Genomic DNA, 144179 nt, shown 5'->3' with positions numbered 1-144179 from the left:
GAAAATCCCACGGACAGAGGAGCCTGGTAGGCTACAGCAAAGAGTCGGACACGACTGAGCGATGTTCCTTCACCCTTCTTCACTCCAAAGGCTTCTTAAATGTACATACTTCTCAGGAAAAAACCCTGAGAACTTCTTAAAGGACTCAAATGATATCAGGATGCATAAATCTTATAGCACCAATAAATGCTGAAAAGTAAGTATCTAAAGTCTAAATTATGAGAAAGAAATCTTTACAATGTCATATTTACCCATAAAATATTATTAGGTTTCCTGGGATTGGTTATAGTTTAAAATTCACAGAGTCTCATAAAAACCATTCTCTAAAACAAGGGTCCCCAACCCTGGGGCCATGGACTGGAACCTGACCACACAGCAGGAGGTGAGCAGTGGGCTAGCAAGTGAAGTTTCATGGCCTAGGATAGAGGGAGTGCTCAATGGTTATTTGTTGTATTCTCTGAATGAATTCTCTCCTTTAACACATAAACAATCATCTATAGTTGCAAAGTATTTTAAATGCTTGCAGAATGCCCTGCATGCTTTATTTATGAGTTACTTAACAATATTTCCGCTCAAGAAAAACTATGATTATCTGTTGGCTCTCTGATAGGAAACTTATAGACTTATTGAAAGTGTTGTTGCTGTTTAGATGCTAAGTCATGTCTGACTCTTGCAACCCCATGGACTGTAGCCTGCCAGGCTCCTCTGTCCATGGGATTTTAAAGGCAAGAATACTGGAGTAGGTTGCCATTTCCTTCTCCAGGGGATCTTCCCCAGCCAGGGATCAAACTCCAGTCTCCTGCATTGCAGGCAAATTCTTTACCTCAGAGCCACCAGGGAAGCCCCCTGTTGAAAGTGGGAAGTTGCCAAATAGGGAGTTATGATAAAATGTTTTTCAAGTCAACAATTCAGTGTATTATCTTTTTATGAATGCCATTTCCCTTAAAGGCTTCCCAGATAGCTCAGCGGTAAAGAATCTGCCTGCCAGTGCAGGAGACGCAGGTTTGATCCCTGGGTTGGGAAGATCTACAGAAGGAAATGGCAATCGACTGCAATCTTCTTGCTTGGGAAATTCCATGGACAGAGGAGTCTGCTGCTGCTGCTGCTGCTAAGTCAATTCGGTCGTGTCTGACTCTGTGTGACCCCATAGACGACAGTCCACCAGGCTACCCCATTCCTGGGATTCTCCAGCCAAGAACAATGGATTGGGTTGCCATTTTCTTCTCCAATGCATGAAAGTGAAAAGTGAAAGGGAAGTCGCTCAGTCATGTCCGACTCTTCATGACCCCATGGACTGCAGCCTACCAGGCTCCTCTGTCCATGGGATTTTCCAGGCGAGAATACTGGAGTGGGGTGCCATCGCCTTCTCCGAGAGGAGCCTGGCAGGATGCAATCCATGAGGTCGTAAAGAGTCAGGCATCACTTAGAGACTGAGCACGCAGGCATTTCCCTCAAAATCTGCTCAAGTTATAGCCATACACTAATTTTTGCTGAAGGTAGTGCTAATGTATTACATTGATGTTTCAATAGGGTTACCAGATAAAACACAAAGAACTGCAAAATAATTGGTACAAAACTACCAAATATTGCAGAGTGTACATGTATGTGAAATCTGTGTGTCTCTAGTTCAAATTTAACTGGATATCCTGTATTTTTTTTTCTCCTAAATTCGACAACCCTAGCTTCAAAGTAAATACTGCTCTCATCTTAAAGTGTTGTCACAATCGAATAAAACTTGTTTAATAAATAAACCCTTAACTGACTGTATTCAAACACAATGTCTTTAATCTAAGCTATTTTATCATCATCTCTTCTCAGGAAAACAAACAAACTAAGGAAGAAGATGGCTTTCCTAGTGACGGCAGTGATGAGATTCTCCACGGGGCCTCTCCTTTGTAGTTCCCTGAAGTCAGCAGTGGCTCCCTGGGGCAGTGTTGCACCCGGGCCCAGAATCCTACCCTCTGTGAATGAATGAATCCTATTTCACATTACAGGCCCTTATCAGTATTCTTTTCCGGAAATTTCTTTCCTCTTCTGAAAGAGCAGCCCTGGACACATGGAAATGGTAGATTTCAGCAACAAAGAAATTCTCTTCCCCAAGACCTTTCTTCCCTGAGGTTGACCTCACACAGAGGTTAACCCTTCACAACTGCACATCTTTGACTCTTGACCTTTGACTTCACAAGTATAAAAATGTGTGCCTTCAAAGGTTTGCAAAAACCTTTAAACAAGAGACAAAGTCAGAGCTACCACGTATGCCTCCTCTTCTCAGCACATGTCTTTCGCTTGCCCTTGCCTCCTTCCTACAAACTTCCTACAAACTGCCACCGAATAAGCACTGCGCACTGAGTACACAGACTTCTGGGTGCTCGGGCCCTGGGAGATGATAAGTTCCTAAAGTGCTGCATTTAGAGCTTGACAGAGCAGCATCCTTCTCTGGTTTTGGCGTACTGTGGGATCTTAGTTCCTCCACCAGGGAGCGAACCCGGGCCCTCAGTAGTGAGAGTGTGGAGTCCCAAGCTCTGGATTGCCAGGGAATTCCTGACAGGGCAGCATTCTAAGCTAATTGTCCTTGAGTCTGCAGTTCAAGCTTCCTGGGGTTCAGTCTTCTCATCTATGAAATGGGGCTATGAATACCAGGTGGACCTTAGGGTTACATGAAATATTGGGCCAAAGAACATAGCAAATGCTCAGCAAATGTCACTATGATTCATATAAAGTGTATTTAAGAATATGCAAATAGGGTTGTCCCTGGTGGTCCAGTGGTTAGGTCGGCATGCTTCCACTGCACGGGTACAGGTTCCATCTGTAATCAGGGAACTAAGATCCCATATGCTACATGGTATGACAAAAAAATTAAAAAAAGAAAATTAAGACTATGCAAATATCCATAAAAATTTGCTTTTTAACAAGCAGTACTCTCTACTGTAATAAGAATTTTCAGCAGGTGTTAATGGCAACTGGAAATGGCTTAATAAAGTCTGTGCATGTGAGTGGTACTAGAATAACGTGCTATGTCGGTCAGTCCTGTCTGACTCTTTGTGACCCCCATGGAGTGTAGCCCGCCAGGCTCCTCTGTCCATGGGATTCTCCAGGCAAGAATACTGGAGCGGGTTGCTGTGCCCTCCTCCAGGGGATCTTTCTGACCCAGGGATCATTGAGCCTGAGTCTTCCGTGCCCTCTGCATCGGCAGGCGGATTCTTTACCACTGTACCACCTGGGAAGCCCACAAGAATAACATGGAATTTTCAGTTTCACTGTTTGGAAGAATGCTAAGCAGTTGGCTTCCCGACACTGACAGGGAGATGACCAAGCACTGTAGAGCGTCCTTGTCTCCAGGGCACTAGTGTGGAGGATGGAGCACAGCCTTCTGAAGACGTAGGCAATCTCACTGAGGGGCAGGCAGTACAGCAGTTGGCCCGACCGGCAGGTGAAGCAGCCCTGTCATCACGCAGCGCTCACCGGGGCGGGGTCCGAGGAAGAAAGGCATGCTGGGAACAACTCCATAGTCTTCCTCAGGCACCTGCGCTTCTTCAAATGAGGGGAGAGTGCCCCTCCATCCGCCTCCACCCTGGTGCTGACCATCGGCTTAATCTGAGTGAACCACAGGCCACTGAGGAAATGTCTCTCTGTCGTGTGGGGTGGCTGCCCTGTACATCAGTCCTTGAAAAGGTGAAAAGTTCTTTTTCGGAATACTGGCTCTTGCGGTTTTTCTCCATTTCTCTCTCTCCTCAAGGGAGAAGAAGCTGAGTTAAGAAGAGAAATGAGAATCTGGACCCTGCTCACCCAAAGAATAATGGATCTATTCTGCTCAAAAAATGCCTTGATTGTTGATGTGTTTACTTCAGCTCCTTCTCTGAAATTTGGGGACAAAGCAAAATTGGGAGTAAGGAGAGATTGTGTGTGTGTGTGTGTGTGTATATGCGTGTGTGCAAACAGAGAGCTCCGTTCTCTAAGGGTTCAAGATAGCTCCCTGTAATGAGCCTGCCCACCCCACGAAGGCATCAAAACTCATTATTTTCCCCAAAGCTACATTTAAACCACCTTTAAAGTGGGACACCTAGGACTCATTTAGTTCATATCCTGAACCTTTGTTTGCTTATCTGTAAAGTGAAGACACTGGATTAGACACAACCTCAGACCCTTCCAGGTCCAAAATGCTCTCTTGTTATGTTACTGAAACAGAAAGAGTAGATCTGGACTTACCCACAAGCAAAGCATAGTCCCAGACTAGTGGTAAAGAGCCTGCCTGACTGTGCTGGAGACATAAGATATGTGGGTTTCATCTCTGGGTGGGGAAGATTCCCTGGAGGAGAACATGGCAACCCACTCCAGTAATCTAGCTTGGAGAATCCCACAGACAGAGGAGCCTGGCGGGCTGCAGTCCATAGGGTTGCAAAGAGTTGACACAACTGAAGCGACTTGGCACAGCACAAAGAATACTCAGCACTCTGTATGTAAATGTCCTCTTAACCCAAAGGACTTACTAGGCATTTGTGACATTTTCCTTTGCCTATTTCAAAACAGGGAACCAGATTTTATGCATTTTAGTAAAGTAGCTATGGCAATGGGTTTTAACTCTCATTTTTTGGAAAAGGTAAATGTCAACATGCAGCACAGAGAGCTGAGGTTAGAAAACCCTACTGTGCTGTTGAACCACTTTAGAAAGAAATCTGGTGCTTTTCCAGGTGCCTTTCCACCCTAAAAGATAGAAGGGCAGCAGAAATTTTCAAGCCATTTTTTTGCTCCATGCTTTTATTCCATGATGAATGAAGGCTTGGGATTTGATCAGATAAGCTGAGGTTCACAGCTCTGCACTGCTATTTATGAAGTATTATTTAAAACATGGGACATTAGCAGTTTCACACTGCGTGCTGACCTTTCTGTGAAACAATAACAGTAAAAGTAATAGCAGCCACCACATATCAAGCAGTTATACTCTAAACTGGGTTCTAGGCAAACATCTTACCAAAAGTTCAGTTCAGTTCAGTCTCTCAGTCATGTCCGACTCTTTGCAACCCCATGGACTGCAGCACACCAGGCCTCCCTGTCCATCACCTACTCCAGGAGCTTACTCAAACTCATGTCCGTTGAGTCGGTGATGCCATCCAACCATCTCATCCTCTGTCGTCCCCTTCTCCTCTTGCCTTCAATCTTTCCCAGCATCAGGGTCTTTTCAAATAAGTCAATTCTTCGCATCAGGTAGAGTTGGGTAATTTGTCCGAGGTCTTATCTGATAACTGAAGGACCCAGGATTTGTACAGTTCTGACCTTTCAGTCCCCATCTCCACCATTCCTGGCTTCTGCCACTGGTCTCCATTTGATTGCCAGCCCTGTGACTGTTTCCTGGCTGTGTAGCCCCATTTACATTTTTGTCTGTCTTCTCTCATGGCCACAACACATCTGCAAAGGAATTCATGGCCATGGAACTAGATTTCTCTCTGCAAAATCTAAGCAAGCCACTCCAGAAACATGGGCATGCCCAGTGCCACGTAGGCATCCTTCTTTGATGGGGCCAGCCAGCTGTGGCAGACAACTGTGTTCAGAGAGTCCCCTTGGTCTTCTGAGAACCATGACAAGGGCCCAACTGCCGTTGACAAGATTTCCTGTGAAATATTCAGCCCCAAACTAGGCCAATGATTCCTCAGGTTTTTCTTGCCCGCTGATGAATCTTAATGCTCTTTGCATGTATAAGAAGAGCAAATACTTCCTAAGTTCTGACAATGGAATAGGACCTTTCCTTTTCTTCTTCCCAGGAAAACTGGTGTGGTTGAGTCAAAGGTAAGGGCCCTGTGAAAGCCCAGTTCTAAAGCATAGTGTTTTCTGACCCATGGGACTTCTCTAGCTGGTCTCCCCCAGGATTCTAATTCACTTTGCCTCTTGGACAAGCTACAGGGTGCATGCAGATTATAGAAAATTTGGAGCCTGGCAGTCCAGTGGCTAAGACTCTGAGCTCCCAATGCAGGGAGCCCGGATTTGATCCTTGGTCAGAGAACTAGATCCCACATGTTGCAACTAAGATAAAAGATTCTGTGTGCTGCAACCAAGACCCAGGGCACCAAATAAGTAAGTTAATTAATTTTTTAAAAAAGAGAAAATTTGGAGACTAGCACCAGTGGCATTGGCCTTCCCTGGTGCTCAGTGGTAAAGAATCTGCCTGCCAATGCAGGAGACATGGGTTTGATCCCTGCTTGGGAAGATCTCCTGGCAAAGGAAATGGCAACCTACTCCAGTATTCTTGCCTGGGAAATCCCATGGACAGAGGATCCATGGGGTCACAAAGAGTTGGACATGACTTAGTGACTAAACAACAACAACCACATCAGTGGCATAAATGAGGTTTCTCAAACTCCCTTCCCCCTCCAAGATTCGGTGGCTTGGGGGCTCCAGCATCACCACCTGGGAGAGAGCAGCTGTGGAGAAGGGCAGGGGTGCCAGGCAGGGAGAAAGGACGCACTCACAGAGCTGCCCAGTGTCCAGAGAGAGCTAGTGGTCCCCTGAAGCCTTTGCAAGACAATACCTACACTTTCATTCTGAAAGGAAAAGAAGCAAACAGTTCAAGGACATGTCCTCCAACATGGCATTTGTCTGAATAGGATTGTAATCCCCATCGGGGATGTTTCTGAGGCTGTTGAGTCCTTGCTGTGGGCAAGGAAGCATGCCTAGGAGACAAAGCGATTTCTCCTTTTCCCGCTAGTCCAGGAGCAATCTGGTTCTGAGCACATCTGAAGGGTCATTGCCAGCACTACTGACCACCTATAGGGTTTTAATCATCTCGTGTTTGTAAGATGCTCTGTGGCCACTCTGCGTGTACCCACATCCAGGTTCAGGGAGCCCTTCCAGACTGTCATAGATCGTGGTAGATGTGATCTCCCACTCTGGGGTCCTACTGATTTCAGTGGACCGTTTACAGCCTGGCATAGAGCCTATGATTGATGAAATTCACATATCATTTGCCTTTGTCGCTGTGCCCTGATGTGAAATTCTGGGAGAGAGAAGCAAGTTGCCCAAATTCATCTCTGGGTTTGAGAGTCACATCCTTAGTGACTGAGCTCCCGTGAGACTCAATGTTTGAGTGGAATGTCATTCACAGCTCTCTTCCAGGTATGGAGACTTCCACAAGCTATGGTTGAGTCACGCAGCCCACAGGCCAGTGTACTCAGATGTGATGGAAAGCTGAGTGTTGCTAATATCTGTAAGTATATCCATACACCAAAGAAAATCCAGTTTCTGTGGAAGGCTCTATTAGTCCATATCCCAGCATGATGCAGGGTTGGGATCTGGGGAAGACGGATGGCACCTTCTGCCCACGGTGGGTGAAAGGCAAGCTCAGGACTCAGAAAAGAGTGGTTCAAAACCTTTCAAAAAATGAATTAGATAACCATTCAAACTGGATGGCTTAGTTATATAGCTCCCAGAAGCAAGAAACAAGACTCTCTCTTCCAGCTGTATTCTACGAAAAGATCATCACAGAAGACAGTTCTGACTACCTTTTAATCTCAAGTAATACTTAAAGACACTTCATTAAGTACACGTCACAAAGATACTTCCTGTTCCCTATTCAGTGTTGTTGGGTTTTTTTTTTCCCCTTTTTTGCCTGATCTCCTTAGCAGTGTTAAAGATATACTAGGCGCTCTTTTTCAGGAAGAATTTAACTAAATTCTTTTAAACATTAGTGTCTATTTTTCTTGGTTCTAAACTTCTCTCCTTTGCCATGTCTGGATTTTTCAGTCTTTTACCTTATACTGAGTCTTCAAATGTTTCCAGGAGACCAGCAACAACAAAGATAACAATCACAATACGTATCTTATGCCCCAAGCTGTGACTTTCTTAATCTTAGCCCTTATTTTTGGCTTTTATTTGATTTCAAAGAGCATTTCAGTACCTAATAGATCAATCACATCTTGCCTCTCCCCTCAATCTCTCTTTGGTTTTCTCTTAGCTTTGCTTAGCTTTCGTGGAGAAAGCTCAGTCAGTCTCATCAGATGAGTGCATGATTCTCATGATTTGGAGGCACTGAGGATGGACAAAGAAGAACTAAAGAGCCTCTTGATGAACGTGAAAGAGAAGAGTGAAAAAGTTGGCTTAAAACTCAACATTCAGAAAAGTAAGATCAAGATATCCGGGTCCATCACTGCCTGGCAAATGGGTGGGGAAACAATGAAAACAGTGAGAGACATTATTTTTTGGACTCCTAAATCACTCCAGATGGTGACTGCAGCCATGAAATTAAAAGACACTTGCTCCTTGGAAGAAAAACTATGACCAACCTAGACAGCATATTAAAAAGCAGAGACATTACTTTGCCAGTAAAGGTCCATCTAGTCAAAGTTACGGTTTTTCCAGTAGTCATGTATAGATGTGAGAGTTGGACTGTGAAGAAAGCTGAGCACTGAAGAATTGATGCTTTTGAACTGTGGTGTTGGAGAAGACTCTTGAGAGTCCCTTGGACAGCAAGGAGATCCAACCAGTCCATCCTAAAGGAAATCAGTCCTGAATATTCATTGGAAGGACTGATGCTGAAGCTGAAACTCCAATACTTTGGCCATCTGATGCAAAGAGCTGACTCATTTGAAAAGCCCCTGATGCTGGGAAAGATTGAAGGCAGGAGGAGAAGGGGATGACAGAGGATGAGATGGTTGGATGGCATCACCAACTTGATGGACATGAGTTTGAGTAAGCTCTGGGGGTTGGTGATGGACAGGGAAGACTGGTGTGCTGCAGTCCATGGGGTTGCAAAGAGTCACACATGACTGAGTGACTGAATTGACTGACTGACTGAGGATGGACAGACGGGAGGAAGTAACCTTCATTATTCATATTAGATTGGATCACATGAATTTGCCAATACCAGACTATTTTTTGGCCTATAAAAATAACATCATGTGGTTTAAACTAATACAGGAGTTTTAGGCTCATATTTACACAGTGAATCACAATTTTCCTATAAAATCTACTCAGGCAGAGAATAAGATTATCTTCCTCACTGAAGGCTACCTTCATTCTGAACTCCACATTTTTCTAAAGATGATAATAGCTAGCATTTGCTGGATAATCCTGCATCTTCTCATGTAATCCTTGCATCAGTTCCATGAGGTAGGACTTTACGACTCCCATTTTACAGATCTGAACACTGAGGCTCCTCCTTTGCACTTTCCTTCTACCACCAGTTTCTTCTTTGCATTAACTCTTTTTTGGGGGAGGGGGGGCTGAGCCTCTGGACTTGCGGGATCTTAGTTCCCTGACCAGAGGCTGAACCCTGGCCACTGCAGGGAAAGTGACTGAGTACTACATGCTGGATCGCCAGGGAATTCTCCAACTTCTCATGTTTTAGAAAGGTCTTCCTAATATTCCTTTTTAAGTGATTTTGCCTAAATCAAATGTGGACAAGTTATCTACCACCTGATCTTCATTGGGCTGTAATCACCCAAGATACAATGGTGATTCCTCCACGGTGATAAGGGAACTAGGAACAGTACCACTTATTTACCAGTCCGGGATCCCTCATTTCCTCAAGTAGAAATGTTTTGGCATTACATTTTGTTTTAAAATTGTTGGCAGATGACTGATTTGTACGTGTTAACAAACAAACCGGGAATCCAGAGCATCAAATTATCCTGTTCATGCAGCTAAGTCACTTCAGTTGTGTTCGACTCTGTGCGACCCCATAGATGACAGCCCACCAGGCTCCCCCGTCCCTGGGATTCTCCAGGCAAGAACACTGGAGTGGGTTACCATTTCCTTCTCCAATGCATGAAAGGGAAAAGTGAAAGTGAAGTCACTGAGTTGTGTCCAACCCTCAGCAACCCCATGGACTGCAGCCTTCCAGGCTCCTCCGTCCATGGGATTTTCCAGGCAAGAGCACTGGAGTGGGGTGCCATTGCCTTCTCCATCCTGTTCATAGATGTCATCAAATAAAATGTAAGAAATTAAATTGTGACACATACTTAATGAAGTACATAATCATTATGATGTCTCATGGTAATTAGGCACAAACGGGATGTATTCCATGTAAATAACTGTAATTGGTTTGACTGTACATAGATTTTTAGGGTTGTTTTTTTTTCTGATCACATTCAGTTTTGTGAGGTCTGTAACTGTGTACCCAGATTCCATGTGTCATCACCTCTATAACCATCATCATACGTGCACTGACCAGCACAGGTGTGGTCTTGCACCCTTTCCCTGAACAGTTAGAATCTCCTTCTCCCCTCTTCCCCAAACCCCAGCCCAGGACCATTGCTTCCTGGGTTGCAGGAATGCCCCTAACACCTCCCCTCCTGCCGTGCTTCTCCTAGACTCAAGCCCTGAGGGGCTCCTTAGCTGCTGGAGCTGTACCTTTCTCTCCCTGGATGTCCTGGATGCTGAGGGCTTGAAGTGACTACTCTCTGAGCTCCAGTGCTGTGGATGAGAGTGATGCTGGGCTTAATGTGAAAGAGACAGAAACAGGAAGGGGAAGGAAGGGTTTAAGCCTGGGCTGCTGACCAAGTGGGCTCAGTGCTGCAAGTGACCCTATTCATATCAGTTGAAACCAAAGGGGGATTTATTGGATCCCACAGCTGAAATATCAGGGCTGAATTCTAGTACTCAGGAATATTTTGGGGGATCTGTGTTTCCCCTTCCCTAAGGAGTGCTTTTCTCTGTGCTAATTTAATCTCAGGCAATCATATCTGCACAGTACGAAGACAGCCACCAGCAGCTCCAGGCTTAAATCAACCATCTCAGAAACTGCAGAAAAAACACCTCTTTTGCAGTAGTTCCAACAAACTCCTGAGTTCAACTACAATTTCCATGGCCCTTGTTTACTTGCTAAGTAGTGTCCTACTCTTTGCAACCCCATGGACTGTAGCCCTCCAGACCACAATGTCCACGGAATTTTCTAGGCAAGAACGCTAGAGTGGGTTGCCATTTCCTTGTTCATCTTCCTTAACCAGGATTGAACTTACTTCTCCTGCATCGCAGGGGGATTTTAGTGACTGTAATTAGACAGTTAGGATTCCAAAGGAAACAAGGTTTTGTTGTTGTTGTTTAGTTGCTAAGTTGTGTCCTTCTCTTTGTGACCCCACAGACTGTAGCCCACCAGGCTCCTCTGTCCATGTAATTTTCCAGGGAAGAATTTTCCAGGCAAATGCCCTATGCCTGTTTCTTCCAAGTAGAGAGGCCAAGGGCATGTGATGCTCTTGTGAATGGCTAGGGCTCCATCACAGGACAACCTTTAGAGTTGGAGGTGGATTCAGTCCCACTAGACCAGGTAGGCAGATAGTGGGCAATAGTAGGCTGCAAAGAAAAATTGGATGCTGTTATCAGAAAAGGGATTATGGAAGTGGGCAGATTATAGAAATGACAGATGTCTACTCTGCTGGTGAAACAGAGGGCAAAGAGAGCACAAGTGAAATGGCCTTTGAGCCCCCATATCTCAGAGAGTTGTCTCAGAGAAGAGGAAGTATTAGGATTAAGGTAAATACAAGAAATGGGAGTAGATATAATCTCAGCAACCTATTGCACCTATTAAGTGGGTCTTTCAAGACCTCAAACTGAGCAAAAGTTTTACTTTTCTGTCCTTTAAAGCATCTCTCTCTCTACTGCATGCTGATATCTGCAATTTCTTTAATCACAGACAATCCTTTATTCTACAAACAGAGAAAATAGATTTAAGTGAAAATGCACTGGGGAAGGCAACGTAGAGATATGAACAAGCTGCAGTCCAAGTAGAAATGGAAATATCACATCATAAAGAACAGGGAAAGAAATGCCATTAAAACAGGAAGGAAGAGACTTTCCTGGTGATCTAGAGGTTAGGACTCCGTGCTTCTCATGCAGGGGGCACGGGTTCAATCCCTCGTTGGGGAACTAAGATCCCACATGCTACAAGGCATGGTTCCCCCCAAAATAGGCCTAGTAAAATATATGCATTTAAAAAATGAGGAAAAAAAGAATAAATATAGTTGATTAAAGATAGAGGACACTCTGTGGTGACCTAAATGTAAAGAAAATCCAAGGAAGAGGGGATATATGTATGCTGCTGCTCCTGCTGCTGCTAAGTCACCTCAGTCGTGTCCGACTCTGTGCAACCCCATAGATGGTAGCCCACCAGGCTCCCCCGTCCCTGGGATTCTCTAGGCAAGAACACTGGAGTGGGTTGTCATGTCCTTCTCCAGTGCATGAAAGGAAAAGTGAAAGTGAAGTCACTCAGTCGTGTCCGACTCTTCATGACCCCATGGACTACAGCCCACCAGGCTCCTCCGTCCCTGGGCTTCTCCAGGTGAGAGTACTAGAGTGGGGTGCCATTGCCTTCTCCAGATATATGTATATGTGTGGCTAATTCATCTTGTTGTACAGCAGAAACTAACACAACATTGTAAAGCAATTATACTCCAATTAAAACAAAAAAAGACAGAGGACAGTCAAAACTCACTTCTCAAATCTGTCAATGTCAACTCTGTTGATTGAATACAAATAGCGGCCACAAGATTGATCTTAGTTGAAACTCAATAATACTATGTTTTAACTGGTGATCACTTTGTTTTTAAACCTTCTTACTTTATTGAATGAGAACAAAACTTTCCAAACTTAGAATTTTCTCTTAGTTGAGAAATCTCTGTAGCTTGGACAATCTTGGCCCAGTTAGGTCATAATTTAAACTAGTGAGAAGAATGCAAGATAAAACATGCCACAGGAGAAATGGGTTGGCTCTCAGCCATATCCAGAGTCTTGGCATGTCTTAATAAAGTTAAACTTCCCCTCACTGCTTCTCTGATATAATCTGAATTTTGCTAAACAAGACTTAAACAAACTTGAACTTAATTCCAAAAAGGTAGAGAGAATAGTTTAAGCTTCGGAATCCCTTAAAGGCGCTTAAATTTCAGAAATTCAGGTTTATTCAATATTTAAAAGATACTTAAAAGGAATTTCCTGATGGTCCAGTGGTTAGAATCTCAGGCTTTCACTCCTGGGGCCTGGGTTCAATCCCTGGTCCAGGAACTAAGATTCCAAAAGCTGTGGCCAAAAAACAAACAACAGCAGTCTAAAAAAATTAAAAAGATCCAGTTAAAAATTTAAATAAAAAATGAAATAATTAAAAAAAAAAGAACATACTCTGTTCCCCTCAATGTGACACCATCTAATTGGACTTTCAGTGAATGAAAGAGTGTTTAGGAGGCTGATCCTCCCAGTGACTTGGCTTTCAGACCTGACCACGTGGGTCAGACATTCTGAAGATGTCCGAGTGGAGGTTAGTAATGGGAGGACCAAAAATGTGACATCATAGTCCAAGTGTTTTTTATGATACTCACTCTTCCACATGAGAAACATTTCAAAGAACTTGCATGGGCCAAATGATATTCTAAATACACCAATAAAGAGAACCAACACTACAAAAAAGCTGTCCTAATTATCCTGGGTGTTTATCAAAAACAGTAATATTTTGGTCAAGTAGAATGACAGGAAAATGTCAGAAATGGTAGGGGCAGAATAATGTAAAGAAAAAGAGTCTGGAAGATAAGATGCCTTTTCATCTCTTTGGTAAAACACACTGAAATCTATAGCCATAATTCTAATTCCCAGTTCTCAACTGGGAGAGAGAAGGGAAATTCTTACCATATATCTGAGCATCAAAGATGAAAACTAAAGATGCACCAAGACTTGGGTGAGCTTCCCTTATTGGCAATATTTCATATAGGTTGTCACATGTTATTGCCACAAGAATTATATGCACTGTCTCAACTCCACTTGGGAGAGGAATATTGGTGATGTTCGTACCTGGTTATTTCTGGACTCCATCCACCCTGTAAGCCTTTTCCCGTTGCTAATTTTACTCTATATACTTTTGCTACCGTAAATTATAACTGTGAATATAAAAAAAAAGATGAAAAGCTAAGGGTGTTGGTTGCAACCATAGATAAAACTGAACATTGCATTGAAACTTAGACTTTCCTCATTGAATTCATGACTCTCATTTATACTCAAAGTTGCTATATAACAAGGGGACACAGGCAGGATAGAAATCAAATCACCCTCTGGGTAAACATTAAAGGAATAGCATCTCCAACCCTATTTCCCAATGTATAATACTCATTATGCTCGTTTCTCTGTTCCTGTGTTCAGATGGTCTTCGAATCCAATAGCCTATTAGTCATAATTATCGATGTCTCTGATGGTAATCTGCTACAAACAAATCTTTGCCTGAAAGCCTTCTGTTTAAGTTTATTCTGGACAGTGGCAAAGGCTACCATGGGCTGCTATGAAGCCCTCCATGGCACCTCCATCGAGACAAATGCTCCAGACAGGCCTGGAGACTCCTGCGGGGAGGCCTCCCTCTAACCACTTCACTACCTTTTACCCTCAAGTAAACAGGAAAGGAAAACAGCAACAAAAATGAAGTTAAGGGCTCTAAGTTTGAGACTGTGAGGCATTTGAAATCAGGGAGGATTGGGTAGGATCACACCTTTACACATGGATGGACGGATGGCTGTGTTTGCGCAAGGTTAATCAGTGTTCCCTCTCCCTGGGTCAACACCAGTGGTAACCTCCTGCCTCCTTCCTCACCTGCTATTATGGACTATGTCAGGTGATCTGGGGTGGGAATTAACCCAAATAATCCACGGAACCTAGCTAGCTTTGTATCTGTTTGTTTTGCACAGTAAAATAGAAAAATAAAAAGATTGCACACCTTGAGAGATTTGGCTGTCTCCAGTTAACTGTCTCTGCTACACTAAAGGCTGGGGATGAAATCTCTGAGAAATCTCTCTGGTCTTTGTTAGGGAACCAGGCTTTGATGTAAATGACCTGAATGTTCGCATTTAGAAACACAGACTCTGGGGCCAGCTGCCGAGAACCAGGTGAGAAATCATAATTTGATTGCTACCAGGACATTTTTTCTGATGGTTCAAACTGGTGTGTGTGTGTGTGTGTGTGTGTGTGTGTGTGTGTGTGCAGGTCTGTGTTGGCTGTAGGGTTGGTGTGCAGTTTGCCGAGAGGCTGAATTTGATGAGAGGTAGGAAATTAAAGGGCTTCCCAGGTGGCGTAGTGGTAAAGAACCTGCTGGCCAATGCAGGATACCTGAGTCTGATCCCTGGGTGGGGAAGGTCCCTTGGAGAAGGAAACGGCAACCCACTCCAGTATTCTCGCCTGGGAAATCCCATGGACAGGGGAGCCCGGCGGGCTACAGTCCACGGGGTTGCAAAAGAGGACACAACTGAGTGACTAAACAACAATAACAAGGGCATTATAGAACAAAACTATTATTCCTGAGGTCAGGAAAAGGTGCATAAGGCACACATCCATGGTGGGTAAGAAGCAAAGCCATGGAAGGATTTTTCTGAGGGGTTATTCCTGTTTCAGGTAGAGATGAATATGCAGTTCAATCCCTTCCCTCGGTTTTTGTATTTTTAATTATATTGAGTTTTGAATTTAAATACACCTATGTGCTGTTTCTTTTTACGTCTCTAGCTTAGGAGACCAGCTGTGTTTCTGGGACTGGCACAGGCTTGTGCGTGACTCCCATGATCCTCTGCTGCAAGGAGGCTCATCTCACGGGCACATCCCAGGGCAGCCCCGCCACTCACTCCACTTTCTCTTAAGTGATTGAAAAGCACACTTGACACACACGCCCTCTTCAGAGATCAAGTTATAATTAAATCCAGGAAAACGCTCTGACAGCTGGAGCCCGCAGGTTATGAGCTTGGTATTTGTTCTTGCAGAAGCCCACAGCCGTAGCTGAAGTGTTGCTGCCACATGGCTGACATGGGTGACTGTGGAATGTTTGTTCTATTTTGCTTGGTGAAAATAAAAGCCCACTCGTAAAGTAAACTTGCTTTGAATACAGATTTAAGCATTTTCTCACAAAAATGAAGCTCTCTGTGTTCCAGACAGGACAAAAGGTTAGTTTGACATTGTGCCAACAAACAAGAACCCATAACTAAGTAGTTGAGAATAGGTAAACACAAATGGCTTGGGAGGGGGGGCGGTGTCTGGTGGGAGGCCAGTGTGGAGCCCAGATTTAACAGCTTCATCAAAGGGAATGTGTTAAATGCTCATTAACTGAATTTACAAATGATCCCCAACTGGGAGGTGTTGCAAACAACCGAGGAATAAACACACATACACACCCTCACTCCCTAATTACATGCATACATGCATACAAAGCAGGAAATGGAGCAACCTTCTGCTTAGAAAATAAATCCAAGATAAAACAGTTTTAAACACAGACTTTCAAAGAAAACATTAGCATAGATTTCATACAGAATTAAGGGGAGAGCTCACAAATGGTAAGCTGCTGTCTCTGGTGACGGGTATTGGGCCACTGCAGGGGATAGATGGCAGGGGGCATGGCTAACTGGAAATAATCCTGGAAAAGATCTGAAACACATCCAGAAGGAAAGCAGGGGCCACGGGACACCAACAGAGGCAGGCTAGGATGCTAGATGATAATAGGCCACCAGATTCCAAATATTTTTTCCCAAAATCTCTAATTTTCTAGGGCTTCAGGAGTCACTGACCCAGACCACACTGTTGGGTTTTGGTTGTAAAGGAAGGACCACACTGGATCACACTAGCTGCCCTCCCTCTCATCACCCCACGGAGGCTTAAGAAGCCCTTAGGAACAGACTTCTTACAGTATTGTTTTGGGAGTTGCACAGGCATTTTGGGGAAAAACAGTGCATTCTGGGTCTTCAGCCCCACCTGGATAGCATCAGAGACTGTGAGCAAAATAGCACCTCCACTCCTGTCCTATCCCTGAAATCTGACCCTGTGGGCCCCCTGCTGCTGGCTCCTGGGGCAACACACCCCTTGGGCAGCAATGCTGCCTCTGCTGAGATATGTTTGTGTGATTGGAGGCAAGTCCTTGGATATCTCGCTCTGGGTCTCAGTTTCCTAACAAGATCAGAATTTCTTACTGGAGAATCTGTGAATTGGCTTCAGGGAAATCTCAACTCCCTTCTTGTTTGTAAACGTTTAATGCGAATGTGCATTTTTTTAGAGAAAGAACACACTCTTTAGGAAAGCATCATATTTTAGAGAATTTCCCAGAGGTCCAGTGCTTAAGACATCACGGTTTTATTGTCAAGGGTGTGGGTTCGATCCCTAGTTGGGGAACTAAGATCCCACAAGCCACGCAGTGCAACAACAACAAAATAATCATATTTTAAAAGATGTTCCTGATTTAAGAAAGTTAACAACCATTGACTATCACTAGAGTACTGTTAAATTTAGCTAGAACTAAACATCAATCCCTATCCGATACAGTCTCTTCCATCTCTGATCCATATAAACAACCAGACGTTCAGGCGATGAAGAATCTGAGGCACCTGATTATCATAGGTCCTCAAACCTAAAACCCAGACATCCGACCTCCTTGATTAGGTATATATGGACTGAAAATCACTGGAATTTTTTGGCCTAATTGGTGAAAAAAAGGACAAGTTCAGGGTTGCAGGTGTGGACTGACGCTTAGACCATTCTTCCTTTGAAAAGTAAAGAAAGAGGGAAAACCTTCGACCAAAATTACCATATAAAATTGTACTCAGACATCTTGGGATCCAAGGAAAATACTGGAAAAGAGAGAAGTGTGTTGCCTCTCATGGCTTTCTGAAAAACAAGGATAATGTCAACACCATGCCCTCAGCTAAACCTTGTAAAGGGTCCTCTGACTAGCATCCTGGGAAATGGCTTTTCTTAGGTCCCCCAACACCCAGGGACCACAATGTAAAGTCACACATACACAGCAGGGTGCTAGGCACTTGTCCTGTTGAACCCATGTCACAGCTGTGGCAAGGGGATAGTGTATTAGCTTCATCCTCATTTCCAGGTAAAAAAAAGAGGGGATTGTGGGGCCACTTTTCTAAGGCTACAGATTGGCAACTCCTGGAGGCTGGATTCAAGTGCAGGCAGCCCCATTTTAGACCTTACCTACTGGTTTAACAAGTGTGTCTGGTTCCCATGGAGGGGTTGGGGGAGAGGTGAGAAGGGCTGGATCGGGAGAGGAGAGGTGGTACCACGTACGTTCAGTGTGTGTGTATGTCTTCCTCCTGTGGGCATTTCATAAGTCCAACAGGGACTGGGTACAAAGCTGCTTGAATTTATAATTACTCCAGCATAATACGGTCCAAGGCCAAACAAATCAGTCTCTCTCTTCAGTTCCGTCTCTCAATCTCCTGCTCCCTCTCTCTCCTCCTCCCTACCCTTCTCTCATGTCCTCTCTTATTCTTTAACGAAAATACCTTTTTTTAAAAAAGTATCTATCGTTTATTTTATGCTGTGTGCGAGCTTTCTCTCGTTGCGCCGAGTGGGGGCTCCTCTTCGCTGTGGCGCACAGGCTTCTCATTGTGGTGGCTTCTCTTGTTGTGAAGCATGGGCTCCAGGCACACAGACTTCGGTAGCTGTGGGATGTGGACTCAGCAGTTGCAGCTCCTGGGCTCTAGAGCACAGGCTCAGCAGTTGGGGTGCACGGGCTTAGCTGCTCTGTGGAATGGGGAATCTTCCTGGACCAGGGATCAAACCTGTGTCCCTTGCATTGGCAGGTGGACTCCTATCTACTGTGCCACCAGGGAAGTCCAACATCCGACATTATTGAAGTTCTGATTCTTAAAAAATCTGAGAGAGACTTCCCTGGTGACCCAGTGGCAGTGACTCTGAGTTCCCAATGCAAGGGATCCCAAGTTTGATACCTGGTCAGGGAACTAGATCCCATATGCCTTATATGCAACCAAACATCCCACAAGTCACTACTAAGATCTGGTGCAGTTAAATAACTAAATAAAAATAAATATTAAAAATCTGTGAGAACACACATTCAGAATAATAGTTATCTTTGAAGGTGAGAGAAGGGATGTTGTAGATGAGAGGTACAGAGTGGCTTTAGATGTATAAATAAAACGCCTTGTTAAGCTAGACCATCGGCATGCACTTAATGGCTTATATATTTCCAGCTGAAAAATATGAATATTATTAAATATTAAACAAACTTTTTCACAGTCTGACTAAAAAAAGATTTACTTGGCCTTAAAAATGTGCATACCACTTGACTGAGCAGCTCCATTTCTGGGAATCTATTCTGAGGAAATAATCTAAAATGAGGACAAAGATTTATACGCCAAAGGTTCATCACAACGTTGTTTCTAATTTAAAAACCTTGAAATAATTTAAAAAGTCTAACAAAGAAGAATGATTGGGCAAATTATGCTGCATCTGTGAGCTGGGATATTACAATACTTCTAAAAAAATGCTTACAAAGTGTTTTTAAGGGTATAAGGAAATGCATTTGATGAAATTTTAAGTAGAAAAACAGAAAATGAAATTATGCATGAAATGATATTTCCAAGTTTTAGAAGAGGCTGAAAAACAAAAGACTAAAAGAACAAGGCAAATAGTGGGCACCGTTGCCTCGGGTTGTGCAACTGTGGCCCTTTGGACTTGTTCTAAGTTCTAATTTTAAGCAACTGAGTATGTATTACTTTTGGGTGGGGGTCACACCATGGATCTTTTGGGATTTCCGTTCTCTGACAGGGGTTGAATCCAGGCAACATCAGTGAAAGGCTGGAATCCCAACCACTAGGCCACCAAGGAACTCCCAATATGTATTACTTTTATAAAACGGAGAAAAAGTTGTCTTCCTGTAGGTTCAATCCCTGGGTTGGGAAGATCCCCTGGAGAAGGGAATGGCTAGCCACTCCAGCATTCTTGCCTGGAGAACTCTATGGACAGGGGAGCCTGGCAGGCTATAGTCTGTGGGGTCGCAAAGAGTCGGACACCACTGAGTGATTAACACTTTCACTGTCTGTTTTTTTAGGTTCTTGTCATCAAAAATCTTCTACATGTATGTGTATGGCTGAGTTCCTTTGCTATTCACCCGAAACTATCACAACATTGTTAATCAGCTATGCTTGGTCACCTCAGTTGTGTCCAACTCTTTGCGACCCGCCAGGCTCCTTTGTTCATGGAATTTCCCGAGCAAGAATATTAGAGTGGGTTGCCATTTCCTTCTCCAGTTAATCAGCTATACCCAGTACAGAATAAAAAGCTTTAAGAAGAGTCTTCTGGTAGGTTCCTATATTGGCAATTGGGATGACTTTTGTCTCCTGGCCTAAATAATGTGCTGCTGCTGACAAGGCAAGTCACAGGGCTATGGGAGGGCATTCTGGAGTTCCTGGTCCCCAGACAATTTGGTGTCTCCTGGTTTCTGTCACCTACTCCAAGACTAGATGGAGATGAGGGAAGCCCAGTTGGAGACCCAGGTGGGTACACACCAATGTAGAGAAGAACTGTGGTCACGTGAGGTGATGGTGTGAGGTTTCCCTGGTGTGCATGCACACACACACACACACACACACACACACACACACACACACTCACTCACTCACTCACACACTTGCCTCCCCACGGTGTCGCTGCCCACATTCCACCCGGCCTAAGCACCATGGGAGGAAGGTATGTGGCAGCAGTCCAGGGGCCTCTGGGGCAGCTGTCTCAGGGCCCAGGTGGCTGCAAAGCAGGAGTCGCAGCTGTGTGTGTCATCGGGGAGGGTTGAGGGGAGCTGCTCTGCCCTCCTCTTTCTTCTTCATGCCCCCTCCTCCTTCTTTAGCCCCGTCAGTCACCCGGGGAGGAAAGGGTTTGGCGAATTTAACTAGCTGCCGATAGCTCAGAGCAAGGAAGGAGTCAACCTGGGCTGAGCTGTAAGCACATGATAAGCCTTGTGGAGTGGGGTCCCCAGAGAGAGCTGGGGAGCAGTTGGTTCGGATCTCTTCAGCTTTCCTTCTAGGGATCCGTGAGTGTCTTTCTTTGCTTCCTGGATGTTAGTTTGTTAGAATAGGAAAAATGAGTCCAGAATGCTGGTGGCCTTTTTCCTATTCTAACTACCTGACGCTGGGTAGACCTCTTGGTGTGTACTCAGAGAAATGAGCTACGCTTAGAAGCAGAGGCTACAGCTGAGGGGAGGTCTAGGCTTGCCATAGATTCAGGAGAGGGCAAACAAACAAAAAGCCCCGTGTCTCCTCACCACAATCTTGCTCAAATGTTAAAATATGTACGCTGATTGGCCAAAAGGTTCATTCGGGTTTTTGACGATGTCGCAAAAGTACCCGAACGAACATGTTGGCCAACTCAAAGTGTATTTATATACTTAAAATACATATTTACATATATTCAAACTATATATAGTTTGATATATATTTTAAAATATATTTAAAGATGTTTGATGTATGTATGTATCTATGCTTGATATACATGTATATGTGTATAGGACTTCCCTGGTGGCTCAGACGGTAAAGTGTCTGCCTACAGTGCTGGAGACCCAGGTTCAGTCCCTGGGTTGAGAAGATCTTCTGGAGAAGGAGATGGCAGCCCACTCCAGTATTCTTGCCTGGACAATCCCATGGACGGAGGAGCCTGGCAGGCTACAGTCCATGGGGTCACAAAGAGTTGGACACAACTGAGCGACTTCACTTTTCACTTTTCTTTATACAGGTACAGGATTTTTAATTTCATAATATTAGGCAGAGATTAATAAGCAAAACTTACCAAGTCAAGGCCTTACTCCTCTTCCCCCCCAACCACACAGTTCCCTTCACCCCTCCTTCCCTAACATAACCACTGTTAGCTGTTTTAGTTATTTTATTTACTTGTTTCTGGCATTGTTGTCATCGTTCCTAAGTTATGTGCTTATCCTGCCATTTCTTAGGTTTTTCCCCCACTACAGACATACAGATATTATCTATTGATTTCTTAATAGGAAGGATGATGATTTAACATTCCAATCTGCCTCCTTCCCTTACCCCCCTCATTTTCCCTTTTTTAAAACCCTCCTAATGTAATGACTGTGTTCGCTTGGGTTCTCTGAGAAGCAGAAAACAAGGAAGCGCTAAAAATGAACAAGATCGGACTTCCACGGTGGTCCAGCGGTTAAGAACCCACCTGCCAGTGCAAGGGACATGGGTTCAACGCCTGGTCTGGAAAGATTCCACATACCACAGGGCAGCGAAGTCCATGCACCACAGGAAGAGACGCCACTGCAGTGAGAAGCCTGGGCTCTGAAATTAAAGAGTGGTCCCAACTCACCGCAACTGGAGAAGGCCTGCTCTCAGCAATCAAGACTCAGCACGGCCAAAAACTAAACCAATGAATAAATACACAAAATTAAATTTTTAAAAAATGAAATGAACAAGATAAAGGTGGTGGCTCCAGGGCCCATCTGAAACCACAAAGAAGAGGGGCAAGGAAGGAAGACTGGGAAGGCAAAGCCCTAAACTGCAGGGTCGTTCTAGGAAATTCAAGGCCAGGCTGATGCTGAGACCCAGAATACAGACTGCTCAGCCTAGAAGTCTTGCATTGTGCAGCCATAGCCAGCTCTGGTCCCCCTGCTCAGTCACTGCTGGGAACCCAGGATCAAGCCTCCCCTGGAGACAACAGTGGGTCCCCAGGGAAGGATACATTCTCCAAAGCAAGCTGTCTTTCAAAGGGACGTCTGAGTGATCCACCTCCACGGCCACCACGTTTACATTCTAATTTGTGATTTTATTAGTGTTCAGTGCTTCCATTATCACGACTGAATGAATATGGTTCATAACTGTGTCATATTGTGTACTATAATTGTATTTTCTTTTTTCATTATTTTTCCTCTCTTGGAGTTTTTTTCTTTACTTACTTTTCTATGTATTTGCCCATTATTCTGCTCCAAATATTCTAACAGAGTTTAAAACACCCTGCATTGTGACAGAACCCTTTGGTATATCAGTCAGTGCTGTTTCTCTATTTTGTCTATCTGCTCCATCTGGAGCTCTGTTTGGAGTTGATCATGCCTTGTTTATTCTCTCATTTGGCGGAGCAAGTCTTCCAGGAGCTTGTTGAAAGGGCTGAAAGTGATGTCAACATCTGACCCCTTCTGTGCTCTCAGTCCACCCCGTATTTGACCATTTCTAAGTCAGCAATCATTGCACCTCAGAATCTGGACATTATTTTTCTTGGCTTCTCAGGTTACTGTTGAGCAGTCAATGCCATTCCGATTCCTGAGGTCTTAGGGTCTTTTATTTATCCCTAGTGTTCTATAATTTCACAATAATGTGATTTATTCTCTATGTTGGGTACTGGGTGTGTCTCTCTAATCAGGAAACCCTTGTCTTTCACTTCCAGGAAATTTTTGTTTATTATTTAACTGATTTCTTTCATTTTGTTTTTTCAGCTCTCTCTTTATAGAACTTATTATTTGGATATTTGATCTACTGGACTGATCATCTAATTTCCTTAGACTCTGTCCTATTTTTCTATCTAGTTCTGGCAGATTTCCCAAACTTTATCTTCTAAGCCTCTTATAAGTCGTTTTTGTTTTCAGAAAGTTATTTATTTATTTTTTTTTACTGAATGTGTTTTTCTTTCTCTTGCCTCACTGAGCATTCTTAGTGTGTGTATGTGTGATAAGTCGCTTCAGTCATGTCCAGCTCTTTGCCACCCTATGGACTCTAGCCCGCCAGGCTCCTCTGTCCATGGGATTCTCCAGGCAAGAATACTGGAGCGGGTTGCCATGCCCTCCTCCAGGGGATCTTCCCAACCCAGGGATCAAACCTGCATCTCTTATGTCTCCTGCATTGGCAGGTGGGTTCTTTACCACTAGAACCACTTGAAAAGCCCATATGAGTGTGTGCTTTTATATATATATATATATATACACACACATATAAACCACACACAAGAGAACAAATTCATACTTTTATTTATTTACTTCGTAGTAAGCTTAAATCTTTGAAGGGTATGTTTGCTCAGTCACTCAATTGCTGTCAGGTCCGACTCTGAGACCCCACGGACTGTAGTCTCCCAGGCTCCCGTGACAACAGATTCTGTGTCCAATGCCTTAGCTGGAAGGTTTGGAATTTGGCATGAATCATGCCACTGTTTCCATGAGCATGAGCTATCTTTCCCCAGACTACTCTGATTTTATTTTTCAATTAAGCAACTTATTTTTAAAAATTGAAGTAGAGAACTCTGACTTTGTTAGGTTTTCCGACCAGGAGTTACTATGTTCTTTGCTTTCTATACATAGCACATCTCTCAGTTACATAGAATTCAATTTTATCTTGAGAATATACACCTTCCATTTTCAGAAGAGCTGTGTGCTCCCTCTGGTTCCAGAGACCCCGCTGATAGCCAGCAAAAATGGCCTTAGACCACAGCCTTCCAGACACACTGTTATTTTAGAAGTCCTGTTCCCAGCAGGCTTCTGCAGGCTTCAAGATGGCAGAAAGAGCCTCAGTGTGTACTTTGGATGCCCTTCTGTTCCTCAGACTCTCTGCTACCTCTGAGTTCCTTTTCCCCACCTGTTCAGCTGTCTTTCATGTCTACAGCGTTCTTCTGTTATCTGATGATTCTCTGTTTAGACCTAAGACTGAGCCACCAGAACTGAAATTGGAAGCCCAGCAATGGGGGGCCTCCTTTCCCAGAACCTTCTTAGATCCCAATATGCTGGTTCCTGTGGGTGTTCTCCAGAGCCCACACCCCACATAATTTATTTTCAGTTTCCTACAGGAGTTGCTACTGTTCCCCTCAATCTATGCTCAATCTTCCCAACTTTTGTTGGCGTTTCTCACTTCTGTAATCCACCTTCCCCATCATTGCTGCTCTTATGGTTTTATTTTCCTCCTTATTTTCATTTTACTGGGGTTGTGGAGAAGGAGGACAAAGAGCATATGTCCAACGCAATGTACTATGTATAGTGAGACATCATGCTTCTTCTGTGCTTATTATTATACTTTTAACACTCTCCATGCCAACATTCTTTTTAAAAAATGGTTGAAAAGGTTTATCTTTTGTAGGATGTGCTCAGAGGAAACAACTGATTCTCAGCTTTTCAGATCCCAAGATGTCCTTCTTCTTCGACACTCTTTTGATCTAGTTCTTCATTAAAGTAATGAAAGGTTACCATTTACTGAGGACCTCGGTATGTCTCATTTCATCTTCACAGAATCGCTGCAAGGTAGGTATTATTATACCCACTTGACAGACAAGGACTGTGGCTCAGAAAGTTTCTCCAGGAAACTCAGCTGACAAGACGTGGAGCATGGATTTAACTGGGTGCTGATCTGCCTTCCAAGCTGACTGCTCTTTCCAGGGCAGCCTGCTGCCCACCCCATGGGGTGTTGAGCGCTGGGCGACAGCAGTGACACAGGACTAACATGCCGCGAGCTCGGTGGGAGAATGTAATTTTCATGCAGGCAGAGCCCTCATCTGCCTTGTTGACCTCTATTCCCCAAGCACAAGAGCAGTACTTGATGCACTGAAAACATGTGATCAATAATTTTTAAAAGAGCGAATGAATGAATGAATGGATGGATAAATGTGGTATCCTTTAATTCTCAGCTCAACCCGGTCATGTCTCTTGCATTACTTCTGTAAAAGGGTAAAAATTAAGTTTCAGAAATTTGGGACTTCTCCTTTCTGGGGACCTGCTCTTTCTAGGAAGTGGTGTTTTTATGTAATCTGAGGAATAACCTGTGTTAAGGTGTTAGCTAAGACCGAACAAGATAGCTGAGTGGCTTGACTACATGAGTTCAGAATTATTCAGCATTGGAGAGTGTGCAAACAAAAGGGAACCTTCCTAACTGTTGGTGGGAATATAAATTGGTGCAGACACTATGGCAAATAGAATGGAGGGTTCCTCAAAAAACTAAAAATAGAGTTGTCATATGATCTGGCAATCCCACTCCCAGGCATATATCTGAGACCAAAACTAGAATTCAAAAAAGACACATGCACCCTTATGTTCACAGCAGCACTATCCACAACAGCCAAGACATGGAAACAAGCTAAAACGTTCATCGACAGATGAATGTAAAGAAGATGTGATACATGTGTACAATGGAATATTACTCAGCCGTAAAAAAGAATGAAACAATGCCATTTGCGGCAACCTGATGGACCTAGAGATTAGCATACCAAGTGAAAAGAGTCAGAAAAACAAAGACAAATAACACATATCACTTACACACAGAATCTGAAATAGGACATAATGAACTTTATCTGGGCTTCGGCGGTGGCACTCGTGAGGAACTAGCCTGCCAGTGCAAGAGACTTAAGAGATGCAGGTTCAGTTTCCTGGGTCAGGAAGATTCCCCGGAGGAGGGCATGGCAACCTACCCGAGTGTCCTTTCCTGAAGAATCTCATGGAGAGGAGCCATGGGCTATGATCCATAGGGTTGCACAGAGTTGAACACGACTGAAGTGACTTATCAGGCATGCACAAATTTTATCTACGGAAGACACAGACTCACAGACAGAGAACAGACTTGTAGCCAAAGGGAGGGAAACAACTGCTCTTCATAGTTTCTTATCCCAAGATGTCCTTCTTCGACACTCTTTTGATCTAGTTCTTCACTGAGGTAATAAAAGGTGGGGGAGTTGGGGAGGGAGGAATCGAGAGCTTTGGTGTAGCAGGTGCTAATATATATCTGATAGATAAGCAACAAAGTCCTACTGAATAGCACAGGGAACTATATTCAGTATCCTCTGATAAACCATGAAGGAAAAGACTATGAAAATGAATATATATGCATATGCATAACTGAATCACTTTGGTTGCCATTTTCTTCTCCAGTACAGCATAAATTAACAGCATAAATCAACTAAGCTTAAATAAAAGAAATTAAAAAAAATTCTTCAGCATTCATTTAGCAAAATATTATCAACTGTTCACTGTGTGCTATTGAATTAGGAGACTGAAATTCATTAAATCTCATCCTAGTTTCACAAAAATCCTCCCCAGTTTCTGAAATATCTACTTGCTCACTGAAGAATTTGCTTAAAATTCAACCCCTGTTTGAGAATCTGGACCTCATTTTAGTGTCCTGTATTTTCTTGGCATTTTGGAGCCATTTGATGATTAAAAAAAAAAAAAATTAGTTCCTTGAAGGGCACATCTAACTTAATTTCGCATTTCTATTATGTATTGCTTCAGCTTGTAGGATTTTTAAAAAACGATGGGATTGTTTTGGACACTTGAAAGTGCCTTTTTCTATCTGACCTAGTTTTGAATAGTTAAGCTCTTTTTAGTCAGTTTATGTAAAGCCTTTTATTCTGAGTTTAAATTAAATTAAGTTTTAATTTAATTTACTGTTTACTTCCAGGACACCTGAACGGATGTAGAAATGCTCCAAAAGGGACTGATGTTACATAAGATATTCTCCAACCAGACTGTGATGAGGAAAAAATGAAGACAAAAGCCAAAGCAATCCACTTACTACCCCCTCCCTCTTCTCCTCCTTCCTCTCCCTCGACTACCATTCAAGGAAGGGACAAAGTTCCTCCTGGCTCCCTATTTTTGTGATTCTAGGTATCAAATGCTATTTTCTCTTGTTCTCTTGGGTCAAAGGAAAGAACGCAGGTGGGTAATTAAGTGGATGTATTTAGGGCAGGCAAAACTTCTGGCAACTTCTCCAATAAGCTGACCTACCTATTCATTCAAAAACTATTCCCTAAAACATCAGTGGGGCATGCGAATGGCTTAAAATAGAAATGACTAAAACAGCCAGAGAAATAGATAACTTTACAGCACTTGGATAGTTACTTGATTAATTGTAGAAATGCTTATAATAATTCAAACAGGTGGCAAAAGGGAGGATTACATTCTTTCTGCTTGCCTAACACATCCTTGGATCAGAATTTGTGAAATTAGTTAAAAGTGTTAATTAGTTGACTATGTCCTTATCTTTGATAGGAGAAAATGGAATCAAATTGCTCATAGCAATTTGAGTAACGGAATTATTTTAGAATGTGGACCTGTCAAATTCAATCTAGGAATGCTCACAAACTGTATATTTTATTACTTTTTTTTTTAAGGTCAAAAAATAGATGATTCTTGGGACTTCCCTGCTGGTCCAGTGGCTAAGACTCTATGTTCCCAATGCAGCTGGTCCTGTGTTCAATCCCTGGTCCAGGAACTAGATCCCACATGCTGCAACCAAGAGTTTACAGGCCACAACTAAAGACCCTACGTGTAGCAGCTAAAAGACCCAGTATGCTGCAATGAAGATCAAAGATCCCCCATGCCTCAGCTAAGATCTGGTGCAGTCAAATAAATACACAAATATCTTAGAAAATGATGATTCTTAAAAAAAAGACAGCACATCTGTATCTATTTTCATATTTGGAAAACTGATGGGGTGTCAACCTAGCTTAAGAAAATTTTCTTTCAAATTCCTTGGATATTATCTGGAACAAAGATGATATCCTTCTGACACTGCAGTCCTATGAGGGTAGCTAAGGTCATCTGACTGTCATCGCTTGTTAGTCCCCAGAGATTCTGATCAGTGTCCCTAAGGCTGACTTACTGGAAATTCTCAGCCCAAACAGCTGGCTGGTCTTGGTATAATGAACTAAATGTTCCTCCATGTTATAAAATTCTATCATTCGAACTCTTCAGGTATTAGAATTATATTTTGAAAAGTCTAGCCATAGGGATGGTGATCAAAGTGGTTTTTCACAGTGTTGCTGACATGGTGGCTGAACTGGCCATCTGCTTGTGTTGGGAGCCGCGTCAGCTGCAGGTACATTCATGTGTGAATTCTGTAGACTCTGGGACTGGACTGCCTCGGTTGAAGCACTGGCTCCCACACATGCCAGTTATGTGACTAGCTGTATATTGACTTTCCTTATCAGTAAAACAAGGATTTTATGTATCTACCTCACTGGGTTTTTGTGAGGATAAAATGAGCTAATATGTCTAAAGAGTTAAGAATAGTGCCTAGCACCTGGTAAGTGGTGTATTAAGTGTAAGTTAAGAATGTATTACTCTCATTATTATTTATGTGACGTATTTGAAATTACACAAGGTGCTTTTTGGTTCCAGAAGCATACGAGTGCATTTGTAGATATGTTAAACTGGCAATTGCTCCTTTTATAACCCTGGAAATGCAATTTCCCAACAATGCAAGTTCTCATCCTTTCACTTCGCAGCCAGCTCCATTAAACATCTTGCTCCTCATCCCCCCTTTTTTTATTTGCATGTACAATATACCCTCTTCCTCCATCAGAGATTACTTAACTCTGCTTTGGAAAATGTTTTTGTGATACTCATGACCCCCGTGAACCCTCTTCTTTTCTCTCACACTTTCAAATTTACTTTATCTTATTTTTAGTTACCCAAGTGACAAGGGAAGTGGTGGATAAAAAGTTGAATCATGTTGTTGACAAGCTACATCAAAATGAATGGGGGAGTTGCAAAATGAGAGAGTCCAAGGCTTGATAGGAGGGGCTTACATTCCTTCTGCATTCAAAGTTCTATGTCTGCCCATTCAGATCCATATTTTATTACCATTTTATCTTCTACCTCATATGGGTTAAGCACTAGACTAAAGCTTTTAGATTATCATTTAATGCTCACAGTAACTCCTTGAAGGTAGGTATTATCTCCCATCTTACAGATGAAGAAAAACAAAAATAGAGAGGTAAATAATATACAAAGACCACATAACTGGGGAGTAGAGAGCTAGAGTTAGAACCCATGCATTTTTATTCCAAACTCCATTCTCCTCCTACTATTCATAATCTCTTCTTTACATAACCATAGAAGCAAAATAATAATGGTCAAATTTCACTAATATCAGGCCCTTGAAACACAAAATTCCGTTCAGAACATAGAAGTTTCCATATAGCTCTTTATTGTCCTCTAAATAAACCAACCATTTATTTATACAGAACTCACTCTTCCATCCATCCTTTCATTCACTTATCTTTCTAATCATCTCTCTATTCTCTATCCATCCAATCACATATCCATCCTTTCATCCACCTATACTTTTATTAACTATTTAGTATATTCCAGGGTTGTAATAAGTCCTGAATCAGTTCCTATCTTTAAGAAATTCTCAATCTAGGGAAAGGAACAACATATAAATAAAATCTGTAATATACTGGGGTGAACATTAATATGTAGTGGTTCTTACAAAGTGTAAGAAAATTGCAGGAGAGGTGGGCAGGAGTGTTTCTAAGTCTTCCTAGAGGAAACTTTCCAAACTAAGATCTCTGGTATTTTAGAAGGTCAGAGAAGGAACCATTTGAAATTGGGCAAAATTTTCTCAGAAGGGTTTGTGCCAAAGGAGGAGAGAAAAGGAGTATGAGGCAATATAGAGGGGTTTAAACTCTGTTAATGTTTGAGTTGATCGAGAGCTTGCCAGAAACCAAACGTGGAGGAGGATATTTCAGACCCCCCAAAAAAAACCTTGTTGGTGGAAAAGTACATGAAAATTATTTGCTAGGATTCCAACTTAGAGTATCATTCAAAAGAGCAGACAAAGCACCAAGGACAGGTGGTTAGGGTTTAGATAAAGAAAGGACTGGTGTGCAAGGCCAAGAATTTAATTTTCAAGGATATTAAAAATGCTCTCAAAAGCATTATTACAGTCCATTGTAAAATTATATCATTAAAAATTACAGTTCATTGTAAAATTTATTCTTCAATGCCCTTAAAATAAATAGTAAATGTTCTTTCTGTCCATTTCCAGAAACTTGTAACAGATTCTCTATATTTGGGGGTAAATTTGCATTCAAAAGTTGAACTGGGATCCTAACCTTGTTTCTGGGGAATAATGCGTTCTGAATTCTAAACAACAGTTTACAAAACTCTTTGTGACTTGGCGTCGTGGAATAGCCTCAGAGACCTGCCTGATGTTCAAATATGGGGCAAAGAAAGATGTGGCCCCAAAGGAAGAGCTGCTTATTCTGTTACTCAAAATGTGGCAAGAGAGACTTCTGGAAGTGAATTTTACTTGAGGTAATGGTAATTAAATTTTTGATATCGGTTTTAACCTGGATGTCTCTGCAACCCACCCTACTTTTTATTTTCTTCCCAACCCTCTGGGATTGAAGTTAAATAGGTTAGTTAAATTAAGATATATAAATCTATCTCTATGTAAATATCTCTATAACTAGCATCATCTGCCAAAGAGGAGGCTGATCTGAACTGGAACTGTTTCTATAGATTTCAAGGCTCATTTGCCAGTCTCCTTAGCCGGGACAGAGCGATGTTTCTAAGCCTGAGAATTCCTCTTTCTGTCTGAGTTGATCAATACATCTTTTTGCATCCTCCAGCACAAAAACCCAAATGTGCTTCCTTTTCTAAAAAGGAGCCTCTGTCTTGCTGGGATTAAGAGGGCATAGTCCCATGACACAGTTTGCACTCAATTTTTGGCATCCAAAATACCTTCCCTCTTTCAAGAACTGTGGGCAGCCAGTCAAGAGGGGACAGTATTTTGGCATTTGGACTGAATATCCTACCTGCCAACTGGGCTGCTCTTAATACATTGTTTCTAAAACTGGGGGAAGCACATGTAACAGGAACAGGCTTTGTGCTGTCAGAACACTTTTGATGAGCACATCTGTACTGAGCTGAAGAGGAAGCCGGCCAGCTGTGTTTGTTCACTCAGACTCCTGAACACTCTCGGAGGGCAATTGTTACCTCTTAAGACTCATATTTCATTTCTTTACTTTATTAATACCATAACCATGGAATCACACATTTTATACACTGTTGCCCTGACTGACATTCTAGCACTTTTCTCTCAATTGCTCATCACCTTCTAGGCTTTAGTTCTGGTGTCAATCTTCTCAAGGAGGGGAGTGGAAATTAACCCAAACAGAGGTTCACGGGCTCCATATGTTCAAACTGATGCTTCTTCCAGGGTTCCCTTCCACAATTCTATTTTCATTCAACAAGTATCGATTGGATAGCACTTGGACTGGGTATTGTCCCCAGCTTCTCGGAGAAAATGATGAGTGGAATAGTCTTCTGGAAATAACCCGAGAGGCCTCCTCCACTCCCCAAAGCCCAGTCCAGACCTGGAAAAGGAGCCAGAAGGACCTCGGGAGCCAGGCAGGGGCTGGGGAGGGCTTGGCAAGGGGGGCAGAGCGTAGCTCAGAATCCATGCCTCAAGCCACGGGGCTCTCAGACCCCTGTTCACAACCCCTGTACTCTTCTTTTTCCTTTAATCAGTTTTAATGAGCAAATCTGATCTCCTTTTTAATTTAGAAGAAAAAGAACCACACATTCTATAATAGACTGTTTCCATAGAAAAGAAAGGGAAAAAGTTGTTCAGCCAGCTGAGAAGAAGACTTCAGTAGGATATTAAATGCTAAAAAGTTAATCAGACGGTCCTGGTCCCCTGAGGCTTGGAATATGAAGTTCAGAGTTCCATCCCTCATTCCTGGCATGTGAGGAAATATTTTCAGATAATTTCATAGATAAGCCGAGGGTGGAAAAGCTCTGGCTCTTAAACAGTAAAAACTTTTCTTGGCTTACAGAATTGTTTTAGAGTCTTGGGGGCAGAATTTTACATAAATATCTACATAATTTTTGAATATATTTTATATAAATGATAAATCACAAAAACACAAAACCTAGCAGAGGAATTTCTAGACAGCAGAGGCTTCCCAGTCTCTCGGAATTCTGATCGATTCATCAATGGCATTGAAAATCCCACCACCAAGTTATCTCATATCTGTTCGCTACCACAGTCCCCTCCCGAATATTCCTGCCCAAAGGTCAGAAGGATACTTCCTTACAGAAAGACAGTCTTAAATTTCAAAAACAGACAGCCTACATACCCTGCCATCTTGATCCTCCATGAAGGGAGCTGCCGTGTTGCTATCAGGCCATACGTTCGAATGTTCTCCAACTTCCTTTCTGACTCAGATCGAATGAATTCGCAGCGCTGATGTAAGGCTCTTAATAGGAATCTGTTTTCAATTCGGGGCAGATGTGGGACACTCTTGTAGCTCTAGGGATTATCAACTTTAAAACAAATCGCCTTCAGGATGATAAGTCAAGAGGCAGTAACTGCTTCCTGAGGCCTCCTTGGGGTTCCTTCCAAATGCTTAACATATAACACAAGAACTATGGCTCAAAAGAAGGTTTTGCTCCTGAAGTTCCCAGGCTTTAGAATGAAGCTTGCAAATACTCCCCAGAAACAAAGCTTGTAAATACATCTCAGAGCAATGAAACAGAAATTCAGATATTTTAGTAACATGCAAAAGTGATCAAAATGTTCTTGTCTCCCCCTCCCCCCTCCCCTTGCTGCCCCCCTCCCCCCATTTATCTTAGCACTGTGTTTGTTTCATGGATTAGAGTTTTTCCACAAATTGAAATTGAACTGTTCTGGTTCAGAGTTTTCTTGGCTCAAGGAAAGGAAGGGGAGGACTATTCCAAGACTTCCACAGAGAAACATCCAGAAATCAATTTAACACGATAAGTTTAATGTTCTCAATTAGCATTCCCACAGCACCAACTGCCTACAACTCAAAGCACGCTTGGTTCCGAGACACTCTGTACGGTTGGCTCATCCACCAGGATTTTAGACTCACACACACAAAAAAGATAGCTATTGCTTAATATAGTTTAACCCAAGTTAATAACCCTGAAAAGAGGTTAAAAGAAACTACTAACTTACGAAACAATCTGAGGGCAAAAATTTAAGACTATTAAATGAAATTTTTCAAAATTTTACATACAACTTTAAAATATTAAAAGTCAGTGTGTGTTTCCCCATAGAAGCAGACACAGATAAGTTTAGGTAAAAATTCGATCCCTGGATTGGGAAGATTTCCCTGGAGTAGAAGATGGCAATCCACTCCAGTATTCTTGCTTGGAGAATCCCAGGGACATAGGAGCTTGGCGGGCTACAGTCCACGGGGTCACAGAAAGTCAGTCATAACAGAGTAGACAGACAGACAGACAGAAACATTAGTGAAGAGTTAGAAAACAGTCACAGTAAATTACATATTTAGAAAACACAGTCTATTCTTTAACATGAATGAGTGTGGCGTAACGAAAAGTCACCCACCAGTGAACACTAGGACTACTGTTTTTCTTATCTTCAAAAGACAGATTAAATTTTCCACTAGCTTACACATGTGCTACATAACAATTAAGCAGCATTATATGGAGGCATTAAGAATTCTGGATGGAACATAAAGAGACCTATCCCCAGATCTCTTTCACTAGAGTGGCTTTGGGCAAGCCACTGCCCAGGCCACAGTTCCATCGGCTGAATTAGGCAGGCAGCTTCCAAAATCCAAACTTTATATGTCAGTTATAAGGTTAATGCATTAATGATGCATTAATCAAGACTTGGTAGAAAAGGGAAGGCAGAGGCCTCTTCCTTCTTTTGTTTTCAAGAGTAATCATTAATGGCCACTAGCTGGACGTCTCAGACAAAATTTTTTCTGCCTTGAAACATATAAGTATGGCCATAAGGGAAGTTTCCGCTGAAAAGCTGAATCTGAAGAGTAAAGAATGCTATTAATACAACTTATTCAAGTCAGACACACACACACACACACACACACACATACATATTGGCTTGATGGGTATGGGAAAATGGTAACCTAAGGCATTCCTCAGAATTCTCATCCTGCTTGTGGGCATTAATAATGTACTTGGCAAATTTTTTAGGATTCATTGACTGTTTTTAATTGAATGAAGTAAGGAAAGTCAGATGCTGTTAGTGAACAGTGAGTTGTTTTGAAAGATGGGGATAAGATGGGGAACACCTGGTGTGGAAGATGGAAAGTGTGAAGTGGTAAGAAAAAAAAGCAGGAATTACGAGCCTAGCTCTAGGGCTGCTACTGCTTAGCCTTACTGCTCCCTTAGAGGTGTCCATCTTCTCATCTATACAAGGAGGGCATTGGTCTTTCCACCCTCTTAGCTGCCCAATAATCAAAAGAGAAATTTTACTCAATAGCCTGTAGCTTTTATTTTAGAGTTTGATTCTCAGAAGCACTGAAACCAAGACTATAAATTCAGTTCAGTGTACACCTGAGAATAACTATAGATCAGGCAGAGATCCACAGTTAATCTGTGATACAATCTTCTCCCCAACTATGGGACATCCCCACTTCCTGCAGAAAAGAGCTCAGATATACCGGTAAAGTCCCTTTTTTGTTGCTATTGCTTAGTCGCTAAGTCTGTCTGACTCCTTGCAACCCCATGGACTGTAGCCTGCCATGGGATTTTCCAGGCAAGAATACTGCAGTGGGTTGTCATTTCCTTCTCCAGGGGATCTTCCTGACCCAGGGATAGAATCCGAGTCTCCTGCAGTGGCAGGCAGCTTCTTTACTACTAAGCTAGGGAAGCCCAAAGTCCTGTTACATAGCAACATAATAATTAAGATTTCCTTTCAATAAACTTATTTACATTTCTCAGTTATAATTTGAGATTATATATATATACATAGATAATATATATATATTTTGAGAAAATATATATATATTTGAGTTATAATTTGTATAATATACAAACATTTAAAAAATCACGTATAATATTGATGTTGTAGGTTGAACTGTGTCCACCACCCTCCAAATTCATAAGGTGAGGCCTAACCCCATACCTCGGAGAAGGCAATGGCATCCCACTCCAGTACTCTTGCCTGGATAATCCCATGGATGGAGGAGTCTGGTAGGCTGCAGTCCATGGGGTCGCTAAGAGTTGGACACGACTGAGCGACTTCACTTTCACTTGTCACTTTCATGCATTGGAGAAGGAAATGGCAACCCACTCCAGTGTTCTTGCCTGGAGAATCCCAGGGACGGGGGAGCCTGGTGGGCTGCCATCTATGGGGTTGCACAGAGTCAGACACGACTGAAGCAACTTAGCAGCAGCAGCAACAACCCCATACCTTAGCGGATAATCTTATTTGGAGACAGGGTAATTTAATCAAAATGACATCAGCAGTGCTGCTAAGCTGTTTCAGTTGTGTCTGACTCTTTGCAACCCTACGGACTGTAGCTGCTAGGTTTCTCTGGTCCCTGGATTCCCAGGCAAGAATACTGGAATGGGTTGCCGTTCCCTCCTCCAGGGGATCTTCCTAAATCAGGGATCGAACACACGTCTCTTACTTGTCCTGCACTGTCAGGCAGATTCTTTACCACTAGTACTACCCAGGAGTGGGTGTGAATTCAATGTGATTGGTGTCCTAATAAAATGAGGGGAATTTGGACACAGAAACATACTTATAGGCAGAAAGCCATGTGAACAGGAAGACAGCCATCTAAAAGGCAAGGAGAGAGACCTAGAACAGATCCTTCCTTCACAGTCCTCAGAAGGGACCAGCCCAGCCAAAATCTAAGATTTTGGACTTACAGATTTGAAAACTATGAGACAACACATTTCTGTTGTTTAAACCCCTCAGTCTGTGGAACTACTTTGTCACAGCAGACTGAGCAGAATGACACCTGGCATCCTCTGAGCAATGACTGTGCATTATCTTGCGTAGTGGTTCTTCAGCCACTGCCTGACTCTTTGAGACCCCACGGACTGCAGTGTGCCCGGCGCCTCTCTTCTCCACACTTTCCCGGAGATTGCTCAAATTCACGTCCATTGAGTCGGTGACGCTATCTATCCATCTCACCCCCCCTTCAATCCTTCTCCCTTTGCCTTCAATCTTTCCCAGCATCAGGGTCTTTTCTTTGCATCAGGTAGTCAAAGTGTTAGAGCTTAGTCTCATTCAGTATTAGTCCTTCCAGTGAATATTCAGGTACTGCCCACGATCCGTGGGGTTCTCCAGGCAGGAATACTGGAGTGGGTCACCATTTCCTCCTCCAGTGGACCACGTTTTGTCAGAACTCTTCACTACGACTGTGCATCTTGGGTGGCCCTGTATGGCATGACTCCCAGCTTCATTGAGTTATGCAAGCCCCTTTGCCACAACTAGGCTGTGATCCATGACTGTGTGCTGAGACTGGGCTGACAGTGGGGAAAGGCCATCAGCAGCAATATTTTTGAAAATTAAAAAATAAAATCAAAATTATTATTTTATTATTAAAATAAAATAGTAATTTAATTATTATTAACATAGTTTTTAAAATGCCCTCTGGTTTCCAACGCACAACATAACACAGCTAATTCAACAAAACACACAAAATACAAAAGTAAATAAATAAATAAAACCCTAGAGAAGTCCAGTGATGGGGAGGATACCCACGACTGCGTTCTTATTCAAGGTACCATGTGCTGACTCAGCTAAAGAGTTGGGGGTCACCTCTGTAATCCTACCGGCTCTTCTATGCTGTTGCTACAACTGCTAAGTCGCTTCAGTTGTGTCTGACTCTGTGTGACCCCATAGACGGCAGCCCACCAGGCTCCCCCGTCCCTGGGATTCTCCAGGCAAGAACACTGGAGTGGGTTGCCATTTCCTTCTCCAATGCATGAAAGTGACAAGTGAAAGTGAAGTCGCTCAGTCGTGTCCGACTCTTAGTGACCCCATGGACTGTGGCCCACCAGGCTCCTCCGTCCATGGGATTTTTCAGGCAAGAATGCTGGAGTGGGGTGCCATTGCCTTCTCCACCAGCTTTTCTATAGGGCATGCCAATCCAAGTATTTACAACACATCCTCTTATTAATCCTGAGAACTTTCCACCAAATCAGAACAAATGAAGCAGTACTGTGTCACTGTTTCATATCACAAAAAGTCAGGCTACATTGATTCTTTCTATTAAAGCACTTTATCAAAAAAAAGAAAGCACTTTATCAAAAATAAATGCAAATGCGAAGAAACGAGCATAGTGAATGCACATTAAAACAAGCATTATTATATAGAACAAGTTGATATCGTTTCCAAAGATTAGATTCAGACCAGATTGTGCACCATTATTCTCAAATGCCTCATCTGGTAAAGTTTGGAAGTGAGTAAGTTTTATAAAACCATTACGAAGGAAATGCAAATATTCTGAATGTATATGTTAATTAAAGTCAATTTCCATTATCTTTTGTCTTAACAAGCTCAGAATTAAACACAGTCTCTAAAAAGGGACAGCATTTATGGCTCAAACAAAGCTGAGACAAAGGCAGGACTCAGTGCAGGAAACAGGAAGGAGGAAAGCTTTTAGAGCTAACTACCTTAGTCAGGCAAGTGGATGTGGCCCCAGAGGAAATGAGATTCTCTAAGATATAGGTTTTCAAAGGCAATGGCCTAATGTTCAGTGGGAACTGACAGATCAGTGGTTCTGGCAGAGTCTGACGCTTTCAATCAGTGAGGAGGAGTGGAATTATCTATTGCAATGCACAATTAGAATTGAGCTGTGTTTTGCAACTTGGATATCAGCAGTTGGTGTTTTTTTTTTTTTTTCCCTTCAGGTTTGCCATAGTAACTTGCCTCCGTGTTATTTACATTAAAGCTGATCTGCCTCACTTTCCCATGAGAGCTAGAAGTAATAACTTAGGTTTTATAGAGCTGTTCAATATATCTTTTGTAGGGGAAAATTTTAGTTATCCCATTCCCATTGTGCACACCACAACTTGAGTTTATTATTTTATTCCACACTATTCAAACGTTTAGTCTTCTGTTCATAAAATTCATAACGTTTCCCATGGTTTAGAGATGAACCAAGTGTGAAGATTTTAGATGATATCCTTTCTAACTCTCAGACTATGATTCAGCACAGTATTTCTCATAATTGTCTGTTGAGAAAAGGCAGCTAGAGGTGCTTATTGAAAATGCAGACTCGCAGTGCCTTCATTGAAGGGTTGATTCTGCAGTTATGGTGTGTCTCTGGGGCTCCTGATCACCGGGCAAGCTTGAGAAATATTTTATTCCCTGACATAGGTGGACTGTGGAATCACTTGGGGAGAAAAAAAATAGAGATTCTGATTTTATTGGTCTGGGTTGTGGCCTGAGTATCTGGATTTTTAGAAGCTTCTGGTTGCTTCTAATTGTGCAGACAGGGTTGAGAATCACTGACTTCGAAGAAACGACACTCAGTTAAGTGAAACAGGTGTGAAAGCAACGTATACCATTCCCATTAAGAAATTCAACGTGCTTTATCTATTTGTTTTATTTTGGCTGCGCTGGATCTCGGTTGTGGCATGCAGGCTTCGCTACTTGTGTCACGCAAGCCAGGTTGCCTTGTGGCATGTGGGATCTTAGTTCCCTGACCAGGTGTCGAACTTGTGTCCCCTGCATTGGAAGGCAGATTCTTAAAACCCTCAATGTGCTTTTTTATACATGTGTATCATTTGAATCCTTGAAAATCTGCTGAGATGGGAAGAGTAGGCCTCTTTCTTTTACAGACAAGCAAACTGAAACTTAGAGAGGTGAAGAGGTTTGATGGAGGTATGATTAGAAGCAGAATTGTGGAATTGGTGAGATCTGCCTTACCTATTCTACTACTTGCTTATGCTTCTTTGCTTTTTAATAGCTCACCAGCAGTCCTAGACTCCCTTTAAAATTAAAACAAAACCAGACTTTTGGTTGCCTAGAGCTTCCCTTACATCAGAATTGTTATTAATAATACTATGCATAACAGCCACATCAGCAGCTAACATTGGGTCCTTTCTACACATTGCTAAGTGCTCTGCCTACATTATCTAACTGCCTCAAAGACTCCATAAGGTGGGTTATTATTCCCATTTTACAGATGAGGAAACTGAGGCTTAAAGACTAAGTGACTTGCCAAAGGTCACGTCCCTATGTAGCAGTCTTCTTATTTCATCTAAAGCTCTTCCTCTTTTCTTTGCAGCCCAACAGATTTTGGCAAATGGCAGAGAGGAAAAGACTCTGATAAAGTAATTCAGAGAAAGCCATTATGGACAATTACAGATTTCCTGAATCATATTCCCACTTCTAATGTAGAGATCAGATTTTTTTCAGAAACTTCTAGAGGCCACCATTCAAAAATGTGAGTATTCAGTTTAATAGAAGAATCATGGGTCACAAATTCCTAAGTTACCTGTTTTGTCTGCTGCCTGGGTTAACGCTGCCTTCCCAGAGACAGTCCATAATACACTGACAGCATCTGAAGGCTTGAGCCTGAGTCCCAAGTGCTTTTTGTTAGCTGTGGGGTCTTGAGCCAGTCACATCCAGGATGTGGCTTAATGCTCTGAGAGAACCAGATTCAGCTGGAAAATGAATCAATATTCTCATCTTTCTTTTTCTAAGGTTTCCAAAGTACTGAACTTATTTTCTTGTCCTGGATATGGCTGCTGTTGTCACTGTTGCCCATATAAACCATTATTATTGTTACTATATAAATAATATATATGATACTAGATGCTATACAATAAAATGAAATATATATTATACTTAGAAATAAAGTGCTTTGTATGGTGCTTGGTAGAGAAAGCAAATATCCTAGACATCATCACTGTTGTCATCATCATTAAATTTATTATTTCTCTGTTGTAGTTAATCACTAATAGTACAGAAAAACTTACAGATTTATTAATAGGTGGCAGTGACTGTACATTTATTCCTTTATATGTACAGAACATATTTTTCTTATTTAAGTGCCCAGAACTCAAAGTAAACCAAGTCAAGAATCAGGTTGCCTAAAATTTCACGAGGCAAGCACCTTCTGTTTAGCTACAAAAACTCTTTACAGAAATTAGGTACTATTTCCTGATGCTATGAAAAGAGAAAAAGCTGTAAAAGAACAGAATCTCTTTATCCCTCCAATTCTGAAGATTGTCATCCGGTGTGGGGATCCTAGCTAACTTCCTGCAAAGTTACAGAAAGATTGAGGAAAAATTATTCTTTTAAGTATACTATAAAGAGAATAAGGCTACTAGCTCAACCGACAGAAGCTTATCCAAAACGCATTATCCCAAATCACTGTGGATGGTGACTGAAGCCATGAAATTAAAAGATGCCTGCTCCTTTAAGGGAAAGCTATGATAAATCTAGACAGTGTATTACAAAGCAGAGACATTACTTTGCCAATAAAGATCCAGACAGTTAAAGCTATGGTTTTTCCAGTACTCATGTATGCATGTGAGAGATGGACCATAAAGAAGGCTGAGTGCCAAAGAAATGATGCTTTTAAATTGTGGCACTGGAGAAGACTCTTGAAAATCCCACGGACTGCAAGGAGATCAGTCAATCCTAAAGGAAATCAACACTAAATATACATTGGAAGGACTGATGCTGAAGATGAAGCTTCAATACTTTGGCCATCTGATGCAAACAGCTGACTCATTGGAAAAGATCTAGATGCTGGGAAAGATTGAGGACAGGAGGAGAAGAGGGTGACAGAGGATGAGATGGTTGGATGGCATCACTGACTCAATGGACATGAGTTTGAGCAAGCTCCTGGAGATAGTGAAGAACAAGGAAGCCTGGCATGCTGCAATCTATGCTTCAGGTCGAGCAGTCAGGAAGAGAAGACATTCAAACTGGAGGAATATGAAGTCAGCTATTACGTGTGGGAAGAAAAACATTGCAGGCAAAGAAGTTTGTGAGTGTGAAGTCTCTAAGGTGAGGAAAAAGGCTTAGTGCAGTTGAGAAATTGGAAAAGTCAAGTATAATTGGAGTGGGGAGAGCAAGGGAGAGGGGGTGTGACAGGAGGTCATCAGGGGATCGGGGCTGGACTACACTGCCCTCTGGACCATGGTAAGGAGTATGGATTTATTTTAAGTCCAGAGGAAACCACAGAAGAATTTTAAGCAGAGAAGCAACATGATCTGATTCATGTCTCCATGTAATTCCTATCATGTGTGGAGAAAAGACACTGAAGACAATGATGACCTTTATCTTCCCAGCCAATACTTATTAAAAAAGCAGAAATTATCAAGTAATCTCCCACTAATTTTAAAGCAATCTTCCTTCACATTTCTGGAGGAACAGTAGTTCATCTACATTCTAAATAGGATACTAACAGAAACAGCAAGCTCCAACCTGCCTAGCTGGGGACAGGAATGCATTTTGCAACACTTGGTCAAAATTAAAGATAATAGAGTTATCTTTCAAATTGCAGTCAGTGATGTGCATGTCATTAGGTCTCTTCTTCATCAGAGAGAAGCACTGAGTTGAAAGTGAGCAAGATCTAGCCATATTCAGTCAGTTCAGTAGCTCAGTCATGTCCGACTCTTTTTGACCCCATGGATTGCAGCAAGCCAGGCTTCCCTGTCCATCACCAACTCCCGGAGCTTGCTCAAACTCATGTCCATTGAGTCGCTGATACCATCTAACCATCTCATTCTCTGTCGTCCCCTTCTCCTCCCACCTTCAATCTTTCCCAGCATCAGGGTCTTTTCCAATGAGTCAACTCTTTGCATCAGGTGGCCAAAGTATTGGAGCTTCAGCTTCGGCCTCAGTCCTTCCAATGAATATCCAGGACTGATTTCTTTCAGGATTGACTGATTTGATCTCTTTGCAGTCCAAGGGATTCTCAAGAGTCTTCTCCAACACCACAGCTCAAAAGCATCAATTCTTTGGCACTCAGCTTTCTTTATGGTCCAACTCTCACATCCATACATGACCACTGGAAAAACCATAGCCTTGACTAGACAGACATTTGTCAGCAAAGTAATGTCTCTGCTTTTTAATATGCTGTCTAGGTTGGTCATAGCTCTTCTTTCAAGGAGCAAGTGTCTTTTAATTTCAAGGCTACAGTCACTATCTGCAGTGATTTTGGAGCCCAAGCATGTCACTGTTTCCATTGTTTCCCCAAATACTTCTATTTGCCATGAAGTAATGGGACTGGATGCCATGATCTTTGCTTTTTGAATGTTGAGTTTTAAGCCAGCTTTTTCACTCTCCTCTTTCACTTTCATCAAGAGGTTCTTTAAGAGCCATATGGGACCTCATTAAGTCCCAGCTGGAGGACGAGGAATCCTGTGCTTCTTCATTTTGGATAGGTAACAGTAAACAAAACAAACAGGTGCCCACCTAGGATCACTTCCATCATAATAGAACTCTTAGCATTCCTGATAAATATAAAAGTTAAGACACTCAAACTCTACCTGGGCCAACTCAAAAATATGTCCTCCATCATCATGTAAACTTCTTTTTCCATTGTCCAGACAGGAGCAGGAAAGCAATAAAAGTCAAACTCTCTTTACCCTAAACTCCCTTTTCAGGTTTCAGTTCAATGCAAAGCATATTTCTATGGCTGAGTTATGAACTCCAAAAATAGAGGCTTGTCATGGAAATGTAGACAGACGCCTCACTGCAGCCGCGCTCCTGGGCACTGCCATAGTCATCAGTTTTAATGAGAGCTGTTAATATCACCTCCATCAGAATGGTTGCCCTGGGCTGACTTTCTGGGCTGTGCACAGGTGCTCTCGGCCAAAACTGTAATGTAGGTTATTACATTATCAATGAGGCACAGATGTGCTTTCTGTCTGAACTCAAGGTGGTGTTCCTGCCAAATGCATAACTCTTTCAGTGGGCTGGGGTCTGTTTGTATCAAAATGTCGTTCTAGCTCAGTGAACCTGAGAGGCGCCTTCTGCTTCTCCAGGACAGGAGTTTAGAAAACACGCTTAAGAATGCAAGAAGGCTGGGTTCTCAAAAGGCAGGTACAGGATTTCTTAAGAACACAAAACTCAGCCTGACACCTTCTGCTTTTTCAGTGAAAGCTTCAGCCACTTCACGTTCACTCATTGACTCAGGAGTTTCTTGGGCTCCCACCCTGTGCAGGTATCCAGAAGAAGTCAGAGATGACTCTGCCAAGGGCTTTTGCCCCCAGTGTTAGTGAAAGTGTTAGTTGCTCAGTTGTGTCCAACTCTTTGCAACCCCAGGGACTGTAGCTTGCCAGGCTCCTCTGTCCATGGAATTCTCCAGGCAAGAATACTGGAGTGGGTAGCCATTTCCTTCTCCAGGGGATCCTCCTAACCGAGGGATCGAACCTGGAACTCCCACACTGCAGGCAGATTTTTTACCATCTGAACCATGATATACTGCAAATATTTCTGCCATTGCTGATTTTTTTCTTCCAACTTCTTCGGAATTGTCTCTTAAGATTTGGGTCTCCGTCGCTGTTCCCTGAGGCTCTAGTCCTAGCATATCAGTATTTTTCTACAGAGTTGAAGGTTTAACTTAATTGCACATCCCCAGTGGCGTCTCCTTTTTCCTAAGCTTGAAACCTCCATTCATTGAGCTTTTTGTTATTCAACTTGGTCCCTGGGATCTATCTGACTTGAAGCCAGATTTTTCTTAAAGCTGGCAGCTCCTGCAGTTAGCCTAGCATCCTACCCTGGCTCTGCCAAAAACAGTGTGGATGCCTGGGTGCTGAGAACTGGCTTTGAAAGGTACCCAGGGGCCACCACCAACGGGGCATCACACCTGCCTATGTTCTCAATGTGAAGTCAACCTGTCAGGAATGGAATGGTGGCGCAGGGAGAAAAAAGGTTTCTCCTCCACGCAGGAAGGAGTGGGGTTTGGATCAATCCTGACCTTGAAAATGACATTGCCTTCCTTGCTGTCCAGAAAAACTGTTCTCTTACACAGAAGCTAAATGGTGAGAAAGGAGATCAGTACACTGGCCACCATGTAGTCAGTGTCCTTGCTGTCATTTCAGTTTCTTAAGCATAGAGACGGATACAAGGAAGAACACTGGCAAGTGTGTGTGTGTGTGTGTGTGTCTGAGAAAGAAAGAGAGAAAGAGTTTGGAAAAGCATGCAGTGTTTTGTTTTCCTGGGCATCTGAGAGCACTCAGTTGAGGAAAGCCTGAGACCAGCAGGGTCAGGACCTAGCATTACCCAGTCCTCTGTCCTTCAGCTCGTTGCATTCCTCTGGACTGATAACCGAAGATGACAGAGCTCCTGAAGATAAACGGGTGCTCTTCTTCCCATTTCCTTTCCACCTCGCCCCCTGCCTCACTTCAGATCCCCCCCCCCGCCCCACCCCGCACCTCTACTAATGCCCAGTCCTCATCTGACTGATGCCAACTGGCAGGGGCAGCATGAAGGGATGCCTGGTGGCATGAGCCCTGCTGCCTGGCCCCTCGACCCTCAGGGATGTGGCTGCTGCTGGGGACTGCAGGACTGTCATTCCTGCCATCCGGCTCAGAGCCCCAAAGATCCGGGCCAGCTGCAGTGCCCTGGCAGTGCGGTGGCTGTTCTACATGGCTGGCCTCGTTAGGAAGTGAATCTCTTGACAGGCAATTTGCCGCCGCCACCTGTATCTAGAAATCTTTTGCTAAGTCTGTGAAATGCAGGCAACCCCCTCTCTTCTCCCAGGCTTCATTTTCATGACATGTTCTGCCTCTACTTAAAGTGCACTGCCCTGCTGGCATTTATTTCCATTTGGCAGTTGAAATATTCTGATTGCCTCCGCTTTCTCCTAGGCAGATTAGGCGCATGTTTTAGAAATGGGAGGAAGGCAAGGACATAAGGGACCCAACAGGTGACAATGGAAAATAATGGCAAACAGACACGCTTCTGACTCAGGAAGACTTGGGTGGTGCTGCAAGTCCCTCTGAGAGAATCTGAATTTGGATGAAATACACAGGTGGAAGGGCTGACTGTCTGTACAGGGATTTATCATCAGCGCTGCTCTCAAATGTCAGGTGGACGTCTTCCTGACGATTACCTCAATGGTAGCAATTTTGGATAATACATGAATATCTACAAAGCATTTTTAAGGACCTCTACCAACTACTAGGCAAATTCAAAAACAAGGTACATAAGAAGCTGATTAATGTTATTATACATATATATATATATATATATATATATATATAATGTATAAGCTGTATCCTAAGATCTTTTTTTTGGGGGGGGGAAGCAGGCAATTATAACATGATTAATGTAAGTTATGTGCATGCTAAGTCGCTTCAGTCATGTCTGACTCTTTGCAACCCTATGGACTATAGCCTGCCAGGCTCCTCTGTCCATAAGATTTTCCAGGCAAGAATACTGGAGTGGGTTGCTGTGCCCTCCTCCAGGGGATCTTCCTGACCTAGGATTGAGCTCACGTCTCTTACGTCTCCTTCATTAGCAGGTGGATTCTTTATCACTAGCGCCCCCTGGGAAGCCCTAATGTAAGGTAAGGGACATTTAAAAATAATTTAGATTCAAAATAGAACTCTTTTCCATATACTATTTCATAATTGAAAAGTTAAAGTTCTTCAAATTTCATGAAAATGGAAAAGAACATTATGAAAGTGGTATCCTCTGATCTCTAGTCTTTAAATATTTTCAAAAGACATATATTTCAAATAGATGCACATATTGTACTTAATTTTGGAGTTAAAAAGCCAGTTCTTAAGTATGCTATTTTGTTCAGAAATTAAAAACGAGGGAAATAAAAATTTTAATACCAAGCTCTATGGGAAAGGGTATTAGAATGATGAAAAGTGTCTTAGTCTTTAAAAGATCTTATCATTTCAACTGAAGTCTTCCCCCTGCTGATAAGGTTTGGGTCACTAGCAGTCTTTCCTGGCAGTCCAGTGGTTAAGACTGTGAGCTTCCAATGCAGGGGGCACGAGTTCAATCCCTGATTGAGGAACTAAGATCCTGCATGTGGCATGGTACGGCCAAAAAATTAAAAAATAAAAAGGTTTGGCTCACTCTTGGTGTAAGAGACACCATCAGTAAGATGCAAAGTCTTCTCCATGACGGGGAGTCAGTTCTCAGTCAAGTTTCTGCCAACCATTTCTTTTTCTCCATCAACCTTATGATTCATTAACGCAGTTAATAAAAATGCTTTAAGTCAAGTGTGTTCTGGATGTACAGTGATGCATAAGAATAGTTTTATTCCGTCTTACAGAGTGAAGAGGGACAGACAGTCAGATAAGCAACAGCAGCGGAACCAACGTCAGAGTGGGAGGAGAAGTGTTATTTATAGGGCCTTCAACAGGAGCCGCTCACCCACCCCTGGGTATTGGTGAGCAATGGTAGGGGAATGGGGACATTGGCCCTTACTCTGAAAGAAGAATCCAGGAGAGATCTGAATTTTCTCTCTGCTCACACAGTTCATTTGAAATTTGAGGACAGTTTACACAATTGGCCTTGGCAACCCCATCCATTCCTAGAATTCTGGCTTAACCCTAGACAACAAGGAACACCCTGAGGGCAGTGGATTAACTTTGGTTCTGTTTAATTTTCCTAATCATACCTATTGGTCTTGAATGATTTCAGCTCCCTTGGAACTCAAGTTGTCCCACTTTGAGTATAAACATCACCCCCCATCCTGCAGACAACAATCTTTGAGTGCCGTCCAGTTATAACACACAGACAACCAAGGTAACAGCAGCAAATAGAAATGGAAAAAATACCAAGCTGTTTGCATTGGGACATGGTTACCATGAAATGAGCAAACATTTAATTTTGTTTATTGAGGTCAACGTGAAAGCTGTTGAATCTCTTATAACAACTTTGTGACATTTGATGCATGCCTTTCTGAAACACCTCAAGCTGAGCTTGTTGTTCTGAAATGTCAGAATGTTCTATTCTGGTAAGCAGTCAACTCGTATTGAGTTCTCCCTTTGTGCAGAATGCCGTGAAGTGTGGCTGAGATGTATAAGGGGAACGAAAGAGGATACAATGAAAACTGGAAGCTGTGAGTCAGTAGACAGTGAAAACAATCTGAAAAGGGTTTCTGGTTTTGCTTGACTTCAGACCTGAATTCATGAACAAGGGGGAGAAGACCACCCATACTTTCTATGCGTGTGTTACTTTCATAATCCCCTTCTCAATGCAAGGGGAGGAATTTTTGCCTCCTGAGTGAGGTAATCTCAGAAATGGCAGCCTGAATCTGTGATGAAGCTGTGCACCATCTCAGACCAAGGCAGGGACCTGCTAAATTTAAGGCCAGGAAGCCTTCAAACAGGGCTTAGAAGAAAGGCAGGTCAACAATCTCAGGCCTCACCTCTTGCTTCTTTTTCCATTTACATTTGATGCACATATGTTGACAAAATAAAATATTGAGAAATCATGGGAATTCCCTGGCTGTCCCGTGGTCAGGACTCCATGCTTTCACTGCAGGAGGCACAGGTTTGATCCCTGGTTGGGGAACTGAGATCCTGGATGCTGCATAACACAGCCAAAAAAAAAAAAAACCCACCAAGAAGTCATAATTGTATAGAGGATAAATGAATAGTCATTGGAGTTCTGAGATTTAAACCAAGGCTCGACTGTGATCAACTCCACGACTTTGGGCAAGTCGACCTCTGTAAGCCTCAGTGTCCATATCTGTTAAATGGGGGTAATAATATCTACTCAGGGGTTTACTGTGAGGATTAAATGAGATAACTAATATATAAGTCACTTAGCATAGGGCCCAGTCTAGAAAAGTTGAATACATGTTAAACTATTACTATCCACAATTATGTCAACTCTATGGAAATGAAATCAATGCTTTAATTAGGATTCTTTAGTTTGTTAATTCCCCAAATTGCCTAGTCTAAGCAGAAAGTTATGTGCATTCTAACAAATTCAACACAGGAAAACCAAAGACTCATTTATTAATTCGGTTAACAAGCATCTATGGAGCATTTTCTATGTGCTCAGCCATGAATGAGCCACTGAGGGTGCCGGAATAAAAGTAACTGTTCCCATTTTCTTGGACCTTAAGTCTAGTAGAGCAGGTCAGTAAATAAACCGACAATGACCATGTGGCAAGTGTGCTTGATAAAGGCAGCTTGGCAGAACTATGCTTTGAAAACGCAGAGCTCATAAGAGAAGAGCACGTCATACCAGAAGGATTACATGGTGATTACGGTCTAACATGCTCATTCTAAAGGAATGGAAGAGGGAAGTCAGAAACACAGGAGAGATGACTGCAGGCCCTGCCTCACACCCTGCCGAGTTCCCCGCCTTAGAAACTCTTTTCTCCATGGGCTGGGAGGTCACTCTTTGACCTTTAAGATAAATGCTGGCCTCGGACAGAAGCTTAAGGGGGCCAGTCCTCTGTAACTCAGGTTTAAACCAAGTTTGCAGACAGGGCGGCCTTGACCATATACACCTGATCTTCTGGCCTGAATGTTTAGCATCAGAGCTAGGCTCTTCCCTGCACATCTTTCAAAACTCTAATCTTGGCTCTAATCTCCATGCTTATGGATGGGATTCAGCTACCTCTTAAAGACTTTATCAATGACCTTTTTTGCTCTGGGTGGATGTCAGTTTGTTTGCTTTTGATAATAGCTTTATTGAGATATAATTCATATATATACAATACACTCAATTAAAATGTACAATTCAGTGACTTTTAGCATATTCATAGCCCCACCATCACCACAATCACCTTCAGTAAATTTCATCACCTGAAAAAGAAACATTTGCACCCCCTAGCTGTCACCCCAATCCTCTTATCCCTCCAACCTCTGGCAACCACTAACCTACCTTCAGTCATTATAGATTTACCTGTTCTGGACATCTCACGTAAGTGCACATTATGGCCTGAATTATAACCCCCTGAATTCATAGGGTGAAGTTCTAACCCCTCAATGTGACTGTGTAGTTGGAGACAGGGCCTTGAGAGGTAATTGTGTGTGTGTGTTAGCTGCTCAGTTGTGTCCAGTTCTTTGCGACCCCATGGACTATAGCCCGCCAGGCTCCTCTGTCCATAGGATTCTCCAGGCAAAAATACTGGAGTGCGTTGCCATGCCTTCCTCCAGAGGATCTTCCCGACCCAGGGATTGAATGCAGGTCTCCTGCATTGTAGGCAGATTCTTTATCATCTGAGTCATTAGGTAACTAAAATTAAATGGAAACTCAATGGTGGGGACCTAATCCAACAGGACTGGTGTCCTTATAAGAAGAGGAAGGGACACCAGGGCTGTGTGTGCACAGAGGAAAGGCCATGCAAGGGCATAGCGAGAGGTCAGCAGTCTGCTGGCCAAGCAGAGAGGCCTCGTGAGAAACCAACTTGCCAAGATCTTGATCTTGGACTTCTAACCTCCAGAACCATGAGAAAATAAACCTCTGTTTAAGCCACCCGGTCTGTGATGTTTTATTACAGCAGCCCTGGTAGATTAATGTAGTAGATTCATACAACATGTGACCTCTTGTGTCTGACTTCCTTCACTTAGCATAATGTTTTCAAGGTTTAATCCATGTTTTAAGATATATCAGTAGCTCATTCCTTTTTTGATGACAAATAATACTCGTGTGTCATTTGACAAATAATACTCCTGTGTGACTAAACTACATTTTGTTTATCCATTTCGATGGACATTTGGGTTATCTCAACCTTTTGACTGTTAACGAGTATGCTGCTATGGACATTCATGTATAAACTTTTCTGCGAATATGTTTTCATTTATCTTGGGCATATGTATCTTGGAGTAAAATTTATGGATCATATGGGAACTCTATGTATAACATTTTAGGAACTGTCAAACTGTTTTCTGAAAGGTCTACACATTTCACCTTCTCACTAGCAGGGAATGAAGGTTCCGAATTCTTCATATCCTTGTCACTATTTGTAATTGTCTGTCTTTTTTATTATAGCTGTTGTTGTGGTTATAATCAGCTCTGAATATTCATTGGAAGGACTGATGCTGAAGCTGAAGCTCCAATACTTTGGCCACCTGATGTAAAGAGCCAGCTCATTGGAAAAGACCCTGATGCTGGGAGAGATTGAGGGCAGGAGGAGAAGGGGTTGCAAGGAGTCGGACACAACTTAGTGACTAAACAACAAGAACAACAGTGGGTATAAAGTAAGTTCATTGTGGTTTTGGTTTGCACTTCCTTAATAATGGATAATGTTAAGATTCTTTTCAGGTGTTTATTGCCGTTTGTGTATCTTTTTTGGAGAAATGTTTGTTCAGATCTTTTGCCTACTTTTAATCAGCAATTAAGTTTTTTAGACATTAATTTTTAATTTGACTTTTTATTGTTGAGTTACAATTATTCTTTATATGTTCTGGATACAAATTCCTTATTAGACATAAGATTTGCAAAACTTTATTCATTCTGTACATTATCTCTTCACTTTCTTGATGGTGTCCTTGGCAGCACAAGAGTTTTCATCCTGATGCATGTCCAATTTATCTAATTTTTCTTTTGTTGCTTATGCTTATGGTGTCTTATTTAAGAAACCACTGCCAAATCTAAGGACATGAAGATTTACTCATATGTGTTCTTCTAACAGTTTTACCATTTTAGGTCTTTTACCATTTAGGTCTTTGATCACTGTTGATTTAATTTTGTATATGGGGTGAGGTAAGGGTTCAAGTTCATTTTTGTGCATGTGGATATCCAGTTATCTCAGCATTATTTGTGGAAAGACTATTCATTTCTCCACTGAACTGTCTTAGGAATTTTATTAAAAATCAATCATAAATTAAAAATTTATTTCTGGACTGTCAGTTCTATTCCATTGATCTATATGTCTCTTTTCATGCCAGTACCATTGCTATTATTGTTGTTGTTCAGTCACTAAGTTGTGTCTGACTCTTTGTGATCCCATGGACTGTAGCACACCAGGCTTCCCTGTCCATCACCAACTCCCAAAGCTTGCTCAAACTCATCTCCATTAAGTCACTGATGCCATCCAACAATCTCATCCCCTTCTTATCCTGCCTTCAACCTTTCCCAGCATCAGGGTCTTTTCCAATGAGTCAGTTATTCACATCAGGTGGCCAAAGTACTGGAGCTTCAGCTTTAGCATCAGTCCTTCTAATGAATATTCAGGAATTATTCCCTTTATGATTGACTGGTTTGATCTTGCTGTCCAAGGGACTCTCAAGAGTCTTCTCCAACACCACAGCTCAAAAGCATCAATTCTTTGGTTCTCAGCTTTGTTTATGGTCCAACTCTCACTGATAATTGTAGCTTTGTAGTTAATTAAGTTTTGAACTTGAGAAGTGTGAATACTCCAACTTTGTTCTTATTTTTCAGGATTGTTTTGGATATTGTGGGTCCCTTAAAGTTCTCTATGTTTTTGAAGGGTCATCTTTCTCTGGTGCCTTGCCAGGATTTATCTGCTCACTGAGGCATCTGGGATTGATCTGCAAATATGCCGTGTGCTGGTACCTAATATGCCTCAGCATTACTTTGCCTGAATAGACTTTTTCCAGCCCCAAGAGCTGGATCTTGTTAATACAAGTTCTTCTTTTTTTTTTTTTAAACAGGACAAATCCACACTTTTATTTATTTTCAATAAGTTTAAATCCTCAAAGGGTACAGCATCACATGGATTTTGTGTCCAATGGCCTTAGTGGGAAGGTACATTTGCAATTTGGCATGAACCAGGCCACTATTTCCATGAGCTCAATTTATCCTTCCCCAGATTACTCTGGTTTTGGTAGGTTTTCCACCAGGAGTTACTGTGTTGTTCTTTGCTTTGTACACATAAGCACATCTCTTGCCTAGATAGAATTCAGTTTTATCTCGAGCATATACACCTTCAATTTTCAGGAGAGCAGTGTGTTCCCTCTGGTTCGGTAGACTCCATTTACAGCCAGCAAAAATGGCCTTGGACCACAGCCTTCTAGACATATCTGTCGTTTTAGAAGTCCTGTTCCCAGCAGGCCTCCACAGGGTCCAAAATGGTCGAAAGAGCTTAATCCAAGCTCTTGATGGGTACCTTGTCTGGGAGGAGATCTAATTCCAAGCTGAACTCTGGTTTCAAATAAGATTGATAGATTTGGTCTGATGGTTCACTATAGAATCCTAAGAATTAATTAGGTATGATGGGCAGCTGAAGTGTAGTCATGTTATGGCTGTTGTTTTCAAATTATAAAAATAGGGAATTCCCTGGCAGTCCACAGGTTAGGACTCTGGGCTAAGGGAGGAAGCAAGTTGGATCCCACAAGCTACATGGTGCTACCCCCCAAAATTATAAAAGTAATGTTGTCATATCCTAAAAAAGGTAAACAGTTAAAAAGCCATAATCCTTTTGTTAAAATTACAGCATAATTAAAGTAAAATTGTGACAACCTAGACATAAAGTAAAAGTTATGACCAATCTAGACAGCATATTAAAAAGCAGAGACATTACTTTGCTAACAAAGGTCCATCTAGTCAAAGCTATGGTTCTTCCAGTAGTCATGTATGGATGTGAGAGTTGGACTATCAAGAAAGCTGAGTGCTGAAGAATCGATGTTTTTGAATTGTGGTGTTGGAGAAGATTCTTGAGAGTCCCTTGGAACACAAGGAGATCCAACCAGTGCATCCGAAAGAAAATCAGTCTTGAATATTCATTGGAAGGACTGATGCTGAAGCTGAAGCTTCAATACTTTGGCCACCTGCCCATGGGAAAAGACCCTGATGCTGGGAAAGATTGAAGGCAGGAGGAGAAGGGGACAACAGAGGATGAGATGATTGGATGGCATCACCGACTCGATGGACATGAGTTTGAGTAAACTCCAGGAGTTGGAGATTGATAGGGAGGCCTGGCGTGCTGCAGTCCATGGGGTCGCAAAGAGTCGGATACCACTGAGCAACTGAACTGAACTGAAAGTAAAATTATAGTATCAATGATCTAATGTATTTCTGTAGATAGTAATACACTGGCTTCCCTGATGGCTCAGCAGTAAAGAACCCTCCTGCCAATGCAGGAGACATGGGTTTGATTCCTGAGTCAGGAAGATCCTCTGGGGAAAGAAATGGCAACCTACTCTGGTATTCTTGCCTGAAAAATCCCACGGACAGAGGAGCCTGACAGGCTACAGACTATGGGGCCACAAAACAGTTGGACGCGACTTAGTGTCTAAACAATTCCTCTGTAGATAGAAGTTTTTGTATCATTTTTGGAAATTAACTTGAGAATTCCACTAGGAATTTTTTGGGTATCTATTATTTCCTTTATGGTTTGAAAGGGCATTCACACTTTCTGTTTTTTATTAGGCAGCATGTGGGATCTTAGTTCTCCCATCAGGGTTCAAACCTGTGGCCCCCTGGGTTGGAAGTGTGAAGTTTTAACCATTGGACTGCCAGAAAAGTCACACCACTCACATTTTTGTAGACATCTGTGTTCTTAGTCGCTCAGTCATGTCTGACTCTTTGTGACCCCGTGGACCATAGCCCTTCTGTCCATGGGGATTCTCTAGGAAAGAATACTGGAGTGGGTTGCCATGCCCTCCTCCAGGGGGTCTTCCCAACCCAGGGACTCAACCCACGTCTCCCACATGCAAGGGTTTTTTTTTTTTTTTACCATCTGAACCACCAGGGAAGCCCTTTTGTAAGCGTAATCAAGCAAAAATCATACTTTGGGGTTAGGAAGAGTTTGTTACATCTTAAGTGTGCATTCACAGGAATATATTTACCTAGATTTATTTTGAGGTTAGGCTAAGATTTAACATGTGGTTTGTCTTTATATTGAACTCTTTCCTCTCTAAAAGCATATGTGTATTTCCAAACACATCATTTCATCCTTAGAACACTTGTTAAGGCTGACTACAAATGTTCAGGTTCAATCGATCTGGCTTCTGAGTCATTGAATAAAACATGCCACACCATTTATTAAAACCCGGGCTCTGGCAATCCTGATGCTCAGATTTTCTTCAGGTTGACCAGCAAGGGGCACTAAAGCCTAGCATCTCTTCCCTTCCAACAACATCTGAGGTTTCAGTAAGAAAGTAATTGGGAATGAATCTGGGAGCTGTGCACTTTTATAGTCAGATCAAAACAGTGGTGGCAGTCTCTTTGATTTTTTTTAAGGGTATTGATATTTCTTAAATGAGAAAAATTCTGATTGGGGAAAAAGACAACAGAACAATTCCAAATATACAACCACTCTTTGCTGACAAACCATAATTCTCCTGTCTAGTCAATACTATCAGGTAAACCAGCAGAATCCTGTCATTGCTTTTCTATGAATTATTGTGTGTTTTCCATCCAGAGAAGATAATGGCTTAGCCACATAACAGTTCCTAGAAGGATGAACTACTTGATGTTATGGTGACAAGCAATTATTACAGAAGCCTACTGGTTGGTTATTTTTTCCCCCCTTCCCTTTAAATTTTGCCTGCCTATTTATTTCCATCAGCTAGTAGGGATGACTCTTTTATTGTTTCAAATAAAGGATGTCATCTATATGCTAGGCACACATTATGAATAATTCCTTGTCATAACAAGACACAAATGTCTTTCAGAGACTGACACGAAGTTACTGGAGCTGTTTAGTATTTGGTAATGGGCTTTTCTTTTTAATTTTAGCTTTGATCCATGCTTAATCACCTCAAGGTATTGAAATACTGAGAATGAGAGCATTCAATAATTAGTTCACCAAGCTGGGAGCTAAGACTCACTATTCTTTCATTCCAAATCAAAGAAATAGTTTCTGGAAGCTCAGTCCCCTTATCAATATTACAGAAATGATGAATGTAAAGTTAATTAATTCACAATTAATGTTCAATTACAGGTCAACCAATGTATAATACTCTGATTTTTTTCTCAATCATTCCTTTTTCAAACTGGTTTTCTTTTAAGATTTAGATTTTTTTGGACCTTGTTATTTGCATCCTGTGAGAACTGTATTAAAATGGATCACATATTTATTCACCCAGCTCATTACAGCCCTCTTCCCCTCAAAGACAATCCTAAGCCTCAAATGGCTGATTACTTAAGAACCCTCAAGAAGTCTTAGCTAAATGATGGACAGTTCGGAGTATGATTTTTAATATTTTCCCCTCTGCTAGCCAGAATGGGAAACTGGGGATCACAGAGTAAAGACTGTTTAGAGGCTGAGGCAGATATCATCAGTTCAGTTCAGTTCAGTAGCTCAGTTGTGTCCGACGCTTTGCTACCCCATGAATTGCAACACGCTAGGCCTCCCTGTCCATCACCAACTCCCAGAAATCACCCAAACCCGTGTCCATCGAGTCAGTGATGCCATCCAGCCATCTCATCCTCTGTTGTCCCCTTCTCCTCCTGCCCCCAATCCCTCCCAGCATCAGAGTCTTTTCCAATGAGTCAACTCTTTGCATGAGGTGGCCAAAGTACTGGAGTTTCAGCTTTAGCATCAGTCCTTCCAATGAACACCCAGGACTGATCTCCTTTAGAATGGACTGGTTGGATCTCCTTGCAGTCATGGGTAGAATAAAAAAGACAGAGCAAGAGAAAGAAAAGACTGTGGATTCCACACGCTCTGAACAAATACAAAGTGTTCTGTCAGCTACGGTTATGACGGTCCTGAAGCGCCCAGGCGTGGTGTCCTTTCCACTCCCGGGGCCTTTCTTCTCAGTGACCCGGGAGGTGGAGACAGAAACCATGTGTGCCTGGCATGGTTAAGAGCACAGACCTGGGAGTTAGGTTTGTTGTAGTTGTTATTCAGATGCTAAGCCGTGTCTGAGTCTTTAAACTTCAGGTCGCCAGGCTTCCCTGTCTTTCACTATCTCCCAGAGTTTGCTTAGATTTATGTCCGTTGAGTTGGTGATGCTATCTAACCATCTCATCCGTTGCCTCCCGCTTTTCCTTTTGCCTTTAGTCTTTCCCGGCATCAGGGCCTTTTCCAATGAGTTGGCTCTTCGCATCAGGAGGCCAAAGTATTGGAGTTTCAGCTTCAGCATCAGTCCTTCCAATAAATATTCAGGACTGATTTCCTTTAGGATTGACTGGTTTGACCTCCTTGCAGTCCAAGTGACTCTCAAGAGTCTTTTCTACCCACAGTTGAAAAGCATCAACCTGGTGGGATATTCTGGCGTGTAATTTTGGGCAAATGACTTTCTTATCTAAGCCTCAGTGAATTCTTCTATACTGTAAAGATTCACTCATACATTTAACAAATATTTATCAAATGCCTGCTATATGCCAGGCATTGTTCTAAGGCCCAACCAAGAAAATGAATGTGAAGCACTTAGAACTGTGAAAATAAATAACGTCAACTACAATCCATTGAGAACCTACTGTGCGCAGTGTACCCTATGCCATACACTTTAGGCAATTACTTAACCTCTTTCTGCCTCAGTTTTCCTCATTTGTGAGGGGAGATCTTGGTCCCCTGTGGCTTTTGGAAGGTTTAAATGAGGAGACTATATTAAATACTTTGAACAGTGCCTGGCACATAATTCATGCCATGCAAATGTTCGCTATCATCACCTTAGTTTCTAAGTAACACCCTGGAGAGGTTAAGTGTTATTCTCACCGCTTGAAGGATCAGTGTACTGAGGTTTAGGGAGGTCAAGGTCAAATGACTGGTAAGTCACAGATTGGTGGTCTTATCTACCTGGTTCCAAACACTGTCTATGCTTTTCCCATGGAAACTTGGTGCCTCCAGGAAGCATTGAACTCCTTGCTTGTGATTGCGCAGACTGTTTGCACATGAACTGTTAGCACAGTAGCTCCAAAATGCGACCCCCGGTTCCTCTGAGTCTCTTCTATGAGTGCGCCCATGGCCATATACATGCACACACACACACACACACACACACACACACACACACACAGAGGCACAGGCTCACATCCATTGTCTTTGCACTTGGCATTCATTATGAGCAGTGACTCCTCTCCTTATAGAAATTATGCCACCAGTTATGCATTCAGCAAAGCTGCCCATCCATTCCTCTAGAATCTGAATGCAAATTTAGTTTTTCAGTTTGTGAGCTTTCTCAAAGCTGTCTTCCTGACCTGCTCATTCATTCATTCATTCCATCATTCATCAAACATTCACTGTGAGCCAAGCTGGATGCTAAAATTCTTAAATTTTGTATTAATCACACACTATGTTTCCTCAGTATGTAAAATATCGGATCCTAATTGTGGACTTTGTACAGATTAGCTTAAAAGGACAGAAGGTAGGAAAAGACAATGTTTGTTTGCTTTTCACGTGCCCAAGATGATAGTTCTATCAACACTTCACAGCTTAAATAAGAAGCATATTTTCGCACCGTGTCCTTTGAATATCTTCCCCTTAGGAAACACACAGCTACAAATTATATGGAGGTGCTTTAGAGACAAATGAATCTCCCTCTGAGAATTGTGGGGGAATGTGACTGCTTTAATAAACTATTCTTTTTAACTTGATGCAGTTGAAAATGTTGCAAGTGTTCAAAGGGGTACATTACACCAAGTTGGTGATGGATTTGTGGGAAACCAAGTTACAAAGTCAAAATAGCAATTGTTTCTTTTATTAAAAAAATATCGGCACATTCTCCCCACCCCTACACACAAAGTGCCTGAATGAGGAGGGAGTAGATTTTGAATTCTCCATGTTATACCCCAAAAGAGCTACAAGTTTTGAGAATGCATTTGCTGTGTGTTGTTCTCTGAATATTTATTCTTTCTTCTTTTAATAATAATTCAGTTCTTCCCTGGGGAAAGGTTTGTACTGGCTCTTGATTTAAAAATAAACCAAAATAAGATAAAAAGCAAACAAGAAAATTCCTTATTGTCTTCTTCCCCAATCTTTTGGGAATGTGTGCTGTGACCATTGCTCACTCCTTCCCTCACTGGGCTTTTTTCTTAGGGTTTCTTTTTGGAGATGCCCTAGAACGTGGTATTTCTTAGGCAATGAAAGCTTCCACTCAGCTCTGTTAGGAAATACAGAGAGAGAGCATTGTAAAAGGGATTTTAATTATTTCTGCTAATTGTCACTATTTAGAGGTTACCTTGAGGTTTCTGTCAAGAATTTCAAGTACGGGGCTAACATTGAGAGCCAAATGGCAAATTAATATACGACATGTAAGAAATATATACAAAGTGCCTTAAAGACAGAGACTTATTAAAAATATTTGCCAACCACTATGATTCTTTTGCAATGCAGCAGACTGCCTGCAATGCAGGAGACCCAAGCTCGATCCCTGGGTCAGGAAATCCACTGGAGAAGCAAATGGCAACCTACTCTAGTATTCTTGCCTGGAAAATTCCATGGACAGAGGAGTTTGGTGGGCTACAGTTGGTGGGGTCTCAAGAGTTGGATATGAGTGAGCGACAAACTACCACAATGATCAGAACAGATGTTACAGTTTCAGCTTTCATACTTTCGTTGCTGGAATGTGGCAAGGTCTGGGTTTTCCCAGGGAGATAGGAGCCAGGATGACCAGCGAGACAGGAGTCGGGACAGCACCCCGTTAGCAACTAGTATAGAAGCATTTCCATAATATAACAACTGGTTTGCAGAGGTGGATTTTCCAAGTGAATGAGAATCTTGGATGGGAATCTTCCAAATAATCCTTCACATTCTTACTTTTTAATTCCAAAGGGATGCTGTTTCTTTAAGAGGTCCCACAAACTTGTATAAGCTTTCAGTTCAGTTCAGTTCAGTCGCTCAGTCGTGTCCGACTCTTTGTGACCCCATGAATCGCAGCACGCCAGGCCTCCCTGTCCATCACCAACTCCCGGAGTTCACTCAGACTCACGTCCATCGAGTCCGTGATGCCAGCCAGCCATCTCATCCTCGGTCGTCCCCTTCTCCTTCTGCCCCCAATCCTTCCCAGCATCAGAGTCTTTTCCAATGAGTCAACTCTTCACATGAGGTGGCCAAAGTACTGGAGTTTCAGCTTTAGCATCATTCCTTCCAAAGAAATCCCAGGGTTGATCTCCTTCAGAATGGACTGGTTGGATCTCCTTGCAGTCCAAGGGACTCTCAAGAGTCTTCTCCAACACCATAGTTCAAAAGCATCAATTCTTCAGCATTCAGCCTTCTTCACACTCCAATTCTCACATTCATACATGACAACAGGAAAAACCATAGCCTTGACTAGACGGACCTTAGTTGGCAAAGTAATGTCTCTGCTTTTGAATATACTATCTAGGTTGGTCATAACTTTTCTTCCAAGGAGTAAGCGTCTTTTAATTTCATGGCTGCAGTCACCATCTGCAGTGATTTTGGAGCCCCCCAAAATAAAGTCTGACACTGTTTCCACTGTTTCCCCATCTATTTCCCATGAAGTGATGGGACCGGATGCCACGATCTTCGTTTTCTGAATGTTGAGCTTTAAGCCAACTTTGTCACTCTCCACTTGCACTTCCATCAAGAGGCTTTTTAGTTCCTCTTCACTTTCTGCCATAAGGGTGGTGTCATCTGCATATCTGAGGCGACTGATATTTCTCCCGGCAATCTTGATTCCAGCTTGTGTTTCTTCCAGTCCAGCGTTTCTCATGATGTACTCTGCATAGAAGTTAAATAAGTAGGGTGACAATATACAGCCTTGACGAACTCCTTTTCCTATTTGGAAACAGTCTGTTGTTCCATGTCCAGTTCTAACTGCTGCTTCCTGACCTGCATACAGATTCCTCAAGAGGCAGGTCAGGTGGTCTGGTTTTCCCATCTCTTTCAGAATTTTCCACAGTTTATTGTGATTGACACAGTCAAAGGCTTTGGCATAGTCAAAAAAGCAGAAATAGATGTTTTTCTGGAACTCTCTTGCTTTTTCCATGATCCAGCGGATGTTGGCAATTTGATCTCTGGTTCCTCTGCCTTTTCTAAAACCAGCTTGAACATCTGGAAGTTCATGGTTCACATATTGCTGAAGCCTGGTTTGGAGAATTTTGAGCATTACTTTACTAGCATGTGAGATGAGTGCAACTGTGCGGTAGTTTGAGCATTCTTTGGCATTGCCTTTCTTTGGAATTGGAATGAAAACTGACCTTTTCCAGTCCTGTGTCCACTGCTGAGTTTTCCAAATTTGCTGGCATATTGAGTGCAGCACTTTCAAAGCATCATCTTTCAGGATTTGAAACAGTGCTACCGGAATTCCATCACCTCCACTAGCTTTGTTCATTAGGCACCCCAAATCAGGTTTTAGACCCCCAGGTTGGCCATAACTGTGCACACCAGATGATTCCCAGCCCAGTCAACAACTGCAAGGCAACTAGGGATGAGGTCTAGAAGGGGCTAGCTCTGGCCATGCCTATGTGGGTGCCCACGGCTCACTGCAGTGGGTGCTCTTGTCCAAAGTTCTGACTGGTCCTCACAGAAGGTCGATCCACTTTAGGAAGTGAATTCACTGGGCTATCATAATTATAGCCTGCTGTCATTATAATTTCTTATAATCTTTCATCAGACACAAATTTCTTCAATTTTCTACTTACAAGAAACCTTGTGATTATAACTTAGCTCCTGCTGTGGCTGCCTTTGATAGGCTGGCCATCGGATTCAAGGGTGTAGTCCCTCAGGCAGCTCTATTTCTCAGAAAAAAATTTAATAAATTTATATTCTATTTTAGTAGCCATTATTCTAATTACCTGGTCAAAGTGAGTCCTCTTGTGAGAGATAATCTATGCTAAGATTTCTGAGCCCACGAAGCTGGACTTTGGACCATGACAAACTGACTAAAATCAACATCCTGTCTCCAGGGACAGAATTCTCCACTGCATTGCCCTTGGCCTTCTTCCTTTATGCTCAGCAGTACTTGTATTTCAGCAGAACTGTTTATTTGTCTCGCCCACTAGACTGTAAACTCCTCAAGAACAGGGACCATCTGCATTTCAAATAGTATAAATACATAACAGAGAGTAAGGACTCAAAAAATATTTGGTGAATGAGTGAATGGGTAAGAAAAAGTGTGTGATAATCTTTGGATATTAGTAAACTAGAAGCAACAGAAACTTTTAGCTAAATTTACAAAATCACTTTGCTTTTAACCAATTTATTTTTTCATTAGAAAAGTATTCGTAATGCTCTGTGGGTTAAGGATCTTTTACCTGTTTGTTGACAAGTCATATGAGATGTACTACAAACCCAACCACGGTTGATATAAAGTCATCTCTCCTTAAAATTTTTTTTCACTACAGTATAGTCCCTTTATTATTTTATGTCTACCAGATCTGCAAATATTTAGGGGAATTGAAAATCATTTTCTATTTGGCATTTAAAGCTAGTGATGAGAAGCTAGTTATAGTAAGAATAAACCAGTCCTGGGATGAATTCCTATGTTGAAAAATGTGCAAAATAACCCAGTTGGATGGTATTGATGTCATTACATATAATTTTCATCATTCAGAAAAATTCACTCTTGGTTTTAAAGCACTCATGCACACAGATACATATTATCCCACTACATGAAAATGTTGAGGCAGGAATTCAGGGAAAGAAAACAATTCTAATGAAAACAGCCTTTTACAAAAGAAGAACATTCAGAGGCAAATGAATGAACTGAATGATGGTGAGAAAAATCAAAATGAAAAGACTTCTAATCCATATCTATACACTCCTCTGAGATTTTGTTTCTGAGTCTACTGTCTTCTCAACCCTTAAGGATACGAGTAATCTAAGAAAGAACGAAAAGGAGAGAGGGAGGAAGAAGGGGAGAAGAAAGCCACACTAAAGTATGAGTGTGTGCGTGCACGTGTGTGTATGTGTATTAGGGACAAGAAGATGCTTCACAGCATAATTCTTCTATTTTCTCAAACTTGAAAACCAAATCAAACACTCTATCCCTCTATCACCAACATATCTTCTGAGAAAAAAATCCTTCAGGTATTCTGAACTATATTGCTGGCTCTGTAACTTGCCTTATTAAAGAACCCCAAATGGAGACAAACTACAATACTATTAATACTAGGTGGCAATTAACTACCCAAAGTGAACAATTAATATTTCCAAATCAGTTGTTGCTTGTTAGAGGGGAGACAGGAAACTTTCTAGTCTCAAGCAGATATCATCTGGTCTTCATCTCTGCATCATTTTTCAACTGTAGCATGATGACCAATGGTACCCATGCCAAAATATCAAGAACTGATTTTATTAGCAGCATGCACAACTCACAGGCAACCTGGTATCACCTTAGCTTTGTAAGAGCTCAGTTTGGGAGAAAAGCAACCATTTGGGAATTGTGTTTGTATTGAGAAAGAGAGGAGTTAATGGTGTTTGTTTTCATAAGCCGAGAGGAAGTGATCAACCCTGTGGATTCTAAAGTTCTAGCCCTCAAGTGCTTTTCACATTTCCTCTTTAAGGCATCAAGCAGCTGTTTCCCTTGGGAGGGCTCCTGGAAGCCAACTGAGTTGAACACGGGATAATGGAATGTGGGCTTGAAGAAGGAATGCTGAGATTCAGCTTATAATCACACACACACACACACACACACACACACACACACACACACACACACACAGAGTCCTCAGAACCTGTGAGCAGCTCAACTGAAATTCTTTTTTCCTTACAGCCAGGCAAAGCAAGAATCCTTTCTTCCCTGTGTCAAGCGGGGTGACCTTCCTTAGACCTCCTGCAGGGCCTGTGCTCTGAGGAACCCTGCAGACACACAGCTGTGATGGCTGCCTCTGAGACAGCAGCCACCAGGAACACAACCCCAGAAGCGACAGCCACAAAACAGCAGCGGCTTCTTCTCCAAATGGCTGTCTGAACGCAGCAGGAGTCCTCCTTGTTACAGAAACTGGAGGCCTCTTCTTGTCCTCCTTGTTCCCTACCACAGCCTGCCTCCTCCAAGCCGAGCTGCCGTGAGCTCCTTAGCTCCAGGAACACTGGCCCCCTCTCAATTCAGTCCAGTTCAGTTGCTCAGTCGTGTCCGACCCTGCGACCCCATGGACTGCAGCACGCCAGGCTTCCCTGTCCTTCACTATCTCCTGGAGCCTGCTCAAACTCACGTCCATTGAGTCGGTGATGCCATCCAACCATCTCATCCTCTGTCGTTCTCTTCTCCTCCTGCCTTCAATTTTTCCCAGCATCAGGGTCTTTTCCAGTGAGTCAGCTCTTCGTATGAGATGGCCAAAGTATTGGAGCTTCAGCTTCAGCATCAGTCCTTCCAATGAATATTCAGTGTTGATTGGCCCTCTCCTGGAGTGTGTTATCACTTCCTGCCACTGAGTGTGTTCTTTCAGTGATACGGGGCTGCGGTATTCTAACACGGTGGTCTTGTTGAGGCCGTGGGAAGGCTCTGCCCTGTGAAGGGAGCTGGTCTCTCCTTCAAGGAAGGGAGATATTTTCTAGTGTCAGATGTGCATGGAAAACATGGGCTCAAGGACAGGATTGTCATAGGGGATTAGGTCTGGGCTTCCAGGTGTCTGAGCACACTTCCCTGCAGGGTAGGAGGGGTCAGTGATCTTGCCACATGTATGCAAGCCTAGAGCTGGCAAGGGAGGCCCAAGAGCAAGCTTCAAACTCAGGGCATTTTATACAGCTGTGTATTATTATTTTATTTCTTTAAATGCTCCAGCCCAGTCTCTCTCAGAGTGTTTTGGAAAATTCAAAGAATGGTCTTGGCCCAGCAGGTGAGAGTAGAGTTATGGAGAGGCTGTGTCCCTGAGTTTAGACTTGGGGGGGTGGCCATAGGAGGGACTCCAAATCTCCACTAAGTTAGTCCCCTGGCCTCCCGCTTGACCGACAAATGGGCTTCCCTAGGTCACTTCTCATCATCCACTTCCACAGCCTTCCCCGTAACTGGCACATGGATAATTTCAACAATGGCTCTTATGACTGCTTTAAAGCAGGATTTCAAGTTTCCTGATCCCATCCAACTCTCTCATCTGGTGTGCCAACTGAAATGCCCTGTTTTCATAGGTATTCAGCATATGGGATTTATACCATCAATAGGGGTAAAAACAGCACATATTCAGGGCCGACAAGAGAGAGAACAGAGCTTTAGACAGCATATAGTCACCACTCATGGTCCCCAGTGAAGAAACTATTTCTCATTCTGGGGTTAGACTACTTTATACAGAAAATACACACATATATATATCTTTAAAAAGTTGTGTCTAGCTGTAGATGAACCAATAGCATCTGTGTTCCTAAGGCACCCACATTATAGTCCACTAAAGAAAAGAGAGCAGAATAAAGTATAACATGCTTTTTTTTTTGTAGTGGCAGCTGCCCTTTTTCAGAGAAATACTAACTGGATATTGAGGTCATTCCTGAATCTATAAATTGCCTTGTGAGTGATAAACCCTCTTTCTGTGAAATTTACAATAAACATTGGTGTGTGAGGGGCAAGTGAAAGAGGACTTGGGATAGATGAAAACACGCACTCTCCCTGGCCTTGAGAAATTAGATTGAATGCTAGGAATTGGAGTCTTTGTTGTTAGGAGAGAGATTCTGAAATCACTGGGGCATGAAAGTGTTCTCAGGCTCATTCCAAGTTACCAAAATGAAGGGTCCAAAGACACTCAGAATCTCATAAAGTGTCTTGCCAAGAAAAAATGGAACTTTGCCTTCTTGGCTTCCAAAAGGAGGGTTTCCATCCAGGTTCCCACTGGAATGGAGAAGTCATTCACATATTTTCCCATCCTTGCTGGTCTCTCTGAATCACAATGACTTTATTTTAGCTTGTTATTTACCGAAGGAAAATGGTCCCTTAAAATCAGGCCAAAGACCAGTCTTCAGGTTAAAAAAAAAGAAGTTAATTAAAAAAAGCAGGATATACTATTGCATGACTACCACTATGGAAGAAAAATTATGCACAGAAAAAATACTAAGAGAACACAAGTCTCATCTCCCGTTTCAGGACTCTTCCAACTGTTTCTTCATCTTAAGCCCAAGAACAGAGAAAAACAATCTTTAATGGAGCAACAGAACTCAGTGATTACCCAGAATCTGATGGCTTTAGTTCTAGCAGATAATTTTTTTTCCTTACGATGACTTTAAATATTTTACAGATTTTTTAGAGTTTGCCAAAAATAGGTCTGTGAACATCATGCAATGTTTTGTTTGTGAGAGAGGAAAAGAGATAAAAACATAACTTAAAAAAAAAAAGATGACTATGCAGGCAAAAATAATGCTATGGGATTTTAAATCCCATGCCTAGAGGTCTGAAGCTGATAACTTTTCCTGACCCCAAGGGGAAGATATTTTCCTTTCATGGGGAGCACAAAATCGCTGGCCATGCTTTCTCTCTTCCTTTGAAGACCATCTCGCCCCCCTGCTAGGGTAGGACAGAGCAGGTGACAGTAAATGCAATTTGGGGCTTAAATTAAAAAAATCTTTCTCTTGATCGCCTTGTAAAGGCTTCAGCTGCAAGTTGGAGAGCGCTGCGAGCCGGCTTGGCAGCAGAGGCCTGACACAGAGAGTAATGCCTGTGGTATGAGGGGGCCATTACCCACCAGCAACCTCGAGTGTGGGAAACTGTTCCTTCAACTCAGGGAAGGCAGCCCAATCTCTGAAAATCTGATCTCCTCCTTTTGCCAAAGAGCCAGCTACAAGATTCTGGTATCCATCACTATTATTATAACTGTAAGGGAAAAAAAATGACTTAATTGTAAAACAATGACCTCACCCTAATAACCATGGTCTAATCATTTCTAAAGAAAGCTGCCTTTTTTTCGTTCCTGCCAACTTGCAAATGAAGCAAATTATGTTGGAACATGATTATATTCATTAGTGATTATTCCATGAAAACAGTGAGGATTTGAATTTACCCTCCACTTAACCCACACAACTAACACTGCTGTGTAGATCTTGGGCTTAGTAATTGATGCTTTGTTAGGAGACTGTTTGTCCCCAGTTATGAGCAAACATGTATGCTTCTCTCAGTGAGATGCTGGTGCAGGTGAGAAAAATAAAGCAAGTCACCAAAATGCACCTCATCTCAGAAGCAGGAATTATTTAGTTTAGAATCTTTGGATAATATTTCTCTGATTTAACTCTGTATTTTTCTATGGGAAAGAATGACCCAAGGGATAAGCCTACTCTCTCATAGTCACATGTCAACATCCTAAGAGGCTAAACTGATGCAGGTTACGCTGAGCCAGCCTGAGGGCTGATTATGCCCTGACATCCGTCGCCTCCCATGTGGGCTGTGCCCAAGAGGTCATTTGAGGTCTCCTGGATGTCTAGGCACCCTCTTCTAGGGGAGGCAGAAGAAAGAATACAGGAGAAAAGAGAATAGAAAAGCACTATTACAGAGTGACAATATTTCCTAAAGTTGATTTTCTTAACCGTTTTTGAGCTGATCTCTACCTTATTGCTGAGAGATTGGTTAGCAAGGTCCCACTTCTACAGACGAAAGAAGTAAAACGGAGGACAAAGACGGCGGCAGAAGGACTTGCTCGAGATGGATTAGCAAGTCACAGCAGGACTTGGAGAAACGTTCAAGTTGTCTGATACATGCCCCTGAGTGCTGACAAAGGAAGGAAGTTCAGAATTTGGAACAGAAGAAGAGGCTAAACCACCTTCTTTTCCACAGTGGTCCAGCTGGTCAGACTTCTTTCAGATCCACGCCCTGGGTCATGGGAGACCATGTGGGCGGCTCAATGCTAAAGTAGCACTTCCTCTAGGGAATATCCCAAGGCCAGGTCATGGTGAGAATGGATCATATTATTATTTCCTTCAGGAAATGCCAACACCCTCAAATTATTTAGCCATCTGAGTCCCTACAGAAGAACAATTTTCACCTTAGACCAAGGATATATCTCTCTCAGTCAAATAAATATGCTTGGAATCAATGAGCAAAAAAGTCTTACCATATATAAATTGTGAAGCCCCTCAAAGTAGGAGGCAGTGATGGAAGTTAAATAATGCTAATATCCCTGGTTGAGACAACCATCTGGCTCGATAAACTCATAGGCCAGTAAAGTGCTTGGTATTTTGGAGGGCCACAGTTTGTGTCTCTGCTTCCATTCAACCTTGACCCTGCCCAGCTTCCTAGAGTCTGCCCTGCTGATTTGGTTAGTGAATGACAATTCCCACAGTAATTTTTTGGAGTTATTTTTGAGCTGATCCACATTGATTTTTTCCCAACTAACTTGATGCAGAAGTTGAGTCAGTAAGAGAGAAATGTATACAGTGGTGGTAAGTGTGCGTGTGTGCCTGCTAAGTTGCTTCAGTTGTGTCCAACTCTTTGCGACCTCAGGGACTGTAGCCCCTCCAGGCTCCTCTGTCCATGAGATTCTCCAGGCAAGAATACTAGAGTGGGTTGCTGTGCCCTCCTCCTGGGGATCTTCCCAAACCAGGAATTGAAGCCAAGTCTCTACTACTCTTGCACTGGCAGACAGGTTCTTTGCCACTGGCACCACCTGGGAAGCCCCAGCTATAAAAGTGACACATTTTGGATGGTGGCTTTTCAATTCTCTGCCTCCTGCTGAACCTGGGAATAAAAGTTGCCATCAACACGGACACCAGTTATAATGTGTTTGCTTTGTTATTTGGACTATTCAATTCTGCTCTTGAGGACAGGAAAACAAATGAAAGGATGAAATCCACAAGAAACCTTAGGCAAAGACAGTAAGTAAGGTAGTTCCTTATGCCATAGAGGCAAAATTCATAGCATGTATTATGTACACTGTAGAAGGGAATTTAGAATAAGCTAAGATATACTGAAGAGAAACAGAATAAAGGATTATGTGACACAACAAAGAAGGTCACCTATAGATAGAAAGGGATGGGAATATCAAGTCATAAGTCTTGATCATACTATCTCTGGGTTGACACCTATATCACCCCTCTATTATTGCCCATTCATCAGCAACCCTCAATATAGTCCTATTCTGGCCCCACAAGATCTGTGCTCAAAAGATGCAGATAACATCTATGGCTGTTCAACATGATAACTGGTAAGCTACAGAGTGTAGTCAGGGGTCCTTGTCCCTGGGTCTCTCCAGTTCTGTGTCACTGGTCCAGGGGGCCTTCCCTCTACAGCCTTCCTTGCTCAAATGTTGACTCTGATACCATAACCACCTCATCAGTGTGGAGAAAGAGACAGGACACATGGATCTTCATAATCCAGGATTCAGGTAGGGGTGTTGCCACTTGCTTGCACCTTCTCCTCATGAATTTACCCTGTCTCTTTCCCCTTGCTTTCCTCTCTGAGAAGTGAAGTGAAAGTTGCTCAGTCAAGTCTGATTGCTCACGACCCCATGGACTATAACCAGCTAGGCTCCTCTGTCTATGGAATTCTCCAGGTAAGAATACTGGAGTGGGTTGCCATCCCCTTCTCCAGGGGATCTTCCCAACCCAGGGATCGAACCCAGGTCTCCTGCATTGCAGGCAGATTCTTTACCATCTGAGCCACCAGGGAAGTCTTCAACAAATTGCATAAACTATGTGATTCTAGCATCTTAATTCAGTCTTGTACCTTCCTGTTTTGTGACCTTTGAGATATCCTGGGATAATTTCCCACACCCCACTCCACTGTCTTCTTCCCACACTCTTACTATGGAAGTGTGAAGGCCAAGGTGCTATGAAATTCGAACAGTCCCTGTATTAGCTTATTACTTTCTGAGTCCTGACATTCAGAATCTTTGTACAGAAGGAAGTAAATTTAAAATATAAGGAGAAAAAAAATAAGCCTACTGTGCCTCTGTAAAGTTTCATTTATGTTTTCATTGGTTGTAAAGACATTTCAAAGCTTGACTAACTTTCTCCACCTATAAGCTTGAAGGGTCTGAAAATACCATGTAACTAGCCAAGGGGGAAAATTCAAGGCCATTTTGGAATGAGGAAGAGCTCTTCTGAGAGTCAAGGCCTTAACTCATGAGATTTCTCCTACTATTTCCATCTACTATTATTTACTGACTGTAATTGCTAGAAACATGTTTGTACTGGTCCCTTTAATAAAGTGGGTCAAAATTAGGAGTTGTGGGTTTGACTCATCATAATATAAGAGTCAACCCTAAGGCCTCTGGACATGTTATTACAGCCTAGAAACTGCTGAATTAGTGTACAACTTAGATATCTAAAACCAAGCACGAACACCTCTTTTTAAAATTATACAGCTTCTAATCAGTTTAACATGTTCTGTGGCAAATAATCATTCCAAGGAAACAATAGTATTAGTTATCTCTCTGTAATTGAGTAGGTCAGAAAGGACAAAAGAGGTTATAGTAAGAAAAAAATGTCTTTTTGATTAGAGAGATTTTATTTTTCTGATTTTGTCTTTTCTTTCAATGACTTGATTGCATCTGACCAGATTAAGCATATGATTATATAAGGTCAGCAATCAGGGTCTGTTCATATCCTTACAACCCCTCCCCTTTCCCCTACCACCTACCAGTTGCCTTTAGAATTTTTGTTCTGTGCAGAACTGAGTTTAAGTTATGTGATTGAAATGGACACATCGTTATGACACAAGTGGCCCCGAGGTATGGACCATTGTTTTCATTAAAAATCCGAGTTTAAATTTTACAGTAGAGGTGCTGATTGAGGGAGACCAAGAGTCCATGCATTGCCAGGAGATGGTTACAGGATTCTCCAAAAAGAATTCTTTTCTACTATTGTTGCTGTTCAGTTGCTCAGTTGTGTCCAACTCTTTGTGACCCCATGGACTGCAGCATGCCAGGCTTCCCTGTCCATCACTATTTCATGGAGCTTGCGCAAACTCAGGTCCATTGTGTTGGTGATGCCATCCAAACATCTGGGCCTCTGTTATCTCCTCTTCTTGCCCTCAATCTTTACCAGCACCAGGGTCTTTTCTAATGAGTTGGCTCTTTGCATCAGGTGGTCAAAGGATTGGAGCTTCAGCTTCAGCATCAGTCCTTCCAATGAATATTCAGGATTGATTTCCTTTAGGATTGACTGGTTTGATTTCCTTGAAGTCCAAGGGACTCTCAAGAGTCTTCAGCACAGTTTAAAAGCACCAGTTCTTCAGGGCTCAGCCTTCCTTATGGTCTAACTCTCACATCCATACATGACTACTGGAAAAACCATAGCTTTGACTAGACAGACCTTCGTGGGCAAAGTAATGTCTCTGCTTTGTAATATATGCTTTTCTACTATATATTGGGCAAAAAATAACCCATGGACCCATCAAGAGTGAGTATAGTTCAGATATTTTTTAAATAGCTGAGAATCAGGATTTTCAGGCTGTGTAAATTTTTTTTTTTTTTTTGGTGGGGGCTGCTTCCCAGGTGGCACTAGAGGTAAAGAATCTGCCTGCCAATTCAGGAGACACAAGAGACGTGTGTTTGATTCTGGGTTGGGAAGATTCCTTGGAGTCGGAAATGATACCCCACTCCAGTATTCTTGCTGGAAAATTCCATGGGCAGAGGAGCCTGGCAGGCTACAGTCCATGGGGCCATAAAGAGTCGGACACTACTGAGCATACATACACACAAGGTTTTTTAACTTAGCTTTAGCTCTGGCTCCAGCTCCAGTTTCTTCTTGTCCTTACCTGCCTGCCCCAAGTCAGCTCAGTGAAGCACAGACAGTCCCAGGGAGAGGTCAAGGGTCATGACAGACACTTGATGCCTTGCAGAAACTTCACTGGCAGAAATCAAATACGGATATTCAATATCAATATGCACACAGACACACAACTAAATTCAAACTTACACACCATTTGAATCAACTAAAATTTCTGCTAAGTGTGCTAGATTTTTGTTAAAGATGTTTCAATGGGACTACAATGCAGAATGTATGTTTCAGTAGAAATAAGTAATTTTATTGAATCTGGTTTTACTTTAAAACTAAATTTAGGACCTTTACATTACCTTAAATTGTTCTAATTTTCCAGCAAACATGACTAAACAATTATTTTCTCTTTTTGTGTGATGCTGATAAATGAAGGGAAATTTAGATAACTTCAATCAATGTGTAATTAGTGGCTTAATGTCATTCTTTCTCTCTTGTCTGTAAGTACCATGAGGGTAAAAAGTGATTCTTTCTTGTTTCTCCTGGTATGAAAAAGTGGCTGATATACAGTATATACACATAATACATATTTTTAAAAGATGTAAGTTGGCTTCCTTGGTGTTTCAGATGGTAAAGAATCTGTCTACAATGCAAGAGACCCAGGTTCCATCCATGGGTCAGGAAGATCCCCTGGAGAAGGGAATGGTTGCCCACGCCAGTATTCTTGCTTGGAGAATCCATGGACAGAGCAGCCTGGCTGTACCCCACGGCTACAGTCCATAGGGTTGCAAAGAGCCGGATACGACTGAAGTGACTTAGCACACACAGGTGGATATTTGGATGGATAGAAGAATCAAAGGAAAGAATGAAAAGGATCAGAGGTGGGAAAGGGGTGGGTGGGGGCTCCCACCTGCACGAAAGCTCCTGGCAGATCAGAGGGAACAGCAGGTTGACTCTGCCATATGATGCTTCACAGAACCTAGAAGAGGCTGGACTTCAGGATCAGACAGACTGGGTTTCAATCATTGCTCTGTCCCTGCCTGTGGCTAATGATTTAACCTCTCCGTGTCTCAGTTTCCTCATCTATAAACTGGAGAGAATACCACCTGCATCGGATCTTTGTTATAAATACAAAATCATACATGCTCCGTAAAAGTTTAGCTTGATGCTATGCTCAGAGTCCTGAATAAGGAGAAACTAACTAATTACTTTGCCAACAAAGGTCTGTCTAGTCAAGGCTATGGATTTTCCAGTGGTCATGTATGGATGTGAGAGTTGGACTGTGAAGAAGGCTGAGCGCCGAAGAATTGATGCTTTTGAACTGTGGTGTTGGGGAAGACTCTTGAGAGTCCCTTGGACTGCAAGGAGATCCAACCAGTCCATTCTAAAGGAGATCAGCCCTGGGATTTCTTTGGAAGGAATGATGCTAAAGCTGAAACTCCAGTACTTTGGCCACCTCATGTGAAGAGTTGATTCATTGGAAAAGACTCTGATGTTGGGAGGGATTGGGGCAGGAGGAAAAGGGGACGACCGAGGATGAGATGGCTGGATGGCATCACTGACTCAATGGACGTGTTTGAGTGAACTCTGGGAGATGGTGATGGACAGGGAGGCCTGGTGTGCTGCGATTCATGGGGTTGCAAAGAGTCGGACATGACTGAGCGACTGAACTGAACTGAACTAAATGCTAGTTTTCCAAGGGGCACTTACTTCAGGGAATTTGAGGCATACATGACCACAAGCTCTGGGTGATGTACAGTATAGCTTCTGAAGGAGGAAAAGCTAAATGTCTACAGTCTTTGCCTCAGAGAAGTAATATTTTCTTGTCTTCAGCTATCTCTTGAAAGGCAATCCCGTCTACTAATCTAAGAGTCAATCCAACATTTTTAACTGTCTTCTGCACAGTTGGACGCTCTACTTTATAAAGTACAATTTTATGCTCACATGTAACATATCCAACAACACCAAGTGAAGAATCTCAAATTAGTATCTCCTCTCCGGTCCCCTCTCTGTTACTTGCACTTTCATTCTCTCGAACTCCAGGCTCAAAGCCTCAGAGTCAGTGATCCTTGCCTCATCTAGAAGAGTGGTCAAACCACCACCTCTTGGCTCAGTAGGCTTGAACCAAAATCTGAATGTGGAGACTTACATACCATTGAATGGATGAGCTTGCTGTTTACATCCACCAAAACCTGCTTTTCCTATTAGTTTCTCCTTTCCTGTTAATAATTAGGAATATAATTATTCCTAATTATAATAATCCTCCTACCATTATTAAAGCTTAAAAACTCAAACTCATCCTTGGCTACATACACATTTAATATCTTCTATTCATCTTCCTTCACATGATCTCTCATATTTAACTTTCTTTCTGTATCTGCTGTCACAACTTATATCCTGATCATACAGGTTAAGAGCATGGACTTCAGTGTCAAGCAAAACTCAATTTGAGTGAACTTTTGTCACTTTTTTAAAAATCCCTGATTCATTTTTAAAATTTTTATTTATTTTTTGGCTAGACCATGTGGTTTGCTTGATCTCAGTTTCCCAACCAGGGATTGAATCCCAAGCCACAGCAGTGAAAGCTCTGAATCCTAACCACTAGACCACCAGTTAGCTTCCTATACTTTGTCACTTTTTAATCTGTGCTGCTAGACAATTCATCAGACCTGCCTAAGCCTCTTTCTTCATCCAGCAAAAGAAATAATAGTAGTACCCATTTCATGTGATTGGGGGATTCATTGAGATAATGACTAATGACAAAGTCTGCTGTCTCACTGCTATTCATATCTACATATCTCGGAGTTATTTTATCTAACCAAGGCTGAAATTTCTTCTACAACATTACTGATGGATACAACATTACTGATCTGGCCTTGGCTTGAATTTTTTCAGGGATGGGTGGATCAACATGTGAAATCTATTTATGAATAAGGTTAGTTGTTATAAAGTTTATTCCTATATTGAACTGAGCTTCCCCTCACATCATTTTCATCAGAAAATGACAGAAAATTCGCTGGAATAATTTTCCATATTACAACAACCTTTTAAGTCTATGAAGTTATCTTTCATGCTCCACTTTCATATTTCATCTTGCAGATTTAAACATCACAAGTTGTTGGAGTTTTTCTTGACTGTACTCTGATCCACTCTACTTTATCAAAATCTTTCTTAAAATATTTTGTACTAAGCTGAACATGGAAATGCAACGGACTCAGGATAAGCAAAATGGTCTTTAAAAAGAAGAACAAAGTTGGAGGAATCACAATTTCCAATTCTGAAACTTGGAACAAAGTCTACAATAATCAAGACAATGTGAAACCCAAACTATAAAACCCCTAGAAGAAAACATTAGAAGTAAATCTTTATGATCTTGGGTTAGGAAACAGTTTCTTAGATAGGACACCAAAAGCAAGAGCAACAACTACAACAGCCAAAGAATAAGTTACATTTTATAAAATTAGAGGACTTTTGTATTGCAAACAATACCAATAAAAGAAAGTGAAAAGACAACCCACAGGATGGAAGAAAATATTTTCAAGTCATATATCTGATATGAGACTTGTGTTCAGAATATATTTTTAAAAATCTTAAAGCTTAACAATAATAGGATAAATAACCTGATTAAAAATGGACAAAAGACCCAAGCCGACATGTTTCTAAGGAATACATACAAGTCGACAATGAGCACATAAAACGCTGTCATTAGAGAAACGCCAATAAAGACTATAAAATATACCACTTCATATTCACTAGGATTGCTGTAATCGAACGACAGCAATAACGAGATGTGGAAAAACCAAAAGCCTCATACATTGCTGATGGGAATGCAAAATGGTGCAGCGAATTTAAAAAACTGTTTGACAGTTCCTTGAAATGTTGAACGTAGAGTTACCACATGGTCTAATATTTCCACTTCCTAGGTATATACCCAAGAGGAATGAAACATCTGGTGGCACAAAAATTTGAACATGGGCCATTACTCAGAATAACCAAAAGCTGAAAACAATCCAAATGTCCATCAACTGATGAATGGATAAATTAAGTGTGAATGGATAAATGTTGAGGACATTACTCATCAATAAAAAGAATTAAATATTGATATGTGGTATGAAAGGGATGAACTTCCAAACATCATTCTAAATGAAAGAATCTAGTCACAGAAGACCACATATTATATAATGCTATTTTTATAAAATGTCCAGAATAAGCAGATCTATAAAGATGGAAAAAGTAGACTAGTGTTTGTTGAGGGCTGTGGGTAAAGTGTTGGTGTCGTGGGGAATACAGAATGACTGCGAATGGTTACAGGGTCTCTTTTAGGGGTGATAAAGATGCTCTAAAAATGATTGTGGTGATGTTCTGTACAACTTTGTGAAAAGGAGATATATAAGCACTGAATTATATGCTTTAACACATTATTGACCGGAAATGTACTAACATTAGTTAAAGGCATAAGTTTCTGCAAAAATTCTCTGGTCAATGTGTTAAATGAGTGAGTTATAAATCTGTTTTAAAAAAATGTGTACAAATTTAGCACAATACTCTGCTGTGATCTGACCAATATCTGTTCCCTGGTATTCTTTGTTATTTTTGAGGTCTGTACTTTACTTATACATTTACAGCACTACAGTTTAATTGTGTTTGTTTGTCTCTATCATAAACTATATGTACCTAAGGACAGGAATAATTTATTGATTGTTATAGTTCCATATCCTTGTATAATATTTTGTGCAGAATATTTAATTAAAACATATTTATCAAATGAATACATTTTAGGCTAAATGAATGTAGTTTGCATTTGCTTTAGGGTAAATATTTCACAGGTTATCAATTAATCCTGCTCAACCTCTTTTCATGTGAATTGTTTTTAAGCCAGGGCAATTCTTTCTTATGCTTGGGGAGTATATTTCTTTTTTTTATATCAAAGTGAAGTGCTTTATATTTATTTGCTAAATTTTCTCTTCTCAGATAACATCAGTCATTCTAGCCAATTAAGACTTTCTTGGATCATTTCTGTTTCTAGTATAGTCTCTATTTCTACCTGCTCTGTATTACAAATAAATCTGGATAAGCACACTTATTATTTATATGTTTATTATTAAAGACTCATAAGGCGTTCTCCAAAATGTTGATAAAATCATTGAAGAGCACAGAGCTAAGGTCATAGACTGGTGGAACATCCAAAACTATCCGAAGACAGACGTAGTAAAAGGCTGGAGCTAACTGTTCTGTGATCTAGTCCAGTGGCTGAAACTCCCCTGGGAGCACCCTTCTGCCCACCTCCCCAAATCAGATGCGTTGCCATGTCTCTCATGGACCATTCTCTCATCATCACAGCCAGAATATCTCTCTCCTTCTGTTTAATTTATTATAATATTTTGTTTGTACTACTGTTGAGATGTTGATCTGATACTACTTTGAATTATATTTGTTCATGTAGGTGTCTTAGTATCTGTTCTAGACCATAAGAAACTTAAAAAGAGGAATGGTGATTTCTTTCAAACCTTTGCCTTTTAGAATTTGTGCGATTAGTATGTTGTATAAATAACATAGATAAATACAATATTCACTGTTATTAAAACTACCATTATATGTTAACACCTTCAGGGGGTAAATGGCTGATAAAATTATGTCAAATATTTAAAATGAATTCAAATAATCCATATCAAAACCCTGCTAGAGTAGACACCTCCCTCCAGTCTTCTTCAGTTATTCATGACATGATTTGCAAAAGCATCACACATTGTATGTTTAAAGAATGAATCATCTGACAGTTTCCAAACTGGTCCACACTAGCTTGAAAGTCAATGTATCTTGCCCTTGCCTTTTCCCAGTTTTGTTTCTGTCAGTCTCGGTCCAATGTTTGGATAACTGCTCTGCTTTTTTATGTTGCTGTGGTGCTTACAGGTATGTTTCTACAGCTGTGTTCCTCCATCCTCCTGGAGTGTAGTCCGATTAAACCTCTTCTCTCTGTACCATGTCACAGATGCATCTTAATGAAACGTACAATCACTACTGTAGTATCCTCCCATTTCAGGGGATGAACACACTGAACATGTGTATAAAGAGGTAGAAGGCTTTCCATACTTGGCTTGCAATATAAAAATAGGTAATTTCTAAATCACAACTTCCATACCGTGGCTGGAGAGTTTACAATCTCCTCCTTGCAATTTTCAACATTTACTCAACAAGTACTTCCTGAGTGCCTACCATGTGCTGGTTACACCAGTCCAGATGTTGAAGACACAGCTGTGAACAAGACAAACACAGTCTGCACTCTCAAGGAACTTACATTCCAATGGCGGAGACAGGCCCCAAAGAACTTAGTACATAAAATCTTTCCCGACAGTTTTAAGAAAATAAAACAAGAGGACGCCTAGATTCTAGGTTGTTCATTTCTAAAGGCTGGAGTCCCTAGGTCCACAATGACTATTTCTGAATTAACAATTCACACTTCATAGATCTAGACTTTTAGCAATGTATGTTCAGTATTGCTATTATTTCTCAACAGCTGTCACCTCAGATCACCTTCCACAGGAAACTTGACTTCTCAGTAATCGCAAACTCGCGGAGTTTACACTGTTCCCATGGAATTTAGAGGCTAATCAGAGTCCTTTACGCCAGTCAGCGTAATCCTCTTCTCCTTGATTGTGATTGTTTTAGGCAGAGGCGAATGACTCAGCTGTTGCTAATCGTACGTGAGGTCTAATGTGAAGCTTCTGAGAAAGACTCCTGGCTTGTAAGAGAAAGGAAGACACAGCAAGAGGAGTTGGTCTTCTCGATCTCTGGAAATCTAGTGATGTTCTGGATGAGCCTCTGGTACCAGAGATAATCATCTTGCAACTCCAAAGAAGCCAGCTTCAAAACCTACAAGCCTAAGAAGGCGCAGAAGGAAGCAGGAAAAAAATGATCTTCTTCTTTTTTTTTTTTATTGGAGTATAAATGTTGTGTGAGTTTCTGCTGTACAGCAAATTGAATCAGCTATGCACATACATATACCCCTCCCTCCTGAGCCCCCTTCCCATCTCCCCACTCCATCACACCCCTCTAGGTCATCCCAGAGCACTGAGCGGAGCTCCCTGTGCTAGGCAGCGGCTTCCCACTAGCTAGCTGTCTTACACATGGAAGTGTATTTATGTCACTCCTTCTCTCCCAATTCATCCCACCCTCCCCTTTCTCTGCTGTGTCCACACGACTGTTCCCTACATCCGTGTCTCTATTCCTGCCCTGCAAATAGGTTCAAGGAAATGACCTTCTTGATGACAAAGTTGAACCATGGAACTGTCCAGCCTCCGAGGCACCCCACGTTGAGTCCTGTAGTTATGTGAGATAATGCAGTTTCTATGACCAACAGTCTAAAACATTTTAACAGATGAAAGTAGATACAAATGCACATTAGCGGTCTGGCTGACAGATAAAATGGACACGTGTGTGCTAGTCTCTCAGTCGTGTCAAACTTTTCGCAGCCCTGTCCATGGGATTTCTCAGGCAAGAATACTGGAGTGGGTACCCATTCCCTTCTCCGGGGGTCTTCCAGACTCAGGGATCAAACCCAGGTCTCCTGCATTGCAGGCAGATTCTTTACCGTTTGAGCCACCAGGGAAACCTGATTAAATGTATGTGTAGGCATAAATTATCTCCCGTTTCCCTTTATGTTTGTGGCATTTATTTTTACATCAGGCAAAAGCAATGGTAAAATTAGAAAATTTCAGGGTTGAAAATAGACATCTGAATTTACTATTAAAACAATTTTAAAAATCAACTCAACGTGTAGTGGTATTATGGTAAAAGATGCTTACAAATTTGTTAACTGCTGAGGACATAATAAAACATCAAATAAACAAGTTTTTCTTTAAGTTCCTTAATAAAAAAAAAAAATCAGATGTTGAGTCCAGCCTTTCATTTTATCACTGGGATAAACAGAGAACAGTTGCTGCAATCAATAGCCTGTTTGTTTCCCCAGAGAGCTCTCCCACAAGCATATATTATGTATGGAGATGAGAGGGGAAAATGGGTTCCTTTTCATACTGTCTTTTCTTCTAAACTACAGTTTCTCCATTGGGTCTCCTTTTAAATAAAATGAAAGCAAAAAATGCTAAACTACTGCTGTCAGAAAACAGATCTCTCTAAAAATGAAATGCCAATTGTCTGGCAAATATTTTCTGTTGCTCATTTACAATGTTCTATTGGTCACTTTGATGTAGTCAAAGCTTCTGAATATTTATAAAGCTCTGTTATTTTTTGGGAGAAAGACAAGAAAGACAGGAACAACCTTATTGAGTAGTTATTTAGCAATTCAACCTTTATTTTAAAGGACAGATGGTGAGCAATTATATTTATATATAACCTCAATAGATAGTCTTTATAAAGTTACTTTTATAAGTGTAACTCTAGCTATAACCTTTGGTATATTGCAGTTGGGGACATAGTTATAACTAGCCTTTGAGGCCTGGCAGAGGGGTGGAGAGAGTAGATCAGTCAGTCAGTCAGTTCAATTGCTCAGTTGTGTCCCACTCTTTGTGACCCCATGGACTGCAGCATGCCAGGCTTCCTTGTCCATCACCAACTCCTGGAGTTTACTCAAACTCATGTCCATTGAGTCGGTGAGGCCATCCAACCATCTCATCTTCTGTCATCCCCTTCTCATCCTGCCTTCAATCTTCCCCAGCATCAGGGTCTTTTCCCATGGGCAGGTGGCCAAAGTATTGGAACTTCAGCTTACTATCAGTCCTTCCAATGAATATTCAGGACTGATATTCTTTAGGATGGGCTGGTTGGATCTCCTTGCAGTCCAAGGGACTCTCAAGAATCTTCTCCAACACCACAGTTTAAAAGCATCAATTCTTTGGCACTCAGCTTTCTTTATAGTCCAGCTCTCACATACATGACCACTGGAGAAACCATAGCCTTGACTAGATGGACCTTTGTTGGCAAAGTCATGTCTCTGCTTTTTAATATGCTGTCTAGATTGGTGATAACTTTTCTTCCAGGGAGCAAGCGTCTTTTAATTTCATGGCTGCAGTCACTTCTCATGTTTACAACAATCGCAGGTCTTCTTTCCACCCATAACTACTGGCCCCTCTTACTGAGATCATCTTCCAGTTTGTTCTTTCTATCTTACTAACTTGCAACAAGCAACCATAATATGTATTTTTTCTTGCTTGATCCTCTTAATCACCAGTCAGCTTCTCTTGGGAAGATAAAATGCATTTCCTTTCCTTTCATCTGTCTGGCAGAAAGATGAAGGCTGTGGATAAACTATGGGTCATCAACACACATGTCCAGCTTTTTAAAAGGAATAAGTTTCATTATCCTCAACCTCCATATATATTTTTTTCCCCCAAAATTATTTACTTGAGAGAGAGAGTTTGGTTCATTATTATTTGGAAAAGATTTTAATACGATCTGTATCAGTTTAGAAAGGCATACCCGTCACCGGTCCCAAGTCTTACTATAGAGCACTGCTCAGGGATGCAAATATTTTGGACAACTAAACAAAAATATAAATAGAAATAATGCTTTGAGGAAGCCTCTTTTAATGATTTATCAAGGCAACTTAAACATACAATTCTGTAAAACCTACATGTTGTTAAAGTGACATTTTAGATCATGTAGGAAAGGATGATCTCAATTCCAAGCAGCCAAAGCAAGACAGGTTATTGAAGCTGGTTTATTTATTTATTTGGCCACACCATGTAGCATGCAGGACTTTAGTTTCCTGACCAGGAATTGAACCTGTGTCCCCTGCAATGAAAGGCTGAAGTCTTAATCATTGGACTGCCAGGGAATTCCCTGAAGTTGATCATTTTTAATCAAACTGGGTGTTTTTTTTGGTGAGTCTACCAAAAATTTGGTGATACAAATCCACACATCAACATTTTATGTAATTTCTTTTAGATTTGTCATGCTTTATTTAAAAAGGCAGATAAAACCTATTTAAAAATAATCAAATCATGAGATATTTTTTGCAATTATAGTCAATCCTCATGTTATCTCATTTCATATTTCCTATCTCCTAATAGCAAAAATGGGGCTTCCCCAGTAGCTTGGTGGTAAATAATCTGTCTGCAATGCAGAAGTGGGTTCAATCGTTCAATCTATGGGTCGGGAAGATCCCCTGGATAAGTAAATGACTACCTAACCACTCCAGTATTCTTGCCTGAGAAATCCCATGGACAGAGGAGCCTGACAGGCTACAGTTCATGGGATTGCAAAGAGTTGGGCATGACTTAGTGACTTAAACCATAACAAGAAATAACAAAAATAGACTTACTTAAAGTTATAATGCACTTTTAGATATCAAATTTAAACTGTGAGTTACATGAACATTTTTTTTTTTTTTTTCTGGAGGTAGAGAAGTAAAATGGTTTAAAGACCAGTAGTTGGTAGATTCTTATGGTCTCCATCATATGGTCACTTTTCCCTCCCATCAGCGGAAACCCCTCTGTTTGAACTTAACTCTTGCTCATGAGTGACGAGGACCAGAAGCGCATGTTTCCAGACAAAGAGGGGCCTTTTATTCCCAGCATAATCGGAAGTGCTAAATTTTCGTTTACACAGCATTTTGAGATTGAAAGCACTGTTCCAAGAACTTTATCCATTATAACTTTTATAATCCAGTATTCTTACCTGGACAAGTCTATGGACAGAGGAGCCTGGCGGACTACAGTCCATGGGGTTGCAGAGTTGAGCACACATGCACACACACAGTCCTAGAGGAGTCACTATTATGCCCTCATTTCCCATTTGGGGAAACTGAAACAGCTAGGCAGTAGGAAAACCAGCACTTGAATTCAGCCCACTCGGTTCTCTCAGTCTGTGCTTTCAATCCCTATGCTACAGCTGCCTCTCCTGAAATATCTTCAATTCTTGAGCCTTCTTAGGGAGTTCTTAGGATCATCCCCTTCTTGCCTTGGCCATGCCCAGAATGCTTGCACCATTTGAAGATGATGATGGGGAAAACACTTAATAACATTCAGTTACCTTTCATCTGCGAATCAGTTTTCATGCAAAGTATTATTATCCTCATTATAAAGATAAGGAAAGAAGGAACAAACGATCAGTTAAGTGTAAATGAGACCAAGCTGAAAGCAGAAGTTCCCAGCCCTGTAATCTAATGATAAGAAAAGTTTCCATTCTAAGAGTTGCGCAGTAAACAGATTTGAAGAGAGAGAGAATGAATGTCATTGATGGGAATATAGGGAGGAAAAACCTGAAATGGAAAACTCTGTGCTTGCAAAGATCAAATTTACTAGGTCATGGAAGCACAAATGATTTCACATATTCATTCAAATTCCTATGTGGGGTTGATGATGTATTACCATGTACATAGCCATAATCATAATGCTGTGGGTGTTAGCTTGATAAACCAAATCTTCCAAGAAGTCAGAGGCTGATGAGCTACAGCTGGTTCAAGATCTTAGCAGCGTTGTGAGCTGAGCCAGGTTGAGGTCCCTCTTCCTAAGAGGGTGGCTGTCTCTTCCCAAGGTGTGGCCCTGTTTTCCCTTCCAGCTGAGGAGCCTGACTTGAAACAAGTCACACCCAGCTCTGTGTGGGCACGCTCCCTACCTAGAAAATCACTTGATTCACTTGCCCGATTCTCAGGTTTTAATGTAGGTAAGGATGAAAATTCATGGAATAGTTTCACGTTGCTAGGCTATTAAAGACAGTGATATTGATGGTATGAGGGGGCGTGGAAATCTGAATAATTGATTTATCTGCACAAATTCAGTATTCCTAAACTACTTACGTGTCTCTTTAGCCTGAGAATCCATTTGATATTGTGGCTCACTGATACAGAGGCGGCAAACAAAATCTAGGTGCCTGACCCAAATAAGAATAATCATAGGTTGGGAAGGGGAAGAAAAAGCAACGAGTTCAACTTATTTGAATTTAAGAAGAGGGAAAATAAAAGGAAAGAAAGAGGAAAGGATTAGTATTTTTCAGTTTAAGGTTTTAGGTGTGAGGGAGATATAAAAAGAGAGGTTGGGGAAATGGGATAAAGAAAAATAAGGGTAGTGGCCAGGGCAAGCATGGGCTAGGCTTAGAGACCAGTGAGCAGAGAAGACCGTAGAGCAGGGAGAAATGTCGGGAAAGGCTCAGTCATTGCAAAGGGTTTTAATGGACTTGAACTTCTGTCACTTCCTTCTGTTCAGCACTGTTATCACTGCCCTTTGAAATTCTAATTAGCAAATTAATCACTGTTCTCAACCCCCGCAGCTCACCAAAGGGGAAATTATGCTCCTGGTGGTAGCCAGAGCAATATCACCCCATGTCTAGATGAACTCAAATAAAACCAGTCTTGGAGGGTAAATTTTCCCTGCTCCTGCCTTAAGGAGTCACAGGAAATTCTAGAGGGACTCGGGTCATTTTCAGGAAAAAAAAAATTTTATCTAAAAATTAGAGTTTCAATATGTATCCTAAAACTTTTAAGTACAGGGGATTTCTCTCTACAGACTGTGTTTTTAGTTTCACTCTGTTCCATTTCAAATCTATTCACCTACTGGCATACAGCTATGAAAAAGATATTTGTGCAAATAGAGGACATAAATTCAGTACTAAGCAAGCTCTGTTGAAGCTTTGTCATGTTAATACCAGCCACAAATGAAAGTAAAATTTTATTTTTAGATTTAACCTCATAAATTGCCCAAAAGCAATTTTTTATTTCCAGCTGATTTATTTGAAGAAAATAGGCTCCAGATTTATTGGGTCTGTTAATAAAAAAAAAAAAAAAATTAAATGACCTCCTGGAGTTTTGCTGCTATTTATTGATCTCTTTCAAATTTAGTAAGCAATTCAATCTGCAGTAAGGCGTGTTGAATGAAATGGATTGTGAATGCAAAAATGGAATGAACATTTAAAAGCATTTTCAAGTCCCAGAAAGTAGCTTTAATAAATGAAAATAAATTAAATTGACATCACTGGAGGAAAAAAAGATGGATTTTGTTTTAATGGTGAACTACACAGAAACACTATTGGATGTAGGATCTACTGAGCATTTTTTTAGAAGCCAGCTCAGAGAATGGATTGCCAAAGCTCTGAGGAGTGAAAGGTCCATCCTAAGTGAAAGTGAAAAGTGAAAGTGAAGCCACTCTGTCGTGTCTGACTTTTTGTGACCCCATGGTCTGTAGCCCACCAGGCTCCTCCATCCATGGAATTTTCTAGGCAAGAGTACTGGAGTGGGTTGCCATTTCCTTCTCCAGGGGATCTTCCCAACCCAGGGATCGAACCCAAGTCTCCCTCATTGCAGGTAGAGGCTTTACCGTCTGAGCAACCAGGGAAGGTCCATCCTAATCTGTCCTGTAGCCATACCTTCTGAGACCTTGAGAAATTACTTTGAACATCATTAGGGTAATTCACTCCCACATTCACATCCAACGACTAAAACTGCTGACCAACTGCTAGCAGTAGTAGCAGCGATGATGATGATAATGCAACATCAACGTGAGACTTATGGGGTGCTTGCCCAGAATTAGACGACGTGACCACCATATTTCCAAATCCACGTGTTATGTTTCAGTACACTTCCTATTTCACCTTTGTTGTGGTTGCCAGTATCAACCATCTCTTTCTTCTTGAAACTACTTTGGCTTTCTGAATACCTCACCCATTCTGGACTATTTCTCTGCCAACTTCTGTCTTCTTCTAGGTCTTCCTTTTGGGATCTCTTGACTCAGCCAACTCTTTAACCTGAAAGGTGTAGGCAAGACTTAAGTAATGAGGCTTCCCAGGGGTTGCCCTGGATGCTTCCTCTGTCAATTCTTTTTCTAAGCAACCTCCGTTATACTCTTGGCATCAGCTAACTCCTTTATGTTGATCTCTGTTTCCTTTTCATAACTCACTACTTGCTCCTTGCTCCTCACCTCAAACTCAATACGATTCAAACTGAACTCAGTATTTTTCCTCTAAATAATTTTCTACCTCTGTAATGCCCATGTTCCACCCAACTCTCAGTGGGATTCCTGGGAATTCTCCAGTGGTCCAGCGATTAGGATTCTGTGCTTCCACTGCAGGAGGCAAGGGTTCCATCCCTGGTCAGGGAACTAAGCTTAGTGAGGCCAAAAAAATAAAAATAAAAAATAAAAGGTGGGGAGGGACTCCTTGTTTGACCTACACAAGAGAGGAACTGTTTCTTCAATTCTTCCAACAACCGCCACACATAGACATTAGAGCTTCATTCTCTCCAGGAATTCAGGCTGAGAAAGGTTGAATCTTTATCCCACTTTTGTCTTTTTCCTACTTCCTATTTTCCTTGTAGGAATTCCCTCCCTTCTCATATTTAGTAAGTTCTAGGCTTGCACAGGTGTGCCTGTGTGCTTAGTCTTGTCTGAGACTTTTTGTCTCCATGGATTGCAGCCTGCCAAGCTCCTCTGTCCATGGAATTTTCCAGGCAAGAATACCAGAGTGGGTTGCCATTTCCTACTCCAGTAGTAAGCGTATCCTGCTTTAAATTACTGCATTTAGCTTTGCCTTTTCTAATCTCTCCTCCCACTCTGCACCAAGTCACTTCTAAGCACCAAATCTTATCACACTTTTCTTCTCAAACCCTTCAATGCCTCCACATTTCCTAACCCCACTCCCCCAAACCAGGCCATAGTCAATACCAACTCTCTCCAGGTAAAATTAGATTTCTCCTATGGCTTCTACTTATATTCTTTGCAGCCAAAGATGGAGAAGCTCTATATAGTCAGCAAAACAAGACCGGGAGCTGACTGGCTCAGATCATAAACTCCTTATTGTAAAATCTAGACTTAAATTGAAAAAAAGTAGGGAAAACCACTAGACCATTCAGGTACAACTTAAATCAAATCACTTATGTTTATACAGTGGAAGGGACAAATAGATTCAGGGAATTAGATCGGATAGTCAGAGTGCCTGAAGAACTATGGATGGAGGTTCATTAACATTGTACAGGAGGTGGTGATCAAAACCATCCCCAAGAAAAAGAAATGCAAAAAGGCAAAATGGTTGTCTGAGGAGGTCTTACAAACAGCTGAGAAATAAGAGAAGCAAAAGGCAAAAGAGAAAATGTAAGATATATCCATCTGAATGCAGAGTTCCACAGAATAGCAAGGAGAGATAAGAAAGCCTTCTTAAGTGATTAATGCAAAGAAATAGAGGAAAACAATAGAAGGGGAAAGACTAGAGAGCTCTTCAAGAAAATTAGAGATACCAAGGGAACATTTCAAGAAAAGTTGGGCATGATAAAGAACAGAAATGGTATGGACCTAACAGAAGCAGAAGATATTAAGAAGATGTGGCAAGAATACACAGATGAACTATATAAAAAAGATCTTTATGACCCAGATAACCACAATAGTGTGATCACTCACCTAGAGCCAGACAACCTGGAGTGTGAAGTCAAGTGGGCCTTAGGAATCATCACTAGGAAGAAAGCTAGTGGAGGTGATGGAATTTCAGCTGAGCTATTTTAAATCCTAAAAGATGATGCTGTGAAAGTGCTGCACTCAATATGTCAGCAAATTTGGAAACCTCAGCAGTGGTCACAGGAGTGGAAAAGGTCAGTTTTAATTCTAGTCCCAAAGGAAGGCAATGCCAAAGAATATTCAAACTACCTTATGATTGCATTTATCTCAAGGAAGTGCTGAAAGTAATGCTCAAAATTCTCCAAGTGAAAACAAATAAGAAAAGCAAGGCTTTAACAGTACGTGAACTGAGAACTTGCAGATGTTCAAGCTGGATTTAGAAAAGGCAGAGGAACCAGAGATCATATTGCCAACATCCATTGGATCATAGAAAAAGCAAAAGAATTCCAGGAAAACATTTACTTCTGCTTATTGACTATGCCAAAGCCTTTGACTGTGTGGACCACAACAAACTGGAAAATTCTTCAAGAGATGGGAATACCAAACCACCTGACCTGCCTCCTGAGAAATCTGTATGTAGGTCAAGAAGCAACTGTTAGAACTGGACACAGAATAAACAGACTGGTTCCAAACTGGGAAAGGAGTACATTAAGACTGTGTATTTCACCCTACTTATTTAACTTACATGCAGAGTACATTATGAGAAATGCTGGACTGGATGAAGCACAAGCCGGAATCAAGATTGCTGGGGGAAATATCAAAAACTTCAGATCTGCAGATGATACCACCCTTATGGCAGAAAGCGAAGAAGAATTAAAGAGCTCCTTGATGAAAGTGAAAGAGGAGAGTGAAAAAGCTGGTCTAAAGCTCAACTTTCAAAAAATGAAGATCATAGCATCCAGTCCCATCACTTCATGGTAAATAGATGGAGAAACAGTGGAAACAGTGAAAGACTTTATTTTCTTGGGCTTCAAAATCACAGCAGATGGTGATTGCAGACATGAAATTAAAAGTTATTTGTTCCTTGGAAGAAAAGCTAGCAAACCTAGACAGCATATTAGAAAGCAGAGACATTACTTTGCCAGCAAAGGTCCATCTAGTCAAGGCTATGGTTTTTCTAGTAGTCATGTATGGATGTGAGAGTTGGACTATAAAAAAAGTTGAGTGCAGAAGAATTGATGCTTTTGAACTGTGGTGTTGGAGAAGACTCTTGAGAGTCCCTTGGACTGCAAGGAGATCAAAGCAGTCAATCCTGAGGAAATCAGTCCTGAATATTCATTGAAAGGACTGATGCTGAAGCTGAAGCTTCAATACTTTGACCACCTGATGTGAAGAACTGACTCATTTTTAAAAGACCCTGATGCTGGGAAAGACTGAAGGCAGGAGGAGAAGGGGATGACAGAGGATGAGATAACTGGCTGGCATCACTGACTTGATGGACATGAGTTTGATCAAGCTCCAGGAGTTGGTGATGGACAGGGAAGCCTGGATTGCTGCAGTCCATGGGGTTGCAAAGAATTGGAGATGAGTGAGTGACTGAACTGAAATGAACTGATGGTTTCTTCAGGGCCCTGCAAAGATCATCCTCTATTGCAATCATTCATTCATTTAACAAAAAATTTATAGAATGCCAACTATATGCACCAGGGAGGCAGTTATGAGCAAAATAAAGTCATCCTTCACATGGAATCCAATGCTACATGGGCAAAAAGCCAGAACACAAGTGAAAAATTTATAAAATAGAATAACCAAATAATAAAGGACTTGGAGGTTCTTTTCTTAAGGATATTGGTCTATGTCTCTCCAGGAAGGTTTAACATATGAACTGAGAAATAAGCAGCAAGGAAAAAGATGCTGTGTGAATATCTAGGAGAAGACAGCTCCTGGTAGAGAGAATAGCAAGTTCAAATGCCCCTGAGATTGGAACAAGGTGTTTGAGAAATGGAAAGAAGCCAGGGCAAGCTTCATAAGTCACTGAGGTAGAGGATGAGAGGACGAGATCCAGGAGATGGGCTGGAGTCTCCATGGAGGCCAGGTTAGGGGTTTGGAATTTAGTTAAATTGCAATGGAAGCCACTGGAGGGTTTTAAGCAGGGCAGAAAAGTATTCTGGCAGCTGGTGAGGAACAGACCATAAGCAGGCCAAGGGCACAGTCATAGTCTGGATTCAAAGCCATGATGCCTTAAACTGGATTCTGGCAGGGAAGATTGTAGGATGTGTTATATTTGAAATATAATTTGGATGTAAAGCCAGCAGAAGGTGCTGATGGATTGTGGGTGGTTATTTCTCTGACTCTTTTTCTGGCTTATAAGCTCCTTGAGGCAAAGGCCTTTTCCTTCATATCTGTATTTTTAATTCCCATCATGGTGCCTGGCACCTAGAATGTCACTAAAACCGGTTTATGAATGAAGCAAGCTAAGAGGAAATTACATTGCAGCTGGGGTGGTCAGTACAGGCTTTATGGTAAAGGTGAGAAGTGACCTGTAACTTAAAAGATGGGTAAAATTTTTACTGGTAGAAATGGAAATAGAGGGAAGGTGAGCACCTAACATTTCTAGATCCTGAGACAAGAATACGAATGGAACCCACATTCCTCCTGTCTTAATATTTTAAGTCTTAAGTCAAACCAACAGACTGTTAAATAAAATGTACCTTACCAATTTAAAAGTATAAATCAAGCTAACAATCTGTTAAATAAAACATGCTCTATCCTTTTAGCCTGACAACTATACTTTATAATCACTAGGTTCTGGAACTTGGCAGTGGAGTGGGAGAGCCAGCCCATCCCTGCCCCTTGCCCATCCGTATATGCACACATACAAACACCTCAGACTGCAAGTCAAAGTTCAGCCCACTTATTCCCCCATCCCCAACTCTGCACAGGTCATGAACGCTGCCACTGGGTCACTGGAACAGGGAATTCTGGGTCTCAGGTGGTCATAGCAAGGATTAGGGGCAGGACTTGAGCTCAGGGTAAACACATTCTCTAGACCCTGCCTGTGTTTCACCCCATGAGGAGAGGTAAGGCCAGAACAAGGCCCCCTAGAGTGTGAAGCTAAAGTCCCTTCTTACCTGGATGTGGGGGCTGGGACTGGTTGAGTGGATAAACAGGGAGAACCACGCACAAGGCACACTTAGGGGAGAGGGAAAAACTTGTTTGTTTGGAGTGGGTAATTCATACAGCAGAGTAGAGATCTGGTCCTATAGGGATAAGAATTTGTGGTAAAGAACTTTGATCCCCTGGGCAATGAAGGGTTCTGAACTCTTAAGCAGAGGAAGAAACGAACAGACATTTGTGTGCAGGGTGAGGGTAGATGAGGAAATGGGAGAGAGAGGGAGATGAGCACAGTGATTTTACTGCAAAGTTTAGGGTATGAAGTAATGAGAACTGAAAGCAGAGAGAAAGGAGTTCATGTAACATCTAAGAAGAAGAGACAACCAATTAGATGCAGGGGATGAGGGAGATGGAGAAATTGGGCCAAAGATGATTTTGCAGAAAGAAATGTGGCTGGCTGTGTTACTCCTAGTGTTGTAGACTGCATGTTTGTGCCTCCTCCAAATTCATAATTTGGAGTCCTAATGGGATGGTATTTGGAGGTGAGGCCTTGGGGAAAATAATTAAGTCATGAGGTCAGAGCCCCTATGATGGGATTAGTGTCCTTATAAGAAAAGGAAGAGAACTAGCCCTCTCTCTTTGTCATGTAAGGATGCAACAAAAAGACAGCTATTTTCAAGCACCTTGATCTTAATTCCCCAGCCTCCAGAACTGTGACAAATAAAGGCCTGTTGTTTAAGCCATCCATTCTATGGTGTTTTAGAGCAGCCTGAGTTGGTTAAGACACCTTATGTAATGCTCTTCTCCTCCTGAGAAGTCAGGTCTGAGTGCTGGTATGCTTGGAGCACTGTTTCTGTAATCGATGCTATGCCTGCCTTCTCAAGACCCTAGGAACCTGGGTTTTCTCTCAGGGTCTTCTCAAGCAAGCTCCCTCCCCACCTCAATACCTCTATCCACTGTCAGGGTGAGCACAGAAATGCAATTTTAGCTATGAGTTGTAAGTGATGTTTATTTTAGGTGGTAGGGGGATGTTATAGAGATAATAAAAATGTAGGATTCTCAGGAAAGGACAAGAAGTCCTGAGGCAGGCGCCCAGGTCATGATCAGATAAGGTTAAATGTCATGGGGAAGCAGAAGAGATGACAGGGACGGTGGACTCTAATGGTGCAGTGGTGAAGAACTCCCCTGCTAATGCTGGAGCTGCAGGAGACAGGAGTTTGACCCCTGGGGAGGGAAAATCCCCTGGAGGAGGAAATGGCAACACACTCCAGCATTCTTGCCTGGAGAATCCCATGGATAGAGGAGTCTGGCGAGCTACAGTCCATGGGGTCACAAAGAGCAGGACACGGCTGAGTGACTGAGCACTTGGACTCCAAAGTACCTGGGTTTGACCCTGCCTCTTACCAGCCACATGACCTAGAAAGTCTGGCTCAGAACTTCTTCCAAAGCACAGTAGCACTGAGTATCTTCTGTCCTGACGTGGGTGCTGGGAGCAGAGAGGAAGCTGTCCTTCCTGGGTGCCAGTCCCAGTCCCAGCCCCAGCCCAACTCCTGCTACCCCGAAGAGGTGAGGACAAAGGCCGCGGAGCTTTGACTGCAAAAGTCAGACGCACCAGGGCTGCAGTGTTGTGATAGAATCAACCATTTCAAGGACTTTCCCCCTAAAGAAATTTGTGCCACTTGGTGGAAAAATACCAGTTTTATATTTTGCATATTGGAACAGAAAAGCACTTTTGGCCAAGACCGCCGTAATTTTACCCGAGAGGTTACTGTCTTCGTGCGGGCCCTTTTTGTGGCCATATGTGGTGATGTGCTAACTAGCTGTTTGTCACTAGCTCCTTACTCCCTGTCCTTTGCCCACCGTTGCTTGGCAGCTGAGTTTGTTTTTCGTTTCAATCAGCGGCACACAATTTCAAGCAGATGTTTTCAAAAGCGCTTGACTTTTAAGCAGATATACGGTGCTCTCTTGATGGTGCCGAGACCGCCACACTCAGGCCTGAATCTGGTTTGCAAATGAAGGCGCTGGTTGGCCTGAACTTGGACTGATTTTCTTGGCTTGTTATTGCTTGGACCTACCCTGGAAGCCTGTCGGCATTTTGAACGTGCCCATGCTGTTTTCCAAGGAGACACAGGCTCAGGGCAGACTAGGACTGGGAAGCACACGGTTTGGATTAGGGTGACCTGCATTTGAACCCTGCCACCACCGAATGCTGATGGTGTGACCACAGACAACGCTTGTAGCTTACTTGTCTGTAGAATGGGGAGAAGAATGGAACAGCATCTTATAGTGATAAGTGGTAAAATGTGTAAACCATGTTGGTTCAATAACTGACATGAATAAGCATTCAGTATATCCAGAAAGAGATGTATTATTTTTATCTAGATTTTTGAAATCCTTACAACAGTCCTATGGGGTAGGTTGCTACTAATACTGCTATCACTGTGCTGTAAATAAAAAAGCTGAGCACAGAGTGGTTAAGTAGCTTGCCCAAAGTGGCACAGCCAGCAAGTGGCAGAGCAGTCTGGCTTCAGGGTCTCTCTGGGTCACTGTTTGGTGCTCAGTGGGACTGAGTGGAGGGCTTCCCAGGTGGCTCAGTGGTAAAGAAGTCTGCCTGCCACTGCAGGAGCCACAGGAAATGCGATTTGATCCCTGGGTCAGAAAGATCCCCCGGAGGAGGCCAGGGCAACCGACTCCAGTACTCTTGCCTAGAGAATCCCATGGACAGAGGAGCCTGGCGGACTGTAGTCCGTAGGGTCACAAAGAGTTGGACACAGCTGAGCAACTGAGTACAAGCACCAGAGGGGCTGAGTGGTACATAACCGGCTGTGCACACTCAGACATCAGAGGTAAGTGCTTCACAGCACAAGATCTCATTTAATTTTCTAATTTCACTCCCTTGCGCTCTTCTAGGGGATGCTATTACTAGGTTCATGATAGAGATGAGGGAAATCAGAGGGTCAAATGAGGTCAGGGAGGACTTAGGCTGCTAAGGAAGGCTGCCCTCCAGGCCTGGCTCCAGGGCTGGCCCTCCAGCCCCCTTCTCTGCATGATGCTGGCATGGATCCTTCCGAGCTGCATGAACCCGAGTGATCATCTCACATCAATGTCCCCAGGACGCTGATGGGCTTCCTGGGGACTCATGAGTTGGAGCCCATGTGCCCTGACTCAAGCCTGTTTATGTTTTTGTTCCTGGTATTATACTAACAATATCAATTGCCACTGTAAGTAATTCAATATAATTCATGTTTTCTTTTCCTTCGGCCACAAGTCTAATAATAAAAAGTTTCTAAAATGAATAAATATTAAAAACCAAATTTGCACAAGCATGAGGATCTTAAAAAGGCCAAGTAAACAAGAAATCTGGGCACTTTCCTTTAGAAAATAAAGGAACTGGGGGGAAAAAAAAACTAAGAGTGGTAAAAGTAGAAGTGGGAAAGGGATTCTGCAAAATTCCTTCATGTTATCCATATTCTGCGAAATTACTGTCCACAGTTACAGAGTAGAAGGTATTGCTGGTTACAGTTCTATCAGGAAAAAGGTGTTTTTTCCCCCTGAATTAGGCATTTTTTCATTAGTTTTGTAGTTACATATCATAACTACATTTTAGTGCCATGGAAAAGTACAGGTATGCTCTGTAAGCTGATTCTGATTTTACATTTGAACCTTACATCTTACATACAATAAAACTATGCCACAATTTATGCCATAATTTATCACCAGCAATAAACTAGTCATTAAAATGTCGCTTTCTATGATGCCCCATACAAGGCTGTTGATCTCATTTTGGCTTCCCAGATGGCTCAGTGGGGAAAAAAATCTGCTTGCAGTGCAGGAGAGGCAAGAGACATAGGTTTGATTCTTGGGTGGAGAAGATCCCCTGGAGTAGGAAATGGCAACCCACTCCAATATTCTTGTTTGGGAAATCCCCATGGACAGAGGGACCTGGCAGGTTACAGTCCATGGGGTCGTAAAGAGCTGGACACGACTGAGCACGCGTGCATAGCCTATCACCAGTTTCCTTGCTGCCAGCGGTGAAGAAAGGCGGCCCAGCAAAGCCTCTCTGCGTGTCCTGAAGACAGCCTCCCTCCTCTCCAAGATGCACTTCCAAATCATAAGAAACACATAGCACTAGTTTTTGCCAAGTATGTGATGGAGGACCTATTTTCCATTATTTTGATATAGTCTTATAAACTTTCCGTCTTTTAGAAGCTCTGCTTTTGTGTGATACAATTTGAAAATTCTATTGACTTCCCAAGAAACTAAGTTCTGCACACTTAAGCAGAACCAGAAAATGTACTGTTTCCCACCGATTTCCAAATGGGATTATTTGCTTCCAAATATTTGTTGGATTTCCGTTGGAACAAGACAGGTGGTTTTAGGCTCAAGGCTCTTCAAGGATGACAGAAAAATAAAGCAAGGCCAGTAGCCTTTCTCACAGACACCCCAACACATTGCTGGCAGAACCCCAGTGTCTGCCCTCCACTGCTGTAGAGACAGGTGATGGGTGATCCCCACACTGACTTCATTTGAACCAGGCATCTCTGGGCTCCTGGGGACCCAGGTGACCAAGACAGGTCTGCCTTCTTCCCTAGAATGCTTTCGTTGGAGCAGATCTGAGTCCTTTCACCTGGGCTGATGACTGGGCCATTGCTTCAGTGGACAAGGTGCCAGGGTGTAGGCAGCTGGGGTGAGTCCAGGCATTCTCTCTGTCTCATCCATTCAGCTCAGTTCAGCAGAAGCACATGGAGTCCCTCCCAGGCTGCCACACAGCCCACAAAGAAGCTGTTTGTCATGGAGGCTCGCAATCTCCCTCTCATGCAAGTGAAAGTGAAAGTCACTCTGTCGTGTCCGACTCTTTGCGACAGGCCAAAATACTGGAGTGGGTAGCCTTTCCCTTCTCCAGGGGATCTTCCCAACTCAGGGATGGAACCCAGGTCTTCCGCTTTGCAGGCAGATTCTTTCCCAGGTGAGCCACAAGGGAAACCCAAGAATACTAGAATGGGTAGACAATCCCTTCTCAGGGAATCTTCCTGACCCAGTAACTGAACTGGGGTCTCTTGCATTTCAGGCAGATTCTTTACCAACCAAGCTATGAGGGAAGCCCCAACTGAACAGACATCTCATGCAAAGCACTCTGGTGATGTGAAATTCGCCTCCCTCCCCTCATCCAAGGACTATATAACTCACCTTGATAATTCACAGCTGGGAGAAATACCAAATAAACACACATCTTGGCACATCTGGGGACCCAGTTGTATTTAAGTCCAAACAATGAAGAGAGAGGGCCCTTGCAGGAGAACAGAGTTGGGAAATGTTTATAATCCTGTGAGATAACATTAGGTAATATGTGCGGAACGAGACACTGTGCTAAGTTCTTTGCACACACCACCTCAATCAATCCCTAAAACATCTGCAGCCATGAAATTGAAAGATGCTTGCTTCTTGAAAGAAAAGCTTTTAATATGCAGTGTTTTAAAAAAGCAGAGGCATCAATTTGCCGACAAAGGTCTATATAGTCAAAGCCATGGTTTTTCCAGCAGTCATGTACTGATGTGAGAGTTGGACCATGATAAAAGGCTAAGCACCAAAGAACGGTTGCTTTTGAACTGTGGTGTTGGAGAAGACTCTTGAGAGGCCCTTGGACTGCAAGGAGATCAAACCAGTCAATCCTAAAGGGAATCAGTCCTGAATATTCATCAGAAGGACTGATGTTGAAGCTGAAGCTCCAATACTTTGGCCACCTGATGCGAAGAGTTGACTCATTCATTGGAAAAGACCCTGATGCTGGGAAAGATTGAGGGCAAGAGAAGAAGGGGGTGACAGAGGACGAGATGGTTGGATGGTATCACTGACTCAATGGACGTGAGTTTGAACAAACTCCAGGAGACGGTGAAGGACAGGGAAGCCTGGTGTGCTGCAGTCCATGGGGTTGCAAAGAGTCAGATGTGACTGAGTGACTGAACAAGGACTCAGGTGTGGCATGTGGGATCTTGAGTTGTGGAATGTGGGATCTAGTTCTCTGACCATGAGTTGAACTTGGGCCCTTTGCACTGGGAAAGCGGAATCTTAGCCACTGGACTACCAAGGAAGTCCCACGGATTTCAAACCATTTTAAAGCCCATTTTACTGAGAATGAGGCATAGAGAGATGAAGTAACTTGTCAGTCATTTACCTGATAAGAGATGGATTCAAAACTCAAACCCTAGCTGGATTAACTCCAGAGTCTAAGAACGTAGCCATTTTTGCTAATCTGCATTTACCATTAAACTTATTTATTAGCATGTGGGAAATGAGGAGCATACAAGCATTCCACTCATTTGAACATGCCTATTTTTTAACTTCACATCATAATGCATGCACCATCAGTTTCTATTACCAACTGCACAAATCAGAAACACAGCTCAGCCCAGTGTCATGAGCCTTGGACACTCTCGTTAAAGAAAAACCAGCTCGAATATAACACACTCGGTGTGGAGTGACAGGACTGTCATAAAGGTAATCATGTAAAAAACGAAACCTGCCATTATCCAGTTCCTGGATTTCCAAGAAGGAGTTGTTTTCTGCACCAGCTAATGATAAACACCCTTCTATTCATCATTTCCAGTTTTATACTCTTGGGACGAGGTTATCATCACTATCAAACCAGAGACATAAAAGACTAGGAAACATTTAGTTTTAGAAAGTAATGGCTCAGAATCCTAGTAAATCAAAAGAGCAGGAGCGAAAATAAACTATACAGTTATGATGCCAGCTGGAGGTCCTTTATAGTTGGGCCTTGACATTAGTTTGCAAGTTTCAATATTGAAGATGGTGGAAAGCAATCTGCCCAGGAGAACCAGTCTCCAGGCTCATGCAGACTGAAGATAATGACAAGATCCTGGAACTAAAAGTCACCTCTACTGAAATCTCTGCTTTCAGGAGAGATTTGGTCACTTTTAAGAGCAGAGAAGGCAACAGAACTGTAAGGGATTAACAAGACATTTATGGGTAATTTATTTGAGAAGTCAGAGGACTTCCCTGACCAATCTTTCCTCCCAACACCCTAATACACATGCACGCATGCGCGCGCATGCGCGCGCGCGCGCACACACACACACACGCACATACACACACACACACACACACTTTGGCCAGGGAATTCTAGGCTTCTATAGAAATTACACTGTAACTGAATTCATTGAATTATATTAATTAAAGCAATTTTAACACTCTTCAAAGTTGAACTTATGACTTTTTTCAAGGAAAATTTGCTAAAATTCTCTAAAAGCTGGGAACAGAGATTCTTAATCTGGGGTTCATGGATAGACTCTTCCAAAACAGGATGAACAATTTACTCTGGAATATATGCAACCCATGTAGAAAGTCCACAGCTTTCATCATCTTCTCAAAGGAACCCCAGAGTCCTTAAAGGTTCCAAACTACTCTCCTGGATAGACATCCTCCAGGAGAGCTGAAGGACACGAGAGTTAAAAAGGCCCTATTTCTCTCTCACTCAGTGCTTTCTGGAAGTTCATGCTCACAGGAGGCTCCAGGCCAGCAGTTGCTTCTTTATAAAAACCAAAACAGTTGTGGGAGGTGTCAGAGTCAGAGACAGATTTTAGTCGGAGAAGCAGACAGTGTCTCTGAGTCCCTTTCCCCGGAGCCACTGCCGGTCACCCTCCAGTCCCCATCAGCGCAGCCCATGGTACAGGCACGTGCATGGAACTGGGCTTCAGAATGGGATTCAGTCCTCAATCTGTTTCTTTCTACTGGTTGCACAAACTTTGTCAAATAAATGCTTCCCTAACCCATTTTTTTCGTCTATAAAATGGGGAAAATAATATTTTCCTCTCAAGACTTATGTGAGGATTAAATGTGATAATGTGGAAGTGCATGACACACAGTCATCTAAGGGAAACTCGTGGGAACAGGTGTGTTTGGCATTCAGATTTTTAAGAAATGTAATACACTCCTCTACATTATTTAATACCACCATCATGACCCATAATAAGATAAATAGCTATCTCTATAGCAAAACTATGAATATTCACGTTAAGAGGGACGAACCAAGATTACAAACAGCCTTCTATCAATTCAGGTCAGGTTTTGTCACCCCAAAATGTCAGTTTTCAGAGCATTTTGGATTTGGGAGTTGAGAACAAGCCGTTGTAGGCCTGTCTTGAAGAATCTCACTTGGTTCAGTTGCTATGGCCTTAATTCCTGTCACTCTTGAGTCACCAACCTTATAATCTCTGGGCATTGGCGCCGGACCCTGCTGAACCTGGTACCCAGCATATTTCTCTTACCTTGATGCTCATCTGAACCGTGCTCTGCTTGCCCTCGTGGCTCCCCTCTCCTCCTAAGGCAGCTTGTCCCAGCTCCCCAGGCAATCTCCCTCTTGCCACAGCTCCCTTATTCCAAGGGCTGCCTGCCTCCCATTTAATATGTTCTCGGAAACTATCAGACTCACTCCCAGTGACGTAGGTAGGTACTCTGATGAGAACACTCTTCTCCTGGAGATGCAGGGCACATTCCCTGGTTTCAGTCAGGTGTGCCTGAGAGCTGCTCCAGGATGAATGACGCAGCAAATCCTTCAGGACAGCGCGCCGAGCCTCTTCCCGGTTCCAGAGAGTCCCAAGACCATGGGTTCCGACATCAACAGAACAGTGGAGGGAGACACGTCCAATGGCTGGCTGGCGGTCAGTGGCAGATAGCAGCTGCCTAAGGCCACCGCCGGGATAAGACATGGCCATGGGATCACGTGGTTCAGCACTGGTGGAGGGCAAAGGGCATGATCAAAGGGTTTCACCTCTTCTTGGTTCACCTGCTGGGTGACCTTGCATAAGTTACCCTAAATCCTCTGGACCTCAGCTATAAAATGGGGAAAACGTTCCCTGCTTGACTAGGGCTATAATTAGGAGTGTGTGGTGGCGCTAGTGGTAAGGAGACTGCCTGCCAATGTAGGAGACACAGGAGTCGTGCATTTGGTCCCTGGGTCAGGAAGATCCCCTGGAGGAGGGCACAGCAACCCACTCCAGTATTCTTGCCTGGAGAATCCCATGGACAGAGGAGCCTGGTGGGCTACAGTCCATAGTGTCACTAAGAATCTGACATGACTGAAGTAACTGAGCAGCAGCTAAACTATATAAAGGCCTCAATAATATCGAGTCCCTTCCTTCAGCACCCTTCCCTGGACTTTTCCTTACTAGTTCAGGAGACCCCCGAAAGGCGGTAACAGGTCTTCTCCTTGTATTTGCTTCTAGTGCAGGGTATGGCCCCTAGTAGGCTTGTAATAAATCAGTGAATGAATGAATGCAATTGTCTTTGCAGTTGGTAGTATACCTCTGGGCTTCCCTGGTGGCTCAGTGGTAAAGAACCTCCCTGCCAGTGCAGGAGACGCAGGCTCAATCCCTGGTCTGGGAAGATCACCTGGAGAAGAAAATTGCAACCCACTCCAGTATTCTTGCCTGGGAAACCCCATGAACAGAGGAACCTGGCGGGCTACAGTCCAAGGATCACAAAAAGTTGGACACAACTTGGTGACTCAAACAAAAACAGTATACCTTTAGTTCCTGCTAAGTCAGATATCGACAATTTGAGAAGAAACTAAAGTGAACGTGCCTGAGCCAGAGCTTCCGTGTCCAAATAACCATAACCTCCAACATGGATAACAGAGTAGACTGCACAAGCTTTCCTGCTCAATAATAATGTTTTCTTTTTAAAATTGAACTTTTAATTTTATAGACAGAGTATTACATCCTAGCAACTAAGTATGAGAAGTCTTTCTTCTAGCCAATTGTCTCATTTAATTCTTATTGTAATTTCTTTGGTAGGTAACATTATTGTTTCTATCTTATAGCTACAGAAGCAGAGATTGGAGTTCATAAGTGATAGTTATCATTTATATTCATATAATCCTAACTCATAGACTCCTTTTTCTTCCAGTTTTATTGAGCTGGGTATAATTGACAGACCACGCTGTGTAAGTTCAAGGTGTATAGCATAATGATTTGATTTACATATCATGAAATGATTACCACAATGTTTAGTGAATATCATTTCACACAGATTTATAATTAAAGAAAAAATATGTTTCTCTTGTGATGAGAACTCTTACAGTTTACTCTCAACAACTTTCAAATATAACACACATCAGTGTTCAAGGTATTTATCATGTTGTACACGACATTATACTCCTAGTACTTACTTCTCTTATAATTGGAAGTTTGTACCTTTGACTGCCTTCCTCCATTTCCCCTCCCTCCAAAATGCTGCCTTTCAGTTTAGAGTAAGACTTGAAGATCTAGTACAACTCAACCCTGTCACGAATCCTCAACTATTATTGAATCCTCAACTATTAATAATTAATTAATTCAACCTTACTGTGACAAGATAGATTCCCTGTCCACTGGTGAAGGACAGGGAAGCCTGGTGTACTGCAGTCCATTGGGTCACAGAGTCGGATGCGACTGAGTGAATGAACTGAACCGAACTGAATTTAATCTTAGCATTCCCTTGGGTTCAAGCAGAGTATAAGGAACACACTAATTGTAAAATAGTCTGTAGACCCCAAGATTCACTGAGGGCTTTACAATGGTTTTGGGAATTAAGACACCATGGATTTAAAAGTCTGTTCAAACAGCTGTGCATTTAATTATTCCCCTATTCTCTTGGAATAGGGAAGAAGGAAAATGATTTTAATTTATCAAAACAGAAATCAATGCTGCTGTTTTTGCAGCATTTTAAATTAGCCTCAGTTCCTTATCTGAAAAGGGGCCACTAACAGTATTCGCCATGCTGATGTGAGACACCCATGGAAACACCAGGATTTTGCCAGCTGTGAAGGCTGCAGCTGCTAGATGTAGCCTTACTGTGACAGACTGCCAAAGGTCCTTTCCAGTGCTAATTTTCTATAATTCCAAGATTATGTACTCTAGCAATAAACAAGTCTTTTAGTTAAAATCTACATTTTTCTAACTGATTCTTATTGTTGCCATGTCTGGAAGGAACTTCGTGAGGGGGGGGAATGCAATGTGTGTGTGTGTGTTTCTTTTTTCTTAGAGTACAGTGGTCCTCCCCTTACCTGAGGTTAGGTTTTCTGAGGTTTCAGTTACCTGTAGTCAACTGCAGTCTGAAACTATGAAATGGACAATTCCAGAAATAAACAATTCATAAATTTTAAATTGTGTGCTGTTGTGAATAAAGTGATGATATCTTGAGGCTTCCAGCTCTGTTCTGCCCTGGATGGGAAGCATCTCTTTGTCCACCATATCTTACCCCCATTAGTCACTTAGTAGCCAGCTAGGTTGGGCTTCCCTGGTGGCTCAGGGATAAAGATTCCGTCTGCCAATGCAGGAGATGCAGATTCAATTTTTTGGTCAAGAAGATCCCCTGGAGATGGAAATGGACCCACCCAGTATTCTTGTCAAGGAAATCCCATGGACAGAGGAACCTGGCACCCTACAGTCCACGGGGTCACAAAAGAATTGGACACTACTTGAGCAACTAAATAACAACAATAGTAACAACAGCCAACTCGGTTATCAAATCAACTGTTGCGGTACTGTGGTGTTTTTGTCCAAGTAACCCTTATTTTACTAAATGGCCCCAAAATTCAAGAGCGATGTTGGCAATTTGGACGTGCCATAGAGTAGCCATAAAATGCTTCTTTTAAGTGAAAGGGTGAAAGTTCTTGACTTAATGAAAAAGGAAGGGTATCATAAGATAATGCTAAGATCGATGGTAAGAATGCATCATCTATTTGTGACACTGTGAAGAAGGAAAAAGAAATATGTGTTAGTTTCACTGTTGCCAAAGTTATAGCCACGGTGTGTGGTAAGTGCTTAGTTAAGATGAAAAGGGCATTATATCTGCGAAAATGAAAGTTAGTTGCACAGTTGTGCCTGACTCTTTGTGACCCCATGGACTGTGATTGGCCAGGCTCCTCTGTGCATGGGATTCTCCAGGTAAGAATATTGGAGTGGGTTGCCATTTCCTTTTCCAGGGTATTAAATCTGTATAATAAGATAATTTGGGAGAGAGAGAGAAAACATATGCATATAACTTTTATTACAGTATGTTGTTATAATTGTTCTATTTTTACTTACTGTTGTTAATCTCTTACTGTGACTGATAAATTAAACTTCATCATAGATATGTATATGTAGGGAAAACATGTATATAATGTTGTCCCTTGATATCTGTGAGGTACTGGTTCCAGAATCCTGGTGGATACCAACGTCCATGGATGTTCATCAAAAGACTATAGTATCTGCATATAACCTAGGCACTTTCTCTCTATACTTTAAATCATCTCTAGATTACTTACAATACCTAATAGAATGTAAATTCTATGTAAATAGCTGTTCACTTCAGTTCAGTCACTCAGTTGTGTCTGACTCTTTAAGCTATGTAAATAGTTTTGAAGAAAAGCAATGACAAACCTAGACAGCATATTGAAAAGCAGAGACATTACTTTGCTACAAAAGTCTGTCTAGTCAAAGCTATGATTTCTCCAGTAGTCATGTATTTGAGAGCTGGACAATAGAAAAGGATGAGCAATGAAGAATTGGTGCCTTTGAACTGTGGTGTTGGAGAAGACTCTTGAAAGTCCCTTGAACAGCAAGGAGATCCAACTAGTCAATCCTAAAGGAAATTAACCTTGGACATTCATTGGAAGGACTGATGCTGAAGCTGAAACTCCAATCCTTTCACCACCTAATGCTAAGAGCTGACTCACTGGAAAAGACCCTGATGCTAGGAAAGACTGAAGGTGGGAGAAGGAGGGGATGACAGAGGATGACATGGTTGGATGGCATCACCGGCTCAATGGACATGACTTTGAGTAAACTCTGGGAGACGGTGAAGGACAGGGAAGCCTGCCGTGCTGCAGTCCATGGGGTCACAAAGAGTCAGACACGACTGAGTGACTGAACAACAAATATTTTGAAAACTGCTTTTAGTGGGATGCAAATTCAAGTTTTGCCTTTTTAAACGTCCTGGAATATTTTTTCCAAATATCTTAAACCTGAGGTTGCTGAAATTCGTGGGTGTGGAATGTGATGCTACCGAGAGTAAAATGCACAGGGTTTGGTACTGTGATTTCAGGCATCCACTAGGGGTCTTGCAATGTATTTCCCATGAATACTGTATACTTTTTCTTTTTTTGCCTATAATAAAGTAAAACCAAGTCAGTCTCCATGATCAAGTACTGTGACTGTAATCCAGGTAAGAGAGGAGGAAGATGAGAGAGGAAAAGGGAGCTGAAGTTAGATGAGACTGGAAGGGCTCACTTTGGATGAGCGAGGGGAGGCTTCCGTGGCTGGACAGCACTTCGACCACAGCCACTCTGATAGGTGAACCAATTCTTCCCCAGAGGACACTGACAGTGCAGGTAAAAAAATGTCACTCTGGAAGCCTGGAGATAAGATGCTCGATATAGCTGGCAACACGCAAGGACAATGTGGGGAATAAAGCTGTGTAAATTCCTCACACTCAGCTTATGTGATCTGTGCTCCTTCCAGCATTCCAGAACACGTGTGCACTTAATTGAGCCTGACCCTACACACTGCTCCCCACGCAAAGGAAAATCTTTCTTAATCCCTCTTTTTTGTCCAATCTTTTTTTTTTTTTTAATAGAACCTTAAACCACACATAGATAGAGGCACACTGTCACAGAGACGAGTCTACTTCATGTCTTCTGATGATGACAGGCAGGGGTACATGATGGGAGAAGCAGAAACAGCCTTTGATTAATATTTCAGTCACAAGAGAGGAATTCGGCTCCAAGATGAAGGCGTATTAAGAAATAGCTCCCAGACAAATGGAGTATGCGAGTTCATCTCAAATCATCCAACATCAGATTCACACTGCATCAAAATTCAGGTGATTTATAGAGCCACATTAGGCTCTATTAGTATTAATGGGAAATATGCATGTATGTCGATATACACATTAGTGCAGGCAGACTTCCCAAAGGGTTTTTGCTTTGGGGCAAAAGCTGCTCTTATTTGCACCTTCTCCACTATGGAAATAGAATTATACACACTAAATAAGTGTTCAATATTCCATGCTCAGCTGAAAAAGGCTCATTCTTAAAGACATGAGTGAAGCTACATTTTCTATTTATAATTAAAAGCATTAAAACAAATGGCCCTGTCTTATTACTATTATTTATTATTTATAATTTAAGATTTAATTTATCACTGGTGTTCAGTCATCAGTTATAGTGGAAGAGAGCAGTTGTCCAGTCCTTTATTCTTGTGTCAAAGATGAAGAAACAGACAAACTATGGCACTGATTTATACAGATAGACATCCCAGAAGTGAATAATAAAGTGTCAGAAAAGACAATTTTTCTAATCCACAAAGCAGGAAAAAACTAAGGCTAACACCCACTCATTTTCTGGTGAGAAGAAGTTTTAAGTCAAATGAAAAGCAGTAAGAATTCCACAATATATTATCATTATACCAGTAACAATAATTTCAACTGCTAATTAAAAAAAAGACCCAATTCAAAATGGCTCAATCTACAAGGAGGTTCGTTATTTCACAATGAGGATGTCTAAATTGTTTCCAGGTTAATTTGCTGGGCCCTATCCACCCCACCATCCCGCAAGTCATCTTCGTAGTTCACAGGTGAAAACTGGATGCCAGCTTCTGGGCTTCGTTGTAGACCTAACAATGCCAGTGAGGAAAGAAGGAAGACAGATCACCTTCTTTGCATCTCTTTTGCACGATGGGAAGGTTGTCGGCAGGAAAGTTTTTCCAGAAGTCCTTAAGGGGCCAGCATTAAATCACGTTCCTCTTCCAAAATCAACAAATGGTGAGAAGTGGAACATATTGGTTGACTTAGATAAGCAATTTTACAACCCCAATTCACAAGTTCCAGAGAGGATCACCATCTCTGAGCTCACGGTCTCCCAGAGGAGGCTGTGCACCACACAGAACAGAGACTCAGAGGGTGAGGAAGCAAGAAGGTGTGGGGTGAAAATGGACGTGAGTGTGTTGTGTGTGTGTGTGTGTGTGTGTGTGTATGTGCGTGCTACACAAGGGAGTGCCCTTGCTGGGACCCTCAAAGGTCTACTTACATCTTAGGTACCTGGGGGCTCACTGATGTACATGAAGGAGCGTGAGGTTTTATCCTGAATCTCATTCAAGTAAGTTTTTAAAAAAATATTAGATGAAAACTAGTACTGGGGAACAGCAGTATGGTAGAATTCCCTAACTGGTTTGCAAAGGACAGACCTCTGAAACACTGATCTAAGGTAAAGGGTCTGGTCTGTTTCTTGGTGAAAGTGAAAGAAAAGAAAGAAAGTGAAGTCATTCAGTCATGTCCGACTCTTTGCGACCCCATGGACTATATAGCCTACCAGGCTCCTCCATTCACGGGATTTTCCAGACAAGAATACTGGAGTGGGTTACCCTTTCCTTTACCAGGAGATCTTCCCGACCCAGGGATCGAACTCAGGTCTCCCACATTGTAGGCAGATGCTTTACCGTCTGAGCCACCAGGGAAGTAGGGGTAGTCTATCCATCAGAGGCACCACATTACATTTAGAGATCCCTATCAACACATTCGTGTCTTTTAAAGAAATTAAAGTCTGAAGACAAAAATACACTTTTGAGTTGAAGAAATATTTTAATATATAATATGAATATATTTGTCTTTACACTAACACAGTTGTAAAACATAACTTTCACTGTTTCTTAAATGGAGGAAATGAAGTCACTCAGTTGTGTCTGATTCTTTGTGACACCATGGACTGTACAAGGCTCCTCCCTCCATGGGATTCTCCAAGCAAGAATACTGGAGTGGGTTGCCGTTTCCAATGGCCCACAAAGCCAGAAGTGCCCAGGGCCCATGAAAATAGTAACACCGTCCTGTTTCAAGGTACACGTGGAAGGGACCCCAAGGCAGTGGGACCCAGAAGGGCCATATTTGCTCACCAGTATGAACAGTGGGCAGGGGTGGGGAAGTTGCATTTCAACAGGAAAACATTAAATATAAATCAGAAAGCAACGGCAGCATCCCACGCATGCCCACCAGCTAAACATGGTGTGAGCTAAGGTGCGAATGAGCAGACCGGGTTCCTGGGATTCAGCCCAGGCCCACCAGGCATCAGGCGTAGCAGTGGATGCCTGTCAAGTGATCACTACCTGAAGGTCAGGAAAGCTTCTGGGAGTAGGCAGAGTGGAGCCTTCAGGGTGAAGTTTCTCTGGGGACGGAGGAAAGGCAAGGACGGTCCAACCATGGGATCTCAGGCATCATCCATTAAGAAGACCTATTCAGACTGGTTAGCCCTGAAATCACATCATGGTGTTTAGGGGTAACCACCTAGTTGGCCTGAGTCAAGCTGCTTATAATTACAAGAAACACAGGAATAAGAAGCAGATAGAAACATGCACACACAGGTAGCAGCTCCTAAGCACAAAATGTGACTTGGGAACGTTGTCAGATATTCTTTTTGCAAAAGAGAAGTTTATGAAACAATTACCTAATGCACCCTGAAGGCAAAGACTGGCAAAGTGAAGGCTGACTCTAGGACCTCTTGACAAGGTCTGGGATGACAGGGGTATAAACGCCATTTCAAGTTGGAGGACTGTGGTTAAAGGCCAGGTATGCAGACTGATCCTGTAATATCTTGTAGTTTCTCTCTCGTTGCCAAGTGGGAAGAGTGACATTGATAAATCACCCTATTATAACTTGTGATAAAAGCAGCGGGTACTTAGGGAACTGACCAACAGACACACGAAAAAGACAAATGGCTGCAGGAAGACGGCCGACACAAGTTGGAAATTAGTGATATCAGCTGTGGAATGAACAGGACAAAGTGTAGTAGACAGAGATAATATTCCAGTCTCACGAATGTCCATTGATTCGAGTCACCTGACAGCCTTCTCAGAAAAAAGTCTCAATTTACTATGAATACCCATGAAAACACCCTGAAAACAATATGGCATGCAAATGCAAGGTATTATTATGACTTAACCAACTGAAGCGGAAAACCGAATCAATTATCTATATACTTTCATTTTAGGCTCAGGTTTAGGGATATTCGGTCAGGACTTCTGTTTTGGTTAAATGGTCTAGATATTTACCATTGTGGTATATAGAATCAACATCAAGAGTGTTTTGATTTTCTAAAACCTCCAGCTTTTGGAGGGATTCACAATGACCATGTTATGATACAAGAAGTCCCGCAGATACTTCTCCTCTATGAAACTGGGTTATTTTGTGCTGTTGACTGTGTGGGTTTCTCTAGTGGCATCAAGAAACTAGTTCTCAAATCGCTTCCTTCTTAAACCTCAAGGGTTTCTGCCAACCACATTCCACTGGTCTGTAGAAAGTATTGCCTTCCATTTTCCACTACCTCAGAGCTGGGCCAAGTCAGCCTGAGGGGGAGTCATTAACTACTTTGGTTCCTCCATGTGCCTGATAGACCACTGATATATAACGCAGTTTAGCAGGTAGGAAGCCACACGGGGAAGCAAGGCGAAAATTCACTGCCATTTTCTCTGGCAGTTGTCAGCGATCAACAAGACCCAAAGTGAAACCTTCAGTTGCCAACAGTTCTAAATAATGAGTTCATGTTCCTGAGGCAGAATGGCCCCTTGGGGGCCCGGGCTGCGTGGGGGTGGGTTGGGGGAGAGGGACAGCAGAAAGTGGATAGAACAATGAACTTCTGAGATATTAATAAAGAAAGGAATGGATTAATGGAAGGGACCCATATGTAGGTTTCTGGTGATACTGCAGAAAGTACATGTGGCATCCAAGAGTTAGCCCATTTTTCCTTCAAGAAAACTCATTCTCGTGTTCTACAGCAGCTGCTACTGTTTGGATTATGAATAGTAATAAGCCATATGGCGTGGCAGAAAGGAATCACACATATTTTCACATGGACAAATATTATCATTCCAATACATAAACACGTCAATATAAGTGTTTTTTCTCCTGGGAGCAATACAGCCCCTGATCGCTGTTATAAGAAAATGACTTACTCTGGATGTGCAAAAATTACCTGCCACGGTTATTACTGGAGCCTGTACCTGCAACAGCAGTCTCCTAAAGTATCTTTTTTTCTTATTTATAGGAAGACAGGAAGGAAGAGAGGGAGGGAAAGAAAGGAAGGAATGAAAGAAAATCAGAAGAAAGAGACAGAAAACAGAGAGAAGGGGAAGACTGTTCAAGCAAGAGGGGCACACTGTTCCTAGCTTCCCATCTGGAAGGCAGCCCGACCCCAGAAGCTCAGAACTGAGACAGCAGTGTGTTTGCCTGGGGATTGTAATGCCAATTCCCTAGCAACCAGACCCAGGAGGCAAAGATGGAAGAGACCAAATCAGGTTACTTAGGCCGGTCAGTGAAGGCCTGTCCTGATTTTATTTTAAATGTCTCAAGGACAAAGCATCCATCATGGACCATATATTTCTTCCAACAATTTATCTAGATCTTCCATTTCTTAATTTGGGCCGGTTACTTCTCTCTGTCATTTCATTTTTCTTTAGTCTTCTTTGTCCTGGAACTTTCTAGACAGACTTTCCCCTGAGAATCTACCACTTTTGGTGCAAGCTGTTCTGTAATCAACCCCAATCTTTTTATCTCACTTCCTGCCAAGGCTCGGTCATTGTCTTCCAAGGCTTTTCAGTGTCTGGTTTTTCAGGCTAAAGATGTGTCCCAGCTGGGTGGACGAGCCCATTTGACTCAGAGAGGGCAGCCCTGGGGTGAGGTTTGCAAGGAGGGACAGAAAGGGTGTGGCTTTGTCATTCAGGTCCTGTGGTCACTGTGAAAGAAAGTGCAGTCGCTCAGTCTTGTCTGACTCTTTGCTAACCCGTGGATTTGAGTCCACCAGGCTCCTCTGTCCATGGAATTCTCCAGCCAAGAATACAGAGGTGGGTGGCCATTTCCTTCTCCAGGGGATCCTCCAGAGCCAGGGATCGAACCCCAGTCTCCCGCTTTTGCAGGCGGATTGTTTACTGTCTGAGCCACGGGGGAAGTCATCTCTAATAACGTGGAACCAAGGGAAGCCACTGGAGGCAGAAGACTTGGAGGGAGAATGGGGTGACCGAGGGAGCTGTGCCCAATGGAGAGAGCCATCCTAGGAAATACCGCAATGGTGGGCGATGCTAGAATCATGTCCACAGTAGTGCAGTTTGCAGCGGGTCCTTTCTCCCAGTGTATAATTCCTCTAAGTGAACAGACTGGGATCAGTTTACCTAGTGACTCTTCTCTCAATCATTAGAGTCTGGGTGACAGATATTTTTAAAAAATTAAATCCCTAGGAGTTTGGGGTTTATATATACATACACACACACACACACAACTATATATAAACATAGATGATCAACAAGGACCTACTGTACAGCACAGGAAACTCTACTCAGTATTCTGTAATAACCTATATAGGAAAAGATCTGAAAAAGAACAGATAAAAGAACAGATATATGTACCTGTGGCTTCCCAGCTTCCCAAGTGGCTCAGTGGTAAAGAATCCGTCTGCCAATGCAGGAGACGCAGGTTTGATCCCTAGGTCAGGAAGATCCCCTGGAGGAGGAAATCGTCATCCATTCCAGTATTCTTGCCTGGGAAATCCCATGGACTGAGGAACCTGGAGGGCTGCAGCCCAAAGAGTCGCAAACAGTCAGACACGACTGAGGACACATGCCCATGTGTGTCCAGCTGAATCGCTTTGCTGTACATCTGAAACTAACAAAGCAATGTACATCAGCTATACTTCAACATGAAATGAAATGAGATAAAATAAATAATCGAATCCAGCACTTTCCCGATGCTTGCTCACTCTGTACCTCAAGGGCTTTCCACTCCAGGGGCATCTGTGGCCAGGTTGGTGAGCATAAACGAAAAATCATCAAGACTAAGAGAGAGTAGGGGCTGCACGGACCTGGGGATGTATGCATCCAAATGAAAATACCAAGTAGCCCAGCGCACGCAGAGCAGACCCGTCTGCAGCTGCCTTCAGCTGCAGGGCCAGCAGGCTGGAGGCCTCACTCAGAAACCCGTCACCCTTCTCCCTGGGGCACCTCCCAGGTTCCCTCCTTTGCTGCCTGCACAGGTTCTCACTGTCAGCTGTGCTGGTCTCAACCCACACCTTTTGACCAATGCCACATCTACTGTCCCAAGTGTATCCCTTACACAGTCCAGCCCTTTAATAGGCTGCAGGAGGTGTCTGTGCACCTGGAGCTGTCCCTTCTCTGGGATAAGCATCTGGGGTTTACACCACCTGTCCTGCGTGTGACATGGATGGTTTTGGGCTCCAGGTCAGTAGCTCTCACTTCCCTGGTGGGTCAGATGATAATCTGCCTGCAGTGCAGGAGACCTAGGTTTGATCCCTGGGTCAGGAAGATTCTCTGGAGAAAGGCATGCCTACCCACTCTAGTATCTTCACCTGGTGAATTCCATGGGCAGAGGATCCTGGTGGGCTATAATCCATGCGGTCACAAGAGTTGGACACATTGAGCGACTAATACTCTCACTTTTTCAGTTTCCAGTAGTGCTCAAAGTTGCTGGGTGATGCTGATGCTGTAGGTCTCCCTGGAGCAGTAGCATCTGCATCTTCCAGCAACTAGTTATAAACGCAAATTCGAGGGCCCTATCCTAGACTTCATGAAATCAGAACTTTAGGGGAGGTGCACAGCGGTAGACTGGCAATTTGTTCACACCAGCCTTCTGGGAGGTTCTGCTGCAGGCTCAAGTTTGAGAACCTCTGCTGCCTCCGGTTGTCCCCATTCTCTGCAATGTGCTTCAGCTGTCTGTAACCCTCTGAAACTGCCTGCCTCAAACTAAACCTGGACCCACACAAACTATTGTCTCATTCATTTTAGGGGAATAAAGGGGCATTATGAAGATTAAATTAGATAACATCCACGAAATACCTAGCACAGTTCCTGCTGCTGCTGCTGCTGCTGCTAAGTCGCTTCAGTCGTGTCTGACTCTGTGCAACCCCATAGACAGCAGCCCACCAGGCTCCCCCATCCCTGGGATTCTCCAGGCAAGAACACTGGAGTGGGTCTCCATTTCCTTCTCCAATGCATGACAGTGAAAAGTGAAAGTGAAGTCGCTCAGTCCTGTCTGACTCTTAGTGACCCCATGGACTGCAGACCACCAGGCTCCTCCGTCCATGGGATTTTCCAGGCAAGAGTACTGGAGTGGGGTGCCATCTTACTAAATATGTAAGGCATGTTTGTTATTCCTGTCATCATTAATCAATTTGTCATATTAATTACACTACATTTTTTCAATGTGGTCTGAGACCAAATGAACTTTTTCTAAAAAAGGTTTTTTTTTTTTTTTTTGATGTGGACCATTTTCTAAAGTCTTTATTGAATTTGTTATACTATGGCTTCTGTTTTATGTTTTGTTTTTTTGGCCACATAGGAAATCTTAGTTACCTGATGATCGAACCTCCACCTCTGCATTGGAAGGCAAAGTCTTAACCACTGGATCCCTAGGGAAGTCCCCAGATGAACTCTGATGTGTCAAATTGCTCTAGAGTTTTGGTCTCTCATTTACAACTCACATATTTACATAGTGAATGGAATTGTAAAACCTGTACTGAAAACAGTAGCATAAATGGTAGGGCCGAAACACCCTCATTGATGTAAGAAGTGATCGTGTTATATCAACTAAAAGCTCCACAGGTTTGGGGAGGAATAAGATACAGCCCCCCAGCAAAGGAAGGAAGCAATCACAGACGTATGATTCCTTTGAGAATGAGGAGGGTGAAGTGGTGAAAGGAGAGATCAAACATAAACCTTAAACTTTCTGATATTTCAAAGAACACAGAGACTCTCCTTCCTAACTATCCTCCAATTTTAAAGGCCCTGCAGCGTCTGCACCCTTCTTCCATTTTAGTTAAAAGACCATTTTGGATGTAACTATGCAAAAAAGTAGAAATGCTGGCCCATGCTGGGTCTATATTAAAATTCACCCAATACAGAAAGCTGACTTTCATTAAAGTAACAGCTAAACGAGGGCCAAAAGCTTGACCTTCATGTTGTTCAAGAGCGACACCAATCACCCGGCCTTGGCACGCACATGGATTTCTTGCAAGCATTTCAGCAGGTGTTTTCTGAATTGCATCCAGAATCGCACTGGACAGAAACGCAGCAAAGGTCGCTGAAGCCACATCAATAATGATAAGCAGGCAGATCGCGGCCCCTCCCGCCCGTCCTGCGAGCCCACGGAGATCACAGCACCGCTGAGTCCGAGGGAGGCAGCGTCTGCGGGAGCTTCTAGCCAAGTGCCAAAGTCATTTTGCCTACTTGAGATGGAGTGCAGGCCAGAGGTCTAAGGGAATGAGAAGAGCTTAGGAGAGGAGACTGGCGGAAATAAAACAAACACCAATTTTTTTTTTTTTTATCAGTAGGTTTCATTTTAAAATTTGGGATCTCTTCAATACACCAGCTTACAATGTCATATCACAGCTGCTATATTTTTGAGTATACTTTTTTTTTAAAGTTAAGAAATTGTACTAAAGGGGAAAAGTTAATTATATTCCTTCCTGGAATTCTAAGTAGTAAGCATTTACAATAAAGTAAAATAAAATTACATCAAAGAACCCAGTTGACAAATACTATTATTCTGAATTCCTCCAGGTTCCTGCCTCAGAAACACCTGTTCAATAGCCTTTTTTTGACTGATGAGCATATTCCCACATGCAGGGCTTTGCCTGCCTCCAGCTTGCCAACCTGTGTTCAGAAAGCAAGACTACTGTCCGGACAGGGAGGGAAAGCAGGTCCAGGAGTCAGAGCAAAGCTCAATTCTCCTCCCCATACCTCATCCTCACCCAACTCTGGGGTAATATCGGAAGACTTATTTAACCTCTCTGTGCCTCAGTTTCTCTTTCTGTAAAATGAGAGACTGGTTAGATGGGAGTTGTTACTAGTTAGAAATAAATGTCACATGTCCAGAGGGTCTGATAAGTGCTCAAAAATGCAGATTTGGGGGAAGATGGGTACCCATCCCATCCACAGGGGACAACAGTGCTCAGTCCAGCTAATTATTGCCACATCGTTTGATTCTTTTTCAAGGAAATATGTTTCTGGATTGTTACATCAAGTCTTCTGAATTTTAAAAGTTGGCTTAAAGATTAAAAGAAAGAAAACATTACACATAATCTGGAGGTAAAAATAGAACACTTATGTGATCCCTTAAAGTTCTCCACCTCCTTTGATTCAAATTACCTTTAAAACCTATTAATACAACTTGCCGGTCGACACATGCAATCTCTTGACTGTCATCAGTCGTGCGCTTGTGATGACTTGTCTCCCCTTTCAAACTCTCGGCTGAACTGTATACCTCTTTTTCTCAGAGCTAGAAAAGAGTTTGAGTTGAATACAGCTACGCATATGCATGGCAGAGTTGACCATCTAAAGCAAAGGAGGCTGCCAGGAAACCAGATTTCAGCAGGCAAATTGATATGAATAAAGCCAAGGGGTCAGGGGAGGTGTGAGGGGCAAGTAACCAGAAAGAAACCAGGACAGTGAGTGTGAAGGAGTATACATGTTTCCTGTCCAGCAACCAGTAGCTAAGAAGGAGAAATGGGAAAATTTATGCACAATGTCATGAAAAGCAGGAGCTTTGAGGAGGCAAAATGTTTCAGGTGCCAGGAGTGTTGCCTAGTGGAGAAAGTTTGTTCTGAGCTCTTAAGATGGGCACTTGAGCCTGGAGACTTTTCTAGAAAAGATTTGGCTAACTCAAGGAACAGGGAAGAAAGTATCAGAAAGCTTTGCTGGCCTTAGAAGTACATTGAAGAAGAATTAGACTTTTCTTTTATCCTAAGCAAAGATAGACTGTTATCTACATAAGATAGCCATAATTTCTAACTTGATGTAGTTTGTACCCTACAGGATCCCTTCAGCAACCATCCCTTCATCATATTTTCCTCAGAAATACGCTTCTTTCTCCCTGCTTAACTTGCACCTCTCTGGTCTGGGACCACTGTCATCTCATGTTTAGCTGCTGTGCTTAGTTGCTCAGTTGTGTCCAACTCTTTGCAACTCTTTGTAGCCCGCCAGGCTCCTCTGTCCATGGAATTCTCCGGGCATTATACTGGAATGGGTTGCCATACCCTCCTCCAGAGGATCTTCCCAATCCAGGGATCAAACCCAGGTCTCCCACACTGCAGGTGGATTCTTTACCATCTGAGCCACCAGGGAAAACATCTTTCTAGCTAGGTTCCAGAAACTTCAGAATCCAGTCTACTTGGATGGACTAATTTTCTTTAAACACTGCTTTTATCATACCATTCTACTGTTCCCATACTTTCCATGGCTCCCAAGCCTTAATGTCTCTGCTTGGCCTTCAAGGCTCCCTAGCATCCACTCAGTTTGATCTCTCCGCATCCCTCATGTGCATTTCCTGCTTGGTCACTAAGTACTGCCTCAACCCCGGGGTGTTCCCACATCCCAGCGTTTACCCCACGTCACGCTCTTCACCTGGATGCCTGTCCCTCTCCTTTCAAAATCCTGTCCATCCTTCTCCATCTATTTCCTTCATGTAACCTTCTCCAACTCCCCTGCCTTCAGAATCACTGTCCCTTTTTCTGTGTGAACCATGCACTCTGAAACTCATTTATACATCATTTCACTCTCTAATTGTTTCGTGTACATATAGCTTGTCTCTCAATTATATTTTGACCTTCGTGAGTTGAGAGCGTGTCTTCTTCCTCTGTGTTTTCCGCAGAAGCAGCAGAGTAGGTACAGAAGCCAGACTCAGTGAGCACTTGACCGATGCTTTGTTCAGTTGAGCTCATATGGAGATGGGGAAGAATGAGGACTTTAGGTTTGAAAAAAGAAAAACAGTTTGGGGTTTGTGGGTGGTAATGATCACACAGGACTCCAGAGCCACTTACTGCTGTTGACTTCCCCCAAATAACGTGTGTGTGTGTGTGTGTGTGTGTGTGTGTGTGCGCATGTACATAGCGCCCACTGCTGACTGCATCCGCATATTCCATCCATCCTTGCTGAAGTTGGCCCGTAGAACCACTGTGTAAGTTGTGCTCAGGGCAGGGACTGTCCCTGAACAGCATACAACCTTGGGGACCTGAAGCTGCACAATCTCCTAAATCTGAATTTGCAGGGGCTGCTATTATCCTCCTTGAGAGAAGCATTTTCTGTTTATATCCAGCAAGGTAGAGAATTTCTAAGTGACAAAGGCAGCCTGCAAGAAAAACCTCATGAAAAAAAAACCCTCAAACATACCAAGAACAAAGAACAATGAGGGAATTATCCATGGAGGAACAGTTCTGGACCTTCAGGCTGAGAAGGTTGGGAGCCAATGTCCAACATCATGGAAGAAATCACCAGCTTCTGATGGCAGAGGCTTCTATTTCTCACTCTCACACTGCTCAACACTCAGAGAGCGCCAAGCCCATCATTACGTCTCTTCGTCCCATCATTACGTCTCACCATCGATGCAACTAAGATAACACCCTGCTGACCACAGAGACATTGAGCACCTTAATTATGATAGAAAGACACTGTGAAAATGCACCAAGTGCTCCAAACTCCATTTCTGTTGATGCACACAGGCCTCCGAGCAGCCACTGGATCACCATGAGGTTAAGCCCCTCCTTCCCTGTGCCTGGCTGCCTGAATTGGCAGGTATTTCACCTATGGCACATCCTGAAAGGAAGGAGAGACTGGTGAGCGGCTGCCAGCAACCTAAGGCAGTCTCGGGGGCCGCTGGCCTGGCGGTAAGTGGCCACCCACTTGCCAAGGGAACTGGTGACAACATGCAGTGGCCAAGACGGAGCCAGGGGCTGGAGAACTTCCAAAAGAGGAGAGAATTTTCAAAATGAGAGTTTGCGTGATCAAGGTTGAACAGAACAATAGGTGAGCTTTTATTTGCATGATAGGTGTTTTCTGCACAGTTCTGATATTCTCTCATGTGACTGACTGTATCTTTCCTGGGAACCTCCTTGGGTAAGGGACTGGGGTGTCTCAGTGTGGAGGACCAATACTTGCATCTTGCCCCTTTCTGTATTTCCTGAGATCCAGCCTTTGTCTGGGCCCATCGGGCTGTCCCAGGACCCTGGAACCCATCAGAGCCTGCTGCTCCCTCAGCTCCTGGCCCTGTGGAGCAGAGAGATCCCTTCCTGCCCTGAGAACATGCAGGAAAAAGCCTTAAAAAATTTTTTTTTAGCTTGTCAAAATGAGCTCCTAATAAAAATTAAGGCATTTAAAATATTACAAGAGCATAGAAATAGTTCAGTCTCCAGAATACAACTGATATGCTTTGCTAAGTGAATGACTTGGATAAACAAAGGTGGATGTCTCAAAAGCTTGACTATTGATCTGAAAATTGTGCCTTTTTAGCTATGTTTGGGAACAAGATAGTAATTTTTACCTTCCTTTCTCCAAAAATATACAACATGGCTTGCCAGCTGAGATACAGCATGAAAACCCAAGACGCCAGCACAATGAGCATTCTTTAATGGACAGTAGTGTTATTGAAAAAGCAATGTTTTAATTTGTTCTTGGAGTCAACTTTATGTCATAAAAGAAGGTAAGACAGGGCATGCTGACAGGAAAAGGACAGGTGGGTCACGCTGCTGCCACCAGGATAAAATTTGTTATTCCAATCTTAAAGATCCCCTATTTTTCAAAAACAGACTCACAGACTTAGAGAACGAACTTACGGTTGCCAAGGGGGAAGATGGGAAAGGGGTAGTTAGGGAGTTTGTGATTTACATGTACACAATACGGTATTTAAAATGGATAACCAACAAGGTCCTACTGGATAGCGCAAGGAAGTCTGCTCAATGTTATGTGGCAGCCTGGATGGGAGGGGAGTTTGAGGGAGAGTACATACAAATATTTATATATTACTGAGTCCCTTCACTGTCCGTATGCTGTCCATTACCACCTTGTCCGTTGGCTATATGCCAATATAAAATAAAAAGTTTTTTAAAATCTCCATTTTTGCAACAGAATCTTCTACTTCCAATGAAGTTCAAACTCATATAGAGAAGAAAACTGAAAGAAAGTGAAGTCGCTCAGTCGTGTCTGACTCTTTGCAACCCCATGGAGCCTGCCAGGCTCCTCTGTCCGTGGGATTTTCCAGGCAAGAGTATTGGAGTGGGTTGCCATTTCCTTCTCCAGGGGATCTTCCCGCTCCAGAGATTGAACCTGGGTCTACTAGCATTATAGGCAGACTCTTTACTATCTGAGCCACCAGGGAAGATCCCATTAGAAAAGATAAAACCCAATAAAATGTTATACCACGGAGCAAGCAGAGAGTTATACTAACTGAGAAAACACAGTGCTGGGAGTTAGGGTCTAGGATCTTGGAGCCCGACTCTGAGTTCTCCAAGTAGGGGAACTTCACTTTACTCAACTATAAAATAAGATGGCCAGGCAAGGTCCCCAAGGCCTGAGGACCTGTGTCATTCTGTGAGGCTTTCAGAACTTGACCAATTCATTTGAAGTCAACTCAGTAGTTCTCAGTGACATAAAAGGCAATAGAAAGTCTGAATACTCCCAGTTCAGAAATTATAAAAATTAGCTTTAGACATTAGTATGTTCCTTTACCATGCTCTTCTGATTATAGTATATATATTATGATCATTATATATATACACACATACATGTGTATTTATATAATGCTACATGAGGTATATTTAAAGAAAATCAAAAGAAATCATCCAAATCAGAGTTCCAAGAAATGGTTCATCTGTGTTAAAAGCCTAGTTTGATGTTACAATTCCTTTCTGTCAGCGAGTTGTGTTGCTTCAATAAGGTCATGTCTTGCATGCCCACAAGCTTTCAGTATGGTTCATCAATAAAATTAGAAACATTTACACCCAAACAGTTCATCCAAAGTCATTTATCACTAATACCATTTGGTATGTAGAAAGCATGTTTCACTTTAAAATAATGAGCAAGGCTCCAGTCCTTTGATTATAAATTCCCCTTTCATCTTAATTTTATGAAAAGCCACAAGGAAAATGCCCAGCGTGATGCCCTTGATATTTAAATACTTCGTTCCACTTACCATTAGTCTGCTCCAAAACTCAGCCTCCCTTGCAAAATGCTCCATATTGAAGGGATAAATTTCGTGTTCTGCCTTGTCAAATGTGTCACTTGGACTGCTCCAGTGACTGAGCACAGGGAAACAAACATTTCAGCCGAGCTGCCTTCATAATATTGACGGTTTGCCTTCTCTCCTCACTGGAAGTCTTGAGAGAAATGGAATTTACATATGTTGGGATGAGATGGGTGCGGACATTTCTCATAATTATGATTCAAAATCGAGTTATGTTGCATTCAGGGAGATAATAATATAACTCAAAGAAGAAAAGTATCCCCTAGCATTACTGCCACTTAAGACAGGACAACTCCTATTGCCTTGTGCCAATGTACCACACCCAGTCTCTGTGCCAAGAACAACCTACAGTGGGTGGTGTCAGCTTCTTCTTGCATTTTTTTTTCAAGGCAGACTCTAGTGACTATAAACCTTTCAGCTCACTTGAAGGTGTGCACAGTGACACGATTAGACATCTGGAATGCAAATATAAGGTTGTAAGGTCAGAGAGAAAACTTTGACAATCTTATAGGTGAAATTAACCAGAGTCGACTACTCATGATTCACTCTGCGTGTGCTCTATTAGAACAGGTAAAGTATGATTTTTAAACAACCATGTAAAGATGTAAGTGCAGATAATAGTCTCACACTTTTTTCTTAGGAGAGATTGGAGAAGAAATAACTTCCTTAAAATGTCCCAGAGACTTGGGTCATCATAGGCATAACTAGGACATGAGACATTCCCATTTTCATCGGCTCTGACTATTCTAATGGTCATTCAAAAGAAGCCACGTGTAAAGAGAGAGGTTTAACACCTCCTACCCATCATTTTTGCTAGCTGAAAGAAGAAGGAAAAGAAAAGTCTAGATAAAGCTTGATGGCAGAGACCTGAAAGAACTGAAGTTCTTTCTTCCTGGGGTTGTTTGACCTTTACATGTTCAATGAACATTTTCTGGATATTTACATCTAATGAAGTTGTCAAAGCTTCTGATGAAAAGCAAGACGAAAGTGCACAAACTGCATGCCTTTCGATAAACCTTCCCTTGAGTGTTCTAACAACACGTTCTTCCTTTGCAGTTTCTAATTACACAGGACTCAATGAGCAGCGGCCCTTTACAGTAAACCAGACTGTGGTCAACCACTGAGCTTTACTTCCAAAGCCTGGGGTGGGAAATCAGAAGCCAACATCCTGCTGTTCCGACATGAAACGAACTACTTTGACAGTTATTCTCTTGCTGGAAGACTTTCCCCTCCTCATTTTAATATGGGTAGGGCTTTCTAAAACACTTCGTTTTTATAAGAGTTTTACCCTACAGGCAGTTATTTATCTCTGGTACATTTTCTCCATTTCTTTGTGCCCCAAATTAGTTTCAACTTCGTCAGATTAACTGCTTAAATATTAAAAAAAAAAATATTGACAAACCAAGGGACCTGGGGAAATGGAAAGTTGGTCAAAGAAGAGCTACTTTGCAAGAGAAGAAAGATGATTTTGTTGGAGAAATATCTAAAGCTACTTGTGTATTTTTCTCCCCCTGGAAGCCCTGAGGAGGGCTACACTTAGGGTGACTATTCCATGGACGTGTTTTGCGGGTCCTGCCTCACAACTCAGTCCTTCTCTTAACTGCTGGTGTTTGTGGCCAGGGTGAGTCATCTGAACACTGAGCAACTTTTCCGAACATGTGAAGCAACTCTGGCAGAGAGGTTTTCTTTGCAGCTGGTGAAATCTGATGCTCATTTCACTGAGCATGGGTATATGTACTTTTGTAAAATAGATACGCTTGTGAAAAACTATACACAAACCCATGATTCTCAATTAAGTCATATTTTTTTAAAAACGCAAGGGCATCTAGATACTTAAGGGTATCCAAGGCACATCCCCATATAAGAGGGAAAACAACTTTTGCTTTAAAACCATCTGCCACATGAATGTTTTACTAGTGTGGGGTTTTATATAGGGCATTATCTTAAATTGAGCGGCACTAGTTCAGCCTGCTTGGCCTGTGACTGACCCAGCTAATGTCACTGGAACACAAAACTGACTCTACAGGCCTGTTTTGGTCATTTTTTTCACAGAGAGTGGTTATGAGAGCTTTCTTGAGTATGTGAGTTTTATTCATCTCCAAGCAATTTACAAGAAAAAGAGGATGCAAAGTTGGTTTACATTGTCCAACAAATTAAACTAACATAAAGGGTGATCTGTAAAGGATGAACCAGGGTGCCTTGAAAATGTGCCTTCAACCCTTCTACTCTGTTGCACAAATCCAGTGAGTGGAGGACCAAAGTTTCCTTCTCTTGTGAAAGGTTCACGCCACTTTGTCTTGAAGAATTGTCAGTCTCACCCATGGAGTGCAATGCTGTGCTGAGTGCTACCACACACTCCTAACCAAGTTTGGAGGTTTGAATTTAGGATGATTTCTCTCTCTCTCACTCACTGTATCCTTTCTGTTCACCTCTCTGACTCTATGCCTCGTCTCCTTACCGTGGCAGAAGCCAGACCCAGCGGCAGGATTTCCTGGCTTTGGTTTTTGAAGAGTCTGACTCGCAAAGAGAAGATTGCATCTGAAGGAAGGAGCAGGACGTCTTTGAGAAACAAGTCTGGGAATAGAGACAGGTTCCAAGGTCCCAGGGAAGTGTGAGTCCCTGGCCTTGCCCTGGGGAAGCAGAGTGCTCCAGGGAGAAAGATGGTGTGTCTATGGAGGAGGGCGGGCTTTCCTGGTGGCTCAGACAGTAAAGAGTCCACCTGCCAATGCCAGAGACTTGGGTTTGATCCCTGGTTCAGTAGGATCCCCTGGAGAAGGAAATGGCTACCCACTCCAGGAGCCTTGCCTGAAAAATCCCACGGACAGAGGAGTCTGGTGAGCCACAGTCCATGGAGTCTCACATGACTGAGCAACGGACACTTTCACGGATCAGAAACTATAGGACTCACAGCTGCTACAAAGATCCTCATGACTCAGCGGGGGCATGGGAGCAGTCCTTCCAGGGAGTGCTGGGGGCCTGGGTGGAGGGGTGTCAGTGAGACCATGACAGACCCCACCACCAAGGCCCCTCGCCATTCTGGGCATCGTGGACTCCTTCGCAAATCTGGTGAAGTCCTGGGAAGGAGAGGAAAGCCCAACAAAGGCAAAAATGAGATGCATCTGGGGGCTCAAAGTTGTTTTAAAGGAAATATAGGGTTGGTCAAAAAGGTGGTTCAGGTTTTTCCACATGCTCTTAGAGAAAAAAATCTGGACTTTTTGGCCAGCCTAATACAGGTCACACTTCGTCCTCACTTGAGTTTGATGACAAGGATTTGTATCAACTACTCATTCTGATGCCAAGCACTGTGGTGAGACCTTGGAAAGTCTGCCATTTTTCCTCTGCAGGCAGATGGAGTCATATCTCTAGGGTCACAACTAGAGGACTAGATAAACCCGTGTGCAATGTTACTCCTGGATTCAAGGTCACCTGCAAGCCTATGCTCCTTGGGAATCACCTTGACCCTCACCATTGATCTCTAGGGTGGGAAGTTTCCTGCTGTTGTTTCCTGGCTCTGCAGAGGTAAGAGGCACAGGATGAAACAACAGATGGGGAAATTTCTCAATTAGAAGTGGTTCTTGTGTTCACTGTGATTTGAGCTTTTGGACTACAGAAGACAGAAAGCACATCTTGACCAGATAAAATTCTATGACAGAGAAAAAGATCCATTTAGGATCAGTTATCCAAGGCCCCCTAGGATATACTGGCACGCTCACCCCATAATTTGATCTGGCCTCTCTCTTCCAGTGTTAAGTATGGCAGTTCCTGAAATTTATTGTACATACTGCCTATGTCTGTTACCAAATGGTTTCTGGGACCATTGACAGATGCAATTAAAAAATAAAATTTTTTTAAAAAAGCTCTGCCACATGGGTTGGAACCTATCTGACACTGTAAAATAAGACATTCCTCAGTCTTTCCCGAATGACCCATTTGTTGTTCAGTCGCTAAGTCATGTCTGACTCTTTGTAACCCCATGAACCGTAGCACTCCAGGCTTCCCTGTCCTTCACCATCTCCCAGAGTTTGCTCAGACTCGTGTCCATTGAGTCCATGATTCCATCCAACCATCTCATCATAAACTGCCCCCTTCTCCTTTTGCCAGAATCAAGGTCTTTTCCAATGAATTGGCTCTTCACATCTCGTGGCCAGAGTATTGAAACTTCAGTTTCAGTATCAGTCCTTTCAATGAATACTCAGGATGGACTGGTTGGATCTCCTTGCAGTCCAAGGGGCTCTCAAGAGTCTTCTCCAGCACCACAGTTTGAACGCGTCAGTTCTTCGGTGCTCAGCCTTCCTTATGGTCCAACTCTCAAAGTGTGAATAAACATGCCAAATCTTTAGGTGAACACCAAAAGCTGGTAGAAGATGTGAACCCCCCATCTAGGATGCCCACACACAGACTAGGGGGTGCCTTCTGCATCCTCAGAAGGAAGGTGTGCAGAGCCCAAGGACAAGAGAGGAGGGTTCATGAATGGCCTAGGTTGGGGTGGATAATAAACTGTGTGGTGAGACTGTGTCTTTATTTTAATTGGCTGTTTCTGCAAACAGCATAAAGGCATGGCAACTGTCCCATTGCTGTGGTTGGCTGCATCTTGTCCAGCATCAAGCTGCCCCTGGGGCACTACAGGGTCCTCTAGGCATGGAAAGCTGCTTCATTTTCTTGTGTCTGTCATTAGGAGATGGTGAGAGAGGCCAGGAAACAGCGAGCAGTAGGAGGTGAGACTCTTTACCCACTGAGCAAACAGAGGGAAATCACAGGCAGAGGCTGGAAGGAAGGAAGAGTGTAGGGGTGTTTACAGCCTCGTGTGGGCACTGGCCATGAAGGTTCTCTGAAGGGAAAGGAGAGGAATGCTTATGTGCCATGCACATTTCTTGCTTCCTCTACGGTCTAAAGATTGATTTAGACCTAGCAAGCCTAGCAGGAGTGTGTGAATCTTGTTTGGACACAAATCCACACATCAGGTCCAATTTTGAGTGCATTTAACGCAACCCTGCAGGCTCTAATCTAATCTCAGGATCAGAGTGAACTACCAGCCTGGGAATAGCAAGTGCTTGAAGAGTTCCTTGCTATGGCTGGGAAGAGGGGACGGAAAGATGTTGAACTCCATTTCCTGCACATGCATGCCACATGCCTAGAATTTCATAGATGTTTGCATTTCATCACCTTTAGAACCCTGGGAGGTAGACATTATTATTAACACCTGTGTTTTGCTGAAGAGGAAACCGAGGTTCACAGACTTGCCTGGATTCCTTATGGGATTCTCCATTCACTCAGCAGTTAGCAGTTGTTGTAATAGTGAAATTAGTGGAAATGTTTGAAGTGGCAGTCATGAAGACTGCAACCTCAATATGTGCGAGGAGTTTCACATAATTATTTCACTTAATTGTCCAAAAACCAAGCAAGGTCTCATTCCAACTTTGCAAATGAAGAGTCTCAGGATGTTTGGGGGGCACAGTTTTGAGAGCCTCAGCCCGCTGTGGCCCCCTTTGCCTGGCAAAGCAATAAGGTTATCCTTGTGAGAATTTAGTTTTCTACCAGGGATTGAAGCTGTGCCCTCAGCACGGAGAGGACCATTGGACTGCCAGGGAATTTCCTCTCACAATGTTTTAATACCATGACCTTGGTCATTCAGATAGTGAGTCAGGATTTAAACCCAAGATGATTTACTTCAAAGTTCATTGTATCATGTCACTTTTTTCTCTTAAAGTTGTAAATAACCACATAGTTTTCATAAAGAGAAGGCAAAAAAAAAAAAAATTAAACAGAGAATACCCAAGAGGGCCTTGGATAAAAAGTTGGTAAAAGTTGCTGTGTGCTAGAGCCACAAAGATACAGAAAAGGCTTACCTCTATGTTAGAAAGTCAATTATTTTACATAAACATGAAAACTATGCTATGGTTAAATGGTGACTGGCCATAGCTGAAAGCTAGAAAAGAATAAATATTTATACCATCTGCCTGGTATTTCTTTGCTTATTAATTCAAATTTCTTTATAGCTTGTTCTCAACTATATCTCATTGTTTAAAATATAAAAGTTAGTGATAGATTCATTTAAAAAATTGGAAAAGGTATCACTCTCAGTTAGTCATGCCTAGACAATGTGAGTGCCAGGACATGAGGTCCTGGGTACCATGGCCTATCTAAGGCAGTCTACTTTAGATGGGAAGCCAGAATACGTTTCTCGAACTCTATAAGCCAGATCTACATGTGGGTGGATGGCGGCTTCTGACAGACACAGCAGCCCTGAGCTCACCTCCTGAGCCACTCCTGCCAGGGGCATGCCAGGGCCCATCCCTGGTTGGTCACGATCTTTGGGCATAGCCGTTTGCTATCCTGTTTTCTCCTCTCATTTCCTCCCTTGGAAGAAAAAAAAAGTGAAAGTAATCATAAAGTAAGTCACCTTCTGTTTAGAAACATTTTTTTGTTGTTGTTCCCAGTGATCTCAAAATATTTTTCTGGAATCATATCTCCCCATATGAAACGTCAAGCAAGATGCAATATTTTGCATGTTCTGACAGGATCTACATTTCTTGGCAATAGTTGCTTAGTAGATTAACACCAAATTTATGATCCCTCTTAGCAATTATACAGAATTCTAGAGTACATCTGGGTCTCATCTTGTGTTGCCACAATTCTCTTGGTTTCACATCTGCACGAACCCTCTTTCTTATGGGCAAAGATAGGACTTTGAATCTCCAATTCCTCCTAATGCTTGACAACATAGATATCCTGTGTTTCATATTAACTTCTCATAGCACAGGCTTCCCAGGTGGCTCATTGGTAGAGAACCTGCCTGCCAAGGCAGGAGACCTAGGATATACAGGTTCGATCCTTGGGTTGGAAAGATCCCCTGGAGCAGGAAATGGCAACCCACTCCAGTATTCTTGCCTGGGAAATTCCATGGACAGAGGAGCCTGATGGGCTACAGTCCATAGGGTCACAGAGAGTCGGACGTGACTGAGCACGCATGCTCTCATAGCAAATTTAAAGCCAAAGAATAGTCCGTTGGTTTCATCCCGGTACCCAGTGTATTTTCCTAGGCCGTTACTTCAAGTGTCAACATATTGGAACCACAATGACATTGTTTACCACCTGGCTAAATTTACACCAAAATCAGACTTTAATAGGTGCCAAGGGAATTTTGACATATACTTTCTGTCCTCTGAGCTCCACTGATTCTTGTTTGGCTCTTCATTGTTTAATTTGCACTAAAGTACCACACACACATATGAAGTACATACTGCAAAGAAAATTAAGGTGGAGTGTGGAGTTAAACCATAAAAAACAGAATCCTAAAAATTGATCAGCTTGTCACTGCCAAAGGTCATTTTCTAGGTGGAATATCCTGCTTTTATCAGATGTTAGTGTTCATTATTGGAAAGTTCCAATTAATAGCACATATTTCTTAAATATGTTGATTTAAAACCAACACCTGGAAATATTCAAGAGAAGACATGGTTGTTTTTTGGTAGTTAGAAGTCAAGCTAAATAAATTTTTTTTAAAAAAGAGATTCCCCTGGTGGTCCAGTGGTTAAGAATCTGCCTTGAAATATAGGGGATATGGGTTCGATCCCTGGTTGGGGAACTAAGATCCAGCGTGCCGAGGAGCAAGCATGAAGGCATGCTACAACTACCGAACTTCACGTTGTAAGTACAGAGTCCATGCACTGCAACAAAAGATCTTGCATGATGCAAAGAAGACTCAAAACAGCCAAATAAACATATAGATATTAAAACAAAAAAAAAAGGCCAAGCAAGCCAGTTAGACGATGTGCAATCTCCAACTTTGGTGAGCTCAGTTAGGAAATTCAGCCATTGTTTGTGAAACCATTAGTTTGTGGGTGTTAACTGTGATCCATGTCTCTTTCCCATATGAGATGAAAGGGGCAATTTAAAAGGACATGCTAAGTCCAGTTCTCTCTGGAGGCAAGAGAAGGAAGGGAATGGCTTATGGAGACTGGGCCTGTAATGCCTTTATAAGACCATCTAAGACCACACCGGAGCCCCGTGATTATGGAGCAAATGCTATTTTCAGTTGCCCCCTCTGCCTCCAGCGGAAGGCTGGGGGCTGTTTGAAATTATCTGAGCTGTTGCAGCCACCTGACAAGGGAGGGGACAGGAATTCCTAAGCCTGCTTGTCAACAGCATACTACCAGTTCTGACCCTTAATAATTTATTCTCCCTTGAGGCAACATCACCATCTTCTTTCAAACTCAGTGACCAACATCTACCAAGCTTATCCTATGTTTCCTCAACAGCGATCCCCCCAATTTAGAGGACACCAAGAAATTCAATTACATCTTTTCTCCAACACTAGAAAAAAATGTTAAAGGTAAGCCATTTCTATGCACTGAGCCTAAGATACCTCTATATTGTTAACCTAGAAAACTAAAGTTTTGAGTAATCTGAATGTTGAAGAGTTTCTGTTCTTCTAAGCATAATCTGAGCAGAGTGATAAAGTTCTAAGGTTTAAGGATTCATTTTGGTTGAAAAACACAAGTGTTATATTAAAATGTTGGCTGTGCCCTTACTTTCTGAAATTGTTTAAAAACAAGGATACCAAATTGAATTAGTTATATAGGACAGAAACAACCTGATGTGTAGTAACTGAGCCATTTCTACTATGCACACAATATTTATGAAGGGAAACTGAATAGATTTCCCTTACAGGAGTACACATATGGAGTCATGTCTGAGAATAAAAAGAGAAAATACAGATGATGTTCATAGGCTATATTTTTCTTCTGGACCATCTAACTATGCAGCTACAGATGTTTAAAATTAGCTTAAGTGATTACGTGTAACTCAATTTTTTAAATAAGCATCACTGTGGACCTGCTCAGGTGGTCCTTTGATTTTCAAAATAAAGATTTCTCTGATAAATGTCAATTCTTTGTCAGCCGGAAGATGACTGACAGTGAAACACTTGGTGAATGCTTTCAGTTCTTTAAATCATGTACTACGCCAAAGCTTCTGACTGTGGATCACAATAAACTGGAAAACTCTGAAAGAGATGCGCATACCAGACCACTTGACCTGCCTCTTTGAGAAACCTATATGCACGTCAGGAAGCAACAGTTAGAACTAGACATGGAACAACAGACTGATTCCAAATAGGAAAAGGAGTACGTCAAGGCTATATATTGTCACCCTGCTTATTTAACTTATATGCAGAGTACATCATGAGAAATGCTGGACTGGAAGAAACACAAGCTGGAATCAAGATTGCCGGGAGAAATATCAATAACCTCAGATATGCAGATGACACCACCCTTATGGCAGAAAGTGAAGAGGAACTAAAAAGCCTCTTGATGAAAGTGAAAGAGGAGAGTGAAAAAGTTGGCTTAAAGCTCAACATTCAGAAAATGAAGATCTGGTCCCATCACTTCATGGGAAATAGATGGGGAAACAGTGGAAACAGTGTCAGACTTTATTTTTTTGGGCTCCAAAATCACTGCAGATGGTGACTGCAGCCATGAAATTAAAAGACGCTTACTCCTTGGAAGAAAAGTTATGACCAACCTAGATAGCATATTCAAAAGCAGAGACATTACTTTGCCAACAAAGGTCCATCTAGTCAAGGCTATGGTTTTTCCAGTGGTCATGTATGGATGTGAGAGTTGGACTATAAAGAAAGCTGAGCGCCAAAGAATTGATGCTTTTGAACTGTGGTATTGGAGAAGGCTCTTGAGAGTCCCTTGGACTGTAAGGAGATCCAACCAGTCCATCCTAAAGGAGATCAGCCCTGGGTGTTCATTGGAAGGACTGATGTTGAAGCTGAAACTCCAATATTTTGGCCACTTTATCTGAAGAGCTGACTCATTTGAAAAGACCCTGATGCTGGGAAAGATTGAGGGCAGGAGGAGAAGGGGATGCCAGAGGATAAGATGGTTGGATGGCATCATTGACTCGATGTACATGGGTTTGGGTGGACTCCGGGAGTTGGTGATGGACAGGGAGGCCTGGTATGCTGCAGTTCATGGGGTTGCAAAGAGTCAGACATGATTAAGCGACTGAACTGAACTGAATGAATAGTTTCCAGCCAATAGAGCCAAGCATAAAGGCTTTCTAGCAGGGAACTGGTTCCCAAAGAATTTGCACAAATGGTTCCTGCCTTTTCTGCGTGGGCACGTCAGCCAGCTCTCCTACCATCTATGTTACAGCAGGGCCCTGATCCTTCCTACCACACAGACTCATCAAGATATTTCTCTAGGGTTTGGACAGAAGGGAGACCAGTTTGAGTTGTGCCCATGGCCACCAACTTCTTGCAAACCAAGCAGTCTTTCTAGATCAGTAATGTGGAATGTGTACAAACAGCTTCCTAATCAGGCACATGGCCTCCTAGACTCCGCTGGCCTCCCCCCTCATGGGAGACCATAGGTGGAGCTAACCTGGCTCTAACAGCACCGATAGGGCACGTGCCCTTCATTGTCTAAGGCAGAAAGATGCCTCAGGCATTTGACGTTTACTTCACAAGGCACCAGCACAGCGCAATTTATATAGAAATGCAATTTCACACAGAGGAGAAAAAAAGGACATATTTGTAATTGATGGTGGGGAGGGGAAAGTCCATGTTCCCATTCTTCATGGTCGGTGCGAGGAGATGAATACAGGATAGGTGGCCACCGAAGGGGCATTCATAGCAGATTGGTTTTCCTGACTTACAGAACCTCCCCAAATAATTTAGTAATGAAGACCTCTTCTGTGAACTGTCAACTTTATTTATCTGTTCTACCTCCATTCTGAATCAGAGTCATTTATATACTCTTTGTGGAGGAGTCCCATTCAACTGAGAATACAGCACGCTGTAAGGATTTATGGAGGGAGGTGTCCTTTAAAAGCAGCTAAGATGACAGTCTTTATCACATAGAATGAGACACACAAAAATAACTTTTTGAATTATTTCAGGGATAGGCATACTCTGTTTTCACCTAGCAATCAGTATTCTTATTCCTAACATTATTTCTCAAAATATCTTTAAGAAGCAGCCTTCTGGCATTATTATTATTACCAGTAAAGAAGGTCATTTGAAGACATTGGTGGGTCCTGGACAAGATAAAATCTAGAGAGAGCAGAGTGGTTTGGTGTGAACCTGACAGGTAGGGAGAAGACCTGGGTCTGGGGTTGTCCGTCAGCTGGTCGGGTGACCTTGGATGGCCACCCCCACACCCCAGTTTTCTATTCCATTTGCCTCAAAGGATTAAATGAGTATGAAAATCTGCTCAGTCCCTCAAGTCGTGTCTGACTCTTAGAGACCCCATGGACTGTCAGGCTCCTCTGTCCATGGGATTATCCAGGCAAGAGTATTGGAATGGGTTGCCATTTCCTTCTCCAGGTAGATGCTCTGAAAATGCCCGTGGCAACGTATACAGACAGTGATGCTCCCTCACGGTACCATGAGATCCCCCCTTAGCATGATCAAGTGTCCCCATGTGTAGTTCTTAGGTCACCCACACACTTTCAAGCCTAACAGGTTGAGGCTTCTAGCCAACATCCCTGCTCATTCCCTGAGCTTTTTCCTCTTTCTAGGCAACACTGACCTTCCAGCAAAGGAATCTCATGGTCCCTTAGGGTCTTGATATGGCTTTGATCTTGCAGGACCTTGTTCATTCCATGTATTGGGTATGAACTCACCATGTTCAAGGTGTTAATCTCCACCACAAAATCTTTAATCCTTACCCATTGTACTTATTTCCACCTCTTCCATCTTGGCTTCCAAACAACTTTGCATTCAGAATGCCCTTCCCATCCTCCACTTCACCTCCTGGGTTTCCCTGGTGGCACAGTGGTAAAGAATCGGCCTGACAATGCAAGAGATGTGGGTTCGACCCCTGGGTGGGGAAAATTCCCCTGGAGAAGGAAGTGGCAACCCACTCCAGTATTCTTGCCTGGGCAATCTCATAGACAGAGGAGCCTGGCGGGCCACAGTCCACAAGGTCGCAAAGAGTTGTACATGACCGAGCGACTAAACCCCGACCATACACACACATATATATTCTTTTTTAGATTCTTTTCCAGTATAGTTTATTACAAGACATTGAATATACTACTGTGCTATTCAGTAGGACCTTGTTATTTATTCGTTTTATACATAGTAGTGTGCATATCTGCTATTCCTAAATTCCTAATTTCTCCCCCAACTCTGTTCCCCTTTGTTAACCATAAGTTTACTTTCTATGTCTGAGTCTATTTCTGTTTAGCAAATAAATTCATTGTATAATTTTTTTCAGATTCAATATATAAGTGATATCATATGATATTTGACTTTGCCTTCCTTCACTTAGTATGATAACCTCTAGGTCCAACCATGTTGGAACTAGAAGTAACAGATTCTTAATGAAGCTTCTAGATTGATTGCTGGTCATTAGATGCTTTCTACCAGAGGACTTATATGAAAGGAAATATTCATTCATTCACTCATTCCTTTTTTCATCCAACCAACATTTCTTCAGCTCCCACATATCCCTTCAAAATCTAATTGAATATTTCTGGAAGTTTTGAAACAATGACTTGAGAAACAAAATTATGAATTATAGCTAAATGTTTATAGTGAAAGCCACTCCCTCCCAGCTGTTTCTCTGGGCTTTGACTAGTAGCTCTTTAAAACAGACATTTACCCTGAAGCTTTGTTCCAGTTACCTATCATTGCATGCATAACAAACCAGCCCAAAATTTAGCGGCTTGAAATAACAATTTATGATTATCCTTCATAGTCCAGTGGATCTGCTGGGTTCAGCTGGGTAGGTCTCATCCAGGATCTGTCACATGACTGCAGTCAGGTGGGGACAGGTGCTAGAAGGGGCTACTGGCCCATGTTCACTAAGACGTCCAACTTGTGTAGCTTGCAGTTGATGTTGGCTGTTGACCGGGAGCCCAGCTGTGTTGTCAACTAGAATGACTCCATATGGCCTCTCCATGTGGCTTAGGCTTCTCACAGCCCACTCATCGGGTACTGAGCGGAATCATCACAAGGTCAGGCAGACAAGAGACTTGTAGCCTTGGAAGCTTCAAGACTTCTTAAGACCTAGCCTTGGGAGACCCAGACTGGCACTGCCACTGTACTCTATTGGCCAAACTGGTCACAAATGGGGCTTCCCTGGTGTCTCAGATGGCCAAGAATCTGCCTGCAATGCAGGAGACCTGTGTTTCAGCCCAGAAACAGAGAAGGAAAATCAGACTGCCTCTTGATGGAAAGAGCACATGTGAACACACGGAGGGGAGGCGTGGATGGCAGACATCTTGGAGGCTTTCTGCCCCGGGCTTCTGGGAGGAAGGTCCCCCAGCTACCGTTATTGAGTGATTACTCCATGCCTTTTACAGCTTTGCATGTTTTCTCAATTCATTCTCACAACAACCTGATAAGATAGATAGTATTCGTTTCCCTGTATCAGGGAAGACAAAATAGGATCGAAATGGTTACATGACTTGTTCAAGGTCAAACAGATTATTAGGGGGAAAGTGGGGTTTTAAATCCTGGTATGTCTGAGCTCAAAGCACAGGTTTTTCACATTATGCAATGCTGCTTAAAATGATTGCTGCATATGAAAAATGCCCAAGGTAAGGAAAGACAAAGAAAAGAGAAAGAAGTGGATAAAAGTGCTTTCATACAAATGACAGTAGTTCTCTGATGACAGCAAGCTCTAGACCACAGCCTCTTTTTTTTTTTTTAAGGATTTTTTGATGCCTTTATTTAATTTGTTACAGTATTGTTTCTGTTTTATGTTTCAGATTTTTGGCTGCCAGGCATGCGGTATCATACCTCCCAGACCAGGGATCGAACTCACACCCCATGCACTGGAGGGCAAAGTCTTAACCTCTGGACCACTGGATAAGTCCCCTCTGTTATTCTTTAGGTAGCAGATTTAAATGTTCAAGCCCCCAAACATTCTTACTTTATGGAAAACAGTCTCTAATTTTAAATGAAGCATTTCAAGGGTACATACTTTAGTAAAATGAAAGCTGAATGTATTATTAGAATTAAAATTTACTGTAAGAGTAACACATTCTTATTAAATGGGACAAATGTTGCCTAGTAATTTTTAAACTATCTTGAAAATAAGGCTAACATTAGTCTTACTATCATATAGGAGCTTTAAAATTAATTAAAAGATGTGATTTAGTATTATGTCATAAGCAAGTTGAATTTTTAAATAAACATTAAAATAAAACATGACTCAGGGAACAAGACATTCACTTGTTTCCGGCTCATTTCCTGTTAGCTGCAGGGGGCAGCACTGGTCAGTTAATGCGTGTGTGTGTGTGTGTGTGTGTGTGTGTGTGTGTGTGTGTCTGTGTGTGTGTGTGTGTGTGTGCGCGTGCGCGCGCACGCGCGTGCATTCTTTCTCAAGAACAGGGAGTCATTTCTTTCTCTGAAACGTTTTCATCTCTGCGCTTCATGGCATAAGGTGGCCCTTCTTGAAGAGGCCCTATCTCAAACTCCATTTCAAATGGGGGACTTTACTTTGGGATGAGAAAGACTGGTAAGAGATCCCAATGTTTCTTAAATTTTAAAATTCCTTATAAAATGATTAGTCCCCATCAAGAAACAAGTAGGAAATAAAGATAAGACAAAGGAAAAAGGCAAGTCAGATCTGAGCAATACCATCAGTGAAATGTCCATGGGAACTGTGGGTTGTCAGCACACCTGCTGGATAGATCTTGGTGCCTGGAACATGTAATCTTTCCGGGCAAGGGCATTCCTTGGCTTTGGCCCACTTACATGTTACTGAGCTCCTATGAGCTGAGGGATAAACCCCTTTCCCCCACAGGTTCTGCTAAATGACGAAGGGCAAAAAATAGTGATTTTCTGAGCAGTGCTGCCCCCTGCTGGTAGCAGTTATGCAACCCTGCAAACTGCAGTTTCCTCTGTCCTAGTTTCCATCAATAGCATCTGCTAGGAAATGGTCAGAGCTCTAAAGCTCTCGGAGACCATCCAGGTCACACTACCCTTGCTCACGCCACCCCCTGTGCACAATGGAAGCTCAGTTGGCGTTTGGAGGGGAAGTGACTTCCTCATTATCACAGCCTTAGTTCAGGTCTCTTTCTGCACCGCCTGAACACCTAACACCCAGAATTCACAGTTCCCCAACAGACAGTGCTTAACCTCACTGTGTTGTTTGTACATTCTTTTTAGAACAGTCTGGTGCCCTATGGTGAATCTTATTCTTCAGATCTGACCCATTTAACTGGAACTGTCAGACTTCCCCTTAAGCACTGAAATACGATTTGGGGGACAAATGTGGTATTTATGATTCCTTACATCTCTTTCATGAAATAAAAATAACACAAAATTTAGTTACTATTCTGTCATCTAGTTTCTGGGGAAAGGATTCTTCCATAACTAGAGCTAGTGATTTAGGATAGAATTAAAAGAAATAAAATTGATATTTACAGAGCCAGGAGGTTCCAACCGTCTTTCTAAATATTCATGCATTTGGCTTAAGTTTTATTTGACTTTATGATTATTTGAGCCTTAAATATAATTCATATGACAAAAAAATTGTATGTAAAATTTTACTGGTCAAAGTGTATAAGAAAGTTCAGAATCTCACAGCAGCCTGGTGGGGTAATTAATCAAAAATCTCAACTGGTTAGTCTACTGGTACCCACACATACTTGGGTTACCTGGTTTGGTTACTAGTTCCAAGATGGTGTCCATGGTACATTGATGGAGATGTTATACGTACATGAGGTGCTTATACATTTCTAGTAAGACATTTTTCATAACTTAATATAATGAAAACTGGGCAGCTTCCATGTCAGAGAGTCTTAACTTCCGTTTCCAAGAACAAAGTATAGGATCTTGAGATGCCTTCATCCTCTCTGGCCAAAGCCTCATCCCAAATATGGTACCTACAAGGGACTTTCCATGACTCATCCATCTAACTTCGCTCCCTCTCCTCTTGATAGCAGTTGTTTTTTTTAGTCGCTCAGTCGTGTCCAACTCTTTGCAACCCCATGGATTGTAGCCCACCAGGCTCCTCTGTCCATGGGATTTTCCAGGAAAGAATACTGGAGTGGGTTGCCATTCTTTTCCTCCAGGGGATCTTCCCAACCCAGGGATCCAACCCACATCTCCTGCATTGCAGGTGGATTCTTTACTGCTGAGCTGCTGGGGAGGCTCCCTCTTCATAGTACCTTGGTATTTATGGTCTCAGTTCTTGACATGTTTTTACAGTGAAAATGCCTTTCTGTGTGTGTGTGCGTGTGTGCACAAGCGCTTATGTGCTGTGGTAGACTGAGCTAATAAGCTGTGTGCTTCTTGAAGGCAGGTGCTGAGTCTTTTATTCCTTTGATATTGTGCAGAAATGCCTGCTGTAACATTCTGCCAAGCCCAATGCATTTGGCATTTCTTAGAAACTGGATTATAGGAAAAACCTCAGCAAGGGTGCCACATCTTGCCTTCTTTAACAAACATGTCTTTCTCCCCTGAGATGCTGTCTGTTTATCTTGCCACCTGCAATTAGCATAATTGCCATCTTCAGGTCTTGCCCTTTATTGATCCTGGTAGAGAAGGCAGTTTACAGTCAAGAGTGGTGCTGATAGAAGGTACCAATCTATCCACTAGGACCTCTAATAGAGTTCGGTCCCTTGTCTGGCTCTTCAGAATCGCTTTTGTCTGCTTTTGGTTTAGACTGCACTTTCCTTTGTCTCATTTTCCCCAAGTTTGCTGTGGCAGAAATACACTAGACCACTTGGCGCAGGGATAGAGAGCTATGAGAAGGTGCTTATGATGAATGTTTGGTTGCAAGACAGACTAATGTGATCAACTTGTCAAAATAAAGACAAAACCGTAGAAATAATCAGCAAGGTATTTATCAAACATCATGGCAGCAACGTATGGAGAGCTATTCAGGGGTTTTTTGGTTAACAGAAGGGGTTGAGACTGGAGTCCCTGGATTCTGAAAAGACTCTTCCCCACAATGCTATTAAGGAAATGAACTAATAGCAAGAAAGCTGGCAAAAGTCCAGCCTGTATCTTGAAGCATTGTCAGAAAAAAAAAAAATGCATTCTTGAGCCTTCAGAAACGAGGAGAATGTGGCAGTATTGCCTAACATAAAGAAGACTGTTTCTAATTTATACAAGCATTGTGCTGAGCCAAGAACGTAGTATATATTAAATCATTAGTATTTAACAGTGAATTTGGAGCGCATGCATGTTTGTACGCATAGAAATAAGCACCCAGAACAAAGATGGCAGGCCAGAGAGGGTAGATCAAGTCAGGAAACTCTCTAGGGTTCCCAGGTGGCACTGGTGCTAAAGAATCTGCTTGCCAGTGTAGGAGACAGAGATGTAAGAGACTCAGGTTCGATCTTTGGGTCGGGAAGATCCCCTGGAGAAGGGAATGGCAACCCTCTCCAGTACTCTTGCCTGGAGAATCCCATGGACAGAGGAGCCTGGCAGGCTACGACTAAAGCAACTTAGCACGCATGCAGACACAGGTATCTCAGAAACCCAGTGGAGGCTTTAAGGCCAGGAGGGCAAGCTCAAGAAGCTTGAGTCAATTCTGATTGTGGTGCAGGCTGTTCGGAGCCTGACCTGAGAAGGTTTTGTACAAGGCTACCAGGTGTGGGGACAGGGGTGTGTACAGCACAACTCCTGAATGTGTCAGTCACATAGACACACACACCCTCTATGTGACCTTGATTTGAGCCCTCCCAAGCTCCACGGGAACAACTGTTTTGACTGATCCCTAATGTTTGCTATGACACGAGAGGAGGAAGGCGGAAGACACTTGTTATATATTCTTTGTCCTACAGCCAGTCCTTCCTGCTTTCATCTGTGGCCAGACACCAACCAAGACTGACACTGCGTCCCTGCCGAGGCTCCAACTGTAGAATCTTTGTCCTTTGGAAATGCATGTGACCGTGGCATCAGTATTATCTTCTTGTAGTTAGATTTACTCTCCCCCATAAGGCATCTAAATAGCCAAATGTGATTTCACTTTATTAGAATGATGCTAAAATGAATATTTTCCATAACCCATGGGGTACTGGAGAGAAATTTGAATGCTATGATTCCATTTGAATTATATCATTGTATATATACTTATTTGGTAATATATTTAGCTGTTCATATGTAAGCTCATGCATAAGATTTTGGCCTTTTTTTGTTATTTAATGATACTCAGTGTTATGACTATTATTTTCACCTGCCTACCATCCATCCTCCCTGTAGAATCAGCCCTTTCTCTTGCCACTTACGTTTATGGACGCAATGCTGCTCACAGATCCAGATGCTCAAGTGACCCAGAACTGGACAATCAATCCTTTTTGTCGTATCACTGTGTTTGATTTAAGGACTCTTGTAAGTTAAACCATTTCCCCTAAGAAGAGAGGCTGACGTCCTAACCTCCAGTACTTCAGAATGTGACCTTATCAAGAGAGAGGCAATCAGGTTGAAATGTGGTTGTTAGGGTAAGACCTTCGGCAATGTGACTAGAGTCCTAAAAAAGGGGAAATGTGAACACAGACGGGCTTCCCAGGTGGCTCAGTGGTGAATCTGCTTGCCAAATGCAGGAGACACAGGCGACGTGGGTTCAGTCCTGGGTCAGGAAGATCCCCTGGAGTAGGAAATAGCAACCACCTCCTGTATTCTTGTCTGGAGCAGTACACAGACGGAGGATCCTGGTGGGCTACAGTCAATAGGGTTGCAAAGTCAGACACAACTGAATGTGCACGGACACTGAGGCACCAATAGAGGGAAGATAGTGAGTGGACAAGGAAAATACCAAATATAAGCCAAGGCTAGTGGAAGCTGGGAGAGAGGATGGAACAGATTTTTGTTCACCATTGTCTGAAGGAGCTAAGGATACCTTGATCTTGGACTTCTGGCCTCCAGAACTGTGACAGGATACATTTCTATCCATTAAACCCTGCAGTCTGTGATACTTTGTTACAGGGTAGCCCTGGCAAATGAATATAGGAGTGATCATGTGACTCAAGTCAAGCCAATCAGAATGAACCTCAGGATTTTTATGGAAGCAGCTGGGAAAGAGAAGATCTCTTTTCTTTTACAATTATGAGCAAATAAGACCAGAGCTTCTGGGGATGCTAAGTGGACAGATTCTGTCTGTGTCTGAAGCCAGCTCTTGTAGGCAGAGCTGGAAATCCTGAGCGAGGAAGGAGGATCTGATGACATTGTTTGAGCTATAGGACTAGAATGTTTTGAAACAGCTTCCAGATCAGATCTTGAGTTTTCAGTTACAGTGGCCAATAAGTGCCCCCTGCTCTTTTTTATTTTCAAAGCACATGGTTAACAAACCCTTTAAACTTACAAATACACTTTGCTGTTGTTTAGTCACTAAGTTGTGTCTGACTCTGGGACCCCATGGACTGTAGCCCACCACATTCCTCTGTCCATGGGATTTCCCAGGCAAAAATACTGGAGTGGGTTGCCATTCCCTTCTCCAGGGGGATCTTCCTGACTCAGGGATTGAACCCATATCTTCTGCACTGGCAGGTGGATTCCTTACTGCTGAGCTGCCAAGGAAGCCCAATTATTCTTACTCTCACTCAAATGGTTCCAACCAAGTTACCTGGCATCTGAAATTTGGGGCATGATTGAATTGCAGTTAGCCATATCCATACAGCTATTACTGCATGGATATGGCTCAAAACTCATTGGAAAAGACACTGATGCTGGGAAAGACTGAAGGCAGAAGGAGAAGGGGATGACAGAGGATGAGATGGTTGGATGGCATCACCGACTCAATGGATACGAGTTTGAGTAAACTCCGGGAGTTGGTGATGGACAGGGAGGCCTGGCGTGCTGCGGTGCATGGAGTTGCAATGAGTCAGACACAACTGAGCGACTGAACTGAATTAAACTGGTGGCTCAAAACAGTAAGGGGAAATATGCGAAAAAATCCTCGTCACTGTGTTCTACAATATAGCATGATTACATAGATTGTGGACTCTTTCAGAGCTGTTATCCTGGGGCACACAGATTTGAAAAGAATATGTTCAACAGCAAAGTGTGAAATTAAATTGAGTCATTTAAATATTACTGTCACAGGTCAAATCTGTTTTTGCAGTTATCAACTGTTCTTCATGCCATTCCCAAACGATACTATGAGACAGCTATTTTAAGAAAGGATAGCTTTATGTATATAGGGAATCTACAAAAATGGTACTAATGAATCTATTCACAGGGCAGGAATAAAGACGAAGATGTAAGAACGGACTTGTGGACGCAGCAGGAGAAGAAGAGGGTGTGATGAACTGAGAAAGTAGCATTGAAACATGCAGATTGCCATATATAAAATAGGTAGCTAGTGGAGATTTGCTATAGGAGCTCAGTCTGGTGCTCTGTGATGACCTAGAGGGGTGGGATGAGGGAGGTGGAAGGGGGGTCCAAGAGGGAGGGGACGTACGTATACCTATGGCTGATTCACGTTGTGCAGCAAAAACCAATACAAAATTGTAAAGCAATTATCTCCAATTAAAAATAAATTGAAAAAAGAAAGGATAGCTTTAGAAACTTCACTTAACACTAAGAAATAAAAATATGGGACATTTCAAGTGAAAATATTTCTATAATCTCCACTTTGGGACCCTTGTGCAGCTGCACACAGGAATTTTGTTCCTCCTCCTTTAAGGAGAACAGTCATAGTCTTGCCCAGTGGGACAGTACTGGGTAGGGAGACAGACATGGAGGGAGTTACCACTTGGCCAGGTTGGGGCTTACTCTGAGAGCCACTGGTGAAAACCAAGCCCAGTTCAGTCATGACCCTGAGTGATTGCCATCTGTTGCTTACTGGTTTCAATCCAAGCTTTCAGTCTGGCATCCACATTAGAAAAGATATGCACATATATTAGCATCAAAATAATTACCCACCACAGCATCTGTGCCAGGGGCAGAGTGAATGGGCCATTTTAAATGCATTGTCCAGTCACGCCTAAAGGTGACCTTTGCAATAATTCTGGAACACACTCCTGGATGACTTGGCTGGCTTGGTGCAAGCGTCTGACTTGCTGATTTCTGGGGTAGATAATGGCTTCTTCAAAGCCAGAACTCAAAGGGGGAAATATATATATGGTTATGTTATTTATTTTTGATCAAGGATATCTTTTATCCAAAAAATGACTTAAAGCAGTGACCTAGTTGCACATAATCATAAAATTAAAACAAACAAAAAATAAGGTAAAGAGAAAAATAAAGAACATGAAAATCAGAGGGTGCCAGGTATGAGATTAAAAAAAACCATGTCCATGACTTAGTGACTGAGCACAGGCATAGTCCTAGATATTATCTAGCATAAAATGTGAAGAGGAAAACATGATTGGTCAAAAGAGTCAGTTTTTATATAGCAAACACAAAGAGAGACACAAATGAAACCCTGGTTTGGAGCAGGGGAGACAGAGTCAGTGGTTTCGTGGATCTGCAGGACTCTGAAGTTCCTGTCCATATCTGCTACAAGACACAACTTTCAAAGGAGGGGCTGAAAGATTACTAAGAAAATATCTCTAGGTAGTTTCTACTAGGGGCATAGATCCTTAAAGCATTTCCCCAAAGGCCCAGGTTGTTTCTGATGATTCCATCGGGAAAACGAGGCAAATAATTTGTTAACAGATCATGAGTGGGATCATAAAAGTTTACTGTGTATGATGTTTTTGTTTTTTTCATGAAACGAAAGCCTAAAGTAGACTGTGAGAGTCTTGAGTTTCAACACATTCAAATGCTAGGGGCTCCACTTTGCTCTGATCTGAATTGCTCAAGTTCAGGTTCAGTTCAGTTCAGTCGCTCAGTCGTGTCTGACTCTTTGCGACCCCATGAATCGCAGCATGCCAGGCCTCCCTGGAGTTCAGACTCACGTCCATCGAGTCAGTGATGCCATCCAGCCATCTCATCCTCGGTCGTCCCCTTCTCCTCCTGCCCCCAATCCCTCCAGCATCAGAGTCTTTTCCAATGAGTCAACTCTTCACATGAGGTGGCCAAAGTACTAGAGTTTCAGCTTCAGCATCATTCCCTCCAAAGAAATTCCAGGGCTGATCTCCTTCAGAATGGACTGGTTGGATCTCCTTGCAGTTCAAGGGACTCTAAAGAGTCTTCTCCAACACCACAGTTCAAAAGCAATAGAACTCAAACAATCAAGGGATGATTCTGAGCGTGAGAGTCTGGCGAGTCAGACGGTTTATGAAGGAGCCAGGTTGGACTTTCATCCACAGGTCTTAGACCTGTCATGCCTGTTGGGCTGATATTGCATGTGGTGAGTTGCATAGCAGCTTGACTGGTTAGAAAAGGGAAAGGGACAGAAGACAGCATCCTATCCTTCACAACGGAAGGTGCTATGAGAACAGTGTGGAGGCAGCTTTAAGGAAGATACATTTTTAGGCAATATAGCCAGCCAACATGTCAGAATGTAATGCCTTAAAAGGAACTACAAGTGGTCTGGTTGGCAAAACTGTTAGGGAACAAAACACAGAGACAAATACAGTTCTGGGCTCTGCAAATACTGTGTGTGTGCACATGCACATGCACACACACACACACACACACAGAGAACAAAGACAGAAAAAATTGACTGAGCTCATTGCCTCCCAACATCGTCACACATTGGATGTTTAGCTCCTCCATCTATTCCATTGTTCTCCATCTGACCACAAAGGTACAAGGGGCAAAAAATGGCCTAAATGGGTTCTCCTGACACCTAATAGGGTCACACGCTCAGGACAATCTCTATTAATGAAGGTGCTGAAGGAGACAAAATGGAAATGGATATAGAAAGGGAACTCTACCTACCTCTGCAAGGTCTGAACTGCATCAAGAAGAGCTTAACATTGGAGGCAGGGAGAGAGTTTGGAAAATACAGACAAGCAAAACCCAGGATTCCACACAGCGATCTTGCACCACCCCCATCTCGCCTTCCTGCAATGAGTCTCCTGAAATATTTTCTTAACAAGTTTGTTTATTCACAGCGGGAGACATTTCATACTGATCTGTTTGAGGATGCATTTAATTACTGTCATGTTGATAATGAAGATTATTCTCACCCTTCTATCTACAAACTTAATTGTATGCGCTAAGTCGCTTCAGTCGTGTCCAACTATGTGTGACCCTATGGACTGTAGCCCGCCAGGCTCCTCCGTCCATTGGGATTTTCCAGGCAAGAACACTGGAATGGGTTGCCATGCCCTTCTCCAGGGGATCCTCCCAAGCCAGGGATCACACTCATGTATGTTACGTCTCCTGCATTGGCAGGTGGGTTAATCTTTACCACTAGCGCCACCCGGGAAACCCCTTAATTGTATGTACACCCATCTTTTCTTGCTAACTTCACTTTCAGATATGTTTCCTCTGTTCAGAGCTAATCTTGTTGTTCTCAATTCCTTTTAAAGATTTACTTAAATTTATTTATTTATTTGGCTGTGCTGTGTCCCAGGGGCAGCACTTAGGATATTTTGATGTGGCATGTGGGACCTAGTCCCCCAACCAGGGATGGAACCCAGACCCCGCCCCTGCACAGGGGACACGGAGTCTTAGCCACTGGACTATGAGGGAAATCCCCTTTCCTGTTTCTTTTTCTCCATCTCAACTAGTATTTGGTCCATTAGGTCTCCTTTTAAATTTTATTTATTTTTTTGACTGCACTGGGACTTGGTTGCTTCACTTGGGCTTTCTCTAGTTGCGGCGAGCGGGGGCTACTCATCACTGTTGTGCTCAGAGTTATTGCAGTGGCTTCTCCTGTTGTGGAGCTCAGGTCTAGGCACTCGGGCTTCGGTAATTATAGCGTGAGGTCTCAGCAGTTGCAGCTCCCGAGCTCTAGAACATGGGCTCAGTAGTTACTGGAGAACAGGCTTAGTTGCTCCGAGGCCTGTGGGATCCTTCCGGACCAGGGATTGAATTCAAGCCCTCTGTGTCGGCAGGCAGATTCTTTAACCACTGGACCACCTGCAAAGTCCCTACCCCATTAGTTTATTCTCAAATAAAATAGTTTATCCTCAAATTAGTTTCTCTCTCATCTTAGAAACAACCTCCCATGGTCCTCTCATTTTCCTCAGGTTCCTTTTCTATGATAGCCTCTACTTAGCAGAGTCTATACTGTTGGTCTCTCCTTAGCTGTACGTTGTAGTCACCGGGGAGCCTTAATTGGACTGGGGTGCAACCTGGCCATTGGGAGCGCTCAGATGGATCCTAAGGTGACTCTCATACGCAGCCAGTGTACAGAACTACTGGCTTATCTGTGTTTCTATTCATTCCTCAGACCTCAAACCCTTTCCCTTCTGGTTTATAGTCTAATCCAAAATTCCATGAATATTTTCAGATCTCCGCTTTGGTAACCTTCTTGAAACTTTCCTGTCACTGGCTTCTGGACACTTGATTCCCATCACCCCAACCTTTGCATCTGTTTCTCAAAAGTTTTATTTCCTCACTCATTAAAATGGCATCAGGCCTTTACATGGTCACCCAAGCTGGAAATCAGGGAATCACTGTCAACACTGCACCTTCAGACTCTAGAGTCTGTCACCAGTTATTGTTATTTGTACCCCTTTAAGAGCTGAGTATCTGTCCCCTCTTGTCCATTCTCACTGCTTAACCCCGGGGTGTGATCAGTGGGCATGCTAAGTCACTTCAGTCGTGTCCAGCTCTTTGCGGCCCTATGGACCAGAGCCTGTCAGGCTCCTCTGTCCAAGGGATTCTCCAGGCAAGGATGCTGGAGTGGGTTGCCATGCCCGTCTCCAGAGGATCTTCCTGACCCAAGGATTGAACCCCGACTCTTACAGCTCCTGCATTGGCAGGTGGCTTCTTTACCACTAGCACCCCCCGGGAAGCCTGCAGTAGTTAAGATTAATAGAAGGCGTTCACAATTAGTCTTGCCCAAACTTCCTCTATCATATGGTCTGCCTCTCCTCTACCAGGACCATCACCACTTACTTCCTCCTGGTGCGCCTTACACCTGGCAACTGCAAACTCCTGATCACCTGATCATCTTTATACTCCTGGCATCTCACATCTCAGGTGGTTTTGTAACAGTTTACTAGCATGGCCTTGTCTGATAGCTAATATCTGAACAGCTTTTATGGAGTGATTAACAAAGGTAGACAAGAATGAAAGAAAGATATGAGTGATTCTAATCTCAGACAGCCTGAGCAGGGAAGACTGCGGAGAGATGTGGCACAATGAATCAGCTTTGCCTGGAGTGTCCTGGTTCTCTTTCAGGTCTGCTTTTGTGCATATAAGAAATCATTTCTTTAAGACAAGTTCAAGGCCTCATACGGGTTTCATTACAGGCCAAATAGAAGGCAATAAAGCACCCTAGAAACATAATGGAGAAGGCAATGGCAACCCACTCCAGTACTCTTGCCTGGAAAATCCCATGGACAGAGGAGCCTGGTAGGCTGCAGTCCCTGGAGAAGCGAAGAGTCAGACACGACTGAGCGACTTCACTTTCACTTTTCACTTTTATGCATTGGAGAAGGAAATAGTACCCCACTCCAGCGTTCTTGCCTGGAGAATCCCAAGGATGGAGGAGCCTGGTAGGCTGCCGTCTACGGGGTTGCACAGAGTCGGACACGACTGAAGCGACTTAGCAGCAGAAACATAATAATGGCATGAACATATTGCAGATATGGCCTGGCTCAATTATCTGAATAAGGACTATATTCAATATAAAGGGAAAATATTCTGAGCACCCATGCCATTTGAAATAGGAGATCATTGATTTATCAGTAAAAATCAAAGGAATGAAAGGCTTGTAGTGATGGGATCCCCTCCTTTCACTGAAAGTGAAATGACTCGTTTAATGTTTTATTTCATTCACCCTATTTCATGCCCATTTCTTCAGAATTAATTTGAATTCCAGTACCTGAGTGGCCATAACGTGGGCCACTGGTTGCCCCTTCTATGAAATATTGATTTTATAGTCATGTGGAGAAAAATGCATTTGTTCAGCTTCAATATCAACTTGTTTGGGAGAAATGTGGCAAGGAGACTAGTGAGTCATCGATAGTGAATTGTGTACTTTGGGGTGCAAATTGCTAATGCTCATGCATTAATTAATACAACTTTACAGGTTTTTTTGCTTCAAGAAGCAAAACCTAGATGAATCACCTGGTCACCTTATCCTGACTTCTCCCCAGCCCCCACCTCCTTCTTCCTGGATATTCGTAATGAAAAAATTAAGATAATTTGTATGCACATTTCTGACCATCATTTTAGGGTTCTGTAATGATAAAGAACAATTAATGAAGGCTTCTCTGGCTTTGACTAACCACTGTCTGGGCAAATGTTTTAATTAATGAAGAGGCTAATTCCTTTGGTTTAATCACTCAACACTGAAGCAGAGGCTGCTTGGGAAAGCAAATGACCATTTCATTTAGGGGTGTCTCTGTCCACAAGATGGCAGTAAATGTTTGATGAGTTTCTAGGAGAACTGTTGTCTTTTGTGTGTGCATGGGGTGGGGGTGCTGGGTGGGGGCGGCTGTTTGAAGGGGAGTGAAACCTGGTCTAGAAGAAAATTTTTATTTATTTGCTGTTTTACATTTTTGTGTCAAGTAAATCCAGTAGTATATAATTAATTTAAAATGCTTTCAAGTAGGTGACATTGTTTATCATAACAGCTAAGCTGTGTACCAGACAATAAATAATATAACTGGTATTTACCTCAACTATATGTAACAAAAAAAGATGAATAAAAAATTAACATTTGGCTTGGAGGAATCATAGCATTCTACCTATACTGGCTAATAACTTGAAACTATATGAACACATTGGTTTATTTCTGAAGGTGAAGGAATGTTCTGCGCCAGTTTTGGGCGATACAAAAGTCCAGGATGCTAGGGTCTTGTCCTCAGGAAGCTTGAGACCAGCAGAAACTATCAGCATGTATTCAGCAAATTGTTACAGAAGGTAATGACAGAACGGGTTATGGATGCAAAGCTGTGTCACTACACTGGTGGAGAGATCACTGTCAACTGGAAGGAAACAGGGAAGGCCTTTTGGAAAGCAGGCCACTCAACATTTGCCCTGAAGAATGAGTGCGATCCAGATTTGGGATTCACTGGTGGCTCAGACAGTAAAGAATCTGCCTGCAATGAAGAAGACCTGGGTTCGATCCCTGGTTTGGGAAGATCCCCTGGAGAAAAAATGGCAATTCACTCCAGTATTCCTGCCTAGAGAATTCCACGGACAGAGGAGCATTTCTGGCTACAGTCCATGGGGTTGCAAAGAGTCGGACAAGACTAAGTGACTAGTATTTTCACTTTTTTTCATGCTGACAGGCATGGAAG

At 42.5% G+C, this 144179-nt stretch overlaps 1 pseudogene; it reads right to left on the bottom strand.

Moving 5' to 3' along the window:
• Nucleotides 1-51791: 51791 nt before the first annotated feature.
• LOC138089894 (large ribosomal subunit protein eL33 pseudogene) lies at nucleotides 51792-52124 on the bottom strand (annotated as a pseudogene).
• Between the last annotated feature and the right edge of the window lie 92055 nt (nucleotides 52125-144179).

This window comes from Capricornis sumatraensis, chromosome 13 (assembly GCF_032405125.1).
Source record: "Capricornis sumatraensis isolate serow.1 chromosome 13, serow.2, whole genome shotgun sequence".
Lineage (NCBI taxonomy): Eukaryota > Metazoa > Chordata > Mammalia > Artiodactyla > Bovidae > Capricornis > Capricornis sumatraensis.
The sequence above is the reverse complement of the archived record's forward strand: the minus strand, read 5'-3'. Positions and strand labels throughout refer to the sequence as shown.